This window comes from Eubalaena glacialis, chromosome 19 (assembly GCF_028564815.1).
Source record: "Eubalaena glacialis isolate mEubGla1 chromosome 19, mEubGla1.1.hap2.+ XY, whole genome shotgun sequence".
Classification (NCBI taxonomy): domain Eukaryota; kingdom Metazoa; phylum Chordata; class Mammalia; order Artiodactyla; family Balaenidae; genus Eubalaena; species Eubalaena glacialis.
Genome location: NC_083734.1, coordinates 45,740,763 through 45,866,431, shown reverse-complemented (window position 1 = coordinate 45,866,431; position 125,669 = coordinate 45,740,763). Strand labels below are relative to the sequence as shown.

The window sequence follows — 125,669 nt, the reverse complement described above, 5'->3', positions numbered from 1 at the left end:
GGGGGAGGGGCGTGGTGTGTGCGAGTGTGTGTAGCCACTGTCCCAAAGTGTTCCCCGTAGCAACTTCTGCCACTCCTGCCCGCTTCAAACCCAGCTCCCACCGGGGCTCCCTGCCTTCGGTGCACACAGGGATCCTGCCCCCCTGCTGCTTGTCAGAGCCAGAGAAGGAGGTTGGGACTTCTCAACCTCCTCAAGAGGCAGGACTGAGACTTTCACCAGGGTTATTCCCCCACCACCACCTTTTCCCAATCTCTAAATCACACTCCCCAAGCGCTTTGACCACGGGGAGCTGCCTGTTCCCCAGACGGTTTGGGGAGGGTCCACGGTCACCCCTGCTAGACCTCTTGCCCCTCTATTCGTTCTTCCAGCTGTGCCTGCTCCTTCCATAGCTCAGGCACACAGGCCCTCACCTTCTTCCCTTTAGGAGGGGGCGTAGAAAACATCCCTGGCGTCTTTCTGTCTCTCTCTCTCTCCCCCCCCCCCCCACTCATAACACACACGCACGCGCACGCGCATGCGGACACACTGATTGATGAGCTCTCAGCCCGGCTGCTCCTTCCGGAAGGGTGGGTAAGACCCAGCCCCCTCTTCTCCCCACAAGTTGTAAATAGACCTCAGATAACAGGCCTCCCCACACACGCCCTCACTCATTCCAGGGAAGCCCAGGTGGGGTTGTGAACCCACTGCCACGTCTATCAGTCCTCTTGTTTTATGCAAAGATTTGCTGTAAAGTAGATTTCTCGCTCCTCCCTCCCTCATCCTTTATTGTAAATATTGTCTCTAAATGTGTAACATATTATAAAGAATTTATAAGGATTTTTAAAGATGTTTTGCTCATTTAAAAAAGTGTTGTAACAGTGTTGGATAAGCCTCTGCTCCACGTCCGCATGTCTCCTTTCACTGTGTCCTCGACACACCTCTCTAGGCGACAACTAAGATTTCCTGCTTCTGAAAAGTCCTGTCTGAAAAGTATAGTCTATATCTTGGAAATAAATGGCCTTCCTCGAGGCATGAGTCAGCTGTCTCACTTGTTTGGGAGGGAGGAGAGGGCAAGAACGGGGCTAGGATGGGGGAAGAGTGAGGTACCTGGCCCACGGAAGGAGGGCAGTGGGGCTGGACCAGGTGGTGGCAGAATGGAGACAAACCTTTGCTTCCTGGTGGCTTATAGGTGTCCTGGGAGACTGGCCTGAGCAATGACTTGGGCACAGAAACAAGATGGAAGGGAACTGACCCTCATTGCTACAGGAGATTTTCATGCACCTGTTCTCTCTTTTCCTGTAGAGACCAGGAAGGTACACAGGCACCTTCCTTCTCAGGTCTGTCTGGAACTTCAGAATGGTCCAGAGGTGCTGCCGAGCAGAGAGGAGGCTTGGGCAAGGCCCAGGCCACTGATGGGGTCCATCCTGGCCAGCTGTCAACATAGGCACTCCAGATCCAGGCGATATCCCAAGAGGACAGTATGGGTTTTGCCCTTTGTCTTATTCACATGTGTAGGCCTTACAACCTGGGATGGGCTTCCTTCCATGTCATGTCTCTATAGTTGCCCCTGCCAGCTTCCAGGCTGCCTGTGATGAGCCTAGTAGCCACCTGTAGGAAAAACAGATGACAGTTGTCAAAGAGAACCTAGGGAAGAGGCCTGAGCTGGGAAGAGCTTAGTGGCTCACTGAATCCCCTTCCTTCCTCCACCTCTGCCCCATAGCTTGTTTTTGTTTGGCAAATGAGCTAGAGCCAGTGTTACTGTGGGCCCACACCAGCCCCAAGGGCTTTATATGTCCTAAGCTAATCCTCCAACACTCTTTGGGGCTCTGGCCACAACACTGTTATCTCCATTTTATACATGAGGAAACTAAGGCACGGAGAGGTGACATACTTGTCCAAGGTCACACAGCTAGTAAGTGGTGAAGCCAGGATAAATCTAAGCCCTGAGAAAAGACATAAAGACAGGGTTACTGCCAGTTGGGCCACCTTCAAGCTGTAGTAGGTTTTGGATGAGAATGGATCAAAACCTTGTGTTCTTCTTCAAAAACAAAGAGAAATGAAGACATCTCCAGTAAAGAAAAACAGAGAATTTGTCATTAGCAGAGGTGCCCCATAAGAAATACTGAAGGGAGTCCGGCAAGCTGAAGTGAAATACACTAGATCAGGGGTCCCCAGTCCCCGGTACAGGTCCACAGCCTGTTAGGAACCAGGCCACACAGCAGGAGGTGAGCGGCAGGCGAGCAAGTGAAGTTTCATCTGCTGCTCAGCATCGCTCACGTTACCACCTGAACCATTGCTCGCGTTAACCGCCTGAACCCTGAACCATTCCCCCCCCACCCCCCAACCCCGCCCCAGTCCGTGGAAAAATTGTCGTCCATGAAACCGGTCCCTGGTGCCAAAAATGTTGGGGACCACTGCACTAGATGGTAACTTGAGTCCACACAAAGAAATAAAGAACACCAGTAAGGGAAACACATAGGCATTATAAAAGACAGTATAAACATTTTTATTTGTAAATCTTTTTTTGTCTTTAACTCTTTGTCTTTAAAAGGCAATTGCATAAAGTGATAATTACAAGACTGTGTTGGCAGGCTTATAATGTATAAAGATCACATTTTTATGACGATAATAGCATGAAGGAGTCAGGAGGGAATGGAGCTATAATGAAGCAAAGTTTTTGTACACTATGAAAATTAAGTTAATATTAATCTGAACTATATATATATATATATATATTTTTTTTTTTTTTTTTTTTTAGCTGCATCGGGTCTTAGTTGTGGCATGCGGGATCTTCGTTGGGGCATGCCAGATCTTCCGTTGCAGCATGCAGGCTCCGTAGTTGTGGCGCACGGGCTTAGTTGCCCCGCAGCATGTGGGATCTTAGTTCCTCGACCAGGGATCAAACCCTCATCCCCTGCATTGGAAGGCGGATTGTTAACCACTGGACCACCAGGGAAGTCCCTGAACTATATTGTTTTAAATTAGGATGCTAATTGTGATCCCCAGGGCAACAACTAAGAAAATAACTCTCCCGGTACTTACCCGCTTGCCGAAACTAGAGAAAGCCCGCGCCCAGCAACAAAAACCCAATGCAGCCAAAAAATAAATAAATAAGTAAATTTATATTAAAAAAAGAAAATAACTCTCCCAAAATATTGTAAATGAAACAAACACGAATTAAAAAGATACACTAGAAAATATCTATTTTACACAAAAAAGGCAAGAATCACAGACTAGAAGAACAACAAAAAATGACATATTTTAAAAAAAAAGCAAAATGGCAGACATAAATCCTACCTTATCAGTAATTATATTGAATGTAAATGGAGTAAACACCCTAATCAAAAGGCAGAGATTGGCAGAATAGATTAAAAAACATGCTCTGAGTACATGTTGTTCACAAAAAACATACCTTAGATTCAAAGACAAAAAAATTGCTGAAAGTGAAAGAATGGAAAAAGATATGATGAAAAGAGTTACCAAAGAGAGCTAGAGTGGTTATACATGTAAGAGATAAAATAGGCTTTAAAGACAAAAATCATTACTAGAGACAAGAAGGACATTTTATAAGAATAAAAGGGTCAGTCTATCAAGAAGACAAAATGATTATAAATATATACACTTAAAACAACAAAAACCTGAAGCAAAAACTAACAGAATTGAAGGAAAAGTAGACAATTCAAAATACTAGTTGGAGGAAATTCCCTGGCGGTCCAGTGGTTAGGATTCCACACTTTCACTGCTGAGAGTGCGGGTTCAATCCCTGGTTGGGGTACTAAGATCCCGCAAGCCATGCGGCTTGGCCAAAAAAAAAACAAAAAACCCAAACAAAAAACCCCCAAAATAATAGTTGGAGATTGCCACTTTCAATAATGGCCAGAGGGCTTTCCTCACGGCGCAGTGGTTTAGAATCTGCCTGCCGATGCAGGGGACACAGGTTTGAGCCCCGGTCAAGGAAGATCCCACATGCTGCAGAGTAACTAAGCCCATGTGCCACAACTACTGAGCCTGCACTCTGGAGCCTGTGAGCCACAACTACTGAGCCTGCGTGCCACATCTACTGAAGCCTGTGTACCTAGAGCCCGTGCTCCACAACAAGAGAAGCCACCGCAATAAGAAGCCTGTGCACTGTAACGAAGAGTAGCCCCCACTCGCTGCAACTAGAGAAAGCCTGTGCACAGCAACAAAGACCCAAAGCAGCCAAAAAAATTTAATTAATTAATTAAAAAAAAAATAATGGCTAGAACAACCGGGCAGAAGATCAACAAGGAAGTAGAAAATGTGAACAATACTACACACCAACTAGACCTAACAGATATCTAAAGAATATTCTACCCAACAACAGCAGAATAAACATTTTTCTCAAGTATACATGGAACATTCTTCAGGATAGGCCAAATGCTAGGCCATAAAACATGCCTCAATAAATTTAAAAGGCTTCACATCATACAAAGTTTGTCCTCCAAACACAATGGAATTAAATTAGAAGTTAGCAACAGGAGATTTTGTGAAATTCACAAATACGTAAAAATATAAAAGCACACTACTAAATAACCAATGAATCAAAGAAGAAATCACAGGGGAAATTAGAAATACCTTAAGATGAATGAAAGCAAAAACACAACATATCAAAGCTTATGGGATGAAGCTAAAGCGGTGCTTAGAGGGAACTTTATAGCTGTAAACATCATATTGGAAAAGAAGAAAGATTTCAAGTCAATATCCTAACCTTTCACCTTAAGAAACTAGAAAAAGAAGAGCAAACTAAACCCAAAGCAAGCCAAAGGAAGGAAATAATAAAGAGTGGAAATAAATGAAATAGGAAATAGAAAAAATAGAGAAAATTAATGAAACTAAAAGTTGGTTCTTGGAAAAGATCAATAAAATTGACAAATATTTAGCTTTTTTTTCTTGGTCAGTCTAGCTAAATGTTTATCAATTTTGTCAATCTCTTCCCAAAACTAACTTTTAGTCTTATTAATTTTTTATTAATGTTCTCTATTTTTCTATTTTCATTGGTCATTAAAGAAATGCAAATCACAACCACAGTGAGATACCATTTCACACCCACCAAGATAGATTAAATCAAGAAAATAGAAAACAACAAGTGTTGGTGAGGATGTGGAGAAATAGGAACCCTGGTACATTGCTGGTGGGAGTGTAAGACAATACAGCCACTATGAGAAACAGTTTGGTGGTTCCTCAAAAAGTTAAACATAAAATTACCAATGACCCAGCAATTCTACTCCCAGGTTTATACCCAGTAGAAATGAAAACATATTATGTCCCAACAGTAACTTGTTCGTGAATGTTACAGCAGCATTATTCATAATAGCCAAAAGGTGGAAATAGCCCAAAGGTCCATAATGGATAAACAAATCATCGTATATACATATAATGAAATATTATTTGGCCATAAAAAAGAAGGAAATCTTGGCATTTTGACAACATGGATAGACCTTGAGGGCATTATGCTACGTGAAACAAGTCAGATAGAGAAGACAAATACAGTATGCTCTCACACTTTTAGGTGGAATCTAAAAAAAAAGAAGAAATCTCACAGATACAGAGAACAGATTGGTGGTTGCCAGAAGTGGCGGGGGTGGGAATGGGGTGAAATGGAAGAAGGGAGTCAAAAGGTACAAACTTTCAGTTATAAAATAAATAAGTCCTGGGGATGTAATGCACAGCGTGGCAACTATAGTTAATAACACCGTACTGCATATTTGAAAGTTGCTAAGAGAGTAAATCTTTTGTTTTGGCCGCACTCTGAGGCATGTGGGATCTTAGTTCCCCAAGCAGGGATCAAACCCACGCCTCCTGCTTTGGAAGGGCGGAGTCTTAACCACTGGACCACCAGGGAAGTCCTGAGAGTAAATCTTAAAAGTTCGCATCACGGGACTTCCGTGGTGGCGCAGTGGATAAGAATCAGCCTGCCAATGCAGGGCACGCGGGTTCGATCCGTGGTCTGGGAAGATCCCACAAGCCGCGGAGCAACTAAGCCCGTGTGCCACAACTACTGAGCCTGCAAGCCACAACTACTGAAGCCCGCGCTCCTAGAGCCTGTGCTCCGCAACAAGAGAAGCCACCGCAATGAGAAGGCTGCGCACCGCAACAGAGTAGCCTCCGCTCACCACAACTAGAGAAAGACCATGCGCAGCAACGAAGAACCAACACAGCCAAATATAAATAAATAAATAAATAAAAATTAAATTAAAAAAAAAGTTCGCATCACAAGAAAAAAATTTTCTGTAACTAGGGATGGTGACAGATGTTAACTAGACTTATTGTGGTGATCATTTCACAATACATACAAATATTCAGTCATTATGTTGTATACCTGAAACTAATATAATGTTGTATGTCAATTGTACCTCAAGAAAAAAACTTTATTGCTCCTACCATTTTATTTCTGTAAGCAATGAACAATTTAAAAATGGAATTAAGAAAACAATTCTATTTAAATAATAAAATACCTAGGAATAAATTTAACAAAAGAAGTGCAAAATTTGTACCAAGAAAACTAAAATATTGTTGAAAGAAATTTTAAAAGATCTAAATAAATGGAAAGATATTCCATGTTTCAGAAGACCTTATGTTGTTAAGATGGTAGATTCAACACAATCCTCATTAAAATCCCATCTTTTTGTCTTTTTGGCAGAAATTGACAAGCCGATCCTAAAATTCCTATGGAAATGGAAGGGACCCAGAACAGCCAAAACAATCTTGAAAAAGAAAACAAAGTTGAAAGTTCCCAATTTCAAAACTTACTACCAGTCAAGACATGTGGTACTGGCATAAGGATAGACATATATTTCACAGGAAACATTTCTTTGGAAAACTCCAAATCTTTTTGAGTTGAACTAAGAGGAATAAGGATTTTTCCCTGATGTGGGCATGATGGAGGCCTGAGCTGAAGCGGAGAGTCTGTGGATTTTGAGTGAAATTTCTGGCACTGTGGCCAGGGGTATGGGATGGAGCTTCCTGCCAGGTGTCATTACGAGTGCTGTCAATCATTCGGCATCAGGGAGTGTCAAGGGAGCCTGTGTCAGCTAATGGGCATGGTGGCCTCGTGCCCAGGGCCCCAGCACTGTGGATGGTGCTCAGCTACCCTGTGAGCTCCAGGATCGCTTAAACCACTCAGAGGTCAACACACCCAGAGGACTCACAGATGTGCAGTGAGGGAGAGAAGATGTGGGTTTCCCAGGTTTCTATTTGTAAAGCAGTCCCTTTTCTCCTATAAATTAGGATCTGGCTCTGAGGCTAACCTGAGGTCAGTCAAATCCTTTGCTCATTCACTCTCCCCATCAGTAGATTGGAGGTAATAATACCAATAGCCCACGTGATGAAGATTAAACGAACACTTAATAAGTATAGTGATGAGTATTATAAAGCACCAAGAAAGCATGGCTATTGGGAGAGAGAAGTCGTGGGTTTAAGTCTTAGCTCCATCACTTTGTAGCTACAAAGTCTCTGAGATTCAGTTTCCCTCCCTCAGCCCTCAGATTGTTTGCTTTGAGTGAGTCCAGGCAGCCGTCATCTGTACCTGCCCCTAAATAACAGCTCTGCTCTCACTCCTGCCCTGCCCTCGCCCCATCTCATCACGCCACAGCCACAGGTAACTTCTGAAACAGCATCAAATCACGTCACTTTCTGACTTAAAACCCTCCTATTGGTTCAACGGCTCTGAGAAGAAATCCACCTTCCTCACCACATTCACCCAAGACCCCCTGTGATGGGGCTTTGCTCACACTCCCATGTCATGTCGTGGCCCCTTTCCCCTTCTCAATTTCCTTGGGTTTCATGCATTTTCTAGAACCCACAGATGACTTCCCACCTCAGGGCCTTCTGTGTGGGACATTCAGCCACCAGCTCCTATACAGCCACCCTGTCCATTCGGAAGATCTCCCCGCAAATGTGACCTCAGGGCCTGGTCACACTCTCTGAAGTGGTCCCCATTACTCAAGGCCACAGCCGTTGCATGCCTGCTTCCCTGGGGCACGACTCACCGTCTGCCTCGATTTTGCTCAGGTATTTGTGTTTTGGCTGAGTCCCCTCCTAGGCGCTCAGCCATAGTCCCAGTGAGTCAACGAGCAGCGCCGGCAAGGAGTAGACAGTCGGGAGGCATTTGAAGGACGAATGAAGTGCCTGGCATAATTCCTGTCATGCAATGATGGTCCCATTTATTACTTGATCTTTTTTTTTTTTAATAAATTTATTTATTTATTTATTTTTGGCTGTGTTGGGTCTTCGTTTCTGTGCGAGGGCTTTCTCTAGTTGTGGCAAGCGGGGGCCACTCTTCACCACGGTGTGCGGGCCTCTCACTATCGCGGCCTCTCTTGTTGCGGAGCACAGGCTCCAGACGCGCAGGCTCAGTAGTTGTGGCTCACGGGCCCAGTTGCTCCGCAGCATGTGGGATCTTCCCAGACCAGGGCTCGAACCCGTGTCCCCTGCATTGGCAGGCAGATTCTCAACCACTGTGCCACCAGGGAAGCCCCCTATTACTTGAACTTGAACTGTCAGTGACTGAGGTGATTCTAGAAGATGAGGGGGTTTTGCCTACTGGCCCAGCTTTCTGGGAACAGAGTGGGAGAGAGAAGGCAAGATCTGCTGACATTTAAAAAGGGACAAAAGGGATGAGGTCTGGCTGAGAGTCTGAAGGGCTGCTTGGTAAGTGGGTGACCCATGGAGTGGGGCATTCCCTGCAGACAGGGAGCACATCCTCACCCTCAGCCTCCAGTGAGGTCTGGAAGAGGGTGGCGTAGGCCACTGACATTACCTCATGGGATGGAAGGGATGGTTTGCGGGAGGCGGGGGTAGAGGAGACCCAATAATACCCCAGGTCTCAGCCAAGCTGGAGAATGCCTGGAAGGGCAGCCTCAAGGACCCTTAGAACATGCTGGGACAGTGGCACAGCCTTCAGAATTCCAGGAAAACCTGAAAAACCCCAGCAGGACCTCTGGCCCACTCGATGGCAGGGCAGGCTAGACTCTGATGTGGTAGCCTTGGAAGGGCTCAGGCAGCTCACTGGCTACAGAGCCAGGGTCCAGGGCTCCCACCCAACCAGAATCGAGGGTAAATCTCCTCTCAGGGGTCTTCTAATTTCGTAGGCGACCATGGAGTAAGTGGAGCCAGTAGGCCTTTGAGGAGGACAAAGCAGAGATGCAGCGTGACTGGGGCTAAATCTTCAGGCAAGTATTTTTCAAACTGTAGGTTCTGACCCATCCAAGGGTCATGAAATCATGATTCATGATTGAACCCAAGTCAGTGGGTTGTCACCAAATGTTTAGACTATAACAGAAAATAGCAGAGTACATTGTATATAGTAGGTGCTGTTTCACTAAATACGTGGGTGTTTGTGTGTGGACATGTCTAAATCACTGAGATGTAAAATGGATTTCTTTTTTTTTTTTTTGGCTGTGCCACATGGTATGCAGGATCTTAGTTCCCCGACCAAGGATCGAACCCGCGCCCCCTGCAGTGGAAGTGCGGAGTCTTAACTACTGGACCACCAGCGAAGTCCCTAAAATGGATTTCTTACTGTGAGTTACAGTTTTAAAAAAGTTTGAAAGCTGATGTTCTTGATAGGTGGGTGGATACCATTAAAGGGTCATCCCACCCAAAGGGCAGGAGGCCAAGACCCGATCCAGGGGACTGCTGGAGGTAAGCAGATCCGACTTGGCTTTGGGGGAAAGCATTGGGTTTGGAGTCGGGCAGAGCTGGACTCCAATCCTGACTCTGCATCCAACTAGTTGTGTGACTCTGGGCAAGACGCCTAATGCCTCTGGCTTTGTCACTTGCAGGTGTTAAGTGACGCCAGTAGCTTCCTCGCTGATGGTGGAGAGCTGGCGTCCCGTGAGTTAGCGGTGCTCTTCTCCAGCATCTGGATGAGGTCAGTTCTCACGGGCTCTTGCAGGCAGCAGCAGCCCCAGGGCCCCTGTTTCGGCCCCTCCCTCTTCGCGCTCTGCCAGCTCAGCTGAGGGGCAGTGGCTGCCAGGGATTCCCCATCCTCCATCCCACCCACCCCAGCACCTTCTAGGATGAAGATGAGAAATAATGAGACAGCAGCCTCTAGGAAGGAGATTCAGGAGAGGAAAAAGAAACAAGTTTTATTTAAGCCCCAAACACTCGGCTAGAAAAACCAAAAAGGAAAGAGAGCAGGAAAGTGGGAGAAGAAAAGGGACATTAAAAAAGAGAGACAGAGAAAACACAGCAACCCTTTTCCATTTAGAAATTGTCAAGTTACACTGACAGAGATCACAGAATATCCACAGAAGCCATCACTGCTACACCAACACGGGCCCTACAGGGTGGAGAGGGCGGGGTGCGGAGCCGGGCTCGCCCTGGGGGGTCCCACCTGGGACCCCTCTCAGAGCCTCGGGCCTGAGGCTCCTGGGGAAACAGCATATTGTGGAAGGGGCGGGAGAGAAACCCCCCATGCGAGTAACACAGCACAGTGGGCAGGGGCTGGGGGGACCAGCTACAGGGGTCCCCCCAGACGTCTTGGTTTTCTCTTGGTCAAGCACACACTGATGGACAGAGCAGCGAGGCGCATGCAGCTGGGGGGGCCTTGACGTGCTGGGGGCTTTGAGAGGGCCCGGGGGCTGGGGGCTTGGGAGGGGAGCCGGAGCGAGTGGTGCAGGGACAAGGGACCATACGCACAGGCGCTCCCACACGCGGGGTCTACACGCATGTGCACATGCATGCGCAGCTCACACACCCCTCCACGTACACCCTTCTGTCCACACACATACAGGTCACACGTTACACGCGTTCTCACATGCCAAGCTCCTCCACATCAATGTGCAGGTGGGCACATGCCAATGCCCAGGCCAGTTACATGCACCGCTGTGTGCACGCCTCCCTGCACACGTGTGGGAGGTCACGCCTGTGCACGCTCATGCTTCCTTCCTTCCACACACTGGTGAATAGACTCGTGCCAGTGGATACACACACACACACACACACACACAGAGGCTGCACACAACTCCTCCTGTAAATGTGCAGGCAGCAAAATGAAAGATGCAAATTCCACTGGGCTCCATGTGAGTGGGTGGGGTGGGGCACAGGACTCCCTCCATTTGCTCCCTTGTGGATGGACACGCCCTTCCCCCCCGCCCCCCACAAGAGACATTCAACTCAGGACAATGACGGTGGGGCAAACGTTCAGGGCTCAAGGTTGAGAGTGGGAGGTGGGGCAAGGGAAAAGTAGCAAGCAGAGAGTAATGGAGTGGAGGGAGGAGGGGGCACCACTCCCCCCTTCCCTCCCAAGTCAGGGTGTCTCTGTACAGCCGAATCAAACCAAACCGTTTCACTGGACCACAGAAGCCAGGCCAATGTGCCCACCCTCTAGCCCCCTCCCCTGCCAAAACAGCGGCCAGGGAGAGAGTGCCGTGGTTTTCTTTTTTTTTTCTTTTTTAAATATTTATATATATTTATATTACGTATATTATATATATATATAATATGTAAATATATTTTTAAAACAATATAAAATGTTAAGACACTTCACTTAAATGTAAAGAGTTACCTGCAATTAAAAGTAATTGCATCATTTATGAGGTCCTTCTTTTGTTTTTGTTTTTCTATTTTCCAGGGTTTTTTTTTTCAGGACGGATTTTTTTTTTACCTCTTCTTTTGTTATTTTTCAAAAAGGCTTGCTTGCCTTTGTACAAAAATGATCCAAAGCTAGAAAACAAGGATGAGCCAACAAAAACAACAACAGAAAAAGAAAGAAATGAAGGAACACAACCCTATTCCCCGCCCACCCCCAACCCTCCACAGCTCCCCCTGGCTCTCCCCAAACGCCAGGCTCCAGGGTCTAGGAGCTTCTGCCCCTTCGATGGCTCCTTCTTTCTGTGCTTACTTGGGGAGACTAATCCCAACGCCCCCTCCCCTGTGCTTACCCCACTTTGTGCTCCAAATAGGAATCCTGCTCCCTGGGGACCCCACTCCATCTTCCTCCTCCTCCCCCATCCACATACTCTCCCTGCTGGCCCCTCACTGTGCCCTGGGGGGAGCGGGGCTAAGAGCCAAAACTGGTCTCTCCCGCTCCTTCTGAGGACCCCGCTAAAAGCAAGCCTCACTGCCCACAGCCTCTGCAAAGCAGGCGCCCACAGGTTGGGGGTGGTGCTGGCTGGCTGGTCAGGCTTCAGGGACCCTCGAGGATCTCACCAGGGGTCCCCAGCCCTCCCCTGAAAACCCTCAAATCTCAAAGAGGATGGTTGAAGGTCAAGTCACCCCACCTGTGGGGTCAGAGCTGTCCTCGCCGCCCCCCATGAAGCCCCCCTCTATTCCCCCCACTTCCCTCACACCAGACCCTCCCCACCCTCCAGGCCTCAAAATCTAATTTGCTATAGGCCCTTCATTCTTGCCCACCCCACCCCCGTTAAATAAGTTAATGCCATTTAAAGTGCTAAATTAGGAAACTAAAAGTACCAAATACCCCTCCTCGGGGCTGCCCTCTCTCAGGGCAGTGTCCCCAGTGTCAGGCTGTCTGCTCAACCCACCACCCACAGCCAGCAGTCCAGAGGTGCCCCTTCCTCCGATCGGCGCCAGCCAGGCAGCTCCGCACCACAGGAAGGTGGTCCCGGGAAGCCAGCTCCTCTCCGAGGACACACAGATTCCACGGCCTCACACCACCCTGAGGCCCCTCCACCTCTGGCCTCCCTCTCCAGCCCGTCTGTCTCGACTCCAGGCCCACCCGGGCGTGAGTGGACGGGAGCAGAGAAGCAGCGGCGTTGAGTCACATCCCGAGGTTGGACAGGTGGGGCGCCTCCAGGGCCAAAGTCTCCCTACGTCCCATTTTCCAGCCTGATTTTGGGGTTGGTCCAATGTCCAGGTTTTCCTCCAGGCAGGCTTCCGAGGAAGGGGAGAGGGGGTGTCTGTCTGCTCCAAGTCTCCACGGCGCAGAGTTTGTTTGGAGTTTTCTTGGGAGGAGCGTGTGGGAGACGGGGAGGGGGGGCAGGGGTGCAGGAACTTCAGGATGGACTTGGGAGGGAAAGTGGGGAAAGAGAAAAGGAGGCATGATGACAGGAAGTGTGCCATTCTGGAAGAGGAAATCAAGGGAAGGTGTCATGTTTTGGTTTTTAGTTTTACTGGTTTGCTTTTTCTTTTTTTTCTTTTTTTTTTAAAAAAAAGATAATTAAAAGTGAATCATTAAAAAAAAACAAAAACACCAACAGGGGATGGGCAGAGAGAGCTGAGGACGGGCCACCTTCGAGGGGTCTGGAGAATGGTGTCGGGGTGGGGTGGAGATGAAGGGAAGCCGAGGAGAGAAATGGCAGGGATGAGGGAGGGGGCAGGCGGGGGTGGGGGGTTAGGGAGTTTCTAGAAGGAGATGGAAGAATTCCTCGCCCCAAAGGAAGTCAATACGGGGATGGAGGTTCTGGAAGCCGAGGGCTTTTCTGAGACTGGGCTTGAGGTCTCATTCGACCCGCTCATCTCTTTAGACGGTTTAGTGGCCTGGAACAAAAACAGAGGTCAGGGGTCAGAGAGAGGAAGGGGAGCCTTCGCGCTGGCCCCCAGTTACAGTTTTAAAAAGTGAAAAATCTCCACAAATCCAAGAGAAAATTAACTGCAAACAGTAGAAATCAGAGGAGGATCTGGAGAGATTGAGTGGTCCCCTGAGACAGGGGAGGAGGGGGGCCGCAGCAGGGGCAGAAAGGGGGCACGGGGTTGGAACAGAGGGCCTGGGGTGGGAGGGTAGGTCCACGGTTACTGATAGGAAAGAGAGAAGGCGGGAGAGAGAGACCAGAGAAGCACAAGGGAGGGCAGCCCAGGGCCAGGATGGGGACCAGGAGCAGACTGGGTGGGGAGCAGGGAGAGGGCAGGAGAAGGGAGGAAGAGGTGAAACGTTAGCTGTCAAAGGGGAGGCGGGAGGGGGGCAACCCAGGCTGGGAGTAGGTGGGCCCAAGCAGCCAGCAGCCCAGTCAGGGCCCCTTCCAACCTCAGCAGGTCTTACAGCGGCCACTGAGGAATGAGCTTGTCCTCCTGGGGGGGCGCGTCTTTAAAGACCCTCCCCCCGCCGCCTCCTGCCCCTCAAGTGTTCGTCCAGCTCTGAGCTGTGCCTTGTGGGTAACGGGAGGTCACCCCCTCATGACGTGTCCGACACTCATGGGTCACCTCTGACAGAAAGAGCCATGCCCCCTCCTCACCTCCAGCAGACCCCTTGCATTTACACTGGTCCTGGAGGTGACGGCCTGTCACAAATGCAGACTCCAGGGCCCCGCCCCAGGGTCCATCTCTAGCGTGAGCTCAGGAACCTGCATTTTAGGCAGGCGCCCCACGTGATCCTGCTGCACAGTTAACTCTGAGATCACTCGATTAGGGCACCATAGACCAGGTTTTCTCCCTGTAGTTGTATCCACTGTCCCTCCTGGCCTTGCTTAGCTACCGGCCCATCCTGATGCAGAAAGACAGACGGGGTGAGGGCTAGAAGCAGAGTGCCGTGGCTCACCGTCAGAGACCTCCTGCAGGCCAGGTCTGCGCACGGCCACGCCCTTTCTCCCCGACCTACATTATCACCCAGCTGCTGGGCAGCCTCTATCAGATGCTTCGCAGGGGGAAACCCAGACGGTGCCTCCCGCAGCCTGGAAGGGAACCAAGGAGACCGTATGTACCTGACTGGCTGACAGTGAACCCGACCTTGAGGTTGCTGGTCACATTTCTTCCTCCACACGTGCACAGCAATCCAGCTCTGGGTTATGCTCACCACACTGCAGTCTGAGGTCTACATTTTCCCCTTTATGAAAATCTAGGCAAGAGTTCCCCGTTTGGGTCTTCTAACCCCTCTCGTCGTGACTGGCTGCTCATTCCTTACTCAGAGGGGTTCCAGGCCCACAGCCCCACATCCTAACAACCACTCAGCCCTTTGCCGAGTGCCACGTGCCAGGCATGGCCTGTGTTCGCAGGGTCCGGGTACCCGGGCCTGGAGACAGACTCATTTAAAGAAAACCTAGAGGGGACTTCCCCGTTGGTGCAGTGGTTAAGAATCCGCCTGCCAATGCAGGGGACACGGGTTCGATCCCTGGTCCGGGAAGATCTCACATTCCATGGAGCAACTAAGCCCGTGCGCCACAACTACTGAGCCTGCGTGCCACAACTACTGAGCCTGCATGCCACAACTACTGAAGCCCGCACGCCTAGAGCCCGTGCTCCGCAACAAGAGAAGCCCCCGCTCGCCGCAACTAGAGAAAGCCCGCGCGCAGCAACGAAGACCCAACGCAGCCAAAAATAGAAATAAATTAATTAATTTAAAAAAATAAAGACAACCAAGAGCTCTCTTCCTCCCTTATCACTTACTTTGGGCTCCAGTCCCACCCCTCCCCGCCCATCACTCCCCGTTTAGAGTTCTTTCTCCCAAAGCCACGTGGAAGGGGAGCACACCCGCTTTCTCCTGTGTCCCTTCACATCCCACTGCGTCCCAAGCCAGCTGTTAGTTCCCTCCTGGCTGTCCTCTTTGGTCTCAGCTCGCCTCTCTAGTTAAAAGCTTTTTCCATTCCTTCCCTTTAGCATTTGTCAAGAGCCTCGGTCTACTCCGAGCTTTGGTCTTTGGAACACCTGCCTTCCGGCTTGTGCCGCCACCTGACTCCTGCATTCACTCAGGTGATGTGTCCTCGCCTAGGCGATGTCCCCCTTCTCCTACAGCCGGTGCAAGGCCTTTAAACTTCAGCAAGCAGCAGCGTTCACCGGCTTACGTGGATACCCCCCTTCTGCATGGAGACCTCTAATACTTGCTCTGTGAGCATTTGTTTTGTAACAACTTCTCAGGCCATCTTCCCTCCCGGGAGACTGGCCGCAGCAGCGTCCAAAACCCACTTTTCTGAAGCTGAGGGAGCATGTCCAACTGTGTCCAGTGAGCATGTCCTGTGCTGCTCAGAGCTCTCAGCTGGCAGAGCTGCTGTCTCTGAAGGTTCTCGTTGCTTCCGTGTCACCAGCCAGTCCTCCCCCCGTTGCTCTTAATTATGTCCAGAGAAACAGAGCTTTGTCACCTTAGTGACAGGCAGAAACCTCATAGATGGTCAGCTTTAGCTGGGGGAGACTGGAACCGTTAGCCAGACCCAAAGGGCTGAACCCCACACCCCTCCTCTTCCTGTGGGCCAGAGTCTAGCCCCCTCTCTGCGCCCCGAGCCCGCTGACCTGTCCCTCCGGGCTACGAGGCATAGATTTCCACACAAGCATAGGTCATCTTGATGCTGCCAACTCTGTTGGCGCCTCCTCCAGGGCCATTCCCAGGGCCACTTCCTCCTGCCCACATGCCCTTCTTCCTAGCTATTTGCCTGAAATAGCTGGGCTGGCAGAAGAGGTGGGGCTTCCCCCAGCCCAAGGGGAATGGGTTCTGATAAAACCTATGGCAGTTCAAGCCGTTCCCTTCTCCTAGCCAGTGACTGACCTAGAGACAAGCAATGAGTAGAGAGGGGAGGTCAGTTGGGGGCCTCTGGGGAAGGTTCTCCTGCTCCTAAAATGATCTGTGTGCCTAGGAGCCCTGGAATGAAGGCAGATGTGTTCGGGTGGGGCGGGATGATGGGCCAACAGAACAGAAATATGGAAGGAACCCAGGTCTTGATGTCTTTGAGCTGCTGAATTCCCCAACCCTGGAACCTCCCTGCTTCTTGTTTCGTTAGCTAATACCTTTCCTTGTTGTTTAAGCCATTTTGGAGTTTCTGTTATGTGCAGCTACAACCACTCAGACTGCTACATGTGAGGCCCACCACTGTTCCTGTAATGTTGTTGTCAACAGCGCTCCCGTCACGAGTGCCGTCTCCCCAAGTGTTGGCGGCACCCACGGAGTTATGCTTCCCAGCAAAGCAGTAGAATCCAGCATTAGGACAAGCAGAATTTGTATCTGGCAGACCTGGGTTTAAGTCCCAGCTCTGCCACTTCCTAACCATGTGACCTTAGGCAGGTATCCCTCTGGGTCTTCATGTCGTTACTCGCAAAGCAGGGATAACAGTCCCTGCAGCACCAGAATCACGTGAGACGATGCACACAGAGCACGAGGCCCAATGCCTGCACTCAGGATGCAGGCAATAAATGGTAGCTATTATTATTATTATTATTATAATATCATTAGTATATTAACATTTCAAGTCTGCATTGTCTAGTTCCATCTGGATTGGGCCTGATCAGCGGCAAATTCATTCATTCATTCATCCATTCATTCACCTAACCAACAAATATTTATTGAGTGCCTATGTGCGCCAAGTACTGTTCTAGGTGCTGTAGGGATGTAGCAGTGACAAAAGGGTTAATGCACATATTTTTAAAGATATAAAGTTGTTACGAGGATTAAATAAGATACTTAAAATTGGTACAGAAGAGGGGTGCTATTTTCTATTTGCCTCTCCATCCCCAGATCTGATTTCTGCCCTGCTCTGCACCCTGGTTGGCTGACCCCGCCATGCCTTGGCTGGCTGGCTTGGCTGGGTTTGGCCATTGGGGATTATGACAGGGCGGAAAGAGAGAGGGGGTAAAGTTTCTTCCTTACTCCCTCCCCACTTGGTGCCATGTCGCTGGCATGCTGTGCCCTCCATAACTATAGCACCTACTGTCCAGCTCTCACAGGACTCCCTAAACCCTATGTCCCCAGACCCCTCTTCCCAGGGAGGTCCAGCTTCCTGCTCTCACTGGTCCCTGGGTGCCTCAGCATCTCTTGCTGGTCCCTTCATTACAGTCTCTGCACTGGAACCAATGGAGGAGATACACTAGGTGTCCAACAGTTGCTTAGCCCTAGTAGAAGAGGGGGTGTCCACAGTTTCATGCCTGCACCAAGCCCTTGATCCTTGTCCCCTGGGAATCTGGCTCTCATCCCACCCCTGAATCTTGAGCACAACATCCAAGAGCTTTTCCTCAATCATTTCCTCTGATTTCTCTGTGGTATCAGGCACTGTTGCACCCCCTCTCGGAACTTTCTCCACTCCTCCACCCCGATTTCTCTGTCTGGTCCTGGCACATCTATTCCCCTCCCCCTCATCATTGTCAAGGCAGCTTCGAGCTCCTAGTGTCAGAACCATGAGATGAAGGAGAAGCCTCTGTCCAGCCCTTGGCCCTGACAAAGGTACAGTGCAGCCAAGCATGGTGGTGACTCCTTCCCTTTGGAGAGCACTCTGTGGCTTTTGAAGCTCTTTCCCACACACGGTATTATGTTACATGAACTCAGAAGCCGGCCTCCGGGTTTTTGTCCCCATTGTACAGATGAGGAAAGAGGCTGCAGAAGGCAGAGGACTTTGACCAGGGTCACAGACTGAGCTGCGATGGAACGGTGCCCTGGCCTGAGGATGGAGGGCCAGGTGATATGGGTGACTGGAGCAAATGGAGGGGCTGGGGTGGGGGGTGGGGTGGGCAGGGAGAACTGGGCTGAGGGAGCCGAGGTTGGTCATGAAGCGCCAGGGCGGCCAGTGAGGGAGTTTTGATTTTTTTACCCATCCGGGGCTGGAGGGCACGGGTCGTATGCTGGGGGAGTGACAAAATCAAATCCGCATTTTACAAACAACCCTCCCCACCCCGCAGGTCTGGGAAGATAGGTTAGGGGTCACAGAAGTTGCAGGGAAACCTTAGAAGGGCACGCACTGGGGTACCGAGGCACAGGATAATTTTTTCCCCTGCTGCTTTATAACATTTCTTTACTTTAAAACATTTCTGCAAAGAACATGTAACACTTCATTAGAGAGAAGATGCTTTTTTAAAGAAAGGTTTCTAGAAAAGTGAAAGTGAGAGAGATACAGCCAGACCAGTCATGTGGGAAGAGAGAAGCACCATGTAGCTGGGGAAGGTGAAGGAGGGGGGGAGCTCAGCGGACCCCTCAGCGTAGGTGGATGCCCGGGGCCGGTGACTTTCCCAAGTGGCGAGCAGCGAGCAGCAGGGGCAGGCTTGAGCTCAGAACAGAGACCTGGGCAGGGACAGATGGCGCCTGGTGCCCAAGGAGAGGAGCACGTGGTGTGAGGAGCAAAGAGGCTGTGGAAGAAGATGGACGCAGAGGAGTGAAGAGGGGGGCAGAGGAGAGTTGCCCAGGAGGGTCAGTAAGGGCCGACAAGGGAGGAGAGGATGCCAAGGAGCGAGGGTCCCACGGCCCCCCAGTGCATGTAGTGGGGGCAGGGTATGTGCCCAACACGCTGCAGAGAGGTGGGTAGAGCACGGTGCAAAGAGGCCATTTGGAGGCCACTGGAGACCTAGCCAAGCCCAGGGGTGAGGCTGGAAGGAAGTAGGAGGAGGGGGTGGGTTGAGGAATGAATGGAGGAGAGGGCGTGGAGGCAATGGAGGTGACTGGAAGGGTAGGAGAGAGGGCAACAGGTAGAGGAGCTGGGTGCTGGGGGAGTTGGGAGTCAGGGTGAGAGGTGGGGAGCATAATTCCAGAGGAGGGAGGCGTCCGCTGAAGAGGCTGAAGCAACTCTGTGTGGGGGTGAGGGGTGGGGTGTCAGTCTGGATTTGAACACTGCTCCAGCACTTGCCAGCCCTGTGACCTTGGGTAAAGCCTCAGTTTCCCCATCTGTCAAATGGGGATAATACGGCCCATCCTCAGAGTAGTGAGTGTGCAGTGAATTAATGTGTGTGTCTGGCACAAGTGAACACCCCGGGAATGTCAGCAGCTGTTCTAGACACCGAAGAGAGACCAGCCTGGACAGGATGAGGGGAACTCATCCTTGGTGGTGGCAGGAAAAAAAGCTGGGGGTGGGGTTGGCAGGATGTGTCTGGGGACCCATGAGGAAGACGGGTGGCCAGCAGGGAGCTAGTGAGGGGCCTGGCTGGCCCGTCTCCACTGGACTCTCCAGAGGACCAGCAGGCAGGCCTGTGTGCCCAGGGCTGGGCAGAGCCATGTGGTGGGAAGGGCTTTGGGATCCCTGGGTCCCAGTCCTGGTGTTGATGCCACCTTGCTGTGGGCCCGTGGGAAGTCCCTTTCCTTCTCTGAGCTGTCCCCTCATCTGTAAAGGAGGTGGCTAGACTTGCCCATCTCTCACCTCCTGCCTCTGAGCTTAGAACCTTCTTCAAGTCACAGCATCTGGACATTTCATGACCCCTACTCCCACCCAGCACTCAGAAAGGACCTGGCATACAGGAACTGCTCGGAAATATTTACTGAACCAAATGAGTGCACTAAAGGTCTCTCTAAACATCTAGGCCTGAGGACCATCTGCATCTTCCGACCAGGCCACAGGTGAGCCACAGGGCAGAAACATCCACGGGTGAGGCTGTCAACTCTATATACCGTCCCAGGCCCACTAATTAAATCTGAAAGAGGGTGCAGCGCCTCCACCACTACTACGGCACCCACCGGGGGGCCGAAGTACTTCTCCCCTTTCTCCCCCTCCCCATTAACCACACTGCAACCCAAACACGAGACTGAAAAGCAGATGCAAAACTGGTTTCTCCCTTAGTTGGGAGGTGGCCTAAGAGCTAAGAGGGAGGCTGAGATGAGAGTGGGGACCCCAGAGAGCAGGTGGGACCTGAGAACAGAGGGAAGGAAGCAGAGGCGGGGAGTGGAGTGGCAGGAAGACAGGCATAAAGGCCCCTGCCACACCCCGGGGCCACCAGCCTCAGCAGGGTCTTGTCCAGGAGCGGCTGAGGAGACAGCCCTCTCTGGTCCTGAGTGAGGGGCCTTCTGAGAGAGGAGCCATCTGGCTGAGAACCAGATCCTGAGCGCTGGGACTGGAGAGAGGAAGGAGAAGATGGCTTAAGGGACCGGTGGGGCAGTCCTGGCAGGGAGGACCTCTCTGGGCCGCCGGCAGGAAGGTGGTCACAGGAACACTGGCAGGAGATGACCAGCACACAGCACTGCCAGTGGGGAGGGGGAGGGGGTCTGGATGGGGCCCAGGCCCCACCCCCGTGGTGCCCAGGCTTACCTGCTGCTGCGCCTGGATCCTCATGTACTCGGCCCTCTGCTTGCCATGCTTGCCTTTGTCGGGGCTGCCTGCCTGGCCCTGGGCCGCCTTCAGCCGAGAGGTCCCCGGAGTCACCACCTTCATGGGCGGCACACTGCCACCGCCACTCTGCAGGAAGAGGAACAGGGTCAGGATTGGAGGTGGGATCACACAGGCACCCCAGGCACAGTGAGCCCTCTGAGACCTGGAGATCCCTCCCTGGCTCCACATCCCCACCCAGGAATCAGGCCCACTCTCTGAGGCCAGGTTTAAGGCCTCCCTGCAGGAGAGGGGACGGGGCCCCCGGCCAGGTTCCCAACAGCTTCTGGGTGAGAACCCTGGTGGCCTCCTTGAGTAGCCCGGGGGCAGCTGGTGCCCTTCTGGGGGAGCCAGTTTTAAGGTGAAGGTCCCTGGCACCACCACCACCACCACTCGCCCGAGAGAACGTGCCTGAGATTTGGGGGAGGGGTCTTTATAATGGCAGACAAAGTAGGATTGGCAGCCCCAGGCCCACATCTTCCTCTGAATGGGAGGATGGGGGTGAAGTCTCCCTAGAGATGGACAAGTCCAGCCCCCTTGAACCACCCCAGGGACCAGGCCTGCCCAGAAGGGTTCTGGGGATCCAGAGGCGCAGGCAGAGAAACAGCAGAGACAGAGAGAGTCAGACAGGAGAGGAGGAGGGGAGTGTGGGAATGGAAAAGGGGGAAAGAACTTTATTTGTCGGTTTACAGATACAGAGCAGAGGGGAGAAGCCCTGGTCCCCGCCACGGCTGGTTAGGCTGATCCCTGGGCAGGCCAGCTTCCCAGCCTGCCAGGGGCTCTGCCTGCAAACCCAGCCTGGCACCGGGCTCCCAGGAGGGTGGGGGGGCTGAGAGAAGGCCAGTGGGAGGAGGGGGCTGGCGTGGTGCTCCTGCAGCCTCCCACTCCCTCCAGCTCTGAAGACTGGAGCAGGAAGATAAGAGAAGAGGACGGGGCAGGAGGCAGCCACCTGGGGACCAGGGGGCGGGGGTGGGGGGCTGCCAAGGGACCCCGCGGCAGGGGCCGTGCCCATCTGGCTCAGGGTGGCTTCCAGCTCCCGGAGCGTCTCCTCCAGGCTGTCCATCCGCTGGGTGGCGGCACCGCGCCCCGTGCAGCCCAGGCCAGCAGCACGCTGTCCCCCGCACTCCCCGCTGCAGGGTTGGGCGTCGTGTCCAGAGTCCTTGAGGGTCTCCTCTGGGTAGGTCTCGGCAGCGGAGGGCTCCTGGGTCCTGTCTGGGGCAGGTCCCCGAGAACAGGGGACCCCAGCTCCTTCCTTTTCTGGGCTGCAGCTCCCTGTCTCCAGTCTCTTCAGAGCCGCCCCTTCCTTCTCCAGCATCGAGCTGTTCCTGGGCTGGGAAACCTCAGCCATTAGCCCTGGAGGGGCCTGTGGATTACCCCAGCCCCTCCCGCTGCCAGCCAGGGTCCGGGGTCGTGGGGTAGGGGTTGTCCTAAGACCGGGTTCCTCAAGCGTGGCCTCTGGTGGAGAGGGAGGTTTGGGGGCACACTCTGTCAAGATGATCCGGGGGACGCAGAAGGGCCTGGGGCCTGCGGCAGCCTGCGGGGAGAGGAAAGATGAGGGAGAGTGTGATCCCTGCAACCAAAGCACCCTGAGCTGGGATGGGGGGTCACATGTGGGTGAGCCCAGCCCTTTCCTTTCACAGATGGGGAAACCGAGGCAGGGGAGGGTCCTGACTGAGTTTACCCAGCAAGTTAGAGGCAAAGCTGGGACTAGGATTCAGGCCTTTTTCCACCACACCCTACGGTCTCCCACTTTCTGGCAAAGATGCCAGTTTATCTAGAAGCACAGACACGTGTTTACTTCTCATCACCCATGTTAAACTCTGAGAGCAGCTCTCATGGTTACTGCCAGGAGTTTGCCCATCTGTGCGATGGAGTAACAATAACGTGAGGCTGGTGGAGGATGAAGTGAGCTCAAGTGGGCACCTGCTTGGAACAATGCCTGGCACAGTGTAAGTGCTCGATAGATATTAGCTATTTGTTGACTTGAACTGAATGTCCGAGACCCGCAGCCCCGTGTGGGTGGAGACCAGGTGTTGGCCTCTGGCCTCGGAAGGTGGGTCTGCCATCCTCATCTCAGGCCAGAGACTCCTGGTCCCTACCCCTTACTTCTGGAGCTTTCTCTGAGGGCTTCACAGTCACAACGGGAGGGGCTCAGCTAAGTCCCTCTGCTGCACAGGCTTGGGCAAAGCTAGAGCATCTGCCTCTGTGTGAGCGTCCCGGGCTCTGGCTTTGGTGGGGGCACAGAGAGAGGCCCCCAGTCACCCCTACCCCACTTGAGTGAATTCTGGTCTAATTCTGAGCAGAGTCTTATACCAGGAACTGCCATATACGCCTTCATCTTTAATCCATTCTGTTGCCCGTGAAATGGCTACTACTCTCATCACTTTACAGATGAGAAAACTGAGGTGGGGGGGTGTCATGTAATTTACCCAAGGTCACTTACCCACAGCTAGCTAGTGGCAGAGCCAGGATTTGAACCCAGGCAGTCTGACTCCAAGTCCAGTGCTCTTTCCACTAAAAGGAGCCATGGGGAGATGTGTGGGGGGCAGCAGGGACCCCCAGCCCCCCCGCCCAAGGCAACCCACCCAGCCCTGCCACCTGCTTACCTGGATGTGGGAGGTGCAGACTGGGAAGGCAGAGAGGGCGACCCATGCCCGCCCGGCTCCACTGCCCGATGGCGACTCAGGATGCAGAGGGGCAGCCAGCCCAAAGGGCCAGTGGAGAGGCTCTGCCCACTGGACCCCACCAGGATTGGCTTCCAGGGCCAGAAAGGTGCAGTGGCTGGGTGCAGCGGGCCAAGGTGCCGAGGGCACAGCCAGCCTGGGGCAGCCCTGCCGTACTGTTCACCCCCAGACGGCTCCTTGGACTGCTCTGTGCCCATCCTCTGCCCAGCAGACAGCACTGTCTACCCGTTTGGTGCCTGTCTGCTCCCCCCGCCGGGGAGCCAAAGCACCACCAGGCCTCAAGCCAGGCTAGAAATCAGGTGGCGGCCAGCACAGAACCCACTGTGGGCCAAGAGAACCAGATGAGGGAGGTGAACACGTGCGTGCATGGGAGGCTCCCCTCTGCAGAGCAGACGCCCTCCTGCTACAACTTAACTGGGCAGAGGGAGAGATTCCCAGACCACCACCCCGCAATTCCCCCTCCCCAACCAAGCACAGCCCCCTGGGGTGCAGACAGCAGGTCACCCTCAAATTCCCAAGAAAAAATAAAAAGGAAATAAGTGCAGCAGGACAGCAGCAAGGACTGAAGTTAGAGAGAAGGAAGAAATTCCCAATGCCGAAAGACAGAACCGGCAGCCAAGGAAGGGCATGGGTTTCTTCCATCCCAAGCTCTCTGCCCAGATGGGGCCATGGGGTGGAGAGAGGCTGTAAATGAGCCTTCCTCCTGGGCATCCTGGTGCCCAGTGCAAGGCATAGATTCTAGTGGGAGAAAGAGCCCCCACCTGGCACAGGCAGCAGAGTAGGGGAGATGGGGGCAGGGACTAGGCAAGGGCTCAGGACAGTGTCAGACTTTGAGTTGGGCCTAAAGTCATGTAACAAGCAAGATCCAAACTCCAATCGTGGACCAAGACAAAACGTGGGCTTCGGGCCAGACCTAAACTCTGGCTGCAGATAGGAACAAAATACCCAAGCCACAACAGGCCAGACCCGGAATCAAGCCTGTAAGGAAATGCAGACCCAAGGGGGCCACCAGGTACCAGGCTGCTGGAGTCTGGAGAGGGAAGGAAGGGTGATGCACCCGTCCTTGGGGCAGGGGAGGGGGTGAGGCCGTGGCAGTGGCGGGACTCAGGGATGTGACTGGCAGGTTCTAGCGGGTGTTCTAGCGGGTTAGCGTGAGAAGTGAGGAGAGGAAGTGTGGAGGCACAGGCAGAGAGAGCGCCGTGAGAGGTGGGGGGCAGCCCGTTACCTTCCATGTGGGGCCTGGGGCTGAGCCCCCAGGAGGCCCCGGGTCCTGGGGGAACAGCAAGGTGGGGATCGGCTGGCGGCTGGGCGTGGGGGGGAGGGGAGACACTGAGCTTCTCTCAAACACCTGGGGAGCAGAAGGTGGGGGCAGGTTTGGAGGAGGGGGTACAGGGAGGATGGGGGTGCTGGGCTCTGACCCAGGCACTCATGGGGAGGGGGTGGCCTGGGCTGGCACTCCTTGGCCCCTCACCATGGCCACTGGCCACCAGAGGCCCTGGTGGTCCAGGTCTTCAGCCTCTCGGGGAGGGGTGCTGAGAACACTCGAGTCTGGGTGACTTACAGCAGTGGGAGGGGGTCACGGTATATGGGTGAGTTTGTTAGAGCTTCTGTTCTCAGAACACTAGGGGATGGGGGTCTCAGAGCACAGGAGGTGTCAGGGCAGTTGCGGGGCGTCTCAGACACTACAGTAAAAAACTCAAACATGCAGGGAGGGGCTTTAGAAGAAACTGGGGCAAGAAGGATAGGATCCTGAACCAGCCTCAGTGGGGAGCCAAGAATCCAGTCCCCTGTCCTAGTCCGGGCACCTCACCCTGGGGTCAGCTTGACAGGGAAAGGGAGGGGGCCTGGCTGATGCCTCAGGAGCCAGGTGTGCCCCTGACCCACCTCCAGCTCTGCGATGATGCGGTCCTCATCGTCCTCATCCTTGATGGCAGAAGCCATGATGGGGGGTGTGGAGGCCGGGCGGGCCACCTCGGACACGGCTCGGCGCAGCTTCACTTGGGGCTTCTGCACCTCCAGCTCCTCAGACTCGGCCTTCTGCAAGGGTCCGGTCCCCATCAAGACCAGGCTCTGGCCCCCTCCAGCTCACCTCCTAGGCCCTATCACTTCCAGATCATCTCCCACCTGCCCCAGCTCCTCATCTGCCAGGATGGCCCCTTCCCATGGAGGAAGCCCAAACCAGAAGTAGAGTCACCACTGGCCAGCCTCCTTTCTTTCCTTCCACTTCCTCTGAGAGAGGGGACCACCCCAGAGAGTCTCCAGAGGTCATCTCAGGCATGCCCCCAACTCAACCCCCTGACCCCTACCCAAGCGGTGGTGGTACCTTGATGAAGGCCGAGTCCTTCTTGCTGGTGACCACGACCTCGCCAGTGCGCGTGGTGGTCAGGCCATGGGAGGAGGGGAAGCTCCGGCGGGGAGGGGGCGGCGGGGGCGACTTGGAGGGCTTCTCCGTGCGGTATCGGGGCACTGTCAGCTCATCTGCGGGCAGCCAAGGGACTGGGGGTCAGGGGACTCGTAACCCTGGAGTCTGTGCGCCACATCTGACTCCAGGGTTAGGATAAACCTGGCTTCCTCCTCCAGGGAGAAAGGGAGAGGAACGCTCAGGGGAAAGGACACAGGCCCCCTCCTCCTTCTCTCCTACCTCCCCATGCAATCCAACCCCAAGCCCTGTTGCTCCTCCCCTTACAGCACTCTCACCCCTTGCTACTCAAAGTGTGGCCCGTGGAACAACAGCATTGGCAGCACCTGGGAGCTTGTTAGAAATGCAGAAGCTCAGACCCCACCCAGAGTTGCTGAATCAGAATCCACGTTCTAGCAGATCCCCGGGTGATTTCACATGCACATTCAAGTTTGAGAATCGCTGCTCTAATCCATCCCTTTCCTGCCCGGCCCTCAGCCCTGCCCTGCACAGATCTTCATCGTTTCTCCATCAAGAGAGAGTGGTTATACTATTCTGAGAGTCTGACCCCACCCACCAGGCTCTCCTTTCCCGCAATTCTTCCTGGGGTGGGGGCTGCTTCCTGGGCAACCTGCAGAAAAGTCACTCAAGCCTGATGTTCCTCTGCCTTTGATCCCCCAGTGATTCCCCATGACCGCAAACCACGTTCAAGTTTCTTGGCCCAGCACCCTCTGTGCCTGCCAACCTTTCAGCTTCAGCTCTGCTTACTACTCCCTGGTCTGGACCCAGCTGGGCAACACCAAACACACACCTCCAGGCATTTGTATGTGCTGTTTCTCCCTGGAATGCCCTCTCTCACTGGCCAGGGAAATGCAAGACTCCAATGGAAAGTCCCCTTCCATGGGAAGCCCTTCCTGCCCTTCCAGGGCCTCCTCTAGGACAGCATTTAGCACCTGAATCTTATTTCTGGTTTACACACGAGGTATGGCCTGGGACAGATTACTTAACCACACTGAGCCTTAGTGTCCTCATCTGTAAAATGGAAATAATTACTATATCTGCCTCCTGGGATTGTTGCAAAATTATAAGGATTGATACGTAGAAAGCATTTGGAGCAGTTCTTGCCGCATAGTAAGTGCTTGATAAACACAGATGTTAGTATTATTCTCCCACGAAATTTTAAGCTGTTTGAAAGCAGCCTTATCTCCTTATCCCCAGCACCTAGCGCATAGTGGGTGCTTAACAAATGTATGTGTCAGGAATTGAATAAATGCGTGAATGACAATTGCCATTTCTGGTTCGGGTTTCTCACAGGCTCAGGGAGCCCAGGAACCCCGTCCGTATAGCTCAGCGCTGCACCCGCACCCCGTCTCAGCACAGCCTCGCTTCTGGCACACACACTGGGTCAGAACGTGCAGGGGGATGACCCTCTGCCTGGACTTGCTCATCCTCCCTGCATGGTCCTCTCAGCAGCAGTCAGAGCAGTGGGAAAAATCCCTGGATGGAGTCCAGTGCTATCCCGTCCTTCTGGGTCTCCCTTCATGGATGAGGGGCAGGCCAGCACCTCCCTCCTCTCGCAGCCCGACCACAAAGATTCTTACTCCCAAGCGCCTCCCCCATCAACCTGAGAGCTCCCGAGGCTGGGGCTCCCCTCCTCTGGGCTCTTGGCCAGCCCCCTACCTGCCCCCATACCTGAGCCTCTCCTTCCACTGGGCTCCGTTCGGGGGGTTGCCTTCTGGCCGTGAGGCATCTTGGGGGGCTTGTGGTCAGGGGTGGGGGCTGGGCCTGGGTGGGCCTTGCTCCCACAGTCCAGGTCAGGGATGGCCTTCAGCAGCTCTGCCTGTGTCTCCTCCAGAAGCCGGTTGATGTCCTTGGCGCTGTACTGGGTCAGGGCTGCCCGCTTCTCCTCCCAGTCCCGCTCGGCAGCCTTGAGAGGAGGGGTCGACAGTCAGGACTGAAGCGGCTGCCCTGCTCCTGGACCTTTGGGGCCTCAGCCACCATGCAAGGAATGGAAAGGAAGCCTCCCGTTTGGGCCGAGCCTTGGGCTTCTCCTTGAGTATTACATGCTTTCCCTGTGAGCCTGTAATACCACCTTAATTACAAACTACTCTTGGGATAAACTTAGACCTGCTTTTAGACATTCTATTCTGTTTCACTGAGCACATAATCTACTCCTATGCTAACACCACACTGCCTTGATTATCATAGGTTTATAACATGCTTTTCTGTCTAGCAGGACTAATGTCACCCTCAATATGCTTCTCAGACTTCCTCGTCCCCCAGGAACAAGTCCCCACGTGTTGGCACTTGCCAATCTAGGACGGTGGTGAGAACGTGTGAGCCTAGTTCTGGCCCCCCCATGCCGGGCCCAGCACCTCAACAGACACAGCCTTGTCCACGCTTCTCTTGCCAGGAGTGTCCAGGCCTTTGGTGGGGTTGCCCGCCTTCGGGGTCGGAGGAGCCCCCTCGGTTGGCCCGCTCATCTCGTGGAGCTTCAGTGGAGGGCTGGGGGGTGGCATTTCAAAGTCTAAGCTCTTGTTGAAGTCATTCTCGGCTGTCACCTTCTTGGGGGACTGATTCAGGAGGTTGCTGGGGGGTGGCCACACACCTTCGTCCACTTGCCTGGGGTTGGGAGAGTTGGGAGCAGCTGTGAGGCCTGCAGGGTGGTGGCCCCATGGGAGGGAAGCCTGGCCTGGGGGAGGTGGGGTTTGAGGAGGGCTCTGGGATCTTGCAGGACAAGTGGAAGGGCCTGGGGAGGAGTGACTGCATCCGGCAAATGGGAGGGCCAAGCCTACAACATGCACGGGGCCACAGGTCAGAGCTGAGGTACAGATCCAGTCGGCACACCAGTGAGCTTTGTGGGAACTGGGATAAGGGGTCAGGTTGACCTATAGATCTAGCTCAGTGTGTGACCCCACTGGGAAACTGGAGGTCAGAGATAAGAACTCAGGGATAGAATGACCTTCGGATCTGGGCCAGCGTGTCTGTGACGCCACGGCAGCGCTTGAGTAGCCCATCCAGGCGCTGTGGCTCCTCCTTCAGGAACTTCACTGCCTCCACCTCCACACGCAGCACTACCCGCATCTTGCTCTGCAGGCCTGGGAAGTGAGCTGAGGGGAAGGGAAGGAGTGAGCTGGGGAGGGAGCAGCTCCGAGGATTGGGAGGATGGGCAGTGGGGTGGGGGTAGGGGTGCCCCCAGGCTCACCCTTGAGTTCAGTCAGCGTCTCCCCGAGCTGCTTCAGCACCAGCGCCTTCTCTTCCAGCTCGGGCCCAGGCACCAGTCGGTGGCTGTGGGACACGTCCCTCTGGATCTTCTCCACCGACTTCTCCAGGTCACTGCAGCCACAGAAAGACCCTTTCAGCCCCTCTGGCCCCAGCCCAGCCCCCTGAAATTGGGCAGCTGGAAAGAAATCAGGCCACCAATCAGATCAAAATTAAAAGCCATCCTCCAGGCCACAAGCCCAAGTGAAATCAGAAAGCCAAACTTCAGAGATGAGACTTCAGAAGCACTCCCTAACAGGTGCCCTGGGTCCCCTCTTTGAAGTTCTGATCTTTAGCAACATCAGTCCAAATCTCCCTCCCGATAACTTGCATCCTCTGATTCTCATTATGCCAAGGACACAGCAGAGAAATTGGCAGCTTTTCAGAGAACTGGAGGCAGTTGCATGTGCTCCTAAAGAGTCTCTTCTTTTTCAGGGTGGCACTGCCACGTCCATCTACCTTTGCTCAAGTGATCCAGACACTCAGCCTCTTTCCTCAATGACAAAGCTGCTTTCAATTTTCAGATGGTTTATGCTGAGCTTGTGGGGTTTTTTTCTTTTTTTTTAATTAATTAATTTATTTATTTTTGGCTGCATTGGGTCTTCGTTGGTGCGCTCAGGCTTTCTCTAGTTGCGGCGAGCGGGGGCTATTCTTAGTGGCGGTGCACGGGCTTCTCACTGAGGTGGCTTCTCTTGTTGCAGAGCACAGGCTCTAGGTGCGCAGGCTTCAGTAGTTGTGGTGCGTGGGCTCAGTAGTTGTGGCTCATGGGCTCTAGAGCGCAGGCTCAGTAGTTGTGGCGCACGGGCTTAGTTGCTCCGCGGCATGTGGGATCTTCCCGGACCAGGGCTGGAACCTGTGTCCCCTGCATTGGTAGGCAGACTCTTAACCACTGCACCACCAGGGAAGCCCTTGTGTCATTTTAAAACCCTCCATAATTCTAAAATGTAAATCAGACCACCAAGTCACCACCACCCGTTTTGAACCTGAAATGGATCCCAACATTTTGAGGCTAAAATCCAAACTCTTCAATGTAGCCAAGAAGGGTATGAGGGTAGTCGTTGAAAATTTGGCTCTGGAGTCAGACAGATCCAAATTCCAATCCCAGCTCTGCCCGACCCAGCAGAGATCTTAGACAAGTTACTGACTGCCTCCAGGTCTCAACTTCCTCACCCAAAAAAATGGGGATGGTAAGAGTTCCGCCCTCCTGGGGCCACTGTGAGGATTAAATGAGCTAATGCAAGGGGTCAGTCCCTGGGAGCTGCTCTTATTTTCCCTCCAGCTACATCCACTGTCCTCCTCGTCTGGCTTGCTTCTGTTTAGAACCATCCAGAATTGCTGAGGTCCTCGTATGTGCTGCTCTCCCTGGGCCTCTATAATGCCATTTCCTCTGCTTAGAACACTCCATTTAGCACCCCCCCCACACACACGCACGCACATGTGTGACTAACTCCCACTCATCCTCAGGTCCCAGTGGGAACCTCTCCCCCCTTCCCTACACTTGGGGTTGGGGGTCTGCTTCCTCCCTGGAGCTCCTGTTTGCTGGGCTAAGCAACTCTAGGCAGGCAGACACCATGTCTTTCTGATTCATCTCTGATTTCCAGCACCTGGCATGGTGCCTGGAGCAGAATAAATGCCTGGTAAATAATTATGGAAGGAATGAATAAGTGAAAGAAGGAACTCTGCCCAGGTAGGTCATCTCAGTTGTGTACTTGAGTCACTGATGTCCCTGACCCACATGCGGGACTCTACATACATTCCTGTCAAATTCCATCTGTTGGATTTCAGCTCAACAATCCATGTAGGAACAACTTTTGAATCTCAGTTCTACCATCCAACAGATTTGCTCCCCCTCAAAGCTCTGTGTCATCAGCAAATCTTATCAGCATGCTTTATACATCTTCATCCAACTAGCGGGTGAAAAGACAGATCACACTGGAGCCAAGGACAAAATCCTGTGAGTCAGCACTACCAGTTAAAGAGCTATCTTGTACTAAGTGCTTACGGCCTGCCAGGTGCACATTCATCTCCTCACTTTCTTTACCTTATTTAATCCTCACAACAAATCCTGCGAGTGGGAACCATTATTACCTCCAGTTTACACACAGACAAACAGTAGCTTAGACACTAGACTACATTTCCCAGCCTCCCTTGCAGGTAGAAGTGGCCATTCGACAGGTCTAGCGAATGGAATATGAGTGGAAGGGGTACATGCTGCTTCCAGACCTGGCCCCTAAAAACCTCCAATGTAAGCTCCTCCATGCTCACTTCCCCTTCCTGTTGGTTGAAAGACAATGACCCTGTGGATAATCTTGGAAGACACATATTGAAGATGGCAAAACCTCCATTAGCCTGGGTCCCTGAATGACTGCATGGAGGAAAGCCATTCCGCTAACCCACCAATACTGTTCCATGAGAAAGAAAGGTATATTGATTACTTTTGAACCATTATACAATTTGTTACAGCAGCTAACCTAACTAATTAATTAGCTACCCTAACTAAGCTACCCTAACAATGGGCTTTGGCATTAAAAAAAAAAAAAAAAGAGGCTCAGAGAGATTAAGTAACTTGTCCAAGGTCACACAACTATTTTGTGGCAAAGCAGGATCTACTCCTGTCTAACTTCAGCCATTGGGTTCCGCTGCATCTCCCTCCCACACTGGACTAACATCACCCCACACCCACCCACTGTCCCACCCAGCCTTCACTCCGCCACACGCGAAAGAACAACTCTCTTTTGATGTGTGTGATACCTGACTGGCTCAGGGTGGGCCAGTTTTGTAAAATGGTCACTCCCAAACATCACTCTGCAGAGGAAGGGACCTTCATTTAAAAGAGCACTCAGGTAAGCCTTCAGGAAGAAATAACACTGTAACTCTCAGGCAGAAGGGACAAGGCCCCCCTTAGGCTCAATTACCACCTCGATTTTCTGATCATACCATCTGCCAAAGTTTGGGGGCCCATAACCTGGGCAGGCTCTGCAAGTGAGTCCAGACCAGCCCAAGTCTAGACACTGGGATCAGAAAGTAGTGGGGCTTTCCAGACCCAGGTTTAGTTCTAGAGGAGTTGAGAGGTGAGGGTCAGGACAGAATCAGCTATATAATTAGGGGGTCCCAAAGCAAAATGAAGATTTTGCCCCTAGTTTAAAAATTAAGAATTTCAAGATAGTGACAGCAGAGCATTAAACCAAGCATGGGCCTTCACAAGTGTGGGGCCCTGTGCGATTACACAGGTCACATGCTTACAAAGCTGGTCCTGGGTTGGGTCACATTTTGCTCCAGAGGCCAAAAGGTCTCAGTCAGCAGAGGCTTTCCCTAAGGGCAACATCTAGACAGAGCTCAAGTGCTTGGCTAGAAGGACAGGTGAGTGAGCCAAGCTGAGTGAAGCACTGAATCAGCCTTTACTTCCAGCAAGATGCCAGGGCAAAAGGAAGGGGCAGAGTGAAGCCGAGCAAGAGCAAGTGTACAGGGGCTGCAGCCAGAGCAGGGGTAAGGATGGGCCTGCTGGCTGACTTAATGCCAGGAGGCTATGGGAGCTGGGCAGGGACGTCCCCCTGGCCAAGCTGAAGCCACTGCAGTGCTGGTGTGCAGCCCAGGCCCCACCCATAAAAAGGCAGGAACTCCTTTCGAAGTAGATGGAGAATCCTGCCGGAAGCATATATCAGCCCCCAAGCGCTCTCAAGTGAGCAGTCTGAGCAATGGGTTTGATAACAGGGCAGCGGGTAGGGAGTCTGTGTACTCCTGGAGAACTGAGGCCCGCAGGAAGCTGAGGACCAGACACTCATATGACAGGAGCATAAATACATCCTTTCATCCCTTCTGCCTCTGTACTTTTATATTTCCTTTTATTTTCCTTTAATGTCTCAGTAAAGTTCCTTTTGAAAATTCCAACCCCGCTCCTCTGTGCTGAATAAAAAGGGGCAAAAAGGGGACAGGAAAGTTGGGTAAATGGAATTCCCTGGGTAAGGGGGGATGGCAGCCATCAGTCTACTTGGAGATCTGACAAGAGTTGTCACTCAGCTGTCACACTAGGGGTGATGCAGTGGCTGCCACCAGCTTATTTCCAAGTGGGATGGCCCCTTATTTCATCTCAGCCACAAGGGGTCATGAGAATCTTTGCCCTGTGCATCACTGAAAAGCACATGTACTTATAGGCTGTGAGCCCAAGAATGAGGAGCAGGGACCCTTTTCAAGCAGCCCCTTGCAAGTGATACAGCCAATTATGACCTTGGTGAGAAAGCTGGGCTCCTCTGAGCAGCCTCCCCGGCTCCGAGTCGCTGACCAGTAGAATCCAAGTCCTCTCTGGAAAGAATTGCGAAAATCTTAATACTGGGCACAGATGAGGAAGCTGAAGTCCAGAGAAGGGCAAAAACTGTCGTGATCGAACAGCCTCTCAGTGTTGGAGCTGGACCTCAGGCCCCTTGTGCCCTGTACCACCAAGAGGGAGACCAGATGGAGGAGCAGGGCCTCTGTCTCAGACCCCAGGGACTGACCAGGGAAGGCTGCAGTGGGCTGGGGCTGCTCACTCAGTGGATGGACAGCGGCAGGCAGCTTCTCCCTTCAATGGTGCCAGACAATCGAATCTTGGCCAGACAGCCATTTGCTAAATTTGGATCAGAGGACTGTCTTCTGTTAACCCTTCCATGTCTAAGCATTTGGGAGTGGGGTGTTCTCTATTCCTGGAGCCCTGTTTCAGCTGCACTAGGACGGGAGGAGGGTTCTCCTTGGCTATACCTGGTCTCAGAGATCAGAGATTTGGAGTGGTGGCAACTGTGACTGGTCAGCACCAAGCTGACCAAGCTGGCCACACCTGAAAGCTCCACCTGAATACTTGAGGGTCAGCTTGCATGGGTCACGGGCCAGAATGAAAGCAGGCAGAGGGCAGAGTGACATCGGGCAGCTGGACGCATGAGAGTAAGGCTGCAGGCCACGGGGAAGCCAGACTGTGGACCATTAGGAAGCAAGACCATAGCAAAAGCAGGCATCAAGCCAGAAAAAAAGAAAACAGGAATTGTGCCAGATGGTCAAAGGTTTGTGGGTCACAGAGAAATCAGGCCACAGAGGAGAAGGAAATCAGGCTTCAGAACGTCACCTGTGATTCAGAAGGAAGGGAGCTTCGCCTCCCCGTGAAACCAGGTTGCCGGCCACCCAGGCCGCACCCCCAGCCCTCCCTCCAAAGCTGGGCCCAGCCTCACTTGAGCTGCTGGGTAATGAGCTCCTCGTCGTTGAGGTAGCGCAGCCGCTCCTCCTCCACTAGGGTGCGCTGCCGCTGCAGCGGGTCCTCCTGCCGCCGCGCCGCCTCCGACACGCGCATGCTCAGCTCCGCCTCCGTGCCCTTCAGCAGCGCGCGCAAAGACTCCAGGTTCTGTAGCTGCGGGACGCAGACGGACCGATGTACGGGGGTGGGAGGGAACGGAGGCGCGCAGCCGGGAGAGGGCTAGGAGGAGGCAGGCAGAGGAGAGCCCGACGCGGGGCAAGCTCCACGGAAGATACCAATGCTCGGCTGTGGCCGTGAGCAGCAGTGAAAGGGTGGGATGGTGGGGGGCACAGGCCGAGGGCTTAGTTCTGGGGAAGAATAGAGGCGGGAGGAGAACGGCCTGGGATAGTGGAGGGAGGAGTGCCAAGTTGGGCCCTGCAGAAGGTGCAGCTGCATGGCTGTGGCGGTTAGCTGCAGCGAAGGGGTAAGATGGTGGGGGGCGGAGGACAATGTTTCGTTCTGGGGAAGTATAGAGGCAGGAGAACGGGGTAGCGGATATTTGGGGGGCAAGGGGTGGCCCTACGTAGGGCCCCGCCCACCTTGCGGCTGCATGGCTATGGCTTTGATGAAGGACGCAAGCACTGGGGTTTGATAGAGCTTCCGTGGCTGGGCAGGGAAAACCGAGTTCTAAGGCCGAGTTGGGGCAAAGGTGGGGGTGGGCGAGATCTTACCCATTGCCCAGATGGCAACTCTCTGCCCCCTCTCCAGCCTGTCTCTACTCATTATTCTCACCTGACGGGCCCTGGGATACTCTCGAGGAGCGGGCACAGCGATGCCAGGCTCCTGACTGGTGGGACCATCTGCCAGGCGGGGCAGGCCCGGGAAGACTGTGCGGGCTCAGGAAGGGAGAGCTGAGGGGATCTGGGGGAAGGGCTTCCGCCCAAGGGAGGGGAGGGGGTAGAGAATGCGGGGCAGGAAGGGACAGGGACTGCCCTGAGGGATACTGACAGGAGAAGGGGGCTCAGTGAGGTGGATTGGGGCTTCAGGAGAGCGGTGAGGATTCAGGAAAGGGGCAAGAGGGCTCAGTGAGGGGGACCCGGGCGAGGGATGGGGGCTTGGTGAGGGCGTAGAGACTCAGCGAGGTGGCGAGAGTTCGAGGAGGGTTTCTGAGAGCAGCCCAGTGAGCGGCGGAGGGCCTCGGGATGGGGCAGACTCGCGGGAAGGAGTTTCGTGGGCGGGTTCTGGCGGGGCGGGGTTTGAGGAGGCGGGGTACAGGGCGACGCCCCGGAAAGGGTGGTACCTGGAGCTTCCGCAGTTGCTGAAGCTGGCTGCGCAGGTCATTGGTGCTGTTCTGCAGGCCACGCAGGTGTAGCTGCATCTGCAAACGGTTGATGGCAGTGGGCTGCCCCGCAGGCGTGCTGCTGGCCGAGGGCGGGGGAGGGCCGGACACTGGGGTGGCCCCGCTGCTCCGGCTGCCTGACCCGCAGGCTGCAGACAGGGACCACGAGGATGGGAGAAAGGGAAGAAATCGTGAGCCTGGGGTAAAGTCCTCCCCACTCCTGACCCCACACAGCAGCCACAGAGAGACGTGGCTCTGGCTCCCTGCCCCAACTAGTGGTCAGCCCTCTGCGAGGAGCAAAGCGCCGGAGCGAAGGCATCTTGGTCTAAGGTGACTACTCATTTATCCATTGAAGCCTGGTGATGTAGCCACTTTACAGATTAGGCATCTGAGGCTCAGAGAGGGCAAGAACCTGTGGGGGAGGGGAGAAGGGTCACTCACGTGCTGAGGGGGTGGCTGCTCCATTGGAGTCTTCAATCTTCTCACTGTGGCACAGGGAAAAGATGGCCATCAGGGGGCCCAGGCCCCAGACTGTCGAAGCTGGGTGAGACCTTAACATAAACTCCTCCAGTCCCCTGATCTCAGGACGGAGTCCCAGAGAAGGGAGGCGACTCAGCCAGGGCAAAATGATGAGACACTGGCTGAGCTGAGCCCAGGGCTCCTGCTGCTCGCTTTCCCTCCCTCTTGCCCAACCACATGCCTTGGCAGTGGTGTTGGGAGAAGAACCTCACCTGGGGGTCTCTGGCTCCGAACCTCGCAGTAGGGCACTCTGCACCAGGCCGGTGAGGCTGGCAATTTGCTTCTCCATGGCCTCCATGCGCTCCCTGGGGAAGACGGTGGCTTTGAGCAACCCCATCTCTGGGCATGGGGTCCCTCCTGCCCAGGGCCCCATTCCTAAGATTGATAATTAGAGGAAATACCATTCCCTCCCCAGCCACCAGCACACAGACAATTCAAAGGGTCCCACTGCCTAGGGATCCACAGCCTACCCCCAACATTGGAAAGGCCCTTCCCCATCTGACAGCCACCCCCTCCCTCTCCAGACTCATCTCTCATCACTGGCTCCCTAATGGGCCCCACCCAGGCCACTCTGGGTCTCTGGGCACATGTATTCCCCCTGCCAGCATGCCCTCCTCCCTACCCTCTTCTCTGAAGTCATCCCAGAGCCCCCAACAGCCTTGAGGAGTACACCCTCCCAAGGGAAGAACAAGTATTTTTTGCTGTGTCTCCCTCACTAGGCAGGGCAGGAACCGTGTTTGCTCAGCTTGGCATAAACAGTGGCCAGTGCAGTGCCTGGCACACAGGCTACAAGAAAGCTGTGTGAATGAATCATTTCTTCTCACCTCTTAGCAGTGCTGCTTGAGGGCAGAGGGGGGCAGCTCAGTGCCCTGGTTACCTCCTCCAGCCTTGCACCCTTAGCAGGGAGCTGAATGATGGGCAAGAGTTCCCCAGCTCGGAGGCTACTTAAAGAAATGTGCCTCTCTCCCCATCCCCACTTCTTACCAGCACCCCCTCCCCAGTGGACTTCAGCCGGCCCTGTGCTGGACAGCTCTCATGGCGGCACATTCTGTGTCTGAGCAGGAAAGGCACTAAATAAAGAGTTCTACTTCAGCCTCAATTTTAGTTGGGGAAACTGAGTCTCAGGGACCGGATGCAAACGCAGGTCTCCAGGGTCCTTGTCTGGGGCCCTCTCGTCCAGCTCTCAGGCCTTGCAGATGAAACGTCTTTCCAGTGCCTTCCCTCCCACGGCCAAGATACTCTGGCGACCCCTCAAGGCTACTCCGGGTCCACAAGGATTCCCGGGTCTCAGAGTCCAGGACACAGTCTGCCACGGACTCTGCCGTGCCCCCTCTCCCCACCCGACCCGCGCAGCCCCGGGCCTCGCCAGCGTCCCTCACCTGGTCTCCGTGTCCTTGGCTGGCACAGGCGGCCCGAACCCAACGAGCGGGCGCTCCCCAGGCCCGGGGAAGAGCTCGGGAGGCGGGGCTCCAGCCGTCGAGGAGCCCCCGGTGCTGCGGGTCTTGCCTCCGGGGCTCTCGGCGAAGACCGACGAGGAGCCTGAGTCCTTGCGGAAGGACTGGCGCACCGGTGAGCCGCGGCTGGGCGGCCCCGAGTAGGGGCTGTGCGGCGGCGGGGGGCCCCCGGGGGGCGCAGCCACGTCGGCCAGCTTCTGCGGCGACGAGGGCGGCAGGCGGAAGCCGTAGCCGTCACCGTAGAGCGGGCCGCCTCCGGCCGCCGCCTTGTACAGCGAGTCCTCCAGGTCGGACTGCAGCGCGGCGGCCGAGTAGGTGCTGAGTGAGCGCACCGAGCCGCGCTTGTACAGGCCACCGGCGCCCGGGTAGGCGAATGGGTCGCCGGCGGCCGCGGCCAGGCTCAGGCGGCCCTCGTGGAGCAGCCCGTAGGGGTCGGCGTAGAGGCCCTCGCCCTTCACCAGCACCATGCCGCCCGCCTTGCCCGCCAGGTCCTCATCCGGCTTCACGTCGCGCCGCTCCAGGATGGCGCTGGGGCTCGGGCTAACGCCCGGGGCGGCGGGGGCGCTTCCCAGCCGCTCGGCCGCGTGGTGCACTGGGCTGCCGGCGTAGGAGGGCGGGCGCCCCCCGGCGTACGACAGGCGCGAGCGCGACGGCGAGCCCGACGGCAGCCCCGACGGTAGCCCGGGCGGCGGCGAACCGGAGGCCAGGTGCGGCGCCGGCGACAGGTTGTTGAGGCGCCGCGTGGGCGACGACTCCCGCGACGCATACACCATCTCTCTCTGTGCAGAAGACAGCCCCCGAACCCCACAGGGCTGGTCACAAAGGGGGATCCCTTGCTTCTTACTTGAGGAGCCAGCAGCTCCCCCCTGACGCTTAGGAAGTCCCTTCTGTTCTCTGCCTTCCCACCCTCCTGCTGCATCTTGGGCCCCTTTCCCTTCAGGGCTCCCAGCACGGAGGAAGAAGTGGTGGAGGGAGAGGCACCAGAGGAGCGACCCCCAGCCCACCCTATGGTGGGGGATGGGAAGCGAAAAGGTAAGGGGTGGTTCCTGAGAGAGATCTCCTAGAATATTTAGAGGCGGGTTCGAGAAATCTGATCGGACAAGAGGGGAAAGTGGCAGATGAGGGGAAGGGCTCCTCCTTGACTCCACAATTAATGGAGGCCACCCTCTGCTTCAGCCTCCACATTCCCTTCTCCAAAGCTGTCCCTGGTGACAAGTGACTAGACTCTGTGCTCCTGGACCCCATCTGCCCAGCCTCCCCAATGCCCTGGGCCTCCCCAGCCATACCCGGAGGTCCCCGTTGGTGAGGTGTGAGCCAGGGAAAGCGGCGTAGAGTGGCTCCTTCCTATAGATCTTGATAATACTGCGGTCCTGGATGTCCCTGGGGGAGGGAGGGGTGCAGAGGGTCACCATCCCCCAGCCCTGTGATGAGGAGGGGAAGCTACTCCAGGCAGACGGAAGAGGGGTGGCCAAGAAGGGCCACGAGCCCCAACCCCTTCCTAACTCCTTGCTCAGTGGATCTTGTGCCTCGGGCTGCCTGCCACCAACACACACACACTCAGCAGCTTCCACCCCGTACACCTCCTCGGCCTCACGAGCCATTTTCAGGTTAGCTCAAGCCAAGGCCAATCAGCAGGGGTGGATGATTTAAAGGGAGGGGGTGGGGCCGGGATGACCGAAGAAGGGGGCGGGGCGGTAGGGCTCCGGGAGGAGAGGGGAAGGGCTGAGGTTGGGTCAGGAGGCAGCCGGGGAATGGCCTGCGGCGTCGAACCCCCCTCAGAGGAGGAGTCTGGGGAGGCCCACCCCATCCCCCCCCGGGGCCACGCCCACCGGACGTCCTCCAACTCGTAGAAGACGTTGCGAGCCTCGTCCTTGATGAGGATGGCTGTGTTGGGCGACTTCAGCATGCCCATGGTGAGCTTCTGCGGGAACATGTGCGCGATGAGTGCGTGCAGCGTGTCCAGGCTGCTGACCTCGTGCGTGATGTGCACGCGCCGAGTCTCCTCCCCGAACTGCAGGAACAGCACCCCTGCGAAGGAGACGCCGCCCTCGCTGTCAGGGCGGCTATCACCACCACGCCGGCGGCCCGGGGAGCCTTGGGGAGCCGCGCTGGTCCCGCAGAGGCAGGGTCTGAGGCCGGATGCCGCCCCGGAGTGCAGGTGCACCCAGGCACTCCTCATGCTGCCGGCCCCTTAAGGCACCTCCTCGACCCCAGGCAGGTTGGAGTCTGGACGAGGAAATGGAATTGGGGGCAGGAGCAGGTGGGGCAGAAACCGAGAGTGAGTGGTTGCTGAGGGGGAGAGAGGTGAGAAGGGAGGGGATGAAGGAAAGGGGGGCTGTTGAAGGGGGTGAGAGAGAAGCCTAAGGGAGAGAGGAGGCTTGCAGAGAGAGGGACAGGGCAGGGGCTGCTGAGGGAGAGAGAAGTGAGGGAAGAGAGAAGTGGAGGAAAGTTGGGAAGGGAGCCGCAGAGGAGGGAGAGGCCTTGTGGGGAGGAGATTGCTGGGGAAAGGGGGTAGGTGGGGGAAGATGGGTAGGGGGGAAGGGAGCCAGGGGCTTACTAGAAAGATGGTTGAGGAGAGAGGGAGTGATGAAGGGGATGGAGAGGGCTCCAGGGTGAGCAGAGCAGAGGGAGGAGCCAGTAGCCTGGAGGGAAGATGGACAGCAGTACCTGGTGAGCGCAGCTTGGTCTGGCTGGTTGAGCGGGAGAGGGGCAGGCTCTGTCGGAAGCGGTTCATCCTACTGAAGCCCAGGGGCAGCTCCGCCTCCGACATGGTCTCCAGTGACTCAGCCGAGGCGTATGACAGCTTGGCCGCCTGGTCTGCCAGCCCAGGCTGGGCTCCCTGAGTGTGGCGCGAGCTGCGGGTCTGCAGGGGCAGGGCGGGGCAAGAGGAACCAGGAATGACCCCTTCACTCTGCCCACTGCCCCCATCCAGGCCCAGGGAGCCCCAGCCAGCCAGCCAGCCAGCCAGCGAGACACACACACACACACACACACACACACACACACACACACACACACACACACACACGGGAGGGTCTTCTGGATTCCAGACTCGCTGTGTGGCTGCAGGAGAGTTCCCCAACCTCTTGGGGCCTTGGCCTCCCCGGGACACCCAGCAGGTAAGCAGTGGGCAAAGGACTCAGGCACCCCGGGAAGCCAGACAAGAAACCATCTGAGCGGGAGCCATGGGCACGCCTGCTATTTTAAGCTTCCAAAGAACAACAACAACACAAATTTGTCACCGAGGTGAGCAGCAGAATTGTTGAGCAAATTGGGGCATTAGTTCCAGACATTAATTAAGCGGCGGATGCGCGAGCGATGAACTTATCCTTCGTGGAGTTCAGAGGGTTGGGGTGGGGGTGGGAAGCAGGGAGAAAGCAGAGAGCTAGGGACCCCAGGATCCCAGCTCTGGGAGGTATGGGCCCTCACAGAGCTGGGAACAATGTCCTGGACTTAGAGTGACTGGGAGAACCACCCCAAACCTCCCAAAGCCAGGTGGACCCCAGTTTCACACAGACTACCTGCCTAGTACATGCGGTGCACATGCTCAGCCCACACGAGCACATGGCATAAGTGCCAGGCCTCAGCCCCTCCCTGCATGGCACATGCTGCCACACAGCCAACCTGCCTGGCTAGCCTCCCAGAAAAGCCTCCTCCAGTACCAACATAGCAGCCCCTTGCCCCGAAGCCACAGCTGAGGGTGATATCTGGCTGGAGCTAGGGAAGGGTGTCACCCAGTGACCATTCCCTGCCCCAGGGACAGCTCGATTACTCTCTCCTTGGGAGAGGGGACACCCTGATTTCAATTGCATATCAAGAGCCTACTTTTGGCTGAAAGCTGGGGCTGTCACTCAGGGCCACAGGTCCTGCCAGTCTGCCCCAGCCCCTCCCCTCAAACCTGGTTGCTGTCAGAAACCCGTCTATTTAAGGGAGAAAGATACTGAATCAGATCTACATCATTCCCTGTTATGTAACATTATATATATATTAGATGTATCACACATATACATGTTATCAAGAAAAAGATCATGTTGCCCAATTGTATTTTTCTATAAAATAAATTGCCTATCTTCAACAGCAACAAATCGTTCAAAACCATTAACATTGGTTATCTTGGGGTTGAGACAGAGCATTCCCTTTCTACTTTATACATTTCTCTGCCGGGTGAACTTTGCACAATCAGAATGTATCATTTTTATCATTTTTTAAAAAACAGTAAAAGTATCTCTAAAAAGGAATTATTTATTCTCCTCCTCAGCTCCCTCCATCCCCAAGTCCTGATTAACCCCTAATTAATCTCCATCTTCATATTAACTCAATTTAATGTTCCAGTCGGATTAGCACTCTTGAAAAGAGAGAACATCTTCCTCTGATGGACAGTGTGCCCAGCTGTCCCCAAAGTGTCCTCAAGGGCTTGGAGATAGAGCAGGTCAGATTTGGGGACATTAGCGGGCATCCAGCCTCAAGCACAATGCCTTGACCAGCGGGTGGGCATGGTTCTGGGGAGGAGGGAGGCAGCGTAGCAACTGGACCCACTGGGGGGATGCCTGTGCCCAGACTTTGGACCCTGCAGCTCAGTTCTAGGCTGATCACCAGTGCCGGCCTACGCCCTTCTCTCTTCCCAGTGTGGGGAACCAGGCCTGGTCTGGTGGTCATGAGGTTGCCAGGCAACTGGAAGGTCAGTGGTTGCCAGGCTAGTATGGATGAGGGGCTACAGAATTCAGGCAAAATGAGGCAGCTAGCAGGGATGAAGTGTAGGGGGTGGCCACAGTGCCTGGGGGGCACAAGTGAGTTGCCAATAAGAAGATGGAACAGGGGCCAGAATGAAGAAGGGGCAGGGATCCTAGGGACTGAGAAGGCAGCCCAGGGAACCCTGCGAGAAGAGATGCCCACATTCCCTGCCCCACCAGTTCCTGTTTCCATCCTGGCCTCCTGGGCACCTTTCCATTCTCACAGCCTTTGTAGAAAACCCTCTTGAGAAGAGAGAAAGCCCATTAGCATGCCTCTCCAGCCCTGGGCTGGGACAACAGAGCAGAAAAAAAGTGAGACATCCAGAAGGACTTCCTGACTAGAGGGAGTTGGCAAGAGAACAAAACAGTAATTTAAGCGGAGCTCTCCAAAGATAGGAAAGGGCTTCCCAAAGATCGGAAGCAGTGAGCACCGGTCCCTGGAGATGCTCCAGTGAGGAACCGATGACTCCTGGTCAGAGATCAGGCAGACGGAACCCTGAGTGGGGCAGTCAGACTAGGATCTGAGATTCCCAAAAGCTGTCCACAGGCTAGGACAGAATCACTTGGGAGCTTTTAAAAACACTCTTTCCAGTGCCCCACATTCACTAAATCTGAATCTCTGGGGCTTGGAGCCTGGGGTTCAAGGTTTTTGACAAGTTCCCAAGGTGATTCTGAGTTGGGAATCACGTCGGTATCCAGGATGCTAATAGCTAATGAGGTGAGGCTCACCATGAGCCAGGCACTGTGCTTAGGACATGCAGTCTCGTGTTTCTTCTACCTTTACAACAACTCTATGATGTAGATACTGTTCCATTTTATGGAGGAGAAACCAAGGCTCAGAGAATTATGTAACTTGCCCCAGGTCACCCAGCTAGTTAGTAGCAGACTGGAATTCACCACCAGGCAGCCTGGCCCTTGGCCCCGTGCATTGAACCACTACGCTCTACTGCTTCCTCCAAAAAGGCTATATGCCTGATGCCACGACTCTACAATTCCGTGATTCTCTGATTCAAGGACTTTTCTCTGGGAGGATGCATGCAAACAAGACGCTTGCAGCAAGATGACACTGGGGGAGTCTGGAATGTATACCTCCCACCCCCTGTCATGATGCCCAGGATTTGAGGGACCGGAGACGCCAGGACGCAAGCAGCAGTCTAACTCAGTTTGCTTCTGAGCCTGGTGCCAGAGAAGAGGTGGTCCAGGAGCGTGCTCCCTCGGGGGTCAGCAGGATGCCCTTGGAGGGGACAGACATCTCTCCAGCTGTGGATGGTCCAGACTCTCCAGAGGAGGCAGGAAGGCACCATCCCTGAGCCCAGCCCTCCACTTGGGCAAAGGGTTAGGGGGTGTAAGTCTGTGAAGTCTCTTGCCTGGCACTGACCAGCTCCCCATAGTGGAAAGTAAGAAAGGGATGAGGGGCCCATTATAGTCACAGGGCCTCCCTGGAAGATGAAGTCTGAGTTCAGAGAACAAGGCCCTCAATAAGATCATGGGGTCCACTTCCCTCCCCTGGAGCCAGCAGTCCCTCCAGGCTGGGGAAAATGCCTCTCTCATTCCCAAATGCTCTTTACGTCCTGGGGAAGCCTGAGCATCCCCAGCCCAGATCCCCAGCAGGGGTGGCACAAACTCCCACACTGGATCCGCAAGCCCCTGGCAGGCGAACCCAGGCTCTCTCAAAGCAGCAGACCCAACCTGCAGTCCCAAGGCCCACCACCCACACCAGACGCTCCCTTGCAGATGCACCACCTCGTGCAAAGCCTGTGCAGGGAGGGGCAGGGGCGGGAGAGCACATGCGGTTGTCACGGACGCAGAAGCACCACACACTGACCTTGAAACTCCAGTAGTTTGGCTGCTGATGGAAATAAGAGAAGAGATGGTTATGCGGGGGCGCTGGGAGGAGAGAGTAGGGCCAGGGGCAGGTTAGAGACCCTTGGCGCTCAGCACTCAGCCCTGGGACGTGGGCCCTCCACCCTCCCAGGAACAGGAAGGAAGCCATGCCTGGTACATCCCATTCTCTACGGAGGCCCGGGATGGCCCTGAGCGGGCTCCAGGCCTGCTGCTGGGGGAGGGGAGAACCATCATTCCAGATGTTTATAAGCCACGTAACCTAGTCACAGTAACTGTCCTCAGAGAGTTACAGGCAGGAAAAGACGCAGATGACCATGATACAGGGGACACATGAGACACTGGCAGAGCTGAATCGGAGCTGCAGGGTCAGAGAAATGGCATCTGGTTGTGGCCGGCCAGGGAAAACTTCCCGGAAGAGGTGGCATTTTTGGTGAGTCTTTTAAAAATGAACATTTTTGGTGGGTCTTTAAAAAATGAGCAGCTGGAGGTTGGGAGGAAGGGCCTGCTGAACAGAGGGCCTGGGGAGGCATGTGCAGGGTATGTTGAGGGAACAGTTCAGTTTGGCTGGGGCGCAGGGCCTGGGAAAGTAGCAGGTTAGGCTGCGAAGAAGGCCCTGGGGCCAGAGGAGCGCCCTTAAATGCCAAGCGAAAGAATTGAGACTTAACTGGGTGGACAAGCAGAAAGCATTTGCGTGAAACTGAGTGGGATGGGACTGGACCCCAGGAGGGCTGAGGGGGCAGGGAGCGGAAGAGGGAGGCAGGGGGCCAAGCCCAGGGCAGGGAGGCCTGTGTAACATGATGCACCTGGGTTACAGGGGAAGTGGACAGATGCCCATCACCCCACAGCACTGGGCAATGGATGGGGAGCCATGGACAGCAAGGGAGTGTTGGCAGTGTTCTGTGGTTGAACAGATGAGAGGGGAGGGCTCCTTGCTCCCCTAGAATGGGGGCCTCAGGTTCCTCCTCATTCACAATAACCTACAGTCACCCTGCCTTCCCTGGAGACCAGAAGGCCCCTCCAGATGGCTAAGGACAAGGGAGGAGTGGCCCGGAGGCCGGACTGGTTCTTGGCAAAGCTGAGGGCACCCTGCTGACCGGTGCCAGCCTCAGCAGGAAGACAGAGGCAGCAGATGGCCTGGCCCTGGGGTGCCTGGCACCAGCAGACAAGATTCCCTAGGCCTCAGAGCCACTGGCAGAGGAGAGTGACACCAAGGGTCCGGTCCCTGATGGGGGGAGGACACCATGGCGGGGTGTCCTGTGCCGCCTGAATACTTTAGTGGCAGAAAGGAGTTGGAGAGGGGCCCTGCTGGGATGGAGGCTTTGGATCTTTAGGGTGGGGGTGATGCCAGGCTAGGGCTAGGATGAAGAGGTTTACTCACCAGGACCTTCCCCTCTGGGCCACAGTCCCCACCTCTCTCCCCAGCATTTGCTCCAAGAGATGCAAAAAATAGTCACATGCCAGGCAGAGGAACGGGACAGGAAAGTCTGTGACCTAGCCAGTGCCTGGAACTACCCATGGACACATGCCACCCCCTGGGTGTCAGGGGATGCCCACAGGTGCTGAGGGGAGGGGAGGTGGGGGACTGGAGTATCAGGCTGTAGCCACAGCTGCCTGTGGCCTTGGGGAGGGGAAGGAGAGCAGAGGGAGAGGACATGTGATGGCAGGGGGTGGGGGGCAGGGCAGGCAGAGCCAGGCAGAGGGCAGGGGAAGGTTTATGATGAGAGTCACGTCTGCAGCCCCAGTGGTGATGGACGGCTCTGCAGAGAAGGCCGCCGTCCCTCATCCACCATCACCATCACACCGTGTACACACAGGCCACCCACAGCGCCCTGCAACGACAGGCCCCACACGGAGAGCTGCTTACAGACACGCAGACATCCTCCAATAATGACATCGCCACAAACACACCCAGAGCAACAAAGACATGCCCACAAAGGGACACAAACACTTGGAGAAAAGCCCTCCATGGTCAGAAACAACCCCAGAAACAGAAACTCAGAGGCAGAGCTATTCATACGTGGACCAACCCCATTCATACAAAACATGCACCCCGGGCCCGCCCAGGACACTGACCTGCTCACACACACTCCCACAAGCAGAATCAGAGAGGCCCCCCCGGCCCCTAGGGAGTCACAGAAACAGACAGAGACATGAGGGATACCCATTCACACATATGTACACACATACACGCACACACCAACTGCAGAGACACACAAAGCAGCACACACACGTACAAAGAGAAAGTCTCACCCCTCCTTCCCCCCACTAGCCAGGTCATGGTGCCTCTGGCCACCTCGGTCACTGTACCATGCCTGTGATGTCCCAGACATCACGTGGCAGGTAGGTGAACACCTGATTCAAAAGAAGCAGAAGATGCCCCACCCCCACCCCCGCCCCAAATGTCAACACATCGGACTCCGTATGTGCAGAGAGCTGGGGCCCACCTCATGTCTCTGGGAGGGGGACAGGGATGGGGCCTGGTTACAGCCACACTAGCTATGCCCTCAACCTGGGCCTGCCTCAGGCAACGCTGGGCACATCCATGGGGCAGCCAGACCTGGAAAGGAGGGATCAGTAGCTGGGGCCAGGGGAGAGAGCTGGGTGGCATCAGTGCCACAGAACAGGCCAGCCAAGCCCCACTAGAGGGTAAAGATGGAAGAGATGCTGTTTTTGTGCTTGGTGAACTTGGAGTGAGGCTGAGATCAGAGTCCTGGGACTTTGGGCGCTGGGTGGTCGAGTACACAGAATCCTGCCCCTCCGTCACCTCGGAAAGTGGGAAGGATGATCCTCCTTCATGTTGGCCCCACCAGGAGTGAGACACAGAGTCTCCTGGCAACTCAGTGTCCTTGGAGGGGAAAAACCATAGTAGGGAGAGGTCCTTGGGGATGGCGTCTATCCCCCGTCTCTGTCTCTTTCCAGGGTGTTAAACCCATGGGACAGCCTTGGGTGACTGAGAGCAGAGGGCTCCTCTGTTTGCTAAGGTAGGACTCTCCTCCTCCCATCTCCAGCACCCTTTACTCCTCACCCTCTTCCTGGTTGTCTGTTCCTCCCGCCCTGCCCCACACAGTGCCTGGTATAGAGTAGGCTCTCAACAAATATTTGGCCATGAATGAGTGTCAAGAAAACAGGACCAGCCACAGGTGGAAGGAGGTATCTCTGCATACTCTTGTCTGGCACCACTTTCCATCTCCTGGCACCCAGCAGAGCTCAGCCTTCCATGTCTTTTCCCTGGGAATCTCCCAGCACCAGAAACCCCCGGAAGGAGGGCAGAGGGCAGGAAGGGCCCAAGAGAGGTCTGGCTCCCCAACCCAAGTGAAAACCTCCAGTATTAGGGCAAAGCTGTCTCCCTCCCCCCTACTCAGAGAGGGGTGTCTCACCTTCCCAGAGGACAGTGAAAAAAAGAAAGGGCTGAGTAGGAGAGACCCTTTGGGGTAATCACTTGTAGGGAAGAGTCTTACAGGAGCTGGGGCAAAATGAGAGGTGTTCTAGGAGGATAAGATGGAAGCCAACCCATCCACTCTGTAGGGACCAGGCTTTCAGAAATGCGAGAAGGGGAGCTTCCTGGAGACCCAGGAAGCAGCGCCAGGGGGTCCTCAAACTCCCTGTTGAGAAGAGGAAACAGCTTCTTCCCTCTAGGGGCTAAGGAGTTAACTCCCTCCCTCCTCCACCCTAGGAGCCCTTGGTGAGGTTCTTCCCTCCCCCCTGCAGCTGGTCCCTTCTCCCCCACGCAGTGCGCTGGGAGGGCGGGGCCGTGTCCCCTGGGAGCCTTAGCCCAGCCAACTGAGGTCTCTCCCCTCCCCTGGGCAGACGTCCTCTGTAGGCTAGGTGAGTGCGTGACCCCTCCCTGACCTCGAGCCCCGACGACGACGACGCATCCTTCGGAGAGGGAGGGCAACCTATGGGTCGCACCCCCTCGCTCTAGTCCCCTGGCTGTGCGTGCACCGGCGCACACACCCACCTTTCAACTCCTGTGAACACGCGTCCACGTAAACATTCGCCTCCCCCCTCCCTTGCCCCCGCCAGGCTGGGGCTCCTTAAAGCCCCCCGAGGGCGCCAGCCTCCCACCGCGACGCACGTGCACTACTCCTGACCCTCTCCCCTGTGTGCCCGTCGACACGGTCACCTCCTACCCCTTCCCAATGCAGAGTGTGTGTGTTGGGGAGGGGGGGTGCTGCGGGACCCGCGCTGAGCGGGGGCTAAGGGCGCACCCCGGAAAGGTCATGACTTTCTGAGGCTGGGGGAGGGGGCGCCAGCCGCATTTCGGGGTGGGGGCCGGTCCCCTGCGGAAGGCTGAGAACGAGATGGGGGAGGGGAGGGGGCGTTTCTCAGGGATCCGGAACCGCAACGGCCTGCGAGCCCCCCACCCCCAGACCGCCCCTCAGAGTCGTGGGAAGGGCCCCCCATCTCCGTGCCCCCGCCCCGCGGAACCCGAGGCGGCTACCCCGGCCCCCGCAGCCGCTCCCCCTTACCTGCGGCCACAGGTGTATACGCGGGGTTCTCAGCCCCAGGTCGCGCGTCGGGCGGGGGAGGGAGGGCAGCCCCCTACTCCCACCCGCCCGGGCTCTCCCCTCCCCCGGCCGCCTCCGCAGCCCCAGCAGCCGCCGCCGCCGGTGCCCTTTGCTGCAATGAGAGAGGCGCCGCCGCCGCCGCCGAGCCGGCCCGGGCCCCGGTCGCCCCGGTAACCGCGACTCCACCTGGCGCGGCACGGCGCGCCGCCGTGCACATCCTCTCTCTGGCCCCCTCCCCGGCGCGGCCCCGCCGGCGCAGCCCCGCCAAGGAACGGCGGAGGCTGGTGGCTGCGTCGCCGCGGTCACCCGATACGCCGGCCCGCCGCCCGGGACTCGGGTTGCAGCAGGAGGGAGGGAGGTTAGACAGCCTAGTGGAAGTGGGGGAAGGGCTGTGGCTTGGAGTCTGGCCTCCGGTCCCCTCTCAGGGTCTTCTTTAGGCCCCAACCCCCAACGGTCTGGCCTAGGTTGTGTGTGTGGGGCAGGGGGGGGGAAGGAGAGTGGCCTGCCTCCCGACCCGCCACTCTCTGAGCTTACAGTCTCTCCCTACCGGGGTCTCTCTCGGCTGTGCACCGTTTCAGTTCTAGCTCTCCCATGACTCAATTCCCAGCCAAGTCTGGGAGGCCTAGGATGCCTAAATTTCCTCCATGGCCTCTGATCCTGCTCTGCTGTGTGACTCTGGCATTTGCTGAACGTCTCTGGTCCTGCACTTTACAAAAAGGAGCCTGGTACCCAGCCATGGGGAATGGGAAGTGTGATAAGCACTAAGTATAAAGTGATGACAAGATCCTGGGCACAGCCACTTTTCTCTGTACTTCAAAACCCTGGGGTGAAGGTCCCTTCAAGCTCTCCTCTTTCCTCCATCAGAGTAGATTCCAGATGTGGACAGGCCTGGGACTCCATAACCTGGGGCATCAGAGCTCACCAAGTCCAGCCTCACTTCCCTCCATCACCCCAACTCAAGACGCTGCATCTGCTGTATCCAGGGAGCGCACCCGTCCTCTGCCTCTCACCATCCCTGTCCTAGCCCCACTTTGACCTCCACCGCACATGTGGCCACTCAAGATGAGTCCATCCCACTTGCCATCTAGCCTTGGACGCAGACACATCTCTGTTCCCTAAGTTCAGTCAGTACAGGGCCAAGAGCTGGGAAAGGAAGTGGGGCTGGGTGCCCTGTGAGTGATGCCAAGCATGCCAATCTCTTGCTAGACTTGAGTTACAGACAGCTAAAAGTACCGTGCTCTGGAGCCTTGTTTTTTCCTAGGCTGTCACATTTTTCCTTCTCCTAATTCTTCTTGAAAAAGTCAAGGCTTGCTGCTCCTCTCCAGGGGGCGCAGGGTATGCAAGGAAGAGAAGATGGCACCCATGCGACTCATTGGATTCTCTGCCACTACACCTCCTCTGCCACCCTCAAGTCAAGGCCCCCTCAGGGCTGCCCCTGACCTGCTGTAACTCTGACTCCCTGGCCCCTCCTCCCCTCTGGGGCTTCAGATGACTGTTTTTCTCCCACAGCAATGTCCAGGCCTGAGCCGGGAGCCTGAGCCCTTAGGATCCTGTCCCAGGGTGCCCCTGTCCCCTCTTCCCATCAGGGAAACTGAGGCATATGAAGAATCAGGAAATCAGTTCAGAACAAATGGCTAGAGGCCAAGGTCCTCTTCACATTTTGAAACTAAGCAGTGGACATAGCAAGAAGTGTGGGAGAGAGATATCATGAAGACCTTGCTGCTGGTGAGACATCAGGGGAAGGTTGGGTCTGCTCAGAGATGGAGGATAGGGTGGGGATAGAGGAACGAGATGATCCACAGTGGGGGTGGGAATTGGGTACAGGGCACAAGAGATTCCTGAAAACCAGTGGGGTGAGGGGAGAGGTACCCCTGTTTAAGGAGAGAAGGATTTTTTTTAAAATGGTTTTTTAACCTGATTATTCCCCCTCAAAAAAATTCCCTCCCCAAAGCCAAACTTTGGCACAGGTTTGGGGAGGTAGCGGTAGGAATTAGCCTATCACGGCGAGAGTACGGGGCATAGGAGTCTCCTGAAAATGCGGACTCCTACATAAGAGAAAGGGATGCAAAATTAAAATCCTGGATATCCCCCCTCCAAAAAATATCCTCCCCAAAGCCCAAGTCTGCCATGGGTTTGGGGGGTGGGGGGGAGGCGGGGGACTCACCTGGGCCGGCTGGCCAGCCCCGGAGGGGGCGGAGTCGCCATGGAGGTGGGAGCAGAGGGAGCTGAGGAGGCACACGGGGTCCACGGTCCAGCCGCCAACCTGTGTGCGCGAAGCGGGGGACACCCCATTAGGGGGAGCGGGCAGGAGCCGCTGGGGGACTGTGACGGGGGGAGGGGAGGGCATTCCTGGGGCAAGTCTGGCACAGAGCTCACCCTGCAGGGGGACCCTGCGACACTGGCTAGTCCCTTACGAGGCTGGGTCTCTATGCGGGGCCCTGGGCCTGTTGCCGGGTCTTTCTCTCCAGTCAGGCTGGGGGCTCTTTGAGCCCAGGGCAAGGCCTTCCCCAACGGATACTCCTGAAGTCCTTGTCTTCAATTCTTGACTGCCTCTCTGGACACTCCGCAAGGGGGCTGCCCCTCGCCTGTCCCTTCTTCCAGCTCTTCACTCCCCCCACGCTGAAGCTGTCACCTCCTCCCCCACAGACTCGGGAACCATTCCGCAGGGGGCCTCACCCCAGTGTGCCTCTGTCCTGACAGCACCGCTTTCCTCCCCGCCATCTCACGGAGGTGACTTTCTTCTCCCACACCACACCTAAGGCTCGAAACCCATCCCCTCCTGATTCCTCCAGGCCCTCAGCATCCTCAAAGTCATCCGTCTCTCATTAGGTCACCCCACTAACGTACTGAGCCAGCGCTAGGCTTAGGCACCGAGCGTTCAATGTAAGTGAAACAGCCGTAGATCCTACCTACTTACACCCCAAGGCAGGGAATGAATGAGTGAATGAATAAAGGAATGAATTTGTGAGTGAGTGGCCGTGCTTTGATTCATTTACTGAGCACCTACTCTGTGCCAGTGAATGTGCCAGACACATAGGAGGCCCTCAAACATGCCCACGTGCTCTCTTACAGGCCTGCTGCCCCTTGAGGCCGCCATCCCGGCTGTCTTCATGTTTTTCTGGCCAAACCTCCCCAGACAGATCTGCAGCCCAGGGGTCCTGTTCCCTCACCACCTCCAACCTCCTCAACCCCTGACACTGGCCCTTACCTCACCACAGCACGAGAAAGGAGCTCTTGATACCCTCCAGACCCACAGATCCTGGCCGGTCCCAATGGCTGTTTCTCTCTCCCATCCCTCCAGACTTCAGAAGTGCAGGGGGCCCTCCTGCTGGGCCTTTATCCTCTTCCTCAGGGATGCAGGACATTTCTGGTTCCCCCTCCCCAGCTGTCAAGGGCCCTCTCCCTTCTCAGACTCCATTCTGCCTTGGTGACCAGGCTTACCCTGGGTCCCACTTCCATTTCTGCCCATATCGTGCCCAACCTTCCTTCTGAAGCTGTGGTCCCTTCAGAGTCTTGAGTTGTATATTCAGTGCCTAACAGACTTCTGCGGGAAACCCCTACCCCCTCCTCAAACTCATCTCCCCTATTCCTGTCCCCCACTCCCCCAAACGTTTCCCTCCCATCCCTCTTATTTCCCCCCAAGGCACCAACATGTCCCTGTCACCCAGGTTTTTCTGTATTTGCCTCCTGGATCCAGGCAGCAAACAAGGCTTGTTCATCTTCCCTCCAACCCCACCCCCACCCCATCCCTTTCCCTTCATCATCCCTGACACACTCTCTTCCTTCTCTCCTTTCCCTGCCTCCAGCCACTCCCTCTTGTCCCCTCCTATTCACCATCCAAAAACAGCCACGGCCCCCCTAGTCACCACCATCTGGCCCCCACACCTCTCACTGCCTCCCACCCCGAGCCCTCTGCATCAGCCAGTTGGACCTCTATGCCAGTCCTCAAACCAACACAGACCTATGCTCACCTCCCATCTCCCTACCTCCTAAAACAGCGTTCTCCTCCTCTATGACTATTCAGACCCTTTCCATCCTTCTAAGCCTAGTTTAGGTACCTCCTCCTCCAGGAAGCCTTCCCTGACCAGGCTGGTCCACCTGATCTCCCCTACTCCAAACCCTCTTCCAACTGACTGTGCCACTTATACTTAAGTTTAACCATCCTTTCACCCCATCTAGATCACAAAGGTCCCTGTCCCCTCCCCCTAAGCCAGAGCACACAGAAGGAATCCACTGAGAGGGACCCCTGAAGGGGAGGGCCAGATCTCCTTCTGCAACTCTCCCTTATTTTAGTTGGAACTCTGCTCCTGGGAGGACTCCGGAGCTGAGAAAAGGTAAAGGCTGGACAGAATTGGAGGTGACATCAGGGGCAGATAAGGTACCAGAAATGCACCAATGTGTCCTTGTTCCCTACAGTGAGGATGGGGATGGGCACACTCTCCCCCCTCCCCAGCCACACCCAGCAGTACTTGGAAAGGGGGACAGAGCCAGACAGGTGTGAGAGCAGGGATGGATACCCCAAGGCTTGATTGAAAGGATGCTGACGGGATGAACCACTCTCCCCTCAGCCCTTTCTCCCAGAGTGGATAATGCCTGGGTCTCAACAGCCAACGTGCTGCAGCTGTCAAGGCCCCTACCAAGGTGGGACTGTAAGTAGAAGGCCAATCCCAAGAAAGAACTTTCCTACAAACAAGAAGGTCATACTTGGATGCAGAGATGCATCCAGGAACCCAAGGATCTGGGAGAGCTTTACAAAGGAAGCTTCGCACCCCATATAGAAGGAGACAGGTCCTGGACCAGAGGCAGGAGCCCTGACTCCCATCTAAGCCCTACTGATGACAGGAGAGAAACCAAGGCACAGAGAGAGGAGTCCTCTAGCTCAAAGTCACACAGCGAGTCTTGGGGGGAAGGAACGGGGTGGGGGAGGAGGGAGGAGGTAAAAGGCCCCAGGAATTCTGGGCTCTGTTCTTGCAGGGCTGGGGCACAGGAGACCCAGCCTTCTGAAGCTCCCAAGGCCTGACCTTCCCTTAGGGGCCATATCACAGAGGTGCCGACCCCAAGGTCTCAACTCCACCGCTGGATGGACCCTCAGACTCAGAACACTCAGTCCACGACGAGGCTGTCCCTCTCCCTCCCCACCACGGTCTTGTCTCTCCAAGACAGCCTTCCTCTGCTCAGTCCAACAGCCTGATTAGAGGCTGAGCTCTCTCTGTCCAGTCCCATGCTCCAAATTCCAGGGCTGCAGGCAGAGGTCTGGGTGCTGAGCCCCCACCCCCTTCCTCCCCAGGCTCCAGAAAAGGCCAACCACAGCAACAGGGCATCCGCTTTCCCTCCCCAGACGCCTCTCAGAATCAGGATGAGCCTAGGGACAGGGGAGCACAAGTCACACCCCCTCCCCAGCCCGGCCCCACTCACCTGCTCCCGCATCCTGTCTTGCTGACTCCGCAGGGCTAGGGCGTGCTGGGGGTACTTGCTCTTCAGGTGGTCCATGAAGGCATCGCGCTTGCGGTCAGCATCGGCCTTCTGGAGCCCGCTGAGCGCCTCCAGGCTCTGGGCCGCGATCACCGTGTGCCGCCGCTCCGACGTGTGCACCAGCCCCACGTTGGAGAAGCGCCGGGTCCCGCTGCCCCCGCCTCCGCCCCCGCCCCCCAGGGTCCGGTACTCCCGAGGGTACTCGGCATCGTCTGCAGAGAGCATGGGGGGGCTGCTCCGCTCCGGATCTGCAAGGGGGGGGGAGGGGGGACAGCAGGGTCACCGTGTGCCCGGCCTGGGACTGCCCATCTCCCACTGGGATCACTGTGAGGAGAGGTTGGCCTAAGGGGGGGGCAGCACGAGGCACCTGGGGTGAGGCAGGGGCTGCCTGCCCCCCACTAGGAACAGAAGAGGCAGAAGGGGTGGCTCCTAGGAGGGTGGGGAGCGAGGGCAGTGTCCAGCTTCCTGCCCTCTGCCGGTGGGTTTGGAGGATAAGGACTGTGGCTGAGGTGCTGTCCTTTGAGGCCAAGGAGGGCTGGGAAGCAGGGGTCCTGGACACCTCTCTAGCCGCACATCCCCTTCCTCCTTCCTTATGCTGGGCTGAACAGGGGAGGGAAGGGGAGTTTCCTTTTAGACGCTTCCTGAAAGCTGTGGAAAGGAGCCTGCACTGTCTTTCTTTCAAGAGCATCTTCTAAGGAGTGGGGCAGGGGCTAGCTTCCTCCCTCAGACTAGCATGTCAGGACACACTTGTCTTTAGGCTGGGGGCTGGCTTGGAAAAAGGTCAGGACTAGGAAACGGGGGAAATGAGGGCAAAGATCACACCCGGGATTCCCAAGAAGATGGAGGTCCAGGGCCTGGGACATGGGACCCCCTTTCCCTTCCCTCCCCAGAGACAGACAGACAGACAGACAGGAGAGGCTGGGCACAGAGAGGACAGTGAGAGATGGACTGAGGACAAACTCAAAGAAAGCAGACAGAACAGCTCAAGCTTTCCCCCCGGGACCCTCCCCTCCCCCCTCCCTTTCTTCAGGCTCCCTTCCCAAAACACACACAAACAAGTTCAAGACCTATAAGGGACGCACAGGGGACAAAGTACAGTACGGAAGCAAAAAAAAAGAGAAGGCCGGGGGTTGAGGTCTCCATGCAGAACTCTGAAGCCCATCCCCACATGCCCATCAGCCTTGAGCCCTTGGCCTCCCCAGGCCCAGCTCTGCTGTCTCCTACCCTCCAGCCTCAACGCTGACCTTCCCAAAGCCCAGCAGGGACAGCGGTTCCAGAGTGTCACCCACACCAGGGGTGGGAGGAATTGCTGGGGCTTATCTGAGTCATATTCCTGGTCGTAAAACAGATTTGCCCTCCCTCATCTCCAGAAGTCACCCCCCTTGAGAGACAAACTTGGTCTCCCCAGCATAGCCCCAGCCTCACAATCCACTAGCCTCAAAGCAGCACCCCTAAGTGTAGCCTAGCTCTGGGGGGCATCAAGCACTGTAGCAGACACAGGCACCCTGATGCAGGGGCTAACTCACAGGGCCGACTGGGGCAAAAGAGGAGGGGCTGAGGATTCTGTGACCCAGCCACGTTCCATCCAGCCCAGCCCCCGTCAGCCCCCTCCCTCCACACATCCACTGTTCATCAGGCCCACTGCCAGGCCTCAGTCGCCTCCCATCCACCACAGGAGGAAAGAGGAGTTTCAGCCACGTTCTAGGAAAAGCCACCCCTCGCCCAACACACTCACACACCCCTCCCTGGGCTATGGCAGAGGCATGTCGATCTCGGGGACTGACCCCTCGATGACCCAGCACCGCCCACCAAAGCCAAGGGAAGAATGGCTTCCGTGGACACAGAGCTCCAAAGCTTCCAAGGGCCTGACTGATTGCCGTTACCACAGCCTTCAAACCTCCTGTGTGTGTGTGGGGGGGAGGCGGCGTATTACTGTGGCCCCATTTCAGAGATGGGGCCACCCAGGTCAGAGAAGACCAGTGACACACCCAAAGCCACAGTCAGTGGTAGAGGCCAGATTGGACCCCAACATGTATTAGGTTTGCCTCACCCTCTCCCACCACACCTTCCTGGCCAGACGACAATTGTTTATTGATGGAAAAATGGTACCACCTCCTTGTTTGCCTGCTGTCTCCTCACCCTGGCGCTGAGTCTGGGGTCCCTCCCTCCTCCCTCCCGCAGGCAACTGTCCCTCTCACCACCGTCACAACCCTCTGTTGTGCTCCCCAAAGTGAGATCCAGATACCCAAGAGATGACTGGGGGAGGAATATTGTTTCATAGCTTAAGAGTTATACCTTTATTTTCAAGGATTAAAAAAAAAAAACAAGAAGGCCCAACTACTGATTTCATGGGTACTGTTCCTTGGGATGGTAGTGAGATAAGGTTTCCTTTAAAGTAAATTTATTAAGTTCAAAGTGAGTTCGTATTGAGTTAAGACGGTGAGAAGGATCCCTGGTAGGGAGGAAATTCCTGAAGCTGGCCCCCGACTGAGGCTGGGAACCCTGGGGCCATCTTGGTGGGGACCCAGTCCTTGCCCTTGAGGAGCTGGTGGTAATGCACGGTGGCCAGTGAATATGGCCGAAAGGGAGTGACCTGATCATCATCCAGAAGAAGAAGAGCTGGAATAGGGGTTACTCTGGGCACAGGAGAAATAGCCCCAACCGGAGTCAGGGGGCTGCCTCCCATGACCCTTAAACTCTCTCTTCCACTCACCCTCACCACCTGCTGGAGGTCTGCAACCTCATGGGGCACAACTGAGCAGGAGACCCTTCCTGGCCGAGTGCCCTGGACACTCCGTAGTCCTCCCTTTGCCTAGGCTGGGGCAGACTCTGCCCAAGGCCTGGCTGCTGGAAGCCCAGCTCTAGAGCCCAGCGTGAGCCCTGCCTGAGCCAGAGGGCCTTCCCCAGTGCCAGCCAGCCAGGCTCGCCGTGCCTCCTAGGGCTCTGGACACATATAGGCACACTGGGAAAGGTCTCCAATTCACATCTGCCCTCCTGCCCTTCCACCCTCCTGGACCCAGAAGAGATGCTCATGCCCACTGGCACCCTCCATGCCAGCACTTCCTTCCCTGGATCCTGGGGCGGGGTGCGGCGGAGCCTCAGTGCATCCGGAGTGGGGCAAGCAGTATGCCAGCCTGAGAGAAGCAGGCACTGTGGGGAGGTCTGGGGTCACCCAGGCTCTCCCAGGTCGATTAAAGGGGCGAGGCAGGTCTGGCAGGGAGGGGTCCCGGCTGCTAGAGCGGGCAGCGGGGAGGCGGAGGCTCCAGACACTGGATGACTACAGCCCCATAAATCTCACAAAGGTGGGCAGCAGCGGTGGGGAGAGAGCTGCTGAGCAGGCCCGAGCAGAGAGTGCAGAGAGGCCCAACTCCTCCCTGCCTCCTCCAAGTCAGGGCTCACCCCTCAGGTGCCTGGGCACGGCAGAGGGCGGGGTCATGGGTGAGGCAGGAGCTGGATTCTAGGGGGTGGCAGAGAGACAGGAGGGGGTAGGAGAGACAATCGGCTATCTCTGAGGGGAGGTGGGGCTTTGATTTGAAAAGCTTTAGAATCTGTTTAAGAACCTTCAAGATCTTTGGCTTTGTTTAACAGAGAAACTAGGCTCAGGGAAAGAGGTGAGTTTCCTGAGCTGCCTGTGTAACCCCATGAGTCCTAGCTCCCTGCTCTGTGCAGATTTCTCTCCTCTCTGGGGCCCCAGTGGAGTGGGACAGCTGGCCTGGGATTCTGGGTTGTGGGGGCCCATCCTGTTGCCCTTGGGAGAAAGAGGCCCTTGGGGGCTCTGAGGGCTCAGGCATGAATTTATCTGAGCCAGCCCTGGGCACTTGAAGTCAGAACATTGGGAGAAAAAAAACACAAGCCACAGACACCCTGGGTTTAGAGTCAGCTCCTTCCCTGAGGGGCCCCGGGTTAGCCATTCCTTTAGTTACCCATTCGATCAACAAGCCTCTTCCCTCTCGGAGCCTGAGGGTACTAATCTGTAAAATGGGCACGTCCACCTCTAAACCCTGCTTCTGGGCACTGGGTGAGAAGCTGGCAAGATAATGAGGAGAAAGCACACTGCTTTGAATGAAAGACACGCCTGGCACATGGGCTGTCGAGACAGCAGGACAGCCTTCCCATTACTCCTGTTCCTGCTCCAGCCACCACTAAGGTCTTGAGTGACCCTGACCCTCCCCAGACTGAGCAGCCCAGTGAGAAGCCCAGGAGATCGATTCCAATCTAGCAAGCAGTAGGCTCTGGGTAGCAGTGGTCCTGAGCAGATCGATGCTTGCTGTTTACCAGTAAGGGGCTGGTGAGGCGTGGGGGTCTTGTGGGGGGTGGGGGATGGGGGGCGGATGGGACAGGGAGGCCTTGAGGAGGTAAGCAGGACTGGGTTCTACGGGGGCAGGGACATGGGAATTGGAAGACTCTGTGGTGGAGAGGCAGGGGGCTCTGAGGGCAGGGGAAAAGTGGGGAGACCCTGGAGGGGAAAGCAGAGCGGGGGTACACTGCTGGAAGGGGTGCTGGGACTGAAGGTCCCTGAGGGATGGGGGCTTGGGGGATTCAGAGAGATAAGTTGGGCCTGGAGGGTTTGCCAACTCCCCAAGTATCCTCAGTGTGCAAGGCCAACTATAATTTTCGAGTGAGAGGTTCAAGCTGCAGGGAAGATGCCCAGGACTGATGAAATCCAGCTCAGAATGAGGGAAAAGGAAGGTGGGAAAGGGGGCCTCTGGTCACCCTCAGCTCAATCTTTTTGGCCTGGGCAACCAGTAAGTGAACCCGCCAGAGGCTGGGATGACCAGGGAGCAGTGGGCGCCCCCCAGTGGCCGGCTGTGGATAAAGGCGCAGGTGCTTGGGAAGAGAGCGACATTGTTATTTGTTCCACCAACTCCAAATTCCACGTTTATTTATGAGCCCAATTTATTTTTATCCTCACTGCATTCTTTTACATGAGATCACTGTAACTCAAGATGAGAATTAAGATCCCAAGGATTCAGTGACACTCTCTCATAAGCCATCCAGCCCCTCCCCACCTGGCGTCTTTACCCCAGATGTCACCAGCGACTCTGTCCTCTGGCTGTCACTGGGCAACATCCACCCATGACATCATCTTCAGAGGAAGAGAGAGTGGAGAAGAGGAGAGGGGGAGGGAGAGGGAAGAAGAGAGAGGAAGGGGAGGAAGTAGAGGGGAGAGCAAAGCTACGAGCTACAGAGAAGAGAGGGCTCTCACGGGGGTGCCTGCTGTGAGGACCCAGAGTTCAGGACCCTGGCTCCCTCTCCCCAGAGACGGGGAGGCTGGACAAGGCTCCTCCCCTGGGGACCTGAGAGACCTCACAGGTGCGCCCCCATCCATTGCCTGGGCAGAGGTGGTGGCTGAGCACCAACTCAGGGAGTACAGAGGACCCTGGGGCTAGATCCCAGAGCGGTCCGCAGGCAGGGCAAGGGGAGGGATGCATGGAGATTGCTGGAAAAGTGGAGGGCCTGGTTCACACCCAAAGTGCCTTGCCCACAGATACACACATATACACTTGAACACATGTGGTGCAAGGCTCCCCCAGTCCCACCGTCTGCAGCCAAAGCAAGAGGAGCCCAAGTCACCCAGGAGGAGCCCCAAGGCGACTGCCACCATCGACTGTGCCTGACAAGTCCATCCTGCTGGGTGGCTGCTGCAGTCAGGAAGTGCACTGTGCTGGGAGGTCAGAGGCCAGAGGACAAAGGTCAAGCTTGGCAGAGGCTCCAGGAACTTGAATGAGGTGAAGGGATCATCCCTTCGCCCCCACCTCCCCCCGTGAAGTAGCTGGCCCCGCGGTCTTTGGGCGCCCCTGGCTCTGGGCGCCCTGTGTGCCCATGGCCCTCAGTCCGCTGTCTGTCCGTGGGTCCTTGGAGCAGAAGCCCGTCTGTGTCGGTTTTGCAAAACCATCTTTTCCGCCCCATACCACAGCAACCAAAATCATTTTCCGGGCAATTGCCTTTCTGTAAACATTCCTGTGTAATATCCCCCCAAATTGCTAATGCCCAGCACCCTGCTGAGTCTCCCTGTCACTCCAACCAGAGCCTCAGAGGTGGAGGTGGGCAGTGGGAGGAAGGGCGATTGGAGCGGAGGTGGTGGCTGCACTGAGGATTACGGACAGGGCTTCAAGTCCAGCTCCTGGCATGAACCTCCATACCTGCCCCCGTGTTTCCCCATTCCCCCCCAGCCCAGCCCCACTGCCCTGAAGGTCAGGCCTCCTCAGGAGAGCCTGTCTGGTCCGGGAGGGATGACGGAGAAGAAGGGGGAGGGGATCCCATGGAAGGGAGGCCTGGGAGGAAAGGGAAATGACTTGAAAGCATGGGGGTGACGGTTAGTCAAGAAAGGTGACTCCCTGGAACCTGGGAGCACAGGGGCAAGGCCAGGCAAGCGGTCATCACTGGGTCCCCAGGGAAGGCAGCTCCCTCTGTCCCTGAGGTGTGAGAGGGAGGACACAGAAGTGGGAAGAGGCCAGGTGGAGCCCATCCCCACGATGGACCACTACCCGGGCAGCGCAGTGGTAGGGGGAGGTGGGCAAGGCGAGAGGGCATCAGAGGCAGGATAGTCCTTGGCTGGTGACACTGATGTCCCTTCCCCACCCCCCAGCACTGATCTACAGAGCCACCGAGGAGGACGTCCTGGGGTGGGTCGATTCTCCTGGCAGTACAGCAGGGAAACTGAGGATCAGGGAGGCGGAGGGAGTTAACAAGTCACCGTGTGGACTCCCCTCCCCGGGCTGGGGGGGAAGAGGGGGAGGAGGACTGTGGCCTGTGACCCCCTGGACTCTTCTGCCCCCACGTCCAGGGAGCCCTGCTACCCCCCAGCCCCCAGGGAAGCTGGGCATCTAGACCCAGCTGGGGAGTGGGGTGGAGACGACAGAGTCCCGGAGGGAGCCAGGAGGCAGGGGAGGGTGCAGGGCACTGCCAGTCACAGCTTCATGCAGGCAGAGAAACACGAACCAATTTGCGCAGATTTAAAACCCACCAAAGGCCACTTGGTAAACGAGTCGGAATCAATTAAAGGACCTCGTCAGGACTAGGGGAGGGAGAGCTCACCTGCCTGGGTCTTGGCTGCTCCCAGCAGAGCTTCTGGGGCTTTCCCCAGGGAGAGAGAATTTGAGAGAGAGAGAGAGTGTTGGGCTCCCGGGGGATAGGGCGGGCACTGCCCCAGCCAGATGCTTCCTCTGCCTTCTCTCGCTTCTCACCCGTCCACAGGCTGACTCTGTCCTGCTGCTTCTGTCCACTTGCTCAGACTGGGAGCCCCTGCAGGGCAGGGCCTCTTCCCTCAATCTGGGCACATCGCAGGGCAGGGCCCAGGCCTCCTCCCTCCGATTGGGAGCCTTTGTCTCCCCCCTTAGACTAGGGACACCCCAGAGCAGGGCCCCTGTTTCCCCCATCAGACTAGGGGTTCGCCTAGGACAGAGCCTTGTCTCCGCCTCAGACTGGGCAGGACCTGTGCCTCCTCTTTGGGGGGCACTAGGGGAGGGCCCCTGTTTACCTCTTTGGATCAGAAGCTCCCTCAGGGCAAGGCGCTTGTCTCCTCCCTCAGACCGGGGCCTCCTTGATGGTAGAGATACCACTCCGCCCACACTGGGTGGTCTTGCAGGACGGAATTAGGTGGGGTGAAGAGATTCACAAGCCACCTCAGGAGTGGGATGGGGGCCCGGGGACAGTCAAAGATGCCAGGCTTGGTCTCAGTGTCATCTCTGCCAGCTGCCCTGGCTCTGCATGGCCCTGGAGTCCTTGCTTCCTTCTACCTGCTGCCCTCTCCCCCCCCCCCGACTCCCCACGGCCACAGGGCACAGAGCGCAGCAGCCCTCTACCCTGGCGAGGTGAGGCCTCCCTCCCTTCGGTTCTTCGGTTCTTCGCTCTTAGGCAAAGAGAAGTGATGTCTCAAGACTGTTTGGCTAAGCCTAGCTTGCGTCTGCTTTCCCTCCAGCCAAATGCCTTTCACGGGGAAGGAAACGGAGGCCCAGAGAGTGAACTGATTCATACGGGAGCTGGAAGCAGAGCCAGAAATGGAACCCTGGCCCCCTGGCCCCCAGGGACAAGGACTTGTCCACACCTGTCTGCCACTTCCCAGAAAGCAATTGCCAGGGGAGCCCCTCTCCAGGCCCCAGGCGGGCAGAGACTAACAACCTCCTTAGGAGGAATCAGCAGAGGGGTGGAAGATGCCGCAGCACCCTCGGCCCCAAAGAGAGAAGAGCTGTGGGTCACAGGCCAGCTGCACCCCCAGGCGCCCGCCCCAGCCCAGTGGCTGCTTGCCACACAGAAACCAGGGTCCCCACGTGGGGTCCGGACCATACTCCTCAGACAAGACCCACCTCTCCTGCGAAAGGGCCAACAAGCCAGCCTCTTGCCCAGAATTTCAGATATACGACCCTCCCTCTTCTCCCTGCAACCCTCCCCCCACTGCCGGCAAAGCTATGGCATTACCAAAAATCACTCAACTTGGAGGTGAGAAAGCTCTGTTCAAACCCAGCTCTGCCACTGTCTAGTTGTGTAACCTTGAGCAGGGCAGCAGCCTCTCTGAGCTTCAGTCCTTTCATTTGTTTTTTTTGTTTGTTTTTTTTAAAACTAATAACAGGCGTGAGGGTTGTACACTGCAGGAAGGCACCGGCCTAGGGAACGGGTGGGGGACAGCTCCTTCCTGATCTGCCCAATAGCCTGATTTCCTTTCACTCCACAGTCAGAGTTTTCTCAAACCCAGGATGGTAGGGTTTGGATTTTTAGCCACTAATGAAGATCTGGCTAATTGGCTTCCCCAGGAAGGGCGGGGGCGGGAATGCAGAGGGGAGCACATCACCCCCAGTCTGAAGCCGTCGCTGGAAAAGCTGGGAGCAGCCCTGGCGTGTGCCCACACAGCCCTCGCTAACAAGCTAACTCCCGCCTGGCGTCTCCACCCCACCGTCACATGCCCAGGGAAGGTGTCCTGTCAGCCCCACGTCTCCTTGGAGAGGCAGCGGAGAGGAACACAGGCTGGGAGGAAGGGAGGGAGAGGGTGGAAAGGGAGGGAGGCTGACGCCTGTCCTCCCAGCTCTGCCCCTGCTCAGGGGCGGCTGCCAGTGAGTCTCCTCTCCTCGGGGGCACTCGAGCCTCAGGGTGCCAAGGCCAGGGCAGCAGGTGTGGGCAAAGGGACCTTCCCCACGCCCCTATAGCTGCCTCAGGCTGAAAGCAAGCCCAGAGGGAGGCATCCTGTTGCCAGGGGGAGGGACCCCAATCTCTTGGAGGTGAGGGGTGGAAGCCCCACCCATCACCCCACCTCCCCACAGGGAAGTGTTGTCAACACCCAGGATTCATCGAGGGCCTCACAAATGTTGGACAGGAGCCTCAGCCCTGCTGTACCCCTCCACACCCTCCTCTGAGACATTGCCCTTCATGGGGTCAGGCTCTCTCGAGGAGGCTCTTCCCAGGCCCACAGCCCAGCACCCAGACAGCTCCCTCAGACACCAGGATGATCGGGGTCCTGGTGCCTCCAGACTCCAAGCACAGGCCACCGCGCTTCTGCTCATCACACTTCTATCGTCATGCCTGTGCCCCCATGGTACACGCCCATGTGCCCAGCACAGGCTCATGAACGTGTGCCCAGTCACGAAGGCCTCCCCTGCACCCACCACAGGCATCAACATGGGCCCAGCTGGGACTGGGTCACTGCAGAGATGCCACCTTGGATGCTACGTGGACAGACAGGGTGCTGTGCCCATGCACACACATCATATACGTTTACAACCCCTCAACAGATTGCAGTGCATCTGGGGGTTCCCTCAAGTGCCAGCTCGATGCATCTCCAGCTTAGAGTGAAAGACATTGGGGACCCCATTTGCCCATGCTGAGTCCAGCTACCCCTTCTCAGAGAGGCAACTTCTTGGCCCCTCTCCTGCTTTGTCAAGTTCAGGGTCTCCTTGCTAAAGCATTTACATTTTTGTCTACAAATACAGGCCACTCCACTCTCACCAATGCTTACCCAACCAGGCAATGCCAAGGGCTGAGATGCCCCTCCTGGACCTCGCACCCCCAGCCCTTGTCTCCCTCTACAGGTGCTCAGCCTCCTGCACCAGGACAAGGGGCCGGCGGGCCTTGGACCCCCTTCCACCTGCTGCTGGAGGGTGAAGGACAGGGCTTCTGGGCTGCAAGTTTCAGCCCTCACCTCACAGGTCAATTACTCTACTGCCCTGCAAGCCAACCGGGAACAAACAGCCAAATCTGCGTCCCATTATGTTCCCTCCCTAGGGATGCTAAGGTTAGCACCAGGAGAGACTCTGGAGGATGGAAGATGGGGGAGCCCAGAGAAGGCAGGAGGAGACTCAGAGTTTCCTGCCTGACTGCTGGGTCCAGACTGACCTGGGAAGTCTGATCAGATTCCAGGGGCATCTTTCAGTTCTCCCTGTTGCCTAACCTGAACCGTCCCACCAGAGCAGGACCCGGGAAGGTGGAGCACGAGCTGGAAGGCAGGGGAGAAATAAACAGTCTCCCCTTTCCTCTGCAAAAGACTTGAAGACTCCAACCTTCTCGTCTCAGTTAAATCCATCCATCCATCTGGAGTGATGAGGTGTAAACTCAGCACCAGGCTTGCTGGATGCTGTGGGGAAAACGGACCAGCCATGAATGACAGCACTCTTGATACCCACCCCTCAACCAAGCACACTCTCGTGACAGCCCACAAGGGGCTCTGACAGCCTCTATTCATTCAGTTCTCAGAGTCACCTCGTGAGGTTGCTCTCCCCCATTTTACAGGTGAGAAAGCAGAGGCTCAAGAAGGGGTGACTTGTCCATGGTCAGAGTTGGCAAGTGGAGAGGCCTGGTCTCGACTGTGGGGTTCTCAGCCCGGATCTCCTTTCTCTCCTCTACACCCTGCTACCCCTGAGGAAGACGCTGATTCTGCCACCAAGGCATCCCTGAGTCTTCGTCTGAGCCACTGGGCCAGAGCCCCTTACGTCCCCTCAGTCTGTCCAGCTCCCTAAGAAGGGAACACTCGAACAGGCCCCTCCCCAGAGAAGCGCAGAGACCCTCAACCCCATCCTTTTTGGGGAGACCTCACACCGGAAGAGTGGGGACCCTTCCCCAGGGCGTGGCTGAGAGAGAAGGAGGGGCAGGGAGCAGAGCTGCCCCAGGGCCACAGAAGCCCAGGCTGGGAAGGGGGTCCTGCCCTTCCACAGCCCTCCCCTCATACCTTAGTTTGGTACTGAGTCCTCCCAGCCCCTGCCACAGGCTGTGCCGACACAGAACTGCAAGTCCTATTTCAGGAACGCCATCCAGCCAGGACTTGGATTCCTCCAGAAACAGACAGCTCATTACATCTAAGGCACCAATTACCTTGTGGAACTCCTCCTTCCTTAAAAAGAGCCAGAGTCTGTGCCCATGGCCCTCAGAGGGGTCCAGGGGCAGGGCATGATTACTTCTCCCTTCAGGGCAGAATGAAGGCTCCTGAACCCGAATCTTCTCTCCTGAGCCCAACACCTCAAGTCTTTCCTTCTGTGGCCTGGCTTCAGCCCCGGGCCATGTGCACTGCCCTCTGTTGGGTCAGCCCCATGTTGTCACCACCGCCTTTAGCTGGTGGCCTTCAAAACTGCTCCAATGGTCCAGATAAGGTCTGAGCAGCCCAGATGACCCCTCTCTGCCTCTGCTCTCACCAGCCCTCCTCCTGCCCCCAGCATGTGTGCCACGGGAAACAAATGCCAGGGCATACTCAGCCCTGCTCTGGGACCAGAACGTACCTTCCTTACCTCCTGCTCCTAACTCTCAGGCCTCCCCTGACCTCAGGCCTCAGGGCCAACTTGTCTCCTCCTGCCTGGGATGGACGACTCTCCTGGCAAGGTTAGCTCAACCTGCCGGCTCCTTCTAGGCACTTCCCTCTGCCCTCTGCTGCCTGGCCATGTTAATGTGATGCCAGGAGTCTGCTCTGGGTCTTAGCCCCTTCCTAGCAACTATGCCCTTGACAGCCCCAACCAGGCATATCCCAGCTACAAGCACCAAAGCGTTTGCCCAGGAGTCTGAGTGGGCAGCCTGCTCTGCCCATAATTCTCTGCTTAGTGGCCTGAGGCCCTTGATACCCTGTCTGGAAGCCAGCCATCTCAGGGGTGTGTCCAGCCACTCCGAGGACTGGAAAACCACAGCCCACACGATAACATCTGATGCATATTAAGCACACAGTGCTTCCTCCGTGTTAACCTACTTCCTCCTCACCAAACTCTGCCCTACTGCCAGAGGGCCCCAGCACTGGAAGGAGAGGCTCCCTTACCCCCAGCTGCTTCCCAGCACTCTGCCCCATATCTGCATCCCATGCTCGCATGGTGGCTAATTCTGGCATCTCATCAGACAGTAATTATGGGGGAATCAGCAGTGCTGTCATCTCGGCAGCTCGGCACCTGTCACCACGCCGCCATTCCCCAGGCGGCTGGGATGGGACCGGAAGCTGGTGGAGGAGGGGTGTGCTGGGGTGAGGGGCGTCTGCTCCCTCCCCGCCTCTGCAGCCCTCACTTCCTTCAACCCTACCTCCCCACAGGTGCACAACACATGTCAACAAGGTGGCCGCTAGCCACACCAGTGCTCCCTGTTAGCCAGGCCAGGTACTGAATGCATATGCCCTGTGTCACACATAGGCATGCCCATGACCAAACAGAGCAAGAAGGACACAGCACGCCAAGGCTCAAATCAAAAAATGCCCCTTCCCATAAGTGTGACTTTGAACAAGTCATTTTACTTTTCTGGATGTCAGTTTCTCTAATGGCAAAATGGGGGAAATAGTGCTTACCTTGGGAAGAGGGGAAGAAATAAATATGTAAAGTATCTAGCACAGTGCCTGACATATGGACGATCACGTATTCACTCAACAAACAATGAGTACACACCTACTATGCACTGGGCAATATGAGGATGCCAAGATAAATGAATTGCAGTTTAGCAAAGACCACGCTGGGGCCATACTAGGGCACAGGCATTTTGTTTAGCTGATGGTGCTTTGTTTTGTTTCTTTGAATTTTAATGCCTTTAAGGAACACAGGCACTCTACTCCTCACCGCAGTCCTCACCATTCCCTATTGTCCTCATCCACTGCTTCACTCATTTCCAGCCCCTGAAAGCACTGAGTTTGCTGCCCCAAAAGCAAACGTGAACTAGTAGGCTCAGTGATGTCCAGAACCGATGCCATGAGAGATTTGACAGAGCCATGGGAGCTCAGAGGGGCGAGCCTGGAGGTGGTCAGGGAGGGGCACTTCAGGGAGGAGCGGAAGTGGGAGGTGACAAAGGGAGGGTGTTCCTGCAAGAGGAGGCACAGAAGCAGAGGGTCACAGAGGGAAAGGGGAGGCCCACTGGGAGCTGATGGAGACAGAGGCATCTCAAGGGGTCCTTCCTAGTGCTGGATCTCCGGGCCCCAGGCTGCAGCGCCTCCCTCTCCTCCAGAACATTTCCTAGGTGGGTGTTGTTGGTGGAGCTACGATGTAAAACCATGTTCCCTTGCCTCACAAGCAGCATCTGCTGTCCCAACTAAGTCACTGAGTCACTTCCCTGGCCTCATGGAGAGGAACACAGCCCCACTCTGGCTCTTTACAGATGTAAAAAGTAAGTCTGGGAAAGGACTGAGCTCCCTGCCTCTGGGAGTATTCCAGAAGAGGGTAAGTGAAAGAGGAGGGCATTCAGGCCCCCTCCCTGGTTCCCTGCCCCTGAGCCTTGGCCCCTCTGCCATTTGTGTGGGGAAGCGGGGGTGGCCTGTGTGACCAGGACCTGGGTCGAGGGGAAAGCCTGCAGTTTCAAGTCACTCCTGCCTTCTCCTGGCAGCAGCCACCGAGGGGGGCGGGGGGGGGGGAAGGAAGGAGAGCGGCATCGTTGCTCTTTTAGGAAAATGGTAATTTTAATTAAGAGGCAGACAAACGAGCACTCTACAGATTGTCTCCGAGCAAAGTTATTAAAAAGCCATCAAGGCGTCGGCAGCCACAGTGGCAAGGAGGGCTGCCTCCCCCATCTGCCCGCCCGGATTGGGGCCGAAGCATCCTCCAGAGAGCTGGAGAAGGGCTGGAGGATGTGCAGCCTGCAAACAGCCAAGGCAGGGACTCTGCGGCCCCTCTCCCGAGGGCGGTCAGGGGCAGCGCACAGACAGTGCCCAGGGCACAGCCTGCCCCAGCCCCAGGGAGGGGCCGGGGGAGGTACAGAAAGGGAACCAGCAATTGGGCATCCCCTGCTGTGGGCTGGGCTCTGGTCCAGCTGCTGCTGCTTTTCCTGTATTCTTCTCAACAAGGCTGCCATTTTACAGGCAAGGACACTGAGGCTCAGAGAGGGAGAGTGGCTTGTCCAAGGCCACAAAGCTAGGACATGGCTTATGTGAGCCTTTGAACCCAGATCAGACTGACTCTCAAGTCCAGTGCTCCAGGCTGCTGGTCCGGGGCATGGAAGTGAAAGGTGGGTTCCCAGAGGCCCCCTTGAAGTGGCCCCAGCTCTGGCCCAACAATGCTGCCCACAGTCCCCAGGGTCACGGGGACTTGGGACCTCAGTCACTGCCTGCTTGGCAGGGACACACTATAGGAGAGGAGTGCTATTGGGTCAGGGGACACTCTACAGGGACATGAAGTGCAGAGCAGCTGCCAGCAGGGGGAGCAGGGGGGGATGGGGCATCAGTGGACAGAGGGTCACAGCCCTTTCCAGACAGCCAGCCAGGCCACAGCCCCAGGCCCCACAGCCAGTGAATTCAGCCAACCCCTTAACCTCTATCTGCTCACCACATAAGCAATGAAAGAAACTTCGCTGTCTTGGTCACTGTTGGCCTCTGAGCCTAGCCCAGTGCCTGGCACAGAGAAGGTGTTCAATAAATCTGTATTGAATGAAAGAAGGAAGGAATGGATGGATGAATGAATAAACGATTGAATAAATGAAATGCGATCACAGGGTTACAAGTGCCTATAAACTAAACAAAGCTGTACTGAGGTCGATGTGGTCCCATCTTCTCCCATCGCCCCCCTCTGGCCGACGCTAGAACATGGGCTGCCCCTGATAAGAAGGGCCCTGACCCCCTCTCCCCAGGCTGTCTGTCCCCTCGACAGAGGGCTCCCGCCTCCTCCTCCCTCCCCAGCCCCACTACACAGAGCTTTGCAGCCGGCACACACATATACATGCACACGTGTTTGCTCGCGCACACTGACTCACATGCACACACGTGCACACACGGACACATTCTCGGCCAGGCAAGGTGCCCTCCCCAGAGTCAGGTCTCTGCTGCCCCCTCCCCTGGCAAAGGCCTGGGCCCCCCAGGGATAGCCCCCTCCCCCGTTTCTGGCCCCCGAGGCTGGGGAGAGGCACCAGCTAGGGAGCAGTGGGTGGCAGGATGGTGGGGAGAGGCCCCCCTCCTGGCTTACCAACCTGGAGACTTTAAACAGAGGGAACAGAGTCCTGGAGGCTTCCCTCCTGCTGCACGCTGGAGCCCTGGGTGAGGGACAGGAAAGGAGGAAAGTCGTGAATGAATGCCCAGAGCCGGAGGAGAGGAGCTGAAGAGAGGAAGGGGCTGGGGCAGGGCTCCCAAAGTGGGAGGGGCCCGGCAGGGGCCTTGGGCCTTGGGGGAGGAGGGGACGGGGACAGAGCAAGGCAGAGCATTAGGAGTTGTCCCTTTGGGGGGTCACTGAGGGCTGGGGGGCAGGCAGGACAGACACTGGGTGTCGGAGGAAGAGCAGGGGCTGAAGGGGCAGAGACACGGGTGGGAGACAGACAGGAGGACAGACAGCAGGACAACACAGAAAACAAAGGGGTCTCCAGAGTGGGGTCCCCAGGACAGACAGCCAGTAAGCCAGGCCTGGTTCTCCTCCCAGAAACGGGGGCAGGCTCTTTACTGGGGTCCACACAAGACCCCCATCTGCCTCCCCCAGCCAAGGTCACCTCATTCTGGAAGGCTGGTGGGTTCAGAGTCAGAGAGGCCTGCCTTCATTGCACTGGTGACCACCCCCTCCCGGCCCAAGAGACCCCCATCTGCTCCACTCACCCCCTAACCCTGAGGAAGGCCCTCCTTCTCTGCCCACAACAGAGGAAACAGGGGTACTTCACACCCGACACGCGCGCACACACTCTTGCTGTGATAGGGGCTTGCCCGAAGCCCTGTGCCCAGCTCCTGCCCCCCACGCTCACCCAATCCTCAAACTGCCAGGGCAGGGCCCCCCTCAGGTGTCCGTCATGCTGCCTCGCTCTCACTCTGCAGGAAGTCCTTCTAACTGTACTCTACCTCCCTCGTGCCCCAACGCCTGTCTGCTGCCTTTCATCCTGGGGCGCGCGGCATTAGGACCCTTCCTGCGCACTGTGGGCCAGGCACCCTCTCGGGCCCAGCCCTCACTGGCTGTCTCGGACCCATCCACACCCACATCACGTCTGGCTGCAAGCATCCTCAGAGCCCCCTGCCAATCTGATGTTTCCAATTTTCCCACCGATTACCCAAGACACAGGCATCCTGGGGAAAAGCAGCTGTTGTACCCAGATGTTGGGACATTGACTGGGGGAAGAGATCAAGAATGTTCACTAACATATGTAGCCCCAGAGGGCTTCCTGGACAAAGCAGTGGGGTGGGGGTGGGGCACAGAAGGGGCAGGTGGACAGAGGGGCACCAGGTGGGGGCATGAAGACTCAAGAGGCCTAGCTCCCCTCTCACCACCAGCCTTAAGTGGCAGCTCCAGGGGCCCAGCCCCAGACCGGCTTGGGTGAGAATCTGGGTTTTAGATAAGAGGCTCTCTCAGGTATGTCTCTTTTTTCCTGGGAGAACAGCCACCCATTCGTTCATTCAACTGGACAGTGAGGAGGAGGATGAAGACAAAGACGTTACTATTTAGTGAAAGCTCACAATGTGCCAGGAGCTCCGCCTAAATTACCTCATTTAATCCTGGTACCCACCTTGTGAGGGAACCACCGTTATCAGCCCCAATTTACAGATGAGGAAACTGAGCTTCAGAGACGTGAAGTGACTTGCCCAAAACCACACAGCAAGTGAGTCACAGGGCTGGGATGCCAGCCCGGATCTGTCCGACGCCAGAGCCTGAGCTCTTGACCCCTGAGCTGAACTGCTTCCCATCCATCCTCCCCAGCTTTTGGCTGGCTCCCATTCAGTGCCCGCTGGGAAGTTCTGCCTAAAGTCTAACCTCTTTCCATCCCACGCTCCAGCATAAACTATTTTTTACGGACAATAAGTGGAGCAGAAGGCTTCACTTCAGTTTCTTTCTGCCTCATCCTAGGAGTGGGAAGCAGACAATTCTAACCTTAGGCTGCAAACGGACCAGGGATCAGGGGTGGGGGATGAGCTGCTGGGTTCAGGAGAAGTGGCTTCTCCCAAGCTTCACCTTTAAGTGACTTCTGCCTCTCCGGGAGCCCCTTTCCTACTCTCCTGCCTCTGTCACAGAAGAGGCTCCAGGAAGCCCCTCAAAGGTCTCTTCTCGTTTTAACATCCAGAAATCCCCCCCAAGCACCCACGCTAGGGAGAGCCTAAAAAGTCAGGGGCAGCAAAGCGAGAGTTGTTGTCAGTCCTAACAGCCCTGGCTTTCCCTCAGAGTCCCAACTTTCAACTTAGAAGAAGGCTGGGACAAGAATGGGGACTCACCAGGCCAGCCTGGCCACTGGGAGGGGACGGACTAGGCAGGGGACAGCCCCGGAGAGGAGGCATAGAGGCCCGGGTGTATCTGCAAGGGCTTCAGTGAGCCGTGGAATGCCTTCCCAATGAACTGGGATCGTTAATTCTTCCTCAGTGAGGCAGCTGCCGGTGCCTGGGGTGATGCCACAGATGCCTGCTGTGTCTGCAATTATCAGCCCCCCTGGGGTGGAAGGAGCCAGCAGGACACACACCCCCTCTGCCTCCTAGGCTCTGCACAAACATCTCCAGCTTAGGGCCACTCTGTGGGGGGTCTCTGGATCTGGGGGGCCCCCTGTGGGTCCCTGGGTCTGGGGTCTCCAGCATGCTCTGTGACTGGGGTGGAAAAGAGACCAGGGTGCTGGGATGAGGAGGCTGGCAGAAGTGAGGAAGGCAGGCGTGTGAAAACCCAGCTCCTTCCCAGTCTCAATGCTACTCCATTCCGGGATATGCAGGCAACTGGGCCAGGTGGCTGAGGCTACCAGGAACCAGGAAAAGGTTGTGGGGGAGATGAGCCACCATCTGGCAGTGCCTCCGCAGAAGAAAAGATGGACTGGATTATAGTCCCTGGTTGGAACGGAGTGCTGCACAGCCTTTTTTTTCTGGGGTGGGAGGAAAACAGACGGTAGCTGAATCCTATAGCCTCTCACTTATCCATCTTCTGGGCTGAGAGGACAGATTTAGGCAAGATGTGCCTTCAGAGCAGGAGGGACTGTTTGTAAGGCGTATGCAGGCGCACAAAAGCACCAGTGTTCTCTTGGGCCAAATCTCCATTTTTCCTGGTTTAGCTGGAGCTGGGAAGTATTTATTCCCACCGTCTGTGTGGTGAGGCATATATTATCTCAGGAGAGAGGAGGTGGGTAGAACCTGTGACAGCTGGAAGGGACTTTAGAGATTCTCTAGTTCCACCCTCTTCTCACACCGAGGACACTGAAAACCAGAGGGGGCAACTAACTTGCCTAATGTCACACAGCAGTAGGGGAGGCAGGCAACCTGACACCAGTCCAACGCTTGCTCTTTACCCTGCACTTGACTTCTCTGCCCTGGGGGATCAAAGACTGACTTCGCTGTAACCTCCTCTTCCCCAGCAGCTCTGAACTCCTCTTTCATCACGGTCCCCTGCACTCTGCCAACCATCACAGCCACAAGAGATTAAACTGGATCTACCAAGTTCCTTCCGATAGCCCAAAGGTCATCTCAAAGGTCATGCCAACCAGTCCCCTGCCCCTAGGTACAACACTAGCTTACTTGCGCTCACAGACACCTATCATTGAGGTAAGAGATGCAAAAACACCACCTCGGAGCAGCCACCCTTCACGCACCTGGAGGTTTCCTTCCCATCTAACCTCGATTCCTCCTGCTGCAGCGTGGGCCTGTTTCCTCTCAAGCTGTCCTGTGCAAAGACAGGGGGAGGAGGAGAAGAACAGGATTCCCCGCCTCCAAACCCTTCTGTCTGCCCACCTGCAGCAGAGAGGATGAGGGCAGGGTATCCCAGGGTGGCTGGGCCCTGAGCCCAGTGCATGTGTGGGGCACGAGGGCTGCGGTGGGGAAGCAGCCGCCTGAGTGTAGGAGAAACAGCTCTTCTGGGAATTGTCCTTCTGACTCCTGATCCCCTGCAATATCCTGCATCTCAGGGTTAGGGGAGGGTCTCCTCTGGGTTCAGAGACATCCATTCCCTCCCCATACCATTTATTGACTGTTTATCATGTGTCAGGCACCGTGCTGGACATTTTCATCTATTACTTCATTTAAGTTTCACAACAATTCCGTGGTCAGAAACTAAACTGCCCCCCGGGTCAGTTCCTCCCTGAGACTAAATCTAACCTTCATCCCTCTTGCTGTGTTTCCTCTGGCCCCGTCCACCATGGCGGTGGAGGGGATTTTTGCTCCTGTCTTCAGAAATCCTCACCTTACTCAGTGGCCCACCTTATCTTCTCCTGGCTGCCAACCTTTACCCCAGTCTTGCCCCATGTGATGAGTATTATGGGGGTGAAAGGAAATGAGGCAGGTTGGGGGCTGGGATGCAGCGCACTGCCCTGTGCCAGACACAGAGCACATACCAGGTGGCAGGGGAGAAGGCCCGTGAGATCAGTCGGGGTAGACGGAGGTGGGTGCAGAACTGAGGGCAGCAGTTTCTCCCTCCCCGTGACCCTTGCAGGGAGCACCGCGCCTCACCTGTGGTGTGCTGGCCAGGCAGGGCCCAGACATGCAATGGTCCTGTTCTCAGTGACCATCTCTCAGGTCCAAGTTCCAACCCACACACACCCAGAGCCCAGGGGCCTGAGCAGAAGTGGGCAGGGCACAAGACAGCAGGACTTGTCCTGGACTGTGAAGCCGCCTGTCTGGCAGCTGAAGCCAGGGGAGGGACTCTTACACCTAGCTAAGCTCCTGGCATCTAGAGGTGCTCAGACCCTGACCCCTCTGCCAGGCTCAGTGGGGTTTCACACACCCTGTGGTAGCCACAGGCAACTGTAGTAAATTCACACCCACTTGGTTTCCCTGTTTGGACTTTCTGGAGCAGGAGTGATGAGGGTAGGGGTCCCCTCCACTAGGGCTATCCCCCCATCCTGTCTCTAGCACGGCTGGAGCACAGGAGCCACCTCCCCAGGGAATTTTCAGGCCTCACCCGGCTTCCATCCCTCTGGGAGATTCCAGCAGTGACAGCCTGGGCCAATGGGCAAGGGGAATTGGAGTGGTGGGTGGGACTCTGGTCCCCGTGGGCGGCACCCTCCCCCTTCAAGCAGGCACCATTGATGTATGCAAAGCATATGCAAATCACCCAGAAGAGAGACACAACAACGGTGGAATGTCAGAAGAGAACTTGGAGAGGAGCCAGCCTGTGCCCCCTCATTTCACAGGTGAGGAAAGAGGCCCTCGCCAGGAAGGGACTTGCTCAAGGTCATTCGGACATTTGGGCGCTGAGGCTGGATCCTAACGAGGTCTCTTTACTCAGTCCAGTGCTCTTTCCATGACAGTCTTGTCTTCCACGTGGGGGGGCTTATAAGATGGTGAAGGGGTCACAGGGCCTGTAGGGGTTCCCTTGGACCCTTCCCTTCCCCCTGTGAGCCCGGGTAGTGGGTGTGGGGGAACCATGGGCAAGGGCAGCGATGATGCCTGGGACAGTGGGCGACCAGAGGTGTGGAGGGGCCAGAGGCCGGAGGCATTGGTTTCCGGCAGCCAAGCAGTAGAAGGTGGCAGGAGAACTTGAGTGTCTGAAGCCCAATGTCAGGGCAAGGTGCCTGCTGTGTGCGGGGAGGGGGATGGCGCCCTCACTACACACACATCTCTAAGCGCTCAGCAGCCCCCTTCCGCCTGGACCCTGATGACTATGACACCTGACAGACCATAATAGTCAACTCAGGCCGGTCCCTTCCGTGGCTGCAGCTCCTCCCCTCCCTCCAACCAACTTGGCTTCTTAACCTTCCAGACAGTCCTAGAAAGCAGGACAGATGTGAAGGAAAGAAGAGAGACAGGTATGAGGGGGCAGACAGACAGAAAAGGGGAGACTAAGGAGCAGAAGGGGGAGACAAAGAGGAGAGACAGCGGGAAGGGCAGAGGGAGAGAAATGGAGGGGCAGGGATGGGGGGCACCAGGGGGAAGAAAGTGGGGGAGTCTGAGGAGCAGAGGGGGGAATGTGGGAGCAGTGGAGCCGAAAGGGGGCTCCCAGCCTCTGGAACTGAAGGACAAGGCTGGAGCCTGGGCGAGGGGCATAGGAGCCCCATCGAGGCCCGAGGCTGTCTGGCAAGAGTAGGGGACCAGGTCCCTGCCCCTCTGCCCACCTCCCCAGCAAATCTCCCGGCTGCCAGGAAATCAGTCCTCCCTCCCGCTCTCCTTCCCTCCCTCCCTCGGGGCAGGCAAGCGCTGCTTCCCAGCCAAATCCAAAGCCTTCATCTCTGCTTTTCAGAGCTGGGAATGAAAGAAGGGGAAGCAAGTGCAGCCCTCAAACCCGCTGACGGCCAGATTTTTATTATCTTTGCTCGAATGGGCCCTAGGAAGCCAACAAGGGATTCTTCAAAGAGCATCTGAGTGGCTCATTGAAGCCTGCACCTGCACCAGCCCACCCACGACGGGCAGCTGGGGCTTGGGGCGGGGGCACAATCTGTCCCCCACCTCCCACCAAACCCAGAGACCAGATCGGAGGCTGCCTGGAGCCTCACCCTTCGTTCCCTGTGCCTAGGCAGGGGCCACTCGGTCAGGTAGTCAGGCTCAAAGGCTAGACCAGGCCCACTGGGCCTCTGAGACAGTCTCTGTCCCTCTCTGGGCCTCGAAGACACAAACTAAGGAAGAAATCGGATCTCCTTGCCAGGGCTTGGAGGAGATAAGTGCTTGGGATTCCTCGAAAGCAAAACTTTAATGGCAAGCTCCAGATCCTTCCCCTGAACTCTCTGCCTGCGCCCCCAATGGCCTCCTGTCTCCCTTCCAACCAAGCTGCCCCTCCATTCCCGAGCCCCAGGCCCACTACCCAGGATGATCCTCAAACCCCAAACACAGCTCCCTCAGGTTAAATCCTCAACCTCGTCTCCCTTCTTTCCCCAAGACCTAACCTGGGGTGGAGATGGGGCTAAAACAGATCTGGTACTTCCAAGAGCCTAGCCCCCTCCCTCCTACGCTTGGGTTTTGTCAGAGAAAGCCAAGGTTCGAACTGGGCAGACAGCAACCGTGCCACCATCACCCCCAGCTCTGACCACACCGGTGAGATCGATGCTCACAGCCAAAGAAGGAATCAATGGTTCTAATTAAACATTTTTTCCAGGGTGGGTCCCTGGCCAGAGAGAGAGAAAGAGAGATCATCTGAGGCTCTGCATCACAGCACCCAACTCTGCCCTGTACATGTTTAAGAAACATGGAACCCAGGATTCCCAGCAGGAATCAGGCCATGAAGACCCCAGACCCCATCCCGTCCGCGTTAGGCAAGGAGGCAAGCAGAAAGCATGCGGTGGGAGCAAACCTCCCAGTGGTTCATTCCCAGGGACCCTTCCCCTAGAAGAGCTCCCCGGCTCCACTCAGCACTGCCTGAGACCACAGTTGCTTCTTCCAGATCTCCAGAGCACATGGGGGACCTGCATCTCCATCCCGGCCCTGAGGGTCATCACAGAGAACTGGCCAACATGGTAAGGGCGGAAGGAGCAGGGGTGGGGGGAGAACTGGACAAAGACCCTCTTGTCCCCAAGGCACAGTGGCAGGAAGCCAGGGCAAAGCCTTTGCACTTGCTGCCAATGGTGCCTGGGTGCCCGGCAGTCTGGGTGGAGGGGGGAATCTTATTCTTGGAACCCCCTCCTTTTATGCTCCATCCCTTGCTTCTACACTAGGCCACCAGCTAAGTCTCTGCCCCAACAACTCCCAGCTTGCCTGGAGCCTTCCTTCCTGTATGAATGCCGGACCTTGACACTTGCCCACAGTGGGCCCAACATCAACTAAAACCAGCAAAAGACCTCACACGGAAACCATAACTGCCCCCCCCATATGTAGACACGTGCAACCACGCCAGAAACCACCACCATCACAGCTGCCACCAATGATTACAAAGCCTCACATTTTCACAGTGACAGTCTCCATCACATGCATCACCAATTTTTTAAGACCAGCAAGAAGGATAGGGAAGGGAATGAGAGAAACTGAGGCACAGAGTTAGACAGCAAAGCAGTTGGCTCAAGGTCACCCAGACCAAGATATCCAGAGTTGGAAAGAAGGCATCCTATCCCCACCCCAAAGTGCTCAAACCCAACACCAAGGAATATTCAGACCCACAAGCCTGGAAGTCTGGTCATCTACCCCCGACTCCCAGCCCTTATCTGTTTCCCCCTCCCCAAAACAACAGTAGCTCCAACATCTTTTGAAAAGCTCCAGCCAGGAACCCACTTCTCCTAAAGTTGGGGGCTGCAAGACCTCCTGGTTCCCTCGTATTTGGCAGTCCAGGATCTCTCCTCGCACACTCCCCTGTTCTTGCTCACCTGGCTCCCCTCGGCCCCCGGGGTCCCTCGGTCCAGCCTCCTCCCTGGAAGATCGGGCGCTGCCCTCCGCTGTCCTCTCCCACCAGGCCAGGGCAAAGCGCCGGAGGCACTGCCAGGGCTGCATGGGGAGGGGTGGGGCTGGGGGGCTTGCACCAGCAGCTGCACACACCCCGCCGGGCCCTGCCAGCCGAGCTGCGGAGGCACCCGGCCGGCCCCCTCTGCTTCCACCAGCATCCTGCTGCCCCCACCGACAGGACTCGGAGCTGGCCAGGGAGCTTCTGACGTAGCAAAGGGGTGCGTGGGAGGGGAGGGGGGGTTAGCGCGGCCCCTCCCCAGCCCCGCCCTCTGCCGCTCAGCCTCCAGCAGTCCCTACTTCCTCATTCACCCTAGATCCTCTCCCCAGCTGGGGGCGCCCTCCCCTGCCCTCTGGCCTCTGCAAGGGGAGGGCTTAAGATCAAATGGCCCCTCCCCCTCCCGCCAGCCTAGCGGGGAGCGGGTCCCCAGTCTCTGCAACTGCTGCCTAGGCTCCCAGGTCTCCAGGGCTAGGGCCTCGAGGTGACTGGGGAGGGGGGTGCGGGGAATACAGGCTTGTATCCTGGCAACACAACCAACCCCAGAATACACTAATCCCCTTCCTTCCCTGGGGGGCGGGCGCAAAGCGCCTACTACCACCATCCAAGGGCGTGCACCCCATTCTGGGACCTGGGGGAAAGAGGCCTTTAATGCTCCCACCACTTCTCCATCCCCTTCGCCTCCCCCTGCATCCTCCTCTTCCTCCACCTCGGATGGACCACTCCCCTCCCCCACTCTCCTCACCATCCATCCCCCTTCCTCTTTTCTCCCTCCCTCCCCCCTCCACATAAACCCCTTTAAATTTTAACCCTTCGGGCCCCCTTCCCCGGGCCTCACGAGGCCCTCCCCACCCGGTCTCCAGCCTCGCCAATGCAGGACCCCCTCTCTGGTCCCAGCACTCCTCTCGCCCCGGTCCTCCTCCCAAGCCCGGAGCGCCGAGGTCCCCTGCCCCCCACACACCTGCGACCCGAGCATCCCTCGCCCCGTCGGCCGCCGCCTCCCCGGCCCGGCCGCCGCCCCCGCCCCCGGCCGAGGGGAAAACACACAAAGAAAACAGAAATACCTTCCACTTAAGCATGGAGGCACATTAGGAAGGAGAGAGACAGGGACATGCCTTGGGACGGAGCGTTCCCCATCGGGCGGGGGCGCGGGGGGCGGGGGCCCCGGGCCGGCCTGCCTGGCGCTCGCCCTCTCGCCGCCTCGCGGGCTCCTCGCTGGGCCCCAGCCCCGGGGCGCGGTGCCAGGCGGGCGGGCCGGGGGCGCGGGCCCCGCCGGGGTGGACCAGCTGGGAGGGCGCCGGCGGCCGGGCGTGTGGGTGCGCGCGCGCGCGCGCGGGCGTGTCACCGAGTGTGCGAGAGCCAGTGTGTGTGTGTGTGTGTGTGTGTGTGTGCGCGCGCGCGCGCGCGCCGGCGCGGGTGTGTCACTGCGGGCGGGAGCGCGCGCGGCGCGAGCACGCGCGTGTGGCCTGAACGTACAAAGGGCCGCCGGGGTGGCGGGGAGCAGGGAGGGGAGGGGGCCGGCGCCTCGCGCCCTCCAGCTGCACTGCGGGATCCCGCAGCGCGCGGCCGGGCCTGGGGTGCGGGGCGCGCTCACGGTCCCCTCCCCGCTGCACCTGCTTCTTCCCCCCAGAGCGATCCTCAAGCCATGACAGAGACAAATGCCTAAAGTGGGGGCCGGCATCGGAGGAGGGGGTGCACCTCGAGGGTGCGGAAACTTCCCGGTCTCCTAGCCCGTGCGCGCCTTAGGATGGAGAAGCATTCGGGGACGGACGGGGCAGGGAGGGACTGGGGGACTACTCTTCAGCCAAGGTGACCCCCGAAAGCCACAGCCGCCCGATGCAGGGAGAGTCTGGACCCTCCTCTGCCTCTGCCGGGACGCCCCCCTAGCTGTCTCCTTAGACCTGGCTTAGCCAAGGGGACCCAGTCCCACAGCGCCCCCTGCTGGGCTGTCTCCTTGCCCCCAGCTCGGGTTGCGGCCCCTCCTGGAGGCTTCTGCTGGAACTGCAGCGGCCCGTGCTGTGAGTGAGGGGAGTCTGCCAATCGGCTAAGTAGGACCCCAAAGGAGGGCGCTCCAGCTCCTGCCCCTTCTCACACCTCATTTGGCGACGCCATTGCCACCTCCACCGAAGCCTGCAGAGCGCTAGCGCTGCCCCACCCCTGCCTCACTCCCACCCCCTCCCTGTCCCACCTTGGCCTACCTGTTGGCTCCACAGACTTCTCTGGGTGACTATGTCCCTTCCTCCTCCTGTCCTGGTTGCTTGCTCTCTCTCTCTCTCCAGTTCTCTGTCCTGTCCCTTCTCTCCCAAGCTTCTCTTGGAGAGGGGAAGGTCCCCTGCCCCTTTTATTTACTCCCAGCATTCCCAAAGCCAGCTTAGATGAGCAAGAAAGGGGCACAGCTCATCTCTTCGCTGTAGGCCACCAGGTAGAATGGCAGGCAAGCAGAGAGGCAGGAGAGGAGACCCCACCCCAAGTGGCCCAAATGACAAACCGGTTTCCCCACTTCCTGGTCTACCCAGCTGCAGCCTTAATCCAAGCTCTCCCACTTTCCTTCCCCGCCTCCCCCCCCCCACCCCCCCCCACCCCCGCCCTGAGCCAGCCACATGCCTGGCTCAGGGCAAGTCTGATGTCCCTTAGAGATTAATCTCCAGTTGCAGTAACTTAGGTGACTAGGCCAGGGTAAGGAGAGGAGGGCCCCTTCCCAGCTCCAGCCGGACAGCTAAGGAGGGCAGCCAAGAGCCGTGTCCCGGACACACCGTCTGGGCACACGACCCCAGCAGTCGGCACCCTGACTTCTTCCCTCCTGGGCCAGCTGCCTCTCCCTCTGCCAACTGGATGGTGCCCATCTTTTGGCCTCTGAGTGTGCTGTGGGCACTCATCCAGCTCCCTGCTTGGCTGCCTGCCCAGGATGGGCATGGGAGGCAGCAGGCCCTGTGTCGGGGAGGGGTCGGCAAGGGGAGGGGTGGCTTCCCCTCAGCTGCATGGACACCAGTTCCCAAGCCTCTCAGAGCCCAGAGGCTGGGGACTCACGCTGCTGGTCCTCCATCCAGGCCCCCAAATCAACCACGCAGGATGCTGCCCCTCCCCTCCCCCTCAGGTCCCCCGCCATGAGACAAGTTCTCCTCCCTTCCCCACACTGTGCCCACCTAAGTGGAAGGGCATCAGCACGTGCTTTACCCATATTCTCTAATTTAATCCTCTCAACAACCCTGTGGAAGTGGCTGTTTTCAGCCCCGTTTCAGAGAGAAAGGAGTTGAAGCTCAGAGAGGCATAGCCACTTGCCCAGTCTAAGAATAGCAAAGGTGAAATTCAAACCCAGACTTGCCTGACTCCAAGGCTCCCAGCCTCTTTTTCTATCACCACCACCATCTCCTAACCCTGTGGGCTGCCAGAAGCAGGGGCCTAACTCTGATACACGTCTCATGACCAGAAAGTAAAGAAAGAGCTGGGCTCAGGAACATGGCTGAGGGCAAAGACATAGTTATTTATGTCAGGGTTAGGGAACTGGGCATTATCCCCTGGAAGATGGCTGGAAAGATGCTTGTCCTGTCACATGGAGGTTTTTCTGGCCTTTACACTAGATGCCAAGAAGCCACGGGCTCGGGGACTTGGGGAGGGAGGCTCTGTGAATTAGCCCCCAGAGACTCCAAATATGACATCATTCCAAATATGACATCAGTGACCTCCTGCATCATGAACACCCCCCCACAATGAGGAGATTAAATCAGATTCAGGTGACATTTTTTATTTGTGTAGTTCACTTGTTAGAGACATATCGTAAACATTTCTGATCATCTTCATAGCTGTGAGCTCATTTGACCGCCTCCTCTCCTCAAAGAAGGACAGCGGCCTCCATGGGTCCGTGGAGGGGTGAGACGGGATACAGCTTCTGAACGGGAACAAAGACCCCTGAGGCCCAAGTTGAGCCAGAGGGCAGATGGCCTGACACCAGCCACCCTCACTGACCCCACTCGATCCTCTGCCCCATGCCCCAGGGAAGATAGGTGCCTCCTCCCCCCATCTACCTGATCTCAAAAGCCAAGCTCCTGGTGTAGGGAGAAGGCTGAGGAAGTCACCTCCTCTGATCAGGGTGAGGGAAACACAGGTATTATTTCTTCAGCCGAGAGACCAGAATTGCTTCTGGAAGCTGGCATGGTGCCCGGGCACAAGCAATGTGCCAGCTGCCTCCACCTGAGATGCCTCAGGTGCCACCCTGCCCCCACTCTCATTCCTCAACAAGTAACTTCCCTCTGGCCTTTCTCCCCTGTATCTCTGGCCTTTCTCCCCTGTATCTCTGGCCTTTCTCCCCTGCATCTCTGGCATTGCGCTTGATTGGGAGGGGGCTGCTGGCTTGTTTGAGGGATTGGAACAGCAGATTGTAACCACCCACCTTGCCCTTCTCACTCCACCCATCCTGCTCGCCTTTTCCTGGGAGCCCGCAGGAGCGAGGTTAAGAGGGAGCGCCCTAGAGGTGAGAATTCTCAGCCTCACTGCTCCTTCCTCTGTTTGGAACAGAGGTTGCACGTGGACAAACATCTGGGCAGGAAGAGGGAGATGGGCTCAGATCTCGGTGGGTGCTGATCTCGGTTCCCCGGCCAGAGATTGAAGTCAGGCCATGGCAGTGAGAGTGCTGAATCCTAGCCACTAGACCACCAGGGACCAGTGGCTAATGACAAGGCCCCTGGCCCTTCGACTTTGTAGAAATGAATCCCCACAAAGACCAAAATGAGTGAAACAAGTAAAGTGTTTATTAGGAGGATAAAAGAGTATGTGTAGGGGGCTTCCCTGGTGGCGCAGTGGTTGAGAATCTGCCTACCAATGCAGGGGACACGGGTTCGAGCCCTGGTCTGGGAAGATCCCACATGCCGCGGAGCAACTGGGCCCGTGAGCCACAATTACTGAGCCTGCGCGTCTGGAGCCTGTGCTCCGCAACAAGAGAGGCCGCAACAGTGAGGGGCCCGCGCACCGCGATGAAGAGTGGCCTCCACTTGCCACAACTAGAGAAAACCCTTGCGCAGAAACGGAGACCCAACACAGCCATAAATAAATTAAAAAAAAAAAAAAAAGACTTTCTCTCTATTTCACTGTCTTTATAAAAAAAAAAAAAATAGTGTGTGTAGACAGACACACGGGCTGACTCAGAGAGAGTCACACCAGCATGGTAGTTTGAATCATTTGTATGGGGCATTTCTTCTGGGTTTCCTTTGGCCAATCATCTTGCTTTGCCTGGTTCTGAGTCCGTATTGGGTTTATCTTAGGGTCCTCCCATGTGTGCGTGCACCTCTTAGCCAAGATGGATTCTAGTGAAGAGGCCCATGGGTGGGTTGACATCACTCCCTTTTTGACCTCCAAGGAGCCTTTCCGCGCATGTGTAGTCAACAAGTTCTCCTTGACCTTGAGAATGAGAAATACGTGGTCTCTTTATCTCTTATCTGGGTAGAGCTCAGCTTTCTCCTCTGTCCACAGGGGACAAACTGCAGCTGCTCAGCCTGGGGCCCATCTATCTCCCACCTCAGGGCCTGGGGTGGGCAGAGGGGCACATGGGCCTCTAGGGAAAGCCACAGGGGAAAAGGTGACGTGAAAATGGCACTGGGACACCCCAAAGTGCTCACTCTGCCACCGTGGAGTCCCCCACCCCAAATCCTCGAGAAGGCACCCTGCCAGGAGTGTTATTGTCTAGCTAGGGCGTTTCATGAGCCCGCTTTGGACCACCCAAACTCCACCAAGGGTGGCCCAAAGGCACTGAGGGGGCTGTGGAGAGCCCTCTTCTGGGGAGAGAGTGACCAGGGCCAGCGACCTGGCCTCTGGGGCTGGTTTGGGTTGGGGAGCTGAGGAGGTGGAGGTTGCTTCCCTCTGCCCCAGACCTGCAGACTTCCGACCACAGCTCAGCCTCTGAGAACCTTGAAGCCTCTCCTGCATTCCTCACTCTCCCATTCCCCCTCCCACCCTATAGGAGAGGAGTAAAAGGCAGTAAGTTTCAAAAGAACCCCCTCCGTTCCCCTTGATCCCCCCCTCCCTTGCTTGTTATTGTAATGAATGCTAATGAAGCTCAATAATTGATGTCCTCATTAGCACATCAAACCCACTTTCTGAAGAATGGAGAGTAAAAATGGAAGGGGGGGGGTTTCTCTGGGGTCCTAACTGTAGCCAGCCCCCTCCAGAGAAACTCATCCTGGTGCTTCCAGCAGGGAGGGACCCCACTAGAGGGACTTGCGTTGAGAAACCTAGATGTCCCCCTCTGACTGAGGATTTTCTGAGCACACAGCTCTGTCTTCCCTATCAGATGGCAAGCAAGGGTCTTGTCTCTCCCATCAGACCCGGAACACTGAGTCCCCCTCATTAACTCTGGCTCCTCCTCAGGGCAGGGCAGTGGCTCTTAAACCAAAGCAAGAATTAGAATCCCCTTGGGCTTCCCTGGTGGCGCAGTGGTTAAGAATCCGCCTGCCAATGGAGGGGACACGGGTTTGAGCCCCGAACCCTGGTCCGGGAAGATCCCACATGCTGCGGAGCAACTAAGCCCACAGCAACTGCGCCACAACTACTGAGCCTGCGCTCTAGAGCCCGCGGGCCACAACTACCGAGCCCGCGGGCCACAACTACTGAGCCCGCGGGCCACAACTACTGAAGCCCACGCGCCTAGAGCCCGTGCTCTGGGACAAGAGAAGCCACCGCAATGAGAAGCCCGCGCACCGCGACAAAGAGTGGCCCCTGCTCACCACAAGCAGAGAAAGTCTGTGCGCAGCAACGAAGACCCAACGCAGCCTAAATAAATAAATAAATAAATAAATTTATTTTTTAAAAAAAAGAGAAAAGAATTAGAATCCCCTGGAGGCTTTGTGAAAACAGGGGCTGCTGGGTTCCACCCCCGAAGTTTCTGATTCAGTAAGTTTGAGGAGGGGCCTGAAAATTTGCGTTTCGACCAAGTTCCCAAGTGCTGCTGCTGCCACTGCTGCTGGGCAGGAACCACACTTTGAGAGCCAGTGGGGTAGGGGCCTGACTTCTTGCTTTCCCAGCTTTGGGCTTTGCCTGCTAGTGGGGCAAGTGGCAAGTCACTGCAGGGCCTGGCACACAGGGAGTGTCCAGGAGAACTCTGTGACACAGATGAATGTACCTCTCCTCTCCTTTCCTTAAACCACCACCAAAGCCAATTCCTGCCACCATAAGTGCCCCTGGTGACTCCTTCCTCCCCTGACCTTGACCTTTGAGGGCTGGAGATGGCCAGAACTGGATCTCCTGCCCCCCAGCTGCCTGCCACCATGCTCGGTGCTGCAGATACCAGTGGGTCTCCTCTCCTGGGAGAAGGAGGGAATAAAGGCGAGGGAGAGGGTTCCCAGTATCCCACCTCACTTTGGGATGACCTCCCGGGGCCTCAGTGGGGAGAGGGGCTTGTGGATGTGGTCCACGAACATGCATGCAGCTCCCCACCTCCTTCCTTCCTACTCAGTCGCCTAGGCATAGAATGAAAAGAAAGAGAAAAGAAAGATGAGGAGAAGGAACTAAAGCAGGGAGAAGGAAGGCAGTTTGTATCTATCCTTGAGAGGACACACTGTGAGACACTGGGGCCCAGGTGGGCCACAAGCCCAATTCCTGCAGGACCACACCAAGCTTGGCTTTGAGGCTCTAGATTTCACCCTCTGATCCACTTGCTTGAGAAAAGAAAGGGAACACACACCCCTACTTCAGCCAGCAGCCTTGCCAGGACTGCCAACCAGCCTTATAAGCCTATGGTGGGCAGCAGGGAAATGGAACAGGTATCATCCTCACCTATTTTACCCATGTTAGCACCTGGTAACCATCTCCTTGCCTTCCAGGGTCACAGCAATCACCTGTTTAATAATGAAAGTGGGTGGAACCCTCATCTATTGCTGGTGGGAATGTAAAATGGTTCAGTAGCTGTGGGAAACAGTTTGGCAATTCCTCAAAAAGTTATACATAGAATTACCCTATGACCCAACAGCCCAAATGTCCTTCAGTGGATGAATAAACAGTTTGTGATATATCCATACAATGGAATACTATTCAACCATAATAAAGGAATGAAGTACTAATACTAACTTCAACATGGATGAACCTCAACACTCTGCTAAGTGAAAGAAGCCAGACACAAAATGTCATGTGTTGTATGATTCCATTTATAGGAAATATTCAGAATAGGTAACTCCATAGAGATTTGCCCGGAGGAGGAAGAAATGGGGAGCAATTGCTTAGCGGGTATGGGATTTCCTTTTGGGATGATGAAAATGTTTTGGAACCAGATAGAGGTGGTGATTGCCACAATATGGTGAATGCACTAAATGCCACTAAATTCCACCTCAAAAAAATAAAGTAATAATGAAGTAGGCATTTTCCAGGGAGTTCATTAAGTAGACCCATCTGCAGATTTCAGAGTCTGCCTTCTTTGGAAACAGGAGCTTGTGCCCACATGAGTTACAGCCACTCCCCATGGTCTGGGGCACCAGGCCTCCTCTCTGAACACTTGGAAGATGCTCACAGGACCCCAGGATGCAGTTTTCTGAACCCAGACTGCATCCTAGCAGCCTCCTGTTCTGCCTGGCTCCCATCCCAAGGGAGCCTCCCTTTCAGGTTCCTGCTTCCCAAGCAGGCAGCAGTTGCCTGACCAAGCGCTGAGGAACTCAGCTTCCCATCTTCAGCTGACATCGTGCCATCTGCCCCAGCGGCAGGCCCACCCCTCCCTGATCATCTTGGTCCAAACACAGCTTTAAAAAGCCCTCTGGTTTTCTTTCCCACAGATTATTTTAATCACCCCCTAAGTGAGCCCCTTGTTCTCTGGAATCTCACGCTCCCCCCAGTCCTTTCCCCTTGAGCTTGGCCCTGGGCTGGCTCCTCTGTGTGCAGGCGGGGAAGGGAGGGGCCTTACAATGAATCAGGCACATTTGTTGCTCCCCTTGGCTCTAAAGCCTCACTAGATCCTTCCTAGTGACCTTTAATGACCACTTCCTACAGCAGAGGATTGTGTCCTTTGGAGACCTTGAACCTTTTGTGGTCCTGACAAAAGCTTTGCACCCTTCCCTAAACAAATGAACATACATGGCCAGCTGCAAGAAATCTGTTGGCCTCCCTGACCTCTGCAGCCCATCCAAGGACCCCTAGAGCAGGGCTACTCAAAGTTTGGTCCACAAGATGAGTACAGAAATGAAGAGCCATCTTTGAGAAAGCTTTATAGTGATTTGACATTGCCACACGTCCCAGTGCATGATCATTTTTGCTGTGTTTTATAAAAACAACATGGGTTCACAATCAGGGACTTCCCTGGTGGCACAGTGGTTAAGGATCTGCCTGCCAATGCAGGGGACACGGGTTTGAGCCCTGGTCCGGGAAGATCCCACATGACGCGAAGCAGCTAAGCCCGTGAGCCACAGCTACTGAGCCCACGTGCCACAACTACTGAAGACCGCACGCCTAGAGCCCGTGCACGGCAACGAAGAGTAGCCCCCGCTCGCCGCAACCAGAGAAAGCCGCGTGCAGCAACGAAGACCCAACGCAGCCAAAAATAAATTAATTTTTAAAAAATTTATAAAAAAATAAAACAACAACATGGGTTCACAATCAATTGGATATTTAAAAAATAAATAAATAAAGGTCCTTTACCACAGAGATTTTGAGAAACACTGCCTTGAGGATCTGGTCATCTCAGGGTAGACTGCCTGACCCACTCAGCAAATTTCTTAGGTTAGCATTTGACGCCCTCCACTGCTCTATCCCCAGTCTTTCCAGCCTTATCTCCAGCTACCTCCAGCAACAAGACGCACGCACGCGCATGCACTCTGTGTCTTCCCTTTACCCTCCGTGCCCTTGTGCATACTGTTTCCCACTTTGGGGTTGCCCTTTCCTTCCCCTGCACCTGTGGACATGTGCCACCCACTTCCAGGCCCAGCTCAAATCTCACGTCCTCAATAAAGCCTTCCCCAACTCCAGCCCTGCCCTCCTCACACATGCACACAAACACATTGTAGCTGACGTTCCCTCTCCCCTGGGTTTTCTTAACACCCACTTAGCTTTATTTGTGACCATCTGTCTGCTCCTCGCAAGGCAGAGCTTTCGTCCTCTTGGTCCCCTCTGTCTTCTCCACCCTCCAGAGCATCCGTGCTTATGGATTCTGGGCGTTCTGCTACCCTGATTCTCCTGGGCCCTCCTGTGGCTGCTCCTCCATGCCCCCCTCTTCCGTGCTGGGGGAACTTCGAGCAACTTCGCAACATAGGACTCAGGCCTCTATATCACTCCATGCCCCATTCATCCCTGGCTTCACCCTCCTTACCCAGGGTCGGACCTTCTCAGTAATAACCACTGGTATATGACTGGGGCCAAAAATTAGTACAAATAAGATGTTAAGGACTGGAAAAAATTAATTTGACTTATTTTTTAATAGGAAATTCTATTTGCATGTGATGCAAAATTCAAAAGGTGCAAAAAGGAAAAGTCGGTTTCCCCATCACTGTCTCCGTTCCTGGTCACCCAGGTCCAGCACCAGAAGCAAACACCATTCTCAGTTTCTTGGTCTTTCAGGGCTTGCCTGTGTGTTCACAAGCATTTCCTTTGTGTTCTTTTACCCAAATGACAGCATACGATCAACATAAACTAGAAGATTGTTTTGCACCAGCACATATAAAGGTGCCCCATTGGCAGATGTTTAGGCTGTGGTGCAAGATATCCTGCTAGTTACTTTATATTACACAATGTGAGTTTATCTGTAGAATAAATTCCTAGAAGCAGAATAGCTGGATAAGGGGTACATGCATAATACGTGTTTTAAATATGAACCATTACTTCTGGTTTTGCCCTGATCAATGGCACCAGAGCAACCAATTTTTCCCAATTTGGCCACTTATTTCTCTTGTGGTGAGCCAGCTGGGAAAACTGAGGGAGAGACACAGACAACCCCCATCCCCCTACCCCACACCCTGCCCCGGCGCCTGGAAGAATCCAAAGTTGGGCAAGGGACCTGTAAGCAAGAAGAAGTCCAGCTTCTCCAAGTTAGAAAAATGCCCCAAGGATCCTGCCCATCTTGAGAAACAGGGAAGGAGAGGATGTCTAGCCTAAAAAGGGAAAAACTAAAATAATGATCACCTCATGTGTGAAGGAGGAGACAAGCCAGAGAATACCCAAGGGGTTCCATGTCAGCAAGAGAGACTGAAGTTAGCTCCCAGTGTGAACTTCCTGCCCAACACACAGTCCTGGCACCAGGCAAGGACAGTGGGTGACTCCCTACTCAGGGATCATTAAGCCAAGATTAAGGGTGGAGGCCTTGCCAGGCCTGCTGGGAGGCAGAAGGCTGGAGCAGGTGACCACTTAAGCCACCCTGTGAGGGCACAGCCTCGCCAAGGTGAAAAGGCTGAGAAGTGGATTAATTAAGGCAAGGCCCTTTACAGTCTTCAAACCAATCCCATAATCAGGCCTTTGAGGAGGGCAAGCAGGGATTGTGTGTAGCCCATTCTGCTGATGAAAAAACCAAAGCCCAGAGAGGTTAAGGAACTTGCTCGAGGCTTCACAGGTGAACCCGGACTTGAACCCAAGCATTCAGCCCCCATGTCCAGTGAGATGGCCTCCACCGCCCTGCCTGTTGGGCTGGAAGCTTCCCAAGATAGGACCCAGGCCTTGGTTCTTCCACCAACCTCCCCAGACCCCCTGTACCCTCACTCCTCCATGCCGCCCTCCCCACCGACACCCCAAACACACAGCCCCAGAACAGGGTGGAGATGGCTGGGAGAGGCTGCAAGTCCCTCTCCTGTCTAACAACTGAGCTGGGGAGGAAGAAGGAGGTGGGAACAGGTCCCAAGCTCCCATCTCACTCATCCTCGCGTCTCCGTCTCGGCCTCTCTCGTGATAGGAAAGTAGGCCAGTTTGGAATATGTCACGGATATTTTCAACATCCCCATCTGTACTATACAGCTTTGCACACAGCCAAGTGGGGTGGAGTCAGAGCCTTCCTGCCAGATGAGGGGTACACCTGCTACCTCTGGGGCTCAGAGCCCACATGTAGGCTGGGGACAAGCACAGGAGACTGTGGAGAGCACTGGGCAAGTGTTCAGCTGCCTGGACAGGGTAGGACAGGAGGCCAGCTGTGTCTGCCCTCTTCTCAGAGGAGAAGGAGCAGAACAGCTGTCACCTGCGGACACCATCCCACTGGCCCCATGAGCAGCGTGCCCGGGTGGCCTGGGGGTTGAGCAATTTCCTGCAGGGAAATGGGTCTGAAAAGCTCTATAGGAGAGGTGATTGATATTTGAGGTGGACCTTGAAAGGAGAGCTGGACTTTGCTGGGTGGAGAAGATGGAGGAGGGTGTTCCCCGCCAAGGGGTGTGCTTGGGGTGGGGGGCTGGGGGTATAGAGGGCTGAGCTGGAATGGCAGCAAGAGAGACTGGGTGGGGGTGGGCTAACACTGGAGAAGGGGCTGTTAATGGTGAATGCCCAGCTAAGAAGCTTGGGGTGTGCCCTGCAAGTGCCCATGAGGCTTTTGAGTACCATGATTCAGAAAGAACCTGTAGCAGTGGGCAGGGAGGAGTCACCTGGGGAGGGGCAGGGGTGCAGGGGATGAGTGAGCGTTCTCTTCGAGCCACCAGCCACTCTGACAACGTCCTTCTCCAGTTTGCTGCAAGGGGCACCTCTCCTGATTGGGGGAAGGGAGACCAAAGCAAGAAATGAACTCTTTGCAGAGCTGTCGGAGACTTGCCAGCTTAAAGGGGCCAAGGTCGGGGTGGGAGTTGCATTTCGAGAGATTGTCCTGGAAAGGTTGGTAGAGGGGACACCTGGACACTGTGTTTATTAAGCACCTACTATGGGCACTGTGCAAGATGGCCTCATTTAATCCTTACAAGAAGCCCAAGAGGTTTTTTCCCCCCTTTTTACCGATGTGGAAACGGAATTTAAGTTTCAGTAGTAAAGAAGTAAAGGGAAGTGTAAGTCCCTTCCCTAAGGTCCCACAGCATGTAAGTGGGATAAGAATTCAGGTCTGTCCATCCCCAAAGCCCATCCCCTTCACCTCTCACCACCTCCCAGGAAAGAGGCAAGGCTCCCTCCCAAAGGAATGACTCAGGCCCTAATCTTCAGCCCTCTCTCACTGTCTCCACACTGGACCAGGCCTCCAGGGCCCCACACCAACCCCATGACATGAGCCACTCTCAGATGAGAAAACCGAGGCTCAGAGAAGTTAAGTGACTTGCCCAAGGACACAAAGCTCATTAGTGCCAGAGGCAGGATTCAGACCCAGATCCCTTCTCATACCTAATCACTCACTTAGTTTCTTTGTTCCCCAGTTTCCTCATCTGTAAAATGGGCCTGGGAGGATTAGAGAGAGCATGCGCAGATATAAGCCACTTGGCACAGTGCCTGACAGTCCTTCAATGGTCAAGAAATATTTACTGAGCACCTACTAGGAGCAGGACCCTCTTCTAGATGTTGGGAGGTAAGAGGAAACAGAAGCCAGCCCCTGCTCTCCCGAGGTGGATACGAAGGCAAGGATGGAGAGGGGAGTGAGCCATAGGCACAGAGACCATGCCCCATAATTGCTCCCACTAAGTGCTTGGGCAAGTCATTCCGGGGTTCTCTGCTTCTGGATCTAGAAAACAGGAAGAGCACAGAGGGGAGATGCTTCACACAGAGTAGCCATCCACGTATACTGTCACTGCCAGTCCCCTAGGTGAGCAGCCCTGCTCCCACCCCTGTGAGACCAGCAAAGCCCACCCCACCCCCTCCCCCGCCCAGACGCCTGGCCCAGGCCGAATCGGTGGCCTGGAGCGCACGCTTTGCTTCCTGCTCCCTCTCTTCCCAGGACCTGCAGCCTCTGCTCCTTGTCCTGCGGCAGACTGAAAGCTGCTCAGCCTGCATCCAGGTCCAGCCCTAAATCTGATGCAAGTATCTTAGAGGTTGTAAGAACCTGTGGTTCAGGGACCACCTTCAAGGCTCTGAGGCAGCCCTGAGGAATGGGGCCCCAGCTCTTCACTCTCAAGGGGTGGGGCAGATTCAGCTTGAGTCAGGGGTGAGTGGGCTTCTGGTCAAAATCAGGGAGCTCCTTGTAGGGAAACAGGGAAATCAGAGTCTAACCTGAGGAATATAAGATCATCATAATTGGGGCCATTCTTAAGCACTTAGGACATTATTTCATTTAATCCTCTGTGTGTATAAAATCCCATTTTATTTAATTTTTTTTTTTTTTTTTTTTGGCTGTGCCGCATGGCTTGCAGGATCTTAGTTCCCTGACCAGGGATAGAACCTGGGCCCCCTGCAATGGAAGCGCCAAGTCCTAACCATTGGACCACCAGGGAATTCCCTAAAATCCCATTTTAGAGTTGATAAAACTGAAGCTCAGGGAAGTGAAGTGAGTCACCCAAGGAATTAGAAGTCCCTGCTCTTCTCTACCTCCACGCTGCTGGCTGGCTGAGCTCAGCCCTGTTGCTCCTGGGTTCTGGGTCAAGGCTGGACTTCAATCCCCAGGTGTAACCAGAGGTAAGGGTGCTGCGACCCAAGAAGTGGAGAGAAAGTTTTGCACCTCCCCTGGGTCATTGCTGGTCCTGTCACCCCTTCTCTGGGCAGCCACCCACTCAACCTCATCCCCAACCTCAGGGTCAGGAAGTAGGGCCAGGGTTGGGAGGTGGGGTCAGGTCCTTCCTAGCTCCCCATTGCTGCTTCCATTACTCTGTCATTTTCTTACAAAAGTCCTACTGCATCTACCTGTGCCACCCTCTACCCCCCTCATTGGTGTTGTCCACTGACCTTGCCTTCCATCTGTTGAAGCCTTTTGGCATCCCACCCCCTAGTGCACCCTGGGTAACTCTAAAGTCCCAGCCTCTCCGTTCTACAACCTTCACATGTCTAATCACTTTCTCCTCTGCCCGCACCCTTGTTCACATCCTGTACATTGTCATCACCTGTAAGTGCTCACATTTTCCTCTCTGACCTCATCTTCTGCTCCTTTTGTTCAATTATTCCTCAGACAACTGTTCTTCAATCTCTGTCAATTGACCCGGTGATGTTTTCCCCATCCATCAGCTCCCTTCTGTCTTCATTCTCTTCCTTTTTCAGCCCAGAGTCTCTGCTTTATCAGATCATCTTAACTCACTACCCTCAGTCTTTTGTGGTTACATTTGCCTGGCAAAAGCCTAACACTGGACTTCTGATTCATGAAGGCTACATATGTTTACCACACCATCCCTCTGAAATGACAGAGAAAAAATATACTGGCGTTTTAAAGCAGATTACATTGTACTAATAGGAAAACCCAATAGAGAAGAGGAATCCAAGACCCCATAGAGGGAGCCACTCAAAGTGTGAAGTTTCCTAAAAGGACCCTAGATTTCCTGCTAACATCAAGAACAAAGCAAGGATGTCACTCCCATTATCACAATTCAATATTGTGCTGGAGGCTCTAGCCAGTGTGCTAAAGCAAGGGGGAAAAGGCATCTAGAACTGAAAGGAAGATGTAAAACTGTCTTTATGTGAAGACGGTGTGAACGTCCATGTAGAAAACCTGATGGAACCTAAAAATAGCTACTAGAACTAATAGATGAGTTTAGCAAGACTGTAAGATATAAGATCAATATATGAAATCAATTATATTTCTATAGACTAGCAATGAACAACTGGAAATTGAAATTTTAAAAAATGCCATGTACAGTAGCATCAAAAATATGAACTACTTAGAAATAAGTCTGACAAAGGATATATAAGACCTGTGCACTGAAAACTACAAAACACTGCTTAGAGAAATTAAAGAAGAATCAATAATGCAGAGACATACCATGCTCATAGATCAGAAGATTCCATACTGTTAAGATATCAATTCTCCCCCAATCGATCTATAAATTCAACACAATCCCAGTCAAATTCCCCACAGGTCTTTGTAAAAATCAAAAAGTTGATTCTAAAATTCTTAAGGAAATACAAAGGACTTAGAATAGCCAAAACAACTTTGAAACGGAAGGAGGGGAAAACATTGGCGAGCCCTTCCCCCTGGCTGGCAGCAAGGAAGCCACAGGGTGCCTGAAGTTACTGTAGAAGACGTTGCCTAGAGTTACTGTAAAAGACATGAACCAGCAGGAGTTCGTCAGGGCTCTGACAGCTTTCCTCAAAAAGTCTGGGAAGCTGAAAGTCCCTAAATGGGTGGACACCATCAAGCCGGCCAAGCATAAAGAGCTTGCTCACTACGATGAGAGCTGGTTCTACATAGAGTGGCTTCCACAGTGCTGCACCTCTATCTCCAGGGCTGTGCTAGGTTGGCTCCAAGATCAACATCTATGGGGACATCAGAGAAACCACATCATGTCTAGCCACTTCAGCAGGGCTCCAAGAGTGTGGCCTGTCAGGTCCTCCAAGCCCTGGAAGGGCTGAAAATGGTAGACAAGGACCAAGATGGGGGTGGCAAGCTGACACCTCAGGGACAGAGAGATCTAGACAGAATTGCCAGATGGGGGCATCTGCCAAAGAGAAGCATTAGAACAAATGCTGGGTTAATAAATTGCCTCATTCTTTAAAAACAAAAATTAGTTGGAGAACTTACACTATGTTAACTCAAGGTTATTAGAAAGCTATAGCAATCAAGGCAGTGCATGTTGGGATCAAGATAGACAAATAGACCAAAGGAAGAGAATACAAAGTCTATAAACAGACCCACACATATATGGTCAATTGATTTGTAACAAAGCTGCAAAGACAGTCTAGGGGAAGAAGGATAGTCTTTTCAACAAATGGTCCTGGGAGAAATGGATATCCATATACAAAATAAAATAAAATACCTCACACCATATATAAAACTTAACTCAAAGTGGATCCTAGACCTAAACATAAGCCTAAATGTATAAAATTTCTAGAAAAAAACATAGAAGAAAATCCTTGCGACCTTGGGTTAGGCAAAGATTTCTTATATAAAACACTTTAAAAGAAAAGATTGAAAAATTGGACTTTATTAAAATTAAGGCTTTCTGCTATTTGAAAGACACTGTTAAAGGAATAAAAAGACAAGCCCCAGACTGCGAGAGAGTATTTGCAAAGCATGTATGTGATAAAGGACTTTTTTCCAGAATATATAAAGAACTCTCAATAATAAGAAAACAAACAAGCTAATTTTGTTGTTTTGTTTTGTTTTATTTATTTATTTTGGCTGCACGCGGGTTTTCTCTAGTTGCGGCGAGCGGGGGCTACTCTTCGCTGCGGTGCGCAGCTCCTCATTGCGGTGGCCTCTCTTGCTGCGGAGCATGGGCTCTAGGCGCACAGGCCTCAGCAGTTGTGGCACGCGGGCTCAGCAGCTGTGGCTCACGGGCTCCAGAGCACAGGCTCAGTAGTTGTGGCGCAGGGACTCAGTTGCTCTGTGGCATGTGGGATCCTCCCAGAACAGGGATCGAACCTGTGTCCCCTGCATTGACAGGCGGATTCCCAACCACTGCACCACCAGGGAATTCCCACAAGCTAATTTTTTTAAAGGGCAAAAGATTTGAACAGACACTTCAACAAAGAAGATATACAGATGACAAATAAACATATGGAAGGATGCTCGTTATCAGTCATTAGGGAAATGCAAATTAAAACCACAATGAGATATCAATACTGGAATAGCTAAAAAAAAAATTTTCATGACAATACCAAGTGTTGGTGAGAATGTGGAGCAAACGGAACTCTCGTATACTGCTGGTGGAAATGTAAAATGGTACAACCACTTTGGAAATCAGTTTGCCAGTGTCTTAAAATGTTAAACAGACACCTACCCTACGACCAGCAATTCCACTCACAAGTTATCTACCCAAGAGAAATGAAAGCACATAACCACACAAAAACTTGTATGGAAACGTTTATAGCAACTTTATCTGTAATAGCCAAGAACCGGAAACCCAAATGTCCATCAACAAGTGAATAAACAAATATAATACCCATACAATGGAATACTACTCAGAAATAAAAAGTAATGGACCATAAATACACACAACAACATAGATGAATCTCAAAATGATTATGCTACGTGAAAGAAGGCAGAAAACAAAGAGTATATACTGGGATTTCCCTGGTGGTTCAGTGGTTAAGAATCTGCCTTCCAATGCAGGGGATGCGGGTTTGATCCCTGGTTGGGGAACTAAGTCCCACATGCCACGGGGCAACTAAGCCCGCACGCTCCAGAACCCACACCCCACAACAAGAGAGAAGCCCGCATGCCGCAACGAAAATCTGGCATGCCGCAACTAAGACCCGATGCAGCCAAAAAAAAAAGAGAGTATACACTGCATGATTCCATATATATATAATATCTAGAAAATGCAAACTAATCTATAGGGACAGATAACACGACAGTCATTGCCTAGAGATGAAGGAAGGAGGTAGAGAAGAGTGGGAGCAAGAAATTAAAAAGGGGGACTTCCCTGGCCGTCCAGCAGTTAAGACTCCATGCTTCCCACAGGGGACGTGGGTTCAATCCTTGGTTGGGGAACTAGGATCCCACATGCCATGTGGCGCCGCCAAAAAATAAAAAAAGTAAAAATGAAAAAAAAGTAAAAATGAAAAGGGACACATGGAATCTTCTAGGGGCAATGGATATGTTCATTATTTTGACTTAGTTTCACAGGTGTACTCATATGTGAAAACTTATCAAATTGTACGTTTTAAATATGTGTAGTTTCTTGTATTACCAATTATTCATCAATAAAGCTATACAAAGGTCAATAAAAAGAAGCAATAATCAAATAAAACAAAAGAGTTAATCTGAAAAAAAAAGAAATGAGATATAGGACTTCCCTGGTGGCTCAGTGGTTAAGAATCCGCCTGCCAATGCAGGGGACAGGGGTTCGATCCCTGGTCTGGGAAAATCCCACATGCTGAGGAGCACCTAAGCCCATGTGCCACAACTACAGAGCCTGCGCTCTACTGAAGCCCAAGCGCCTTGAGCCTGTGCTCTGCAACAAGAGAAGCCACCTCAATGAGAAGCCTGTGCACCGCAACGAAGAGTAGCCCCCGACTGGCGCAACTAGAGAAAGCCCGCGCACAGCAATGAAGACACAATGCAGCAAAAATAAATATATATAAATAAATAAATTTTTAAAAAAAGAAATGAGATATAGATATTGGAAAAAGAGTAAAATCATAACTACAAGCAGATTTTATTATTATCTACTTAGAAAAGTCAATGATTCAACTGAAGCCTTGTAGATCTTATCAGCAAGTTTAGTAAAATGACCAGTTAAAAGAAAAATATAGAAAAATCAATAGCTTTCTTTTTCACCAACAAAAACCAATTTTAAAATGTTAGAAAAAATGATTTTATTCATAACAGCAATTAAAGCTATGAAATACAGAAGAATAAATTTTACCTAGGACACACAAGACGTGAATAAATGGAGAGATGTATGACACTTTCTCACAGTGGAAGAAGACTTTGGTAAAGCTTTGGTCAATTCTCGCCAAATTGCTCTATAAATCCAATGCAACTCCAGTTAAAAATTCCAATTCCTTTGACGAAAACTAGAAAAGGTAACTCTAAAATTCATCTGAAGAGTAAATGAGTACCAAGAAAAAAAAATGCTTTAAAAAAATGAGGATAACAGGCTGGGTGCAAATTGCTTGCATCACCACTAATCCAAATGTACCATAAAACAGTTGCTTTTACAGTAAGAATAGGATTTGTCTTCACCCATAGTAGGTCCTTCACAAACATTTGTAGAATTGATACTGACCAGGGTTCTTGGCCTTCCCTAATCAATAGAAATTGATTAGAGGCCAGTCAAGAAATTCAGGCAAACCTTTACTGGGGCCCCTGCTGCAGCACGGGGGAGTGAAAACAAGTAACAGGTTCTCTTGCTCGCTGCCGGTGGGGAGTGGGGGGGTTGGGGGCTGGTTCCTTGTATGGGGTGAGGGTAGGGGTGTGTCCAGGGGTCAGGCTGGAGGGGGGGCTCAGGGAGTTTACCCACCCCTTTGGTGGTGTTGAGTGCAGGGGGCATGCGCAGTACCCTGCTTTTCTCCCAGCTCTTCAGAAGTGGCAGCTGGGGTTTTTTTGGTCTTTCTGTATCTTGCCATCCAGAATTTGCCCCAACTCTGCATGCAAGCAGTTATGTTTAGTCTTTGATAATTTCCTTGTATTCTGTGGCTCAAGAAGACATTTGTCCAGGTGCAAGCACTGCAGCACTGCAGCAAAGGGTCCCAGGTCCCAGGTCCCAGCATTTCTCAGAATGACCAAGTAAATGAATAGGCAAATAGATCAATAGCATAGTCCAGAAACAGTCTGCATATAGTGAATATTGTAATAGAAAGGTTTATCATGTATTTCTATTAAATATGTCCTTCATGTCCATGAGCACCTTAAGGTAACATGCCCCCAAATTGACCTAAGCACCTTACTCCCCTTCCCTATTCATGCTCCTCTTCCTACTTCACAGTTCCACACAATCACCCAGACAGGAAAAGTGGTCACCCTGGATCCCTCTCTCCCCCTCACTCTCATTCTGTTTACCTTCTGAGATGTCTCTCAGTCTCCCCCTCCCACCGCGTGGGAATTTAGCACAGGATAAAAACAGCATTTCAAACCAGCAAGGAAAGGAGACAGTGCTAGAACAAGTGGCTATCTATCTATGGAAAAAGAAAAGTGAAATCCATACATAAAAATGAATTCCAGATGGATTAAATATCTAAGTGTGAAGAGTTAAACTATAAAAGCACCAGAAAGAAATATAGAAGGATGTTTTTTATAATTTGGGGATGGGAAGGACTTCTATGAGACACGAAATTCATAAACCATAAAGAAAAATATCAACAGATTTGATTACAGTGAGAGGCACCACAAAGTTAAAAATTGAATGCTAAGCTGGGAGTATTGGCAACATTTAAGACATAGGGAAGTTTAATTATTACCCTCAATATACAACAAGCTCCTATAAATCAGTAAGAAAAAGTTAGAAAACCCAATTTAAAAAAAGGGCAAAAGTAATAAGACAATTTATAGAATAAACGCAAAAGGCTAAGAAACATGAAAAGTTGCTCACGTTCACTGGGGTCAGGGAAATGCAAATTAAGACAATAATGAGCTACCATTTTTGTCCGCTAAATTGTTAAAAAAATTAATACAACAAATAATGTTCAGTGTTCACAGGAGCGAGGATAAAAAAGAACACGTATACATTGTTGTCGGTGAGAATACAACTGGTGCAACAGTTTTGGGGGCAATTTATTAGTACTCATCAAATGTTAAGTGAATCCTTTGAGAAAACTACTCCACTTTCAACAGAAATCTGTTGTTTCAGCATCCGTCACCCTTTCTCCCAGCTCCAGCCCTCCCCCACCTCGCACTCTCTGGAGAACCCCTCCTCTCTCCCTCACTCGCACGCGATTTGGCGGGGCTGGCTCCGCCTCCCAGTCCCCGAGCGAGGCATGTGACTTCAGCTTGATCAATCAGTGAATCATCCTCCCTCAGGCAAACGGAATGGTTTAGGGCAGAGCGTGTGATCTGAATGAGGGTCAAATTAGAGAACACCTTGTGACTTTTCCAGTCTCCCAGAAAGAACAGATGGTGGAGTGCCTCTGGAACTTCTATGGCCACCTTGATTTCACGTGGAAGAGTTGATCTGAGAAGCCAAACAGAGGAAATCAAAGCCATGTATTGGTGAAAGGTTCATGAAGACAAACTTTGGGCACCTGGACCCAATCGTGCCTAAAGTCAGCTGTCCCTAAGAATTTAGTATGTGAATCAATAAAACCCTCCCACCAATTTGAATTACATTTCTGTCCCTTGCAAACCAAAACAATTCTAATATTGAATCTATCCTTTAAAATATTTACTCAACTGTTGTTGGGGTGAAGGCGGGAGTTTCAGAAAACTATATAAATGTTCTGTTTTTAATTTTAAAGTATATGCCTGTGCATATAAAAAGGTCTGAAAGGACACACACACATGATCGTAATCCCTAAGAAAGTGGCAATGAGAGCCGAGGGAATCCACTCTTAACCCTTAAGCACCTATTCTGACCAATCATTGTTCTAGGCTGGGGGCATAGCATTAAACAAAACAAACAGAATCTCTGCTTTCATAGTACGTGGAGGCATCATTTTTTAAAAAATGAATGAATCCAACTTTCTGCTTTCACTATGCCTATATCCAAGCAGCTGAATATTACTAGAGAAAAACACACAGCTGAAAAGACAGGAACCCAAAAAAAAGGGTGGTTCTTGATGTTATATGCAACCTAAACATGGCTTGACAACGCTCCTATTAACTACCTCTCCTGATCTCTAAAAAACTTTCAAAGTCTCCCACTTATCTTCCTTAAACTTTTAGAAAAGTGATTGCAGTTGTCATTAGGACAGTTCATCACTAGTCTGTGTCTCTTCCTTCCTGGCACATGGTAAGATTCCACTGCCCTGCCCTCTGAAGTTAGGGATGGCCATGTCACCTGCTTTGGCCAATGAAAAGTGGATGGAATTTACATGTGTTGCTTCCAGGTGGATGCTTTTAAGAATTGGTGCACAATCTGCCATGTTCCATTTCCCTTGCCAGAGGGACCATCAGTAACTAGCTGGTGGAAGCTCCATCCAACCTGGGTTGATGTGAGGATGTTGTGAAACAGAGCCTCATGTCAACCCATGATGGCCATGTAGCCCAAGCAAGAAACAAGCCACGATGCTGTGGCAGGTTAGTTTCTCTAATAAGCAGAGTTCTAGATAGGGTTAGATGGGCAAGACATTTATTGGGGCAAACGCCTGTTAAGGAGAAAGGGTTAGGAGCCAGAGTAGGCATGGAGATCCATCAGACCACAATGCAAGTCTGACACCTTGAGAGGAGAGAAGGAATCAGGAGGATTGGGCAGGAAAACAAGCTTTCAGAAAGGCTGATGGAGGGACTTCCCCAGCAGTCCAGTGGTTAAGACTCCACACTTCCACTGCAGGGGGCACGGGTTTGATCCCTGGTGGGGGAACTAAGATCCCATATGCCGCGCGGCCAAACAAACAAACAAACAAAAAAGAAAGGCTAATGGAGATAGTCCCCAAGCCAAAATTACCCATTAGTAGAGTCCCAAGTCCCACAGGAATGGGCCAGCACTAGTACCCCAATGGCTGAGCAGCAGAGGGGAAACATGGCCTCAATACAAATGCAATGAAGGATTCATAGGGGTGGCAGCTGGGGCTGTCAGTCAACTATGCTCCACATGGCAGGTTTCCTTGAAGGAAATCTGAGCAGCACACTTCAGTGACCCTCAGAGTTATTTAACCCAGGGGTCAGCAAACTACAGCCCACAGGCCAAGTCCACCCTGCTGCCTATTTTCGTAAATATAGGTTTGTTGGAACATAGCCATACCCTTTTGTTTACTGTTATCTATGGCTACTTTCCCATGACAATTGCCAAGTTGAGTAGTTGTGACAGAGACTATAGTCTCTGTACCCTGTGATAGTAACTGCAGCTTGCAAATCCTAAGATATTTACCAGCTGACCCTTGGCAGGAAAAGTTGCCAATTCCTGCTTTAACCTACTGCAATTTGAGGGAGGTTTATTGCCATAGCAAAACCTAGCCTATTCTGACTGGTATAGTGATCTAAATGTATCTTCTTTCCTCACCTCCCACTCCACAACCTACTCCAACCTGGTGCTACACTTCCCCTCCCCCTCAAAACTACTCTTTCTAATGCTGTGTCATACCTGTTTTAGATTTTTTTTTTTTTTTTTTTTGGCCGTGCCCGAAGGCATACAGGATCTTAGTTCCCTGACCAGGGATTGAACCTGTGCCCCCTGCAGTGGAAGTGCAGAGTCCTAACCACTGGGCCACCAGGGAACTCCCCCCTGTTTTAGCTCTTATCTAACTTGACTTCTTAGCAGCGTACAGCAGTTACCTATTTCCCCCTTCTTAAAACATACTCTCCTCCCAGCCCCTAGGACACTACACTTTCTTGGTTTTCCTTTTATTATCTCTTTGACAACTTTTTCTTAGTCTCCTTGGCTCAACCTATTAGATGTTCCTCAGGTTTTTGTTCTAGGCCTGCTTCTAACCTCAATCCCTAACATTCTATGGCTTTAATTACCATCCATATTCTAGCAGTTCCCAATTTAATATCTCCAGCTCAGATATAAGCTCCAGTCCTATACATTCAATTGCATACAAGACCTCTCTCCACTAGGCTGTCGATTGTTCCAAAACTGGTCTCATCATCTTTTCCCTTAATCCTCTTTCTCCTCCTGAATTTTTAAAATAAATGGTAGTATCATCCACCAAGCTGCTTATACCAGAAATCTGAGAGTCTTCTTTGATTCTTTATTCTCTTTCACCCCACACTCTAAATCCAGTCACTAAGTTCTGTTTTTCCTACCTCCGGAAAGCTAATTTGTCCACACCTCTCTATCCCCATTGCTATGAATCTAATCCAAGCTGCCCTTTTTATTCACCCAAACAACTGCTACAGTCTCTTAACTGGTATCCTTGTTTCTGTTCAAGTGTTTCTCCAATCAAACCCTCACACTGCAATCAGAGACCTTTGCCAGTGAGAGTATAGGAACAAATAGAACAGGGTAGATTTAAACACAACTATATTAGTACTTATGTGAAATGTAAGTGGGCTAAATACTCCAATTAAAAGAGAGAGAGAGATGTCAAACTATAATAAATAATCCAATTATATGCTATTTACAAGAGACATATCTTAAATGTAAGAACATGGAAAGGTTAAAATTAAAGGACGAAAAAAGATACAGTGCAAGCACTAACCAAAATAAAGTTGGTGTAGCTAAATTAATATCAGACAAAGTAAACTTTATGGCAAGAAGTACTACTAAAAACACACACATTTTATGATGATAAAAGGGCCAATCCAACAGGAATACATAACAGTCCTAAATTTATATGCACCTAACAATGTAACCTTAAAATATATAAAGTGAAAACTGACAGAATTAAAGGTGAAATAGGCAAACCTTCAATTATAGTTTATATTTTTAACATATATCTCTCAGCAGCTGATAGAACAAGTAGATTTTAGAAATCAGTAGAGAAATGGATGATTTGACAACACAATTAACGAATTTCCCTAACTGACGTTTATAGAATACTATATATATATTTTTAAAAAAAGGAGGAAACTAACAACTACAGAAGGCACATTCTTCTCAAATATCAATTTTCACACATAACAAAATTGTCCATATGCTGGGCCATAAAGCAAGTCTTAACAAATTTCAAGTTATTAAAATAATGCAGAGTGCATTCTTTGAACTCAGTGAAATTGAAATCAGTAACTAAAAGATAACTAGAAACCCCCCTCCCCCAAAGTTTAGAAATTAATTAATAAGCCTCTAAATAACCAATGGGACCAAAGAAGAAACCACAATGGAAATTACAAAATATTTTGAACTGAATGATAATGGGATACAGCTAAAACCACACTTAAAGTGAAATGTATAGACTTAAATTTATATATTAGAAAAATATAAAAGATAAAAATCAATGATTTAAACATCCATGTAAAGAATTTTTAAAAAGAACAACAATTAACAACCCCTCCAAAAAAAAGTAGAAGAAAGGAAACAATAAAGATAAGAGTAGAAGTCAACAAAATAGAAAAAAAAAATACAGTAAAGTCAACAAAGCCAAAATTTGGTTTTTGGAAAGACCACTAAAATTGATAAAAACCTAGCAAGAAAAATAATGGGGGGGGGGGGGAAACAGCAAAAATAAGTCATATTAGGAATAAAAATGGAAACATTACTACAGACCCCACAGGTGTTAAAAAATAATAAGCGGGGGCTTCCCTGGTGGTGCAGTGGTTGAGAATCTGCCTGCCAATGCAGGGGACACGGGTTCGAGCCCTGGTCTGGGAAGATCCCACATGCCGCGGAGCAACTAGGCCCGTGAGCCACAACTACTGAGCCTGCGCATCTGGAGCCTGTGCTACGCAACAAGAGAGGCCGCGACAGTGAGAGGCCCACGCACCGCGATGAAGAGTGGCCCCCACTTGCCACAACTAGAGAAAGCCCTCGCACAGAAACGAAGACCCAACACAGCCATAAATAAATTAAAAGACTTTAAAAATAATAATAATAATAATAAGCGGATATTACAAACAACTTCATGTCAATATTTGAAAATTTAGGTAACATGGGAAAATTTCGCTAAAAAAACACAAATTACCAAAAATGTCACAGGAATATCCAAAAATATCACAAGAATACTCTAAATTTTGAGGTCACAATAGGCCTACATCTGGTAAAGAAACTGAGTCTTTCATTTAAAATCTTCCCACAGAGATAACTCCAGGCCCAGATGGCTTCTCTGGGAAATTCTTCCAAGCATTGAAGGAAGAAATATTACCACCTTACACAAACTCAGAAAATAGAGAAAAAAAGAACATTTCTCATCTCGTTTTATGAGACTCGAACAACTTTGATACCAAAACCTGACAAGCTTATTACAAGACAGGCGAGTTATGGCCAATATCTCTCGAAAACAGAGGCACAAAAATCCTACACAAAAATACCAAATCAGGACTACCCTGGTGGTCCAGTGGGTAAGACTCCGCACTCCCAGTGCAGCAGGTCCGGGTTCGATCCCTTGTCGGGGAGCTAGATCCCACATGCATGCTGCAAGTAAGAGTTCACATACTGCAACTAAGAATCCGCATGCCACAACTAAACATGCCACAACAAAGATCCCACGTGCCACAACTAAGACCCAGTGCAGCCTAAATAAATAAATAGATAAATTTCTTTAAAATACCAAATCAAATTCATATTTTTTTGGTAAAGGTAGTTAATAATAATGACCAAATGCTGTTTTGTCCAGCAGTGAAGGTTGGCTTGCTATTCCAAAATCAACCCATGTAACTAATCATATTAACAAAATAAAGTAGAAAAATTACCTGACGATTTTTAATAGGTGCAGAAAAAGCATTTGACAAGATTTAATACCCATTCATGACCTTTAAAACTCTCAGATAACTAAAATAAAAGGGAATTTCCTCAATTTGATAACTGTTGTCTCAGAAAAAACCCTATACAGTTGGCATCATATTTAATGGTGCAATATTGAGTGCTTTTCCCCTAATATTGGGAACAAATAAGGATATCTACTCTCATTTCTTCTATCTCAACACTATCCTAGCTAGCTCAATAAAGAAAGAAAACAACTTGAAGGAAGAATGATTGGAAAGGAAGAAGTAAATCTGTACTTGTATACATGGTTGTATACATATAAAATCCTAAGGAATCTACAAAAACTATTAGAGCTAATGAATGAACTTAGCAACAACCTTGTCAACATACAAAAATCAATTGTCTTTCTATATACTGGCAACAAACGACTGGAAAATTAAAATTTAAAAATACCATTGACAATATAAAAAAACCCATAAAATACTAATAAATAAATTTCATGAAAAATATGCAAGACCTCTACACCAAAAATACAAAACATTGCTTAAAGAAATAAAAGACAGGGACTTCCCTGGTGGCACAGTGGAGAAGACTCTGCACTCCCAATGCAGGGGGCCTGGGTTCGATCCCTGGTCAGGGAACTAGATCCCACATGCATTCCGCAACTAAGAGTTCGCATGCCACAACTAAGGAGTCCTGGAACCACAACTAAGGAGACCACCTGCCGCAACGAAGGAACCCATGTGCTGCAACTAAGGAGCTGGCGGGCTGCAACAAAGGAGCCCTCCTGCCACAAGACCCGGCGCAAGCAAATAAATAAATAAATAAATATTAAGAAAGAAAGAAAAGACAAATAGAGAGGTGCTTCATATTCATAGATTGGAAGACGCAGCATTGTTAAGATGTCATGATTCCTATGTTGATTGATAGATTCAGTGTCATCATAATCAAAATCTTGGCAGGTTTTTAAAAATAGAAATCGACAAGCTGATTCTATCATTTGTATGGAAATGCAAAGGACCTAAAATAGTCAAAACAATCTTGAAAATGAAGAACAAACTTAGAAAACTTACAGTATCAGGGACTTTCCTGGTGGTGCAGTGGTTAAGAATTCGCCTGCCAATGCAGGGGACACGGGTTCCATCCCTGGTCCAGGAAGATCCCACATGCCGCAGAGCAACTAAGCCCGTGCACCACAACTACTGAGCCTGAGCACCACAACTACTGAAGCCTGCGCACTCTAAGTCTCACGTGCCGCAACTACTGAGCCCGCGTGCTGCAACCACTGAAGCCCCCGCACCTAGAACAGTGCTCCACAACAAGAGAAGCCACCGCAATGAGAAGCCCGTGCACCACAATGAAGAGTAGCCCCTGCTCGCCGCAACTAGAGAAAGCCCGTGCACAGCAATGAAGACCCAACACAGCCAAAAGAAATTAAATAAATAAATAAATAAATAAAAGAAAACTTACACTATCAGATTTTAAGACTTACTACAAAGATACAGCAATCGAGATAGTATAGTAATGGTGTAGGATAGACAAATAGATCAATGGAACGGCATGTTCATAAACATATAATGACAATCAATTTTTGATAAGGCATCAAAGCACTTCAATGGGAAAATGGAAGTTTTGGTCCTGGAGCAATGAGATAAACCCCAACCCTCACCTCACACCGTGCACAAAAATTAATTCGAGATAGGTCATAGACCTAAATGTAAAAAGTGAAAACTATAATGCTTCTACAAGAAAACATAGGAGAATATCTTTGCGGCCTTGGGGTGGGAAAAATTTTCTTAGGACAAAAAATTTCTAACTATAAAAGAAAAAAATGATAAAATGGATTTCATTAAAATTTAAAATTTCTGCTCATCAAATGATAACCTCATAAAATAAAAATGTAAGCCACTGAGTGATGATATGATTATCAAAATAATCATAATATATGTATCTGATATAGATTTATATAGAGAATAAGCAAAAAAGTTCCATAACTCAGTAACAGAAAGACAAACAATTCAATTTTTTAAATAGGCAAACGAGGGCCTTCCCTGGTGGCACAGCAGATAAGACTTCATGCTCCCAACGTACGGGGGCCAGGTTCGATCCCTGCTCAGGGAACTAGATCCGACATGCATGCTGCAACTAAGGAGCCCACAAGCCACAACTAAGGAGCCCGTGAGCCACAACTAAGAAGCCTACTTGCCTCAACTAAGACCTGGCACAACCAAATAAATTAAATAAATAAATAAATAATTTTAAAAAATAGGCAAAAGACTTGAACAGACACTTCACAAAAGATACTGGAATGGCTAATAAGCAAATGAAAAGATGTTCAATGTCCTCAGTCACCAGTGAAATTCAAACTAAAAGCACAACAGGATGCACAACAAAATAACTAAAGTTAAAGTCTGAAAATACTACATATTGAGATGTGGACAATTAGAACTCTTCTACATGTAAAATAGTACAACCACTTTGGAAAAGAGTTTGGCAAATAGACATACATCTACCCTATGACCCAGCACTCCTAGGTCTTAACCAAGAGGAATGAAAACATATGTCCACACAAAGACTTGTACAAGAATGTTCATAGCACCTGTATTCAAATAGCCCCAAACTGGAAACGACGCAAAGGTTCATCAACAGATAAATGAATAAATAAATATGATATATTCATACGATGGAAAACTACTCACCAATAAAAAGGAACTAATTATTGATGCATGCAAGAATATGATAAATCTCAAAATATTGTGATTAGTAAAAGAGCCAGACATAAAAGAGTACATATTGAATGATTCCATTTACATGAAGTTCTAGAATAGGCAAATTTTAATCTATGGGGAAAGAAATAAGAACAGTGGTTGCCTCTGGAGATTAACTGGAAAGGGGCATGAGGGAACCTACTGGGGTGATGAAAATGTTCTACATTTTCATTGGGGAGAGTGGTATATATACAGGATATACTTTTGTCAAAACTATATACTTGAAAATCTGTGCATTTTATTGTAAATTAGGCCTCAATAAAAATTTATTCATATGTAAGTAGCATGTCAATTATATATAAGCTGTTTTAGGGTGTTTTAAGGAACTTAAAACCATTGGTTAAAAAAATTACAGTTAGCATCACACTTAATGATAAAATATTGAATGTTCTTCTCTTAATTTGAGAACAAGGCAAGAAAGTCCACATGACATTGGTTTTTAGCCAGTGCAATTAGGCAAGAAAAGGATATGAAGATTGGAATGGAAAAAGCAAAACTGTAATTAATAGAAGGTGACATAACTTTGTATGTAGAAAATCCAATAGACTCTGCAGATAAACTGTTAGAATTAATAAGTAAAATTAGCAAGGTCTCTAGATACAAGATCAATATCCAATCAATTATTTTTTATATACTAGCAATAAAAAATTAGAAAATAGAGTTTAACAAAAAGCACAATATACAATAACATAAAAAAATCAAATACCCAGGAATAAACATAACAAAAGATGTGCAAAATACTAATGAAAACTAGGAACCAGTCTGAGAAATGAAAGACCTAAATAGCAATACCATGTTAACCATCAGGAGACTCAATATTGTTAATATGTTAATTATTCTCTTAATCTTTAATAAATTGAATGAAATATCAATCAAAATCCTCGAAGGCTTTTTTTGTAGAAATTGACAAACTGATTCTAAAATTTATATGGAAATGCAAAGGAACTAGATTAGCCAAGGCAATCTTGAAGTGCACAGTTTAAAGACTTACAGTATCAGATAGCAGAACTTATTATAAAGAGATAGACAGACAGATGATAGATAGATAGACAGATAGACAGGTAGAGAGATAAATCTACAGTAAGAGATTATTAGCACAAGGATAGGCAAATAGACATTGGTACAGAATATAGTCCAGAAATAGACCTCCACATATATCATCACCTAATATACAACAAAGGCACACCTGCAATTCAGTGGGGAAATGATGGTGCTTTTAATAAATGGTGCTAGCACAACAGACTATCCATGTAGAAAAAATGGAATCTTGGCTCCTATCTCTAACATATCCAAAAACTTATTTGAGATGGATCATAGATATAAGCGTGGAAGAGAAACACAAAAGCTTCTGAAAAAAATCGTAGAAGGATATTTATATGGCTTTGGGGAAGGCAAACATTTCTTAATCAAGGCGCAATAAACACTAAAGATAAAGTAAAAGATTGATATGTTTGACTTCATTAAAATTAAAAACCTCTGTTCATCAAAAGACACCATAAAGCTGAAAAAGCAAACCACAGAATATGTAAACAATTCCTACTAATTAATTTTAAAAATCAAGCAATCCAATTTTTAAAAAATAGACAAAACACTTGAGTACACTTTACAAAAGAGGATATTCAAATATCCAACAAATACATATGAAAAAGTGCTCAAATCACTAGGCATCAGGGAAATGCAGATTACAACCACCATGAAATACCAATGCACATCTACAAGTATGGCTAAAATGTCTAAAACTCGAAACTTATAATGGGAGTATGAGTTGCTACAGTCACTCTAGAAAACTACTTGACAGCTTCCATGAAAGTTAAGCATAGCTTACCCTATGATCTAGCAACTGCACTCCTAGTTACATGACAAATACGAATGTGTATTTCCAGTAAAACAAAAAAATGTATAGCCAAGAACTGGAAAAAAAAAAAACAACAAATGTCCATCAATAGTAGAATGGATAAATTGTATAATACTCATGCAATGGAATTTTATACAACAGTGAAAATGAATGAAATTCTGCTGCATAAAATAATATGGGTGAATCTCACAAACATAATGTTAAGTGAAAGAAACCAGGTTCAAAAGAATATGGATCAACCCTCGTACACTGTTGGTGGGAATGTAAATTGGTGCAACCACTGTGGAAAACAGCATGGAGGTTTCTCAAAAACTAAAAATAGAACTACTATATGACCCAGCAATTTCACTCCTGGGCATATATCCAAAAAATACAAAAACACTAATTCGAAAAGATACATGCACCCCAATGTTCATAGTAGCATTATTTACAGTTGTCAAGATATGGAAGCAACCTAAGTGCCCATCAACAGATGAATAGATAAAGCAGCTGTGGAATATATGTACAGTGGATTACTACTCAGCCATAAAAAAGAATGAAATTTTGCCATTTGCAGCAACATGGATGGACTTGGAAGGTATTATGCTAAGTGAAATAAGTCAGATAGAGAAAGACAAATACTGTATGATAACATTTATATGTGGAATCTAAAAAATAAAACAAACTAGTGAATATAAAAAAAAGAAAGGAATTCCTTGGCTGTCTAGTGGTTAAGACTCGGTGTTTTCACTGCCGTGGGCCTGGGTTCAATCCCTGATCAGGGAACTAAGATCCCACATGTGGTGCGGACAAAAACAAAAAAAAAAGGAAGCAGACTCACAGATATAGAGAACAAACTAGTGGTTATCAGTGGGGAGAGGGAAGGGGGAAGGGACAACATAGGGGTAGTGGATTAGAGGTACAAACTATTATGTATGAAATAAGCTACAAGGGGGCTTCCCTGGTTGCACAGTGGTTAAGAATCCATCTGCCAATGCAGGGGACAAGGGTTCGAGCCCTGGTCCAGGAAGATCCCACATGCCACGAAGCAACTAAGCCCGTGCACCACAACTATGGAGCCTGCGCTCTAGAGCCCGCGAGCCACAACTACTGAAGCCCACACACCACAACTACTGAAGCCCATGCGCCTAGAGCCCGTACTCTGCAACAAGAGAAGCCACCGCAGTGAGAAGCCCACACACGGCAAAAAAGAGTAGCCCCTGCTTGTGGCAACTAGAGAAAGCCCGTGCACAGCAACAAAGACCCAACACAGCCAAAAATAAATAAATAAATAAATTTATTTATTAAAAAAAATAGCGGAATATAGCCAATATTTTATAATAACTATAAATGGAATATAACCTTTAAAATTGTGAATCACTGTATTGTATATCTGTAACTTATATAATATTGTACAGCAACTATACTTCAATTTAAATTTTTTTAAAAAAGAATATGGACCATACAATTCCATTAATATGAAGTTTAATAATGGGGGGGATAAAAGAACAGATAAAAAAATCCATGATGATAGAAATCAGAAGCATGGTTACCTGTGGAAAGGGGTGGAGGGACATTGACTAGGCGGGCTTCTGAGGATTGGAAATGTTCTATATCTTGATCTGGGAGTGGTTATACCATATGCCTATGGAAAAATTCATCAAGCTGTAAGACATGTGCACTTTGCTGTATGCATGTTATACCTCCATTAAAAAGTTTTAAAAAGATAAGGAGGATGTTATTAATTACTATATGATTAAATTTGCAAATTTGGAAGAAGTGAGAAAATTCTTTAAAAAGTACAACTTACCTAAACTGAAACAAGAACAAATTTAAAAATCTGTCTGGCTCCATATCTTTTAAGGACATTGAACCAATAATCGAAAGTCTAGTCACAAAGAAAACCCCAGGCCCAGATGGCTTCACCAGTAACTTCTTCCAAATATTTAAAGGAGAGATATAAAACTTTTACAAGAAACTCTTCCAAATTAAGAAAGACAAGAAGCACTTCTCAATTCATTGTATGAGGCCATTATTTCCTTGATATTGAAACATGTTAAGAATATTACAGGCAGAAGGGGAGAGGCAGCAGGTCAAGGAGGGCCTCTAGAGTGTGGGGCTCCAGAGTTTGGAGCCGTGTGGCTGACAGGGTCTTGGTGCTCCAGCCGGGTGTCAGGCCTGTGCCTCTGAGGTGGGAGAGCCGAGTTCAGGACATTGGTCCACCAGAGACCTCCCGGCTCCACGTACTACCAAACGGCAAAAGCTCTCCCAGAGATCTCCATCTCAAAGCTAAGACCCAGCTCCATTCAATGACCAGCAAGCTACAGTGCTGGACACCCTATGCCAAACAACTAGCAAGACAGGAACACAACCCCACCCATTAGCAGAGAGGCTGCCTAAAATCATAATAAGGTCACAGACACCCCAAAACATACCACCGGAAGTGGTCCTGCCCACCAGAAAGACAAGATCCGGCCTCATCCACCAGAACACAGGCACCAGTCCCCTCCACCAGGAAGCCTACAAAACCCAGTGAACCAACCTTAGCCACTGGGGGCAGACACCAAAAACAATGGGAAATACAGACCTGCAACCTGTGAAAAGGAGACCCCAAACACAGTAAATTAAGCAAAATGAGAAGACAGAGAAACACACAGCAGATGAAGGAGCAAGGTAAAAACCCACCAGACCAAACAAATGAAGAGGAAATAGGCAGTCTACCTGAAAAAGAATTCAGAGTAATGATAGTAAAGATGATCCAAAATCTTGGAAATAGAATGGAGAAAATACAAGAAACGTTTAACAAGGACCTAGAAGAACTAAAGAGCAAACAAACAATGATGAACAACACAATAAATGAAATTAAAAATTCTCTAGAAGGAATCAATAGCAGAATAACTGAGGCAGAAGAACGGATAAGTGACCTGGAAGATAAAATAGTGGAAATAACTACCACAGAGCAGAATAAAGAAAAAAGAATGAAAAGAATTGAGGTCAGTCTCAGAGACCTCTGGGACAACACTAAACGCACCAACATTCGAATTATAGGGGTCCCAGAAGAAAAGAAAAAGAAAAGAACTGAGAAAATATTTGAAGAGATTATAGTTGAAAACTTCCCTAACATGGCAAAGGAAATAGCCACCCAAGTCCAGGAAGTGCAGAGAGTCCCATACAGGATAAATCCAAGGAGAAACACACCAAGACACATATTAATCAAACTATCAAAAATTAAATACAAAGAAAAAATATTAAAAGCAGCAAGGGAAAAGCAACAAATAACATACAAGGGAATCCCCATGAGGTTAACAGCTGATCTTTCAGCAGAAACTCTGCAAGCCAGAAGGGAGTGGCAGGACATATTTAAAGTGATGAAAGGGAAAAACCAACAACCAAGATTACTCTACCCAGCAAGAATCTCATTCAGATTCGACAGAGCAATTAAAACCTTTACAGACAAGCAAAAGCTAAGAGAATTCAGCACCACCAAACCAGCTTTACAGCAAATGCTAAAGGAACGTCTCTAGGCAGGATACACAAGAGAAGGAAAAGACCTACAATAGCAAACCCAAACAATTAAGAAAATGGTAATAGGAATATACATATCGATAACTACCTTAAATGTAAATGGATTAAATGCTCCAACCAAAAGACATAGACTGGCTGAATGGATACAAAAACAAGACCCGTATATATGCTGGCTACAAGAGACCGTCTTCAGACCTAGGGACACATTCAGACTGAAAGTGAGGGGATGGAAAAAGATATTGCATGCAAATGGAAATCAAAAGAAAGCTGGAGTAACAATTCTCATTTCAGACAAAATAGACTTTAAAATAAAGACTATTACAAGAGACAAAGAAGGACACTACATAATGAACAAGGGATCAATCTAAGAAGAAGATATAACAATTGTAAACATTTATGCACCCAACATAGGAGCACCTCAATACATAAGGCAAATGCTAACAGCCATAAAAGGGGAAATTGACAGTAACACAATCATATTAGGGGACTTTAACACCCCACTTTCACCAATGGACAGATCATCCAAAATGAAAATAAATAAGGAAGCACAAGCTTTAAATGATACATTAAACGAGATGGACTTAATTGATATTTATAGGACATTCCATCCAAAAACAACAGAATACAGTTTCTTCTCAAGTGCTCATGGAACATTTTCCAGGATAGATCATATCCTGGGTCACAAATCAAGCCTTGGTAAATTTAAGAAAATTGATATCGTATCAAATATCTTTTCCGACCACAACACTATGAGACTAGATATCAATTACAGGAAAAAATCTGTAAAAAATACAAACACATGGAGGCTAAACAATACACTACTAAATAACCAAGGAATCACTGAAGAAATCAAAGAGGAAATCAAAAAATACCTAGAAACAAATGACAATGAAAACACGACGACCCAAAACCTATGGGATGCAGCAAAAGCAGTTCTAAGAGGGAAGTTTATAGCAATACAATCCTGCCTCAAGAAAGAAGAAACATCTCAAATAAACAACCTAACCTTACACCTAAAGCAATTAGAGAAAGAAGAACAACAAAACCCCAAAGTTAGCAGAAGGAAAGAAATCATAAAGATCAGATCAGAAATAAATGAAAAAGAAATGAAGGAAACAATAGCAAAGATCAATAAAACTAAAAGCTGGTTCTTTGAGAAGATAAACAAAATTGTTAAATATTTAGCCAGACTCATCAAGAAAAAAGGGAGAAGACTCAAATCAATAGAATTAGAAATGAAAAAGGAGAAGTAACAACTGACACTGCAGAAATACAAAGGATCATGAGAGATTACTAAAAGCAACTATATGCCATTAAAATGGACAACCTGGAAGAAATGGACAAATTCTTAGAAAAGCACAACCTTCCAAGACTGAACCACGAAGAAATAGAAAATATAAACAGACCAATCACAAGCACTGAAATTGAGACTGTGATTAAAAATCTTCCAACAAACAAAAGCCCAGGACCAGATGGCTTCACAGGTGAATTATATCAAACATTTAGAGAAGAACTTACACCTATCCTTCTCAAACTCTTCCAAAATAAAGCAGAGGGAGGAACACTCCCAAACTCATTCTACAAGGCCAGCATCACCCTGATACCAAAACCAAAGATGTCACAAAGAAAGAAGACTACAGGCCAATATCACTAATGGACAAAGATGCAAAAATCCTCAACAAAATACTAGCAAACAGAATCCAACAGCATATTAAAAAGATCATACACCATGATCAAGTGGGGTTTATCTCAGGAATGCAAGGATTCTTCAATATATGCAAATCGATCAATGTGATAAACCATATTAACAAACTGAAGGAGAAAAACCATATGATCATCTCAATAGATGTAGAGAAAGCTTTTGACAAAATTCAACACCCATTTATGATAAAAACCCTCCAGAAAGTAGGCACAGAGGGAACTTACCTCAACATAATAAAGGCCATATATGACAAACCCATAGCCAACATCGTTCTCAATGGTGAAAAACTGAAACCATTTCCTCTAAGATCAGGAACAAGACAAGGTTGTCTACTCTCACCAATATTATTCAACATAGTTTTGGAAGTTTTAGCCACAGCAATCAGAGGAGAAAAAGAAATAAAAGGAATCCAAATTGGGAAAGAAGAAGTAAAGCTGTCACTGTTTGCAGATGACATGATACTATACATAGGGAATCCTAAAGATGCTACCAGAAAACTACTAGAGCTAATTGATTAATTTGGTAAAGTAGCAGGATATAAAATTAATGCACAGAAATCTCTTGCATTCCTATACACTAATGATGAAAAATCTGAAAGAGAAATTAAGGAAACACTCCCATTTACCACTGCAACAAAAAGAATAAAATACGTAGGGATAAACCTACCTAAGGAGACAAAAGACCTGTATGCAGAAAACTACAAGACACTGATGAAAGAAATTAAAGATGATACAAACAGATGGAGAGATATACCATGTTCTTGGATTGGAAGAATCAACATTGTGAAATTGACTATACTTCCCAAAGCAATTTACAGATTCAATGCAATCCCTATCAAACTACCAATGGCATTTTTCACAGAACTAGAACAAAAAATTTCACAATTTGTATGGAAACACAAAAGACCCCGAATAGCCAAAGCAATCTTGAGAAAGAAAAACGGCACTGGAGGAATCAGGCTCCCGGACTTCAGACTATACTACAAAGCTACAGTAATCAAGACAGTATGGTACTGGCACAAAAACAGAAATATAGATCAATGGAACAGGATAGAAAGCCCAGAGATAAACCCATGCACATATAGTCACCTTATTTTTGATAAAGGAGGCAAGAATATACAATGGAGAAAAGACAGCCTTTTAAATAAATGCTGCAGGGAAAACTGGACAGCTACATGTAAAAGAATGAAATTAGAACACTCCCTAACACCATACACAAAAATAAACTCAAAATGGATTAAAGACCTAAATATAAGGCCAGACACTATCAAACTCTTAGAGGAAAACATAGGCAGAACACTCTATGACATAAATCACAGCAAGATCCTTTTTGACCCACCTCCTAGAGAAATGGAAATAAAAACAAAAGTAAACAAATGGGACTTAATGAAACTTAAAAGCTTCTGCACAGCAAAGGAAACCATAAACAAGACAAAAAGACAACCCTCAGAATGGGAGAATGTATTTGCAAATGAAGCAACTGACAAAGGATTAATCTCCACAATATACAAGCAGCTCATGCAGCTCAATATCAAAAAAACAAATAACTGAATCCAAAAATGGGCAGAAGACCTAAATAGACATTTCTCCAAAGAAGATATACAGATTGCCAACAAACACATGAAAGGATTCTCAACGTCACTGATCATTAGAGAAATGCAAATCAAAGCTACAATGAGGTATCACCTCACACCAGTCAGAATGGCCATCATCAAAAAGTCTACAAACAATAACTGCTGGAGAGGGTGTGGAGAAAAGGGAACCCTCTTGCAGTGCTGGTGGGAATGTAAATTGATACAGCCACTATGGAGAACAGTATGGAGGTTCCTTAAAATCTAAAAATAGAACTACCATACAACTCAGCAATCCCACTACTGGGCATATACCCTGAGAAAACCATAATTCAAAAAGAGTCATGTACCACAACGTTCATTGCAGCTCTATTTACAATAGCTAGGACGTGGAAGCAACCTAAGTGTCCATCAACAGATGAGTGGATAAAGAAGATGTGGCACATATATACAATGGAATATTACGCAACCATAAAAGAAACGAAATTGAATCATTTGTAGTGAGGTGGATGGACCTAGAGTCTGTCATACAGAGTGAAGTAAGTCAGAAAGAGAAAAACAAATACTGTATGCTAACACATATATATGGAATCTAAAAAAAAAAAAATAAAGGAATAAAGACGCAGATATAGAGAATGCACTTGAGGACATGGGGAGGGGGAAAGATAAGCTGGGACGAAGTGAGAGAGTGTCATGGACATATATACACTACCAAATGTAAAACTGATAGCTAGTGAGAAGCAGCCACACAGCACAGGGAGATCAGCTCGGTGCTTTATGACCACCTAGAGGGGTGGGATAGGGAGGGTGGGAGGGAGACGCAAGAGGGAGGAGATATGGGGATATATATATATGTATAGCTGATTCACTTTGTTATAAAGCAAAAACTAACACACCATTGTAAAGAAATCATACTCCAATAAAGATGGTAAAAAAAAAATAAGGATATTACAAAGAAAAGAAAATTACAAGTCAGTCTCTCTCTTGAATAGAAATGGAAAAAAATTTAAATGAAATATTAGCATATCCTATACAATAATATATAAAAGTAATAATACAGGGACTTCCCTGGTGGTCCAGTGGTTAAGAATCCACCTTCCAATGCAGGGGATGAGGGTTCGATACCTGGTCAGGGAGCTAAGATCCCACATGCCGCAGGGCAACTAAGTCCACGCGCTCTAGAGCCTGCATGCCACAACTAGAGAACCCATGTGCCGCAACTAGAGAGAAGTCTGCGTGCCGCAACGAAGAGCCCCGTGGAGGCCATCATGGAGGTTCCTTAAAAAAACTCAAAATAGAGTTACCATATGATCTGGCAATCTCACTCCTGGGCATATATCCAGAGAAGATGAAAACTCTAATTCAAACAGATACACTGGGACTTCCCTGGTGGTCCAGTGGGTAAGACTCCACTCTCCCAGTGCAGGGGGCCCAGGTTCCATCCCTGGTTGGGAAACTAGATCCCGCATGCATGCCGCAACTAAGAGTCCACATGCCGCAACTAAAAGATCCTACATGCCACAACTAAAGATCCTGCATGCCGCAGCTAAGACCCAGTGCAACCTAAATAAACAAATTAAAAAAAAAAAGATACACCAATGTTCATGGCAGCACTATTTACAACAGCCAAGACATGGAAGCAACCTAAATGTCCATCAACAGATGAATGGATAAAAAAGATGTGGTATGGGACTTCCCTGGTGGTCCAGTGGTTAAGACTCCACACTCCCAACGGAGGGGGCACAGGTTCGATCCCTGGATGGGGAACTAAGATCCCACATGCCACACAGCATGCCCAAAAAAACCCCCAAAAAACAAAACAAAACAAAACAAAACAAAAAAAGATGTGGTATATGTACATATACAGTGGAATATTACCCAGCCATAAAAAAGAATGAAATATTGCCATTTGTAGCAAAATGGATGGACCTAGAGATTATCATACTAAGTGAAGTAAGTCAGACAGAGAAATAAATATTGTATGATATTTATATGTGGAATCTGAAAAAAATAATACAAATCATCTTATTTAAAAAACAGAAACAGACTCACAGACATAGAAAACAAACTTATGGTTACCAAAATGGAAAAGGGAGGGGGAGGGATAAATTAGAAGTATAGGATTAATAGATACACACCACTATATATAAAATAAACAATAAGGATTTACTGTATAGCACATGGAACTATATTCAATATCTTATAATAACCTATAATAGAAAAGAATCTGAAGCTGAACACCTGAAACTAACACAATATTGTAAATCAACTATAGTTAAATAAAAAAATTTTTTTAAGTAAGAAAAAAAAAATCTATGTCCTCTTGTGGAAATGACCCTATTATCATTATAAAATGGCCCTGTTTATCCTTTGTGATAATCTTTGCTCTGAAATCTATTTTGTCTGATATTAATATAGCCCTTTTGATTAGTGTTAACATGATATATCCTATATTAATATAGCCACTCCAGCATTCTTTTGATTAGTGTTAGCATGGTATAGCTTTTTACTTTTTACCTACTTGTTTTTATTTTTAGGTGGGCTTCCTAAAGACAGCATGTAGTTGGCTCTTTCTTTTTTATCTGCCTTTTAATTAGATTGTCTAGACCATGTATATTGACTGCAATTATTGATATGGTTGAGTTTAAATGTACCATCTTGGGTGCACAACTGTATAAATTCACTAAAACTCAGGTAGATCACCAGGTTCTGCCTGAGTTACCCCTACTTGTGCTGTGGCCTAGAAACTCACTCCAGGTAGTAGGCTGGGACAACTGTAGAGCTTATAGCTTTGCTTCTCTTCTCTCAGGGATCAATGTCCTGTGCTACCTGATTTCTAATGTCTGAACCTCATGTTTCATATATTTTGTCTGACTTTTTAGTTGTTTCAGATGGGAGAGTAAATCCATTCCCTGTTACTCCATCTTGGACTAAAGCAGAAGTTCAGAACTCTCTCTCTCTTTCTTTCTTTCTTTTCTCTCTTTCTTTCTCTCTCTCTCTCTCTCTCTCTCTCTCTTTCTTTCTTTCTTTCATTCGTTGTGCCAGGTCTTAGTTGCAGAAGGCAGGCTCCTTAGTTGCAGCATGCATGTGGGATCTAGCTCCCTGACCAGGGATCGAACCCAGGCCCCTTGCATTGGGAGCGCAGAGTCTTAACCACTGAACCACCAGGGAAGTCCCAACTTACTTATTTCTTTGTTTGTTTGGGGTTTTTTTGGCTGCATTGGGTCTTCGTTGCTGCGTGCGGGCTTTTCTCCAGTTGCGGCCAGCGGGGGCTACTCTTCATTGCAGTAGCGGGCTTCTCATCGGGGTAGCTTCTCTTGTTGTAGAGCACAGGCTCTGGGCACACGGGCTCAATAGTTGTGGCTCGCGGGCTCAAGAGCACAGGCTCCATAGTTGTGGCCCACAGGCTTAGTTGCCCCATGGCATGTGGGATCTTCCCAGACCAGGGATCAAATCCACATTGGCAGGCGGATTCTTAACCACTGCGCCACCAGGGAAGTCCCTAGGTAGTGGTTTTAAAATATGCCCACAAACTCTTTGATATGCCTCCCTTCAAGAGATGGAACTTAATTCTCCTCCCCTTGAAAGTGTGGGCTGGACTTAGTGACTCCTATCTAATGAATAGAACATGGCAGAAGTAACAGTGCGAGACTTTCAAGACAAAATCAGAAAAGGGACTACGGCTTTCTCTTGCTATCTCTTAGATCACTCATTCTGGGAAAGTCAGCTGCCATGTTATGAGGACACTCAAGCAGCTCTCTGATGTCCACGTGGCAAGGAATGCAGGCTTCCTGCCAACCATCAGCACTAACTTAACAGGCATGTGAGTGAGTCCCCTTGGAAGTAGATCCTCCAGCCCAAGCAAGCCTTTTAAATGACTGCATCCTCACTGACATCTTGACTGCAACCTCATGAGAGACCCTGAGCCCAGCTAAATCACTTCCGGATTCCTGACCCAAAGAAGTATGTATTATGTGAGATAGTAAATGCTTATCACTTTAAGCCACTAAATTTGGGGAATAATGTGTTCCATAGCAAGAGATAACTAAAACAGGGGGTGAAGGAGAGAGGAATCAAAGACATTCTGAGTTTTGGGGCTTGAGCACCTGGATAGATGACAGTACCATTTTACTAAGTGGGGATGCCTGGGAGAGGAAAGGGATTAGAAATCACAATGTTGATTTTAAGATGCCGTTTAGACATCAAGTGGAGATATCGGGTAGGTGTGGATTATAAGTCTCCAGGCTGGAGAAATAACTGAGAGTCCCTGGAGGGGAGCCAGTGGTTAAAGCCATGGACACCCAGGAAGAAAAGGTGAGGGGTCCTGGGACCAAGCCCTGGGAGTCTCCAAACTTTAGAGGTAGACAGAGGAGAAGGAATCAAACTAAGAAGGAGTGGTCAGCAAGATGGGAGGAAATCCAGAAGACAGTGGCAACTCAAAGCCAAGAGCAGAGAGAATTTCAAGAAGGAAAAAAGAGATCAGCTAAGGGATGAGCAGCAAAGCAAGAAGTTCAGAAAAGCGGCTCCTCCTGTGACAGCTGCTTCAAAGAAACGAGGCTTAATAGTAAGCACAGCAGTTACCATTGCTTGAGTGCCTACCAGATGCCTGGCACTTTAACAGATTTTCTTATTGAATCATCGCAGTAGCTCCATCATTACTTCCATTTCACAGATGAGGGAACTGAGGGGCAGAGAGATTAAATAACTCGCTCAAGATGATACAGTTTGTGGAGTAGCAGAGGCCGAGTTGAAACTCAAGCATGTGGGACACCAAAGGCCAGAATCTTGACCACAAAAATGTGCAAAATGTAAGGGGTCTGCTATTTTGTTTTTGTTTTTGTTTTTTGCATCTCACCATGAATGGGTCTCTTAGGTTTTTTGTGCCAGGCCCTGGGGAAGCAAATGTGGGCCCAACAGGTGGATGTTCCCCAGAAAGTGAGCAAAGAAACAGTGAAGGGACAGAGGTGGGAAAGGCAGGACCAGGCGGGAGATCTGTGCCTTTTGACTTTAAAGGAGCAGCATGCAAATTATATTCAAAGCAATATGCAAGTGATATGTAAATTGCATTGCAAATGAGCATCTGTTCTTTTTGAGTCAACAGCTCAGGCACTTTTGAGTGAGCCCTCCCCAGCTTTCTCCCAGGGTTGCCCAGGGTCAAGATCCCTTGCAGGATCTATTAACTAAACTGAAGAAGTAGCACGTGCCTCCCCCAAGGCAAACTGGGCTCTGGACTGAAAGAAGAGGGCTGCCTACCATGTCCAGGTAAGTCATTTATTCACGCATTCACCTAACAAATACTTGTAAAGCACCTACTCTGCATAAAGTCCAGAGGCAGATGCAGTAGACGAGTAGAAGACTCATTATTTCCAGCTTCTGGGAACACATTCTGGTGGGGGGAATAAATAGATACAGTAAAGACTCTGGTATCATCTAGAGTCTAGACCAAGGTTTTTCACCCTCAGCACAATTGATGTATTGTACTGGGCAATTTTTTTTTAAGTGATTTTTATTTTTTATTTATATTTTAAAAAATTTTTTAAAAAGTTTGGCCATGCCGCGTGGCATGGGGGAATCTCAGTTCCCTGACCAGGAATCGAACCCATCCCCCCTGCAGTGGAAGCGCCGAGTCCTAACCACTGGACCACCAGGGAAGTCCCTGGGCAATTCTTTAACGAGGGGGACTGTCCTGTGCATATAGGATGTTTAGCAGCATCCCTGGTCTCTCTCTATCCTTTAGATGCCAGTAGCACCCTCTCCCCAGTTGTGACAACCAAAAATGTCCCCAGACATTGCCAAATGTTCCCTGGGATTGGGGGGATCAATATCACCCCAGCTGAGAACCACTGCTATGAGGTCTTTGAATGAGCCAACATATTCAGTAAGCTCAGGGTTCATCTTCAAGGACCCACGTTGTTCCATATTTTTGTATTTTAACCATGGTGAGGGCAGAAATCTCTCATCTAATTCCTTTCCACCAAGCATAACCTTCCCTTGATGCCCCAGGTCCCCACTCTGAGCATGAGTCCAGCCCCTGGAGATTCTTGAGGAGTAATCAAGGTCACCCCCAAACTAAATGGCCCCAGCCTTGAACCCTTCGGGCTTCCATGTCTGCTTTTTAGCATCATTCTACCTCTCCTTCCCTTGTCATCAAGTTGTCACCTGTGGAACTGTCACTTACACTCCTATCTCTGCCGGCTCCCATTCCCTTTGATTGGCAGCTTCCAGGAGTTAAGAAACTAGATTTTGCAGATCAGTATTTTTCTAACTGTGCTCTGCCAGGCGCTGGGAGCCCTACAGGGCCTCTCAGAAGCCCCTAGGGGATGGGGGGAGGGATTGGAAAGGTTTCCAAGGAGCAGAGCAGGCAGGTCTCCCTGGCCCTCCACCCCTGGCTTCCACCACAGCAGCTGGACTTTTCTCAGTTTTATTTCTTTCTGCTTCTGCATGATATCCTTTGGACCAAAAGTCCCAGGGGTAAAAAGCGTTTGCAAACTGCTGACCTAGATGGGGGGTATTGTGAGAGCAGAGGGCTGCCTAACATGTAAAATGTCTATGCTTTGGTGTGCAGCTTGGTGGTGTCCATCATGGTTGTTTGGAGGTCCTTTAAGCTTCTTTTCCAGCTTCTTATTAGTGGGTGGATGGTGGGGATGCTGACAGGAGGGTATCACTTTATGTAGTGGCCAAGCCCTCTATGTATGTGGGCAGGAGAATGGACCAGAGAGGCAGACCAGGCCTCCAGGCTTCCATATCAGGTCAGGATGCCTCTTCCTGGGTCGAGGAGGCAGCACAAACCCCAGGAAATGAGGGCTCTAATCCCTTACCCGCCCCCAGGGAGCAAAACAGAGAGTAATCGCACAGAAGTGGAGGCAGAAAGAACTGAGGCAAGACACCAGGAAGAACTTTCCAGTGCAAGCCCGGGAGAGGAGCAGTTGGGAGCAGCTGTGCAGCAGCCAGCTCTGGGGCAGTGGGGTGTCCCACTTGCAGGCTGACGGATAATCGCACGCGCGCGCGCACACACACACACACACACACACACACACAAACTCCTTCCTGGCCCCTGCCCCCAACCAGGGCTGAGTCCTGCACAGATAAACCTCCAGGCCCTGAAACTTGGCAAGGGGTGTGGGAGCAGGGTCTGGGGCCATGCCCCATCCTCCCTTCTCTAAGAAGCCCTTTCTATCAGAGCCTTGCCAGACTGCGGCAGAATGTGTGGGGATCTTGTTCCCGAGGGGCTTAGGGGATGGAGCAGCCTCTCCCTCCCCTCCCCCCTACCTCCTGACCTCCAGGCCCCACTGAACCCTCAGGACACAGGCACAATCAGGCATTTCATGCCTCGCAAGGGTCAGAATGAAAGGCCTGTGTCTGTCTGCTCTCCCCTCCCCCTCTTCCATCTTCAGATTTTTCCATCTGCCCTAGAGCCAGAGCCTCATCTTTCTCCCTCCTCTCCCCCTCCTGCCCACTAAGTTCTTTACAAATATCTGGGAACAGAAGGGATTGCTGTCAATATTCTGCACTGCTTGCCGCTAACTCAGATCTCCAACGTGCCAGAGAGGGAAGGAAGATGCTGATGATTCTTCCCTGTCACTCACAGAAACCAGCCTGCTCAATGACACCCCAAGGTCACACAGCACCGGCCAGATCTGCTGTTCTCCCGCCCAGCTCCTCCCTCCCACTCTGTCCTCCTCCATGGTTTGCCCTGGGTATGGAGGAAACCAGATAAGAGGATGAGCTCCTCACCACTTCCCCATGGAGCCAAAGGGCTTCTCTCCACTGGAAAATCCCCAGACACTGATATTGACTGAGACCTGGAGGAGTCGCTGAACCTAAAAAGCAAGTTCACATCAGAGGTCAATGGCTGTGCCCCAAGAAGGGGGGCTCTCTGTGCAGGCTGGGGCTGCGGAACTCTGATGTGTTCTCCCCACCCCCACCCTGATACTGACGTCTAGACCAGCAGCCAGGAACTGGCGTCACCATTCTCCTGTCCCCCAGACACTCGTCCCACCGCCACCACCCGTGAGCAACCATTCCGGGGCCTGACATTCTGTCAGCTTCACACCAGCTCCCAGGGCCCCAGCCAGGAGCGCTTCCTGGATAAAATATTAAACATGCAAATCTGAGACAGTGCCTTAACGAGCGACAGACTGCACGACCACAGCCTGGCAAAGGAGACGCACGCCGTCCGGGGGTGGGGGGGTGAGAAGTATATATAGATATAGACTTTGGATCTATCTGTGCAACGTGTGTATAAGGCAGAGAACAGCAGGGATGGAAAACTACAGCAGCAGCCTCCAGCTCGGGTGGCCTGAGGTCGGTAGGAGGCTGGTGGGGAAGGAGGGTCAGGAGGGAGGATCCCCAAGGCCCAGCTCAGAGTGGAGGATGACAAAAGCCCTTTGTGCTTGGATTCTGTGCAGAGGGGGCCAGAGACTCAGGGCAGGGGAACGAGCATTTGGTTTTGGAGAAGGAAGTTGGTTAGAGGCAAGGTCTCAGGGAGGAAGTAAGGAAAGGTGAGAGACGGAGGAGGCAGAGGGCTGGGGGGTCACGGGGAGAACACCTCAACTCCCATGTGGCATTGGGCCTTCTTTAATATGGCACCCACACTGGCCCGGGGGGTCGTGGAGCTCATATAGCATTGGGTCAATGTGGTTCCACCTTGATCCAGATTGACATGAACTTGACAGTGGTGCTGCCCAGACTTTAATGTGCACATGCATCAAAGGCCTTGTTAAGGGCTTCCCTGGTGGCGCAGTGGTTGAGAGTCTGCCTGCCAATGCAGGGGACGCGGGTTCGAGCCCTGGTCTGGGAGGATCCCACATGCCGCGGAGCAACTGGGCCCGTGAGCCACAACTACTGAGCCTGCGCGTCTGGAGCCTGTGCTCCGCAACGAGAGGCCGCGATAGTGAGAGGCCCGCGCACCGCGATGAAGACTGGCCCCAGCTTGCCAAAACTAGAGAAAGCCTTCGCACAGAAACGAAGACCCAACACAGCCAAAAATAAATAAATAAAATATTTTTTTAAAAAAATGAATATGGTAAAAATGATAGTTGGTATCATTTAAAAAAAAAAAAAAGGTCTTGTTAACAATGCAGGTTCTGATTCAGAAGGTCTGGGTGGGGCCTGAGATTTTGCATTTCCAACAAATCTCGGTGATGCCAGTGCTATTTATCCACTGACCCCAAATGAGCAGCCATGCTCTACAAGGAATTAGAACATGGAGCTCACTTTGGCTCAGATGAACAAAGAACCCACAGGAGTCCTGAGGGGCCCAGGGTGCTGATGAAGAGGGTGTCTATCCATGGTGTCCAGCGGATCAAGGAATTAGAACCATATGACACCTGCCTGGGCCCAAGCTGACATGGAACTCCCAGCCCAGAATGTCAGGGAGCCCACAGCAGCCCACACTAAGGCGTCCACAGGGCCTGGAGTTGACATGGAGCCCAGGAGGTCTTAAACTAACTAATATAGGGCCCGCAATGCTCCAGAGTATCATGGAGCCCACGAGGAATTAGACTGAAGTGGGGCCTGCTTTGGCCCAGAGTGAGAGGGAATCCACAGTAGCCACAGGGGTCTGCATTGACTTGGAACCATA

General features: G+C 52.0%; 1 protein-coding gene, 1 long non-coding RNA gene and 1 pseudogene across 3 annotated transcripts; 1 reads left to right on the top strand and 2 right to left on the bottom strand.

The window, feature by feature from the left end:
- Window positions 1–13,058: 13,058 nt before the first annotated feature.
- Window positions 13,059–77,915, bottom strand: SRCIN1 (SRC kinase signaling inhibitor 1). Of its 2 annotated transcripts, none has more exons than XM_061175756.1 (20): window positions 77,792–77,915; window positions 54,221–54,525; window positions 50,970–51,068; window positions 40,390–40,585; window positions 39,552–39,750; window positions 39,009–39,102; window positions 37,648–38,501; window positions 36,481–36,573; window positions 36,191–36,234; window positions 35,711–35,898; window positions 34,409–34,584; window positions 29,161–29,291; window positions 28,918–29,065; window positions 28,331–28,577; window positions 27,648–27,882; window positions 25,881–26,035; window positions 25,442–25,594; window positions 24,783–24,905; window positions 20,817–20,963; window positions 13,059–13,443 (listed from the first exon to the last, which is right to left on the bottom strand). In XM_061175756.1, the coding sequence occupies exons 1-20, from the start codon at window positions 77,913–77,915 to the stop codon at window positions 13,309–13,311; spliced, it is 3,846 nt and encodes a 1,281-aa protein (XP_061031739.1). In that variant the 3' UTR covers window positions 13,059–13,308. The 2 variants fall into 2 exon arrangements, with proteins under 2 accessions (XP_061031739.1, XP_061031738.1); XM_061175755.1 differs by lacking the exon at window positions 13,059–13,443 and adding an exon at window positions 20,350–20,622.
- Window positions 22,349–24,060, bottom strand: LOC133079984 (uncharacterized). Its single transcript, XR_009698361.1, has 3 exons — window positions 23,480–24,060; window positions 23,317–23,387; window positions 22,349–22,407 (listed from the first exon to the last, which is right to left on the bottom strand). It is a non-coding gene; the product is annotated as an uncharacterized LOC133079984 (long non-coding RNA).
- Window positions 77,916–89,403: 11,488 nt separating the features above from the next.
- LOC133080853 (uncharacterized) lies at window positions 89,404–123,079 on the top strand (annotated as a pseudogene).
- The last annotated feature ends 2,590 nt before the right edge of the window (window positions 123,080–125,669 follow it).

Excerpts from the sequence above, each read along its gene's own strand:
- SRCIN1 (XM_061175755.1), bottom strand. The coding sequence starts at position 77,915 with ATGCAGCCCTGGCAGTGCCTCCGGCGCTTTGCCCTGGCCTGGTGGGAG. Across the intron at positions 40,586-50,969 it reads GGGCTGGCCAGCCGGCCCAG|ACCCGCAGCTCGCGCCACAC; the intron begins GTGAGTCCCCCG and ends CTGCCCCTGCAG. Across the intron at positions 36,235-36,480 it reads TCGGAGCCAGAGACCCCCAG|TGAGAAGATTGAAGACTCCA; the intron begins GTGAGGTTCTTC and ends CCTGTGCCACAG.